The sequence below is a fragment of the Dromiciops gliroides genome, chromosome 1, assembly GCF_019393635.1.
Source record: "Dromiciops gliroides isolate mDroGli1 chromosome 1, mDroGli1.pri, whole genome shotgun sequence".
Lineage (NCBI taxonomy): Eukaryota > Metazoa > Chordata > Mammalia > Microbiotheria > Microbiotheriidae > Dromiciops > Dromiciops gliroides.
In genome coordinates, this window is record NC_057861.1 from 674,691,978 (window position 1) to 674,813,873 (window position 121,896).

General features: G+C 44.0%; 5 protein-coding genes and 1 pseudogene across 11 annotated transcripts in view; 1 reads left to right on the forward strand and 5 right to left on the reverse strand.

Annotated features, from left to right (window-relative positions):
- AMIGO3 (adhesion molecule with Ig like domain 3) overlaps window positions 1–3,742 on the reverse strand; it is a 4,783-nt gene extending 1,041 nt beyond the window's left edge. The window contains exon 1 of the mRNA XM_043962972.1: window positions 1–3,742. This exon is cut by the window's left edge and continues 1,041 nt beyond it. Within this exon, the coding sequence (XP_043818907.1) occupies window positions 1,660–3,177 (1,518 nt within the window). The 5' untranslated portion in view covers window positions 3,178–3,742 and the 3' untranslated portion in view covers window positions 1–1,659.
- RNF123 (ring finger protein 123) overlaps window positions 1–9,239 on the forward strand; it is a 106,616-nt gene extending 97,377 nt beyond the window's left edge. The window contains exons 36-40 of one of the 2 annotated variants that reach the window (XR_006352751.1): window positions 7,497–7,639; window positions 8,050–8,144; window positions 8,347–8,432; window positions 8,693–8,845; window positions 9,117–9,239. Coding sequence is in view for 1 of the 2 variants with exons in the window: in XM_043962947.1 (XP_043818882.1) it covers window positions 7,497–7,639; window positions 8,050–8,144; window positions 8,347–8,432; window positions 8,693–8,795 (427 nt within the window). In the remaining variant the exon portion in view is untranslated. Of the gene's footprint in view, window positions 1–7,496; window positions 7,640–8,049; window positions 8,145–8,346; window positions 8,433–8,692; window positions 9,092–9,116 lie in introns of those variants that run through there. The other variant, XM_043962947.1, reaches the window with a different exon arrangement.
- GMPPB (GDP-mannose pyrophosphorylase B) lies at window positions 9,231–13,335 on the reverse strand. Its single transcript, XM_043962981.1, has 10 exons — window positions 13,178–13,335; window positions 12,905–13,050; window positions 12,273–12,353; window positions 11,872–11,920; window positions 11,582–11,724; window positions 10,962–11,120; window positions 10,750–10,828; window positions 10,524–10,651; window positions 9,623–9,805; window positions 9,231–9,524 (listed from the first exon to the last, which is right to left on the reverse strand). Exons 2-10 carry the CDS (start codon window positions 13,031–13,033, stop codon window positions 9,393–9,395), a joined length of 1,083 nt encoding a protein of 360 aa, XP_043818916.1. The 5' UTR covers window positions 13,034–13,050; window positions 13,178–13,335; the 3' UTR covers window positions 9,231–9,392.
- A 3,738-nt stretch (window positions 13,336–17,073) lies between these two features.
- IP6K1 (inositol hexakisphosphate kinase 1) lies at window positions 17,074–74,536 on the reverse strand. 6 transcript variants are annotated; one of them, XM_043979348.1, is made up of 9 exons: window positions 74,164–74,536; window positions 72,681–72,760; window positions 66,522–66,600; window positions 56,724–56,826; window positions 28,583–28,930; window positions 24,526–24,736; window positions 24,014–24,195; window positions 22,210–22,385; window positions 17,074–21,413 (listed from the first exon to the last, which is right to left on the reverse strand). In XM_043979348.1, exons 5-9 carry the CDS (start codon window positions 28,803–28,805, stop codon window positions 20,889–20,891), a joined length of 1,317 nt encoding a protein of 438 aa, XP_043835283.1. In that variant the 5' UTR covers window positions 28,806–28,930; window positions 56,724–56,826; window positions 66,522–66,600; window positions 72,681–72,760; window positions 74,164–74,536; the 3' UTR covers window positions 17,074–20,888. The 6 variants fall into 6 exon arrangements, with proteins under 6 accessions (XP_043835283.1, XP_043835286.1, XP_043835285.1 ...); XM_043979351.1 differs by lacking the exon at window positions 72,681–72,760; XM_043979350.1 differs by lacking the exon at window positions 66,522–66,600.
- Window positions 44,475–53,721, reverse strand: LOC122753488 (annotated as a pseudogene).
- A 4,833-nt stretch (window positions 74,537–79,369) lies between the features above and the next one.
- CDHR4 (cadherin related family member 4) lies at window positions 79,370–120,773 on the reverse strand (the record flags this gene model as incomplete). Its single annotated transcript, XM_044000890.1, is given in 29 exon segments — window positions 79,370–79,609; window positions 80,854–80,884; window positions 82,273–82,392; window positions 82,619–82,681; window positions 102,399–102,538; window positions 102,670–102,890; window positions 103,915–104,071; window positions 104,783–104,922; window positions 105,607–105,748; window positions 105,750–105,814; window positions 106,595–106,637; window positions 106,639–106,674; window positions 107,999–108,175; window positions 108,177–108,246; window positions 109,731–109,861; window positions 109,863–109,918; window positions 110,048–110,111; window positions 110,113–110,142; window positions 110,144–110,210; window positions 112,093–112,132; window positions 112,135–112,201; window positions 114,167–114,267; window positions 115,610–115,631; window positions 115,633–115,697; window positions 116,122–116,284; window positions 118,976–118,998; window positions 119,001–119,149; window positions 120,537–120,624; window positions 120,746–120,773. Coding segments are annotated over 29 exon segments (2,739 nt in total), but the record flags the coding sequence as incomplete, so codon positions are not given.
- Between the last annotated feature and the right edge of the window lie 1,123 nt (window positions 120,774–121,896).

The window sequence follows — 121,896 nt, forward strand, 5'->3', positions numbered from 1 at the left end:
GAGCAGCAGCTAGGTGGCGCAGTGGATAGAGCACCAGCCCTAGAGTCAGGAGGACCTGAGTTCAAATTTGACCTCAGACACTTAACACTTACTAGCTGTGTGACCCTGGGCAAGTCACTTAACCCCCATTGCCTCACTAAAAAAAAAAAAATACAGCCCTCAACTAGCCCTCTAAGGAGGATGGGAGAAAAGATGTTCAGACTAGAAGTTTAGAAAAATAGGCCTTTTTAATTCAAGTTGACTTTGTGGCGAATGAAGAGGCTGCATGGGTGACTGTCCTTGGGGCCTTTATTAAAGAACTACACAACCACTGAGGACTGTTGCAATGGAGACTTGGAGCAGGGTGATTAATGGGAGTATTAGCTTGGGGATTCTCAACCAGTTGCCAGAATATTCAGCAACTTGGACCAAGTTTTCTCTTCTTGGGGAGGGTTATTCTCAGAGGCCCACACCAAGCCGGAAGGATTGGAGGGGCTTCTCCACCTCCCTGTCCATCTGAGCCCTCCTCCCCTCCAGTTTTGGGAGGTTTCTTGAGGGAGGAGGGGAGTCTAATGCAAAATCAGCCTTGAGGAAGACCTCAAGGCACCCAACTGCGTCCCTACTTGGAGCAGGCCAGGGGCCGATCCTTTCCTGGCGCCTAAATTCCAGGGGAGTCAGAGCCCAGAAATGTTCCCAGCTGTTTCCACTCCTTCTGAAAGGCTTTTCCCTTCCTGTGCCCCATGCTTCTTGTGCTATGAGTTAGCCTCAGCACTAATTAATTAATTAGGGTTGCAAAAGGCAGAAAAAGTGTTCTTAGGAGGAAGACTTTCCTCATCCCGGAGGAGAGGTGAATGATGCTGAAGCTTCCAAGGTGCCTGAATCTATGGGAGATGCTTTTTCCCTCGGGGGCGGGGGCTCTGACCAAGTCTGTACAGACCCACCCCTGGGTGTGCTGTAGGGATTTGCTTGGTTTTGTAGATGCAAAGGGGATGGAATGACCTCGGGAGCCTGGAGGTATCCGGGCAGCTGGGAAGCTTCTTAAATTCAGCTCCAGCCCCCAGAGATCTGGAAAGAAAGAGTTGGGGGTAGGGGCCATTTGTTCTATGTGTTAGATAGGAGACTTTTAGAAACCCACGCGAGGGCTTGGGCTGGGGGCTGGGGATTTGCTGAGTTCTGGCTGGAGAGAAGGTTGGCTCCCTCAAACTGCTCAGATGGCCCCCAGGACCATTACTCCCTGTGCCCATCCAGACTGTCTAGCCAGGCACTCAGGGAAACAGCAGGTAGCTTTATGTTCTGGCTTTTCCCCTGAAGCCTGCCAACAGCCCCTCCCCACTTTGAGGGGTGACCATGCTTTGGCAGAGAGAGAGCCCTGCATCAGGCCATGTTCTTTCCCCTGTCCTCCCTCCCCTTGGGCCCCTCCTGATGAGAAATTAAGGCCATCGTCAGCTGCTACTAATGGCCCTGTTTCTGGCAAGTTTGAGTTGTGTTTAATGGCTAGAAGGGGGTGGGATGCAGGCAAGGCTGGCAGATAGAGCAGCAGAGGTATTGATCTAGAGAGGAAAACCCAGCACTGGACACAGGCGGTACTCTTCTACCCCACAAGGCCAGGCTTGGCCCATCCGTCTGGAGGACCTTGACTGCCACGGGCCTCCCCCAACACCCACGACTGCCCTTTCACCACTAGGACATGATGGGTGTGTCCGAGAACATGGAGCTGATGGATTCAGAGTCCGACTTGACCTGCAGGATTTTAGGATTCCTAAGGTCAAAATCCTCACTGACAGCCAGTTTAACCCGGCCATTCTGGCCCTCCTTGACTGGCTCCAGGAAGACAACGTGTTTGTGGGTGCTGGCTTTGCGACCAGGTCCATCGGCAGCAGGTGGGGTGGAGCTAAGGATGGAGGATTGGGCACTGCACTCCTGGGGTGGGATGAGGGGCACAGGGCGGCAGCACCGGCAACAGCAGGCGCAGGGCGTGAGGAAGAGATAGAGCAAGACCAGGATCAGGCTGACCACACAGCCCAGCAGGGTCGTGAGGCCCGTGTTGAAGGATTCCGACTCATGCGGTGGACGGTGGACGGTGACGTTGTATTCGTGCGTTTGGTTGTGGTGAAGGCGACTGCCGGCTGCCAGGCAGACGAAGACACCGGTATGGCTGAGCTGCGCCTCTTTGATGGACAGGCTGCCGTTACTCATCACCCGGATGGTCTTGTCTTTGCTGCCTGGGAACATGAGGAGCTCGTTGCTTGGGGACACCCATGCGTAGCGGGCGGCTGGGGCACTTGCATCGCAGTGGATGAGCAGCGGCTGGCCCACTTGCACCTCCAGGTGGACGTCTGACTGCTCTAAGCCAGGGGCTGGGGAAGAGCAGTTCTCGAAGACCTTGCTGTGAGTGAAAAAGCGCACTCGAGAGGAGGGCACGTCAAAGGCGATGCAGACGTGCTCCTCGAGATAGTCGCAGACCGAGCTGAAGCCGCGCTGTTGCCAGCGGAGCAGCATGTGGTAGAGGCCACAGCCACAGCGGATGGGATTGTTGTGCAGGTACAGCCCGTTCTTGATGAAGGCGGGAAGGGTGACCACCTCATTCACGGGGATGCTGGCCAGCCGGTTGGTGGAGAGGTCCAGGACCCGCAGCTGCCTGGGGCTAAGGCCGTGCAGGTCATGGAAGGAGAACGTGGTGAGGCGGTTGCAGCTCAGGTAGAGCCGGCTGAGTCTCCCCAGCCCCCGGAAGGCACTGTGGTCCACGAAGCCGATGTGGTTGTTGTAGAGCAGCAGTTCCTCCAGCCCTGTGAGTCCCTCCAAGTCGTGGTGGCCCACAACGTGGAGGCCGTTGGAGGACAGGTCAAGCCGGCGGAGGCCACTGGCGTTGTGGAAAGTGCCCCGGGTCAGACTCCGCAGTTGGTTGTGGGCCAGGCGAAGGCTATGCAGGCGGGGCAAGGCGGCCAGCCAACCGGGGTGGAGGTGGGGGAGAACGTTATAGCTGAGGTCCAGCACTGTGGTCATGCTAGGGAGAGGGCCAGGCACAGTATGGAGGTTTTGGTTGGAACAACTCAGCAGGTCAGATGCACAGATGCACACCTTTGGGCAGTGGTGGAAGACGTGGGACGCGTTGTCCGGGGAGCTGTGGATGCTCGCCTCAAGCAGGGGCAGCTTCCCCAGCCACACCCACAGCATCCACACCAGTATCCAAGAAGCCATGGTGGGGTGGGGATGGGGGGCAGACAACCCCTTGGAGAGCAGATCCCACCCCCACCCCAGTAGTCGCCCAAAGGGGCTCCTGGCAGCCTTCGAAGTGGGAAGGGAAACAAGTCCTCCAGACACAGGCTCCCACGAGCTGAGAACAAAATCCCGTCCCAGTTAGGAAGGAACTGGCAAGCTAGCTGTGCTTTTCAGCCCCAGAAAAGCCAGGAAAAGGGCAATGGCTTGGGACGAAGCCGGGCATCAAAGGGACACCAGCTGCTCCCTCAGCCGAGTGTACCTAGCACTGGACAGTGCCATCCCATGCCCAGCTGGGAGCTGCTGAGCTCAGCCTTCACACAAGGGAACGGCCCCCGCCCCGTCCCCCGGCATCCTGCCAGCCCGACCGACCGTCCGGTCCAGCCAGCCCCTTGGCCTCACCTCCTGGCCAGCTGCCCCCTCTCCAGGTAGGACCAGCCCCAGCTGCTGGGGCCAGGGTGTGATCCCTGCTCCCACGCGCGGACTTAGTTCTCAGCCGTCTTAGTTGCTGCTCCTTGCTTTCTCTGGCTGTCTCTCGCTTGCTCAGTCTGTTGGTATTTACACTGGTGGCCCAGCTGGGAGCTGGGTAGGGTGAGGGGGTGGGGCTACCCGACCTCCGATTGGTCCTTGGGAGGGGAGGGGAGGGGAAGAAAGAGGAGGAGGAGGAGGAGGATGCCCAGGAAATTAATGAATGGCTTGCAATTCCCGGCTGACCGCCAGAGGACAGCATGCACCCATATGGCTCCCTGAGACTGAGCCCGCCGTCCTTTCCTAGGACAGCGTGTTTTGTCTCTGGCTGCTTGTTGTGGAAGAGATGGTAGAAGGGAAAGAAGGTCGAAGGGCATGTGGAGTATCGCGTCCATTTCTGGGCACCACACTGGTGGAGTATATCTGGAGGGCAACCAGGAAGGTGCTCATTAGGAGCATTTCCATAATAGTTAATTAGGGTTTGAAAAGAGCTTTATGTACGGGATTTCATTCGATCTGCCACAAGAGTCCCTGGAGGTGGGAGTATTATGATCTGTATTTTAGGGAAGTGAGGGGAGGAGAGCGAAGCTCAGAGGGGCAGTGACTTGCTCAAGCCAGATGGGCAGTAAGTTGTGAACCCAGGAGCTTTATGCAGATCTTCTAAGTCCAAATTCACGGTTTTCTACTAGACCAGGCTGCCTGTCCTAGAAGGAGCAGTTACAGGGCCTTGTTGTTTTTTGTCCTTTGTTCCCAGAGGACCATGACATCAGGAGTTGATGTCATTACTTGTACTGAATTAGATTTAAGTGCAGGGTCACCAACCTCACTCTCTCCTCCAGAGCCATCTGGATCCAGTGGCAAGATACATCAGGATGACTGGAGATGGCCCCAGATGTTTAAGGCAGTTGGGGTTAAGTGACTTGCCCAGGGTCATACAGTTAGTAAGTGTCTGAGTTGATATTTGAACTCAGGTCCTCCCAACTTCAGGGTCAGTGCTCTATTTACTGCACCATCCAGCTGCCCCGACAGGGCCTAGAGGGATCCTAGAGAAGATGAAAGGGGCTGTCATGTGGAAGAGACTTGTTCTGCAGAGCCACAGAGGATAGAGCTTAGGACCTACAGGGGCTGGGGCTGGTGCTGGGGAGAGGAGGCTACTTTTAGCTCAAGAGAAGAAAGAACTTAGAGCTGCCTGTAAACACTGGCTTGCCTGAGGTGGTCTGCGTGGTTAAATAGTGTCCTTGTCCAGGAGGCCAGAGAGGGCCTTCTTGCCATGGTGGAGAGGTTGGATGGCACCCTCATCCTTGTGAGCTGCGTGACTGACGCCAGCCCCTCACTCTGGCCTCTCCTCTGGCTAAAGGAAGGTTCTTTGTGATGCCCCCATTCCTTTGCCTTTCTCCCTGCTCCTGTGTATTTGAGGTCAGTCCTTCCCCTAAGAAAAGAATCCGGGATAGCAGCAGGCTAGGAGGCCAGGCCTTTTCAGTGGGATTCTGTGGCACAAGCTGCCTCAGCCTGAATTCTCTTTGCCCTGTCAGGGCCTCCACCTCCAGGGGCTCACTTCTTGCTGATAGGAATTGAAACATTCTAGAGGTCACAGCTTATTGCTGGTGACTTTGCTGTATCGATTTGCCTTCTCCTTCCCCCCCTGTCCCCACATGAACTGCTGTCAAGGGCAGCAACCCAGGTGCCTTTGGCCCCTTAGCTTCCAGAGATACTGAATGCTGGGAGCCCTTGTTTGTGGGAAGGCCCCCTTCTTCCAGACTACACGTGCCTAGGGCTGTCAGCCTGCCTTCAGATCTCCCATGGGGCTTTGTTCCATCTGTAACACAGTGGGGGCATGCACTCTATGGACTGAGGTCGGTATATCCCAAGGACACTTATCTGGGGAGGTCAGGAAGGATGTTTGGTGGTTGCCTTGTTTGGAATCAAAGGATGTGTCCTTGATATACTATTGGGCTGCTGAACATGTCCTGCTGAACCACGGATTCCCCCCATTCGGCTCTTTGCCCACTGAGTCCTGGAGAGATCGCTGGCCCAGAGTGGAAGAGGGGAAGGGTCTGTTTGGGTGGAGGGTCATATTTTACTAAAGGGAGAAAATGAAGGCCTTTTGGGGGTCAGGCTGGAAGCGAGTCCTCAGAGTTGGGACCCCAAGGTCCAATTTCTGGTGCTAAGGGACCAGCTGTTAATCTTCATCTATTCTCAGAAATTCAGAAGAGCTCTCAGGGAATAAAGGTGCAAGCTACACCTGAACAGAAAAGCCCTTTACAGTAATACTCTTAACAAGGAACAATCCAGTTTCTGTTTACAGATCTCCACTAATGAGAACTCATTACATCTCAAGCCAGCCTGTTCTGTCTTGGCAAGTTTTTTCTTTATTTCAATACAGCATCTACCTCTCTGTGATTCATTGCTCCTAGGTCTGCCCACTGGGGCCAAGCAGGCCTCTAAACCATTCCCTATGACAGCCTTTCACATACTTGATGGCATTGTCTCTATCACCTTTCTCTCCTGGCCCTCTTCCCCCCTCTGCTCCCAAGTCTTCTTTTCCAGGCTAAACATCTCTAAATTCTTCAAATAGGTGGGTCCCCTCACTATCCTGCTTGTTTTTCCAGGCACATTTCAGCTTGTGAATATCTTTCCTAATGGAACTTCCAGAATTGAAGACAATATTTCATATTTGGTCCACCCAGGGCACTATACCTCTCTGTCCCTCACACTACTTCCTGACTTCTTACTAGTCAGTCAATAAATATTGAAGTGTCAGGCATTGTGCTAGGGATACAAAGAGGCAAAAGGCAGCCCCTGCCTTCCAAGAACTCACAGTCTACCTCCAAGCAAGCCTCAACAAAGGCCTGATTTCCTTCTCTTTCAGCTGTGCTGAACTGCCCTCTGTTTTGCCTTGGAATGAGTTTCTGGGTCCAGGGATGGAAGAGGAAAGCTGTGTTCTTTTCCCTAACTAGTAGATGCTTTCCCAGGGGCAGGAAGGACTTGAGCAAGGAGGAAGATGATATGACATATGGATTGTGTGTCAGGAAAGCACAGCATGACTCGAGTGGGAGGAAGAGAGACTGAGGGATGACAAGAGGCTGGAAGGTGGATCTGAGGGGGATGGCTGAAGCTGGCCTGTGTGGTGGCAGCTGAGCTTGGAGCTGCCTCGGGCACTCTGCCACAAATGGACCTTAGTGATCAGTCTTCATCCGTTGAGGAAGATTCCCAGAAACTTGAAGGCAAGAACAAGCCTCAGGCTTTTTAATCCCTGGAAGCGCAGTGAGTTGGGCAGAGATCAGACTAGCACCGCCTCCTAAAAGCAGCCCGTGTGGTGTAGAAAGAATACTGGATTTGGAATCACAGGGCCTGGTTTCGAGTGCTAATATTTGGTGTGACCCTGGGCAAATCCTTTCCTTTCTCTGGACCTGTCTTTCTAAAATTAAAATGTGGTTGTTGGATCAGATGATCTCTAAAATCTCTTCCAGCTCAGACCAAGGGGGAGGGAAAAGCCACCTCAGCTCCCTGGGTGATTAGTGCTGGGAGCTGTCTGCTGCCTGGTGCTGAAACAAGATTCAAGTGCTCCTGGGGTTGGTTTTTCCTCTGGCTTCACCAGAGGAAGTGACTGACGACAGTGCCTTGCTTCTGAGCAGATCTCCTCATTGTCCCTTGGGGGTGCTCATCCCTCCCTCCCGGCTTCCTCTCCAGGACTGGATGGCTACACTGCTTTAGGGAGTGTCTGCCATTCATTCTTCCCAGGGTGATCTCTTAGCATTTGGAGTAGGCAGGAGACATGGGTTGCTGTGTCTTCATCACCAGTGGCTCTGACCATGGGTCTCTACTACCACCAGGGCCAAGCGAGCCACCGAAGTGCTCTTAGCGGACCCATGCTTCCAGCTCCGCTCCATCCAATACCTCCTGGGCCAGCCTGAGCCCACAGCCTCTGGGGCCACACCACCCCCTCCAGAGAGGAAGCACTTCTCTCTGCAGAGTTGTGAGTATGGGACTTGGGACTGCACCTCAATATGGGATGATAACCCTTTCTTCACCCACCTCAGACAGGGTTATTATAAGGGCTGCAGAAGTAAGGGTCTGCATGTCCCAGGGCGTGAGGCTGTTCAGGTCTCCTGCCCTTCCCAGTGACCACTATTCCCACCCCCAGGCCATTCTTCACTGTGCTGGGACAAAATAGGTAAGGGGTTCACTCCACCACCACCGTCTCCATGTTCCAGGCACTTGCCAGAGCTGAAGAGCTAAGCTCTGACACCCTGCAGAGTGGCCTGCCAGAAGCGGGGTCCCTACAGAGCAGCCCCCCTTCTGAGCCAGTGTGGTAAGGACCCCATGACAAAGGTCAGATGCCACAGGGGCTACAGGCAGGCCAAGATTTACCTTCACTCTTCCCAGACACTGACTACATCAGCCGGGAGGAACTAACGAAAGTGGATCAGATGCTGGGCCATCTGAGTGAAGAGTCCAAGCAGGCCGCTGCCTCCACTCTGGTGAGTGTGTGCACGCACACCATCTTCCTGTGTCCCTGAGCCATGTGCATGCAGGTGTGTGTGCATGCGTGTGTGTATACCTGCAGATATGTGTATGCACTGAGATCTTAGCTTAAGATCATTTCCTCCATGGGGAATCTATGTTGGCAAGAATCATGTATCCACTAGGGTCCTCCTGACTCCCCTCACTCTCCCCACCCAGCCCACCAGTGAGGAGGACCTGTGCCCCATCTGCTATGCCCACCCCATCTCTGCTGTGTTCCGGCCCTGTGGCCACAAGTCCTGCAAGTGAGTACTTGGCCTGCCTTCTTTATGTCTCTCTTTTGAAAAGTTTCTAAGTGTCAAGTGTCTGAGGGTGGATTTGAACTCAGGGCCTCCTTACTGGAGGCCTCTATCTGGGTGCATCACCTAGCTGCCCCCCCTTTATCTCTTTCCTAAGCCCAGGGATTCCTCCCCCAGGGTGTGGGTGAGGGAGGGCTGGCCTGCTGGGGACTAATAGGAAGACTGAAACTTAGCTCTCTGCCCATCTACCCCCTTTCTCACCATAGAGCCTGCATCAACCAGCACTTGATGAACAACAAAGACTGTTTCTTCTGCAAAGCTACAATCACTGGGGTGGATGACTACGAGAAGCCAGCTTCCTCATCTTAGGCCCCTGTCTCAGGGTGGGGGCCCCCCGACCTGCTCCTTGGGCCCCAGGGGTAAGGCTAGGGGGAGGATGGGCATATTCATCCCCATTTATATGCCTCCCTTTCTAGGCAGCTCCTTCACTAGCCTGGGCCTGCCCTGAGGGAGGCAGAGGAAGGGGGCGCTAAGCCATTCTCCCCTGCTCTTCCTAGTGGAGAGAAGAGAGGGCTACCCTGCTCTGCCCTGCCCCGGCTAAAGGGATGGGGTGGGATGGGGAGCGGACAGTTACAGGTGTGAGTATTAAATTATTATTCTATTCAGCCCCGCCCTGCCTTTTTTCTCTAGGTGTGGGACAAGAGCTGGTCCTGTTTCCCCATTTGTAAGTAAGGGAGGTACTAGGGGAGGGGGCTGCAGAGACAGACAGACCCACCCCGCTCCAGAGTGCACACACAGCCATACTTAAACAATATAACTCCAGCTTTGTTTAGACTCTTGCATTATAAACAGAGCTATTTACAGGGGCAGGGGTGGGGAGAGGGCTATGGCTCCCTCCCCTTGGAGGCACGCAAGCACCTGAGCCTTGCCCAGGGCACCAGGGGCCACTGTGCTCTGCACCTCAGTTCACATGATGATTCGAGGCTCAGGCACTGACTCGCCAATGGACTTGTGGGGCAACACACTGGCCCCGTTGAGGTAGAGCTCATCGCCTACGATGACGTCCTCTCCCAGCACTGTCACGTTCTCCATGCGCACCTGCGGGGGGGGGGGGGTGCAGGGAAGAGGTGAGATTCAGGAAGGAGCTCCCCCCACCCCCAGCTCCCTGTGCCCTCCCCAGCACAGCCCTAGCTCACCCACTGGCCCACGCGGGAGCGCCAGCCCACAATGCAGGAATCGAGCCACGAGTGAGAACGGATGTGGGCACCTCGTAGCACCGTGCATCGCTTGATACACACACCATCCTCCAGCACCACCCCGGGGCCCAGGCTGACATTGGGCCCAATGCTACAGTTCTGGCCAATCCTGGCGCTTGGATCCTGGGGAGGGAGAAACATGCACAGGGCTGACTCTGCAAGGGCTCCTCACCTCACCACTGCCTCCCATTAGGGAAGCAAACGTTTATTAAATACAAACTGAGTACTGTGCTCAACTCTTGGGGTACAGTGATGAAAAATGAATGGTCCCTGCCCTCAAGGAGTTACTGCAGTCTCCCGGGAGAGGGGAAGCAGGACACAAAAACAACTAGAAGGGAGCAGAGAGAGCCAGACTAAGTGCTGGGGGGAGGGGGGGCTCTGGAGGGACTAAAGAATGCAAACGAAACAGAAGGAGGGCCTGAGAGCTAGGAGTTCAGTCTGGCTGGAAAAGCCATGTGCAAGAAAGCCAGTAAGGTAGGCTGTGGCTGGACTGTGGGAGCCTTGAATGCCAAGCTAATGAGTTTGTATTTAGCTACTCAACGGTCAGACCTGTGCATAAACCATGTGATCATTTCATGCAACGACTGGAGAACGGAGAGGCAAGTGGCAGGGAAACCAACTGGAGGGGAGAATATGACAGTAGTGGAGGTGATGAGTATAGAAGCAATAAGGAACAGAGATCAAGAAGGCACAATTATCGGAATGCCCTTGAAATCAATAAAATATATTCAGCCTTACTGATCACATATACCTAAGGGGGAATGAATGAGTTTGTCAGTCCTCTGCAAGAGCAGAAAGGAAGGATGGGGGAAGCTGCTTAAGAAATGGAATTTGCACTCACCACCAGCACATTGCCCACAACGCCCGGGCCAGAGTAGAGCCGCTCAGGCTGTGTCTGCCTTAGCGACTGCAGGAAGAGGCACATCCCTGTCAGGAAGTCCTTGGGCTGTCCGATGTCCATCCAGAAGCCTAAAGGTGCAGGCACAGGGAGCCTGACTGGACCACCCACCCCCAAGTCCTGCATACCACCCCCACCTCCCCAACCCAGCCCCAGCCCTCCCATTTACTTGGGAGCTCCATGGCATATAACTGCCCTTCCTTGGCCATCACAGGGAAGACCTCCTTCTCGATAGATGTGGGTTGTAACTGTGGGGGTGGAAAGAAGCTCAACCCTTCTCCACAGGCACTGCCAGCCCAAGGTAGAGTCTGTCACCGATGCCAGTCCGGCACTTCCTGCTCCCAGCATTCTCTCCCCCCCCCCCACCCCCCCAGGCCCCACCTGGATGCGCCGGAGCACACTGGGACTAAAGATGTACATGCCAGCGTTAATCTTATTGGACACGAACACCTGGGGCTTCTCTACAAATCGGTGGATGCGGCCTGTGTCTGCCTCACTCACAACCACACCATACTTGGAGGGCTCCTCCACTTTGGTCACCTAAAGTAGCAGAGAAGGAGAGACGCCACTAACAGCATGTTCCCAGAAGATCCCACACCTGGGTCCTTAACCTTCTCTCTGGGCAAGAGAGCAGGGAACAGGGTTTCTATCCAGGCAAACTCACTAAGGATGCGTGCAGGGTGCGGCTGGCCGAAGGGCAAGTGGGAGGGCGGAAGAGACTCGCCAAGGACCCATGAAGCTCAGAGGCACCCTCGGCACTGGAGCCAGAAGCGATCTCTTAGAGAAGGAAGAGACTTCTCGTTTAGATGCAAAAGCCTCTCAGATGATAAATAATATAAGAATTACGGGTCCTCTGACCACGGCATTGGTCTGGGCGCTAGGCTAGGCTGGGAGGGGCGGAAGCAGACTAGCCAGCAAGGTCAAAGGTAAGGAGAATGGGTTCACATCACTACCCACTCCTTACCATGGAGGGGAGTTGGGGGGGGCAGGGAATGTCTCACCACGATGCTCCCCTCCTGCCCATGATGCCGATGGAACTGCACCATCGCAGCAAAGGGGAAGTCACAGATAATGTCACTGTTGAGAACGAAGAAGGGATCCGAATTCTCTGTGAGCAGCTCCCTGGCCAGTGCCAGGGGCCCCGCTGCAGGGACACAGGGCACCAGATGCTCAAGGCCTGACCGGGGTGTGCCTCAGCCCCTACCTCTAAGCACCCTCACCCCCAGCTCCTTCCCATGGAAGGCACACCCCTGCAAAGCAAGCCTCTATCCCAGGCATTTCTTCCACTGACCTGTTCCCAGAGGCTCCTGTTCATGGGACAAGGAGATTCGAATCCCTAGCTGAAAAGTCAGAGCAGACAAGTCAGGGGCAATCTCTTGTCTTCAAAGCCCCACCAGCCCTTCCTCTAGCTCTTCTGCAAATCAGGTGTGGGACCTTCCCAAACCCCTCCAAATCTAAAAATATGTGTTCCCAGCACACAGTAGGTGCTCTATAAATGCTTATTTTCAATCCCTCCTTGCCCAGAGAGGGATACTGACCCACAAACACTTCCCTGCCCCGGTCCTGGGGTTTGGGGTGTGGGAGTGTGTGGCAGAATGCTTGTCCCAGGTAGCCAGAAAACCCTAAGGGTCTGCCATTCCAGCTCAGGCCTGCCCAGCCCAGAGGATCTGGGGCTTGTCTCACTGGTCTCACCCTTAGCTCCTGTTCCTTCATTTCCTTCTCCAACAGCTCAGACATGTAGCTCACAGCCAGGATCACATGATTCACTCCTGCCTGTAAAAGAAATTGAGCATGTGACCCCTCCCCTCTCCTGGGGGTCAGTCACTAGGCAGGCAGCCCCACTGGCTGGGCCAAAGCCCCAGCTCAAGCCCTTACCTCTTTCTGGGCCCCTTTCGGTATAATGATACCTAGTAAGTAGGCATGAAACTTGTGGCAAACTTCTAGCTTAAGCCCTCACCCCTCAAAGTACTTAATTATACTCAAAGTACTATACAAGATAAGTGCATTTCAAGCCCTCACCTCTATCTGGGGCTCCCCTTGAATACAACACCACCTGGTAAGTACGTTTCAAGCCCTTACCTCTATCTGGAGCTCCCCTTAAATATAACACTACCTGGTAAATGCATTTCAAGCCTTCACCTCTATCTGGGGCTCCCCTTAAATATAACTCTACTTGGTAAGTTCAGCTCAAGCCCTCACCTCTATCTGTGGGCCCCTTTCAGTACAATAACAGCTTTGGTAAGCCTATGAAACGCGGGGGTGGGGTGGGGGGTCCAGGAAGCCCTCGGTGTCCCTCACCTCCCGCCCGCGGCCCTCGGCCTCACCTTCACCAGCGCCTCCACCTGGTGCAGCAGGATGGGCTTGTTGCAGAAGTCCACCAGCGGCTTGGGCGTGCTCAGGGTCAGGGGCCGCAGCCTTGTGCCGTAGCCGCCCACCAGGATTAAAGCCTTCATCGCGCCCGAGCAGGGCCCTGGGGGAGTGGGGAGGCCGGGGCTCAGCGGGCGCCGCCCCACCCCAGACCCTGCTCCCGGAACCGGCTCGGCCGGGGCTCCCCTCCCCTTCACAGGCCCCGGCCCCCCAACTCCCCCCCTCCTCACCCGCCGCGGCTCCGGTTCCGGCTTCAACTCCAGCTCGGACTGCGGCTCCGGCCCCGGCCCCGCCCACCGCCGCCCCCTCCGGAACGAGGCCACCCCCGGCCAGTGACAGGCCGCAGGCGGCCGCGCAGTGGAAGGGGAGGGGCCGGCCGTCTAGGCGCGCCCATGCCCCGGCAGCAAGCTGCCAATCGTCCGACGCCTACGTGGCACGGCCGTGACGCCATGGCGCCAACGTGCCGCCCCCCTTCAAGCGTAGCCAATCACAGACCAAGCGCCCGAGGCGCCATGGAGACGCTGGAAGGGACAGGCGGGGCAGTTGCCTATTGGCAGATCCGAAGATGGCTACGGCGGCAGGGGCGGGGCCGCGGCTTCCTCGGAGCGCCCACGTGGCTCGTAGGCAGGCGCCCCGCCCTATGTGCCGCGGGGCGTGGTCCTCAGGTAGTCTTCTCCGCTCTCCTATGCCCCAGGAAGTAGGGACAAGTCGGCTCTGGTGCACCTTGGGGTTTAAGGTCGTTACGTCGCCGCAGATCAGGCCTTCCGCCTGGCTGGGCCCTGGCTTCTTTTCTGTGAAAACGAGGAAGGTGGTGGTGGTGGTTATTGCTCAGCCGTGCAGATTCTTTGTGACCCTTTTGGGGGGACTTTCTCGGCAAAAATACTGGAGTGGTTTGCCATTTCCTTTTCCAGCTCGTTTTACAGATGGGGAAACTGAGGCTAACAGGGTGAAATGACTTGCCCACGGTCACACAGCTCGGTGTTTGTGGTCGAATTGGAATTCAGATCTTCCTGACCCCTCGCTGGTGCGCTGTGCACTATGGCACCACCTAGCTGCAATTCCAGAGGAGGAACCTCAGAGCTGGCGATGTAAAGCAATTGACCCAGGGTCACAGAGCTGAAACTTGAACCCAGATCTTCTGATTCCCAGGGCAGTACTCTTTCTAATGCAGTATGTCGTTTCCCTCTTAAAAGCACAGTTCGAATACCACCCAATACACAACACTTGGTGTAATGGCGAGATCACCAGTCAGAAGTCCTGAATCTATACCCTAGCACTGTGTGACCTTGGGCAAGCCACTTCAACTCCATGAACCTTTCCCCTATCTGATCCATGGGGTTCTAAGTAGATGATGTATAGCACTCCTTGTTTCAGAAATTCTATGACCCTGCCAGGTATGGATGGGGAATTTCCCAAATCAAGACTCAGAGGTGGCAGGATACAGACTGCACCAAGAATTAGAGGGGTAGGAGTGAAGTGGGGTTTAATTGATCAGATTGATCGTGAGGCATCCCAAAGAATGACAAGATTCGGTGACTCAGTTTCCCAAGTTTCATTACAAGACCGTGATGACCATAGGGAGACCACTAGGGAAGTGTCTCGAAGAGGGAGAGGAAAATGGTTATATTTATAGTGAAAAAAGTAGGTTATTTCCTCATTATCTTAATCTCTTCCTTGTGGGAGGTTCATGGGGGGGGGGGGTCTTATCCTAATTTGGACTTCCTGGGGTCCTAAAACGACCTCCAAGGCAGGTACCTTTCTCACTAAGGGTGTGTTTTGGGTGTGTTTAAATGTCTTAAAGTGAACCTAAGGACATATTTGGTGTTCCCTCCACGTTTCTAAAGACATGCTTAAACTTGTCAGACCCAGAAGGTCTCTGAGTTTATATCTTTACTTAAGATCTGGTTTCTAGGTGCAGTTACTGTTTCCTGTCATTTAGGAATATTAATGGCTATTAATGGTTAATAGTCCCTGGTTGCCTTCCCTAGGCTTCTTTGTTGTTGTTGTTTTAGTGAGGCAATTGGGGTTAAGTGACTTGCCCAGGGTCACACAGCTAGTAAGTGTTAAGTGTCTGAGGCCGGATTTGAACTCAGGTCCTCCTGACTCCAGAGCCGGTGCTCTATCCACTGCGCCATCTAGCTGCCCCTTCCCATAGGCTTCTGTAGATAGTGTTGGTTGATAGTAACCCTCTGGTTACTCAGGTCTTAGTTTCTCCGTTAACCCCTTTTAGCTACAGCTGATAGGAGCTCAATGCTTAATCAGAGCTCAGGTCTTAAGTTATCCGTTAACCCATTTAGCTTCCTCCATTAGGAGGACTTGGCTATATTTGTTCAGAAGGGAGAAAATGCCAGTGAATTAGAAAGCAAATTGGAAACAAATAGCTGTGCTCATCACCCCCTCGGGAGGTCACTTAGGGTTCCCAGTGTGTGGCTTATACCGTAGATATCACCTGGGGCCAGGGGCAGGTGGACCAGTCTTTAAAGGGCAAGATTGGGGGCTCTGGGATTGTCTCACTTGGGGAGTGGCTGGCTAAGGGCTTCTTATGCTGAGGTGGCATTAGAGCTACCTCCTTAAACTGAGGGAACTTGGTGGGTGACCCTGGGCTTAGGGACAGTGTCTTTTTCAAGGTAGTTGAGCTGGGTTCTTAAAACGTCATTAAGGGGCAGCTAGGTGGTGAAGTGGATAGAGCACTGGCCCTGGAGTCAGGAGGACCCGAGTTCAAATCTGACCTCAGACACTTGACATTTACTAGCTGTGTGACCCTGGACAAGTCACTTAACCCTCATTGCCCCACAAAAACAAACCACCAAAAAAAAGTCATTGGTCCCCTCTGGTGTTGCTTGGTTAGGCTCCTCACCCAACTCCTGGCATCCAAGCAATGGAGGGGCTGTTAGGAAGGGCATCTCCTCCCTGTTTTCTGACCTCTCTCCAGACTTCATTTCCCACCCACCCCCTTAAGGACAATAGCAGCTATAATTCTGTGAAGATCAAATGGAATAAAGTATAAAAAAACCACTTTCTACAAGTATAGATAAGGCCATGTCCAAACAAAGGTGACCTGGATTCAGAAAGCCTTGGGGTCTAATCTTGCCTCGGGTCTTAACTAGCAGTAAATCATTTAACCCTTTGAGCCTCAGGCTTCATCTACAAAACACGGACAGTAACAGAACCCACCTCCCAGGGTAGTTGTGCAAACTTCCTATGCAAGTGGTAGCTATTATCACCTAGCTCAAAGCTTCTTAAACTGAATGGGGGGGGGGGGGTCACAAAAAATTTGGTAACAGTAAAAGGTTATGTATACTTATTTTATGGGGGGGGGCAGGGCAATGAAGATTAAGTGACTCGCCCAGGGTCACGAAGCTAGTGTCAAGTGTCTCAAGTTGGATTTGAACTCAGGTTCTCCTGAATCCAAGGCCGGTGCTTTATTCACTGCGCCACCTAGCTGCCCCTGTATACTTATTTTATATACCGACATACCGAGCATTGCAGAAAAGTTTCTCAGTCGAAAAGGAGTTGGGTGTGGTAAAGGCTTGGGAAGCCCCAACCTTTAGCTACTTCAAAGTGGGCTCTCACTTGCCAGTCTCTTAGGAACTTGGGAATGTAAACTTCCTGTGGGCTACTGACCTGCACTGCACATCGACTCTGGAAATGCCTTGATCAATTCTGTCGTTATCACTCATACCCAGCATTTGGGGTATCGGACTGACACCGACCAGGCCAAAACACACAAGAAGAAATTTGGTTTTAAATAAGGACCTGGAGGATCCTCTTCAGCCTTCCAGCCATCCTTCCCAGGGTACGTCTTCTAGCTACCCAGCCTCTCCCCCAAACTTTTCCCTCAGAACCACACAGGGTCCTGTTGGAAGAACTGAACCACCCAAGTGACTGGTCCATCAGTCCATAGCTGGCTTTGGGGCTGAAGCCCAGGCAAGAATCAATGTGGGAAAATAAGGAGAAACAAGCGTCTTCCTTGCCAGTCCCCCATCACCCCCCCCCAACCTTCTCCAGAACAGGGCAGAGGTCTACCAGGAGGTGGTGCTGAATGGCTGCTGCTGAACATTTGGGCAGGTCAACATGGAAATCCCACTTGACCCCTCTGAGGAATGTCCAACAGAGAACACGTGTGTACGTTTCTAGGTGACTTTATTTTTATATACATGACTTTTAGACAGAAGGCAAGGGCACAGTGCAGGGTGAATACACAGACACTGTTACAATCATGCCCCTAAACAAGTTCCAGAGAAAACTAAGGATATGCAGAAAAATGCCAGAAGACAAATGTAATAATGCCACTGTGCGGGAGGAGACTGGACAAGGCGAGAGTTTTCTTCTACGTCAGCAGCGCTGACATGGCTGATTGTCCTTCTCCTTCCAGGAAGAGCAGTGGGAGACGGGGAGGATCTTGCCAACTCCCCTTGTGGAAACACAGACCAATCCAAATCCCCCCCTCCCCCTCCCCGTGGCAGACAAAGCAATGTTCTCTGGTTCTTGGGGAGCCCCAGCCCTCCCTGGTCCGTTCCCATTCCAGAGATCTGTTAGTGGCTTGACATCAAAAGCCCCGTCTTCCATTTTTCACCAGTGGCTGGTGTTTACTCATTGGCCCCGGTAAATACTGTACAGAGATCCTAACAAAGCACCTGTGTGTGCCAGGCCCCCTTGCCATCCCTCTCTCTGGTCCAGTGCTGGCGTCACACAGCTCTTCCCTCCAAGCTGGCCCTGGATGGGAAGGACGGCAAGGGCCTACCAGCTCCCAAGCGCCCGCTGCCCAGCGCCCCACAGATTCTGTATCTTGTGGGGCCTCTTCGCCTTCAGGTTTTGGCCAAGAAGTTGGCTCTGTGACAGACGGTTTTTGGTAGTCATTTCTGGGCAAGCAAAAATCGCCTTCCCACCCACATGGGGCTAGGCGTGGGCCAGTAACCAGGAGTGGGGCATGCAGTCTGAAAATGGTATCCTTGGAGATCTAGAACACCTCTATGGTTGCCACCTCCATGCTATTGCCCGAGCTGAGGCCAACCTTCTAACCTGCTACTGTTACATCCATAGGGCCCCACCCAGGAATGCTGGGGCCCAGAAATACTGAGCTAAGTAGGCACAACCTGTTCCTCCTCAGCAAGGCGCTGCTGGGCTCACAACGGAGGGACACTGTCCCAAGGTCCCAGAAACACTGATTGCTCCAGCCAGGCATCTAACTGGCTGGAAGGCTAATGCAGGCAGGCTGCACAATCTCCCAGACATCTGGCCTCTCCTCTGCATAGCACTGGGAACGAACACTGTCTGCTCTTAAAAGGCACCTGTCTCCCATAGCGGAGGCCACAGTGGATCATCACCAGAAGGTCCTGGGGCTAGAGTTCCAACTCAGAAGAGCTGTTCTGCCCTCGGGGGATGACTGCTATTTGAACATCAAAGTCCTAGGGCTCATGTCTAGAGTCCAGCCTACCTCAGAGGGAAACTCTCGGCTCCAGGGCCAAACTGAAGATGTAGTGAGCGATGGGATGTCTAAAGGAGACCATCTCATCTCATAGTCTCATCGAGAGATGGCTCAGCTCCCTTTTCACGCTGAAGCCAGGATAGACATAAGGTAACAATGATACATGCTGGGCTCCCTACAGGAGAAGGAGGTTAAAGATATCATATCATACACACAACTCTCTCTCGTGCACACGCATGCTGCTTCTTAATCCCTCTGGAGCCTAGTAGCACGGAGCAGCTGGTCCTCACTGCTGTCCGGACTGGCAGCGTCACTGACAGTGCCTGGTGGACTCTGGGTATCCAGGTGGACTTGAAGCTCCTGGGGCTTTCAGATTTTGAGCTAAGTCCCAATATGGCTGGTCACTTCCCAAGACTAGTCTCATGCTTCCAACCTGCAAGCTGGGTGAGACTACACAGGGAAGGCGTGGCAAGAAGCCCCTTCTGTTCTGGCCCTTCCCCCAGGTAGCAGGAGAGAGGCAAGGGCTGGGCCAAGCTCTTCCTGAGCTGAGAACACTACACGCCGCCCCCCTTTTCTTTGCCTTCTGCCTCTCATGAATGATGCTAACCACTGTGCACTGACTAATGAGGAGAATGGCCAACAGGAAGAGCCCACTGCCCTTGTACTTCCTAACAACTTAATCCACTTTCTCCAGAAACTTAGGCATCTACAGAGAGTCCAACTCCAAGGGCAGAACCCCAGTTAGTAGCTGCTTGAGAAGGGAGAACAGAGAAAAACTTTATTAACAAAAGGGGTTTATCTCAGTGGGGAAAACAAAGCAAGCCAGCCTCATCAGGCACAGGGCAGTCCATACCTTGGAGCAAACCTGGGAGCTGGCCCAGGTGGAGATAAGGGACTCCTCCAACACCCCCCTTAACACCCTCCTTTTTCTCAAAATTCAGCAGGCACAACAAAGAAGCCAGAACCCACCACGGGGCTCTGGGCCTGGAGCTGCTCATTTCCAAGGCTTGCAATTCTGAGTCCTGCTGCTCCTGACCAAGCCACGCCTGGAGCAGGAGGTGCAGGCCGCAGGCCACCTTACAGTTTCCTAGGATCTGGGATTCCTGGGAGAAGAGCAGCAAGAAGCAATATGGCAGCCAAGGGTGGAGATCTCAGGTCTTAGAAATCTTGAGATTTAAGTGCCTTCTGTGCCGGCCCTAAGCCAACAAGCCTCTAGCCCCCACATCTAGGCTTGGCCAACCACTAAGAGAAGCTGATGGCTATAAGCAGCCCTGGCCATGATCCAAACTCCCCACCCACCTCCCAGTGCCCAAAAAGAATATCTTGGGGGTGGAGGGGGGAGGGAAGTGGGAGAGAGTGGGAACAAAAGTCTCTAGGTTTGTGGAGGAATCATCGCTCATGCCAATGGAGTTTGGGTACACGCTGCCAGGTGGTAGGAAGTGGAGTGGGGTTCATCTAGGGGTGTCAAGGAGGACCAGAGGAAGCCATGTACTTGCTGAGGCTGGCCTCTGCTAAGTTCCTGTGTCCCACCTTCACCCGGCTTGTCTGAACTACCAGTCCCATTTCACAAACCTGTCTTCCCCATCCCATCTTCAAATGGCTTAGTTCAGTCTCTTGCAGCTCAATTTTAAAAGGCAAGAACCAGCAGAAGCAGCAGCAGCAAGTAGCTGGGGGGGGGGGGGGGCCTGGGGGAGTGTAGTTCCAAGACTATCTCTTCAGGCAACCTGGCTTAGCAGAGAAGTCTTGCTGGCTGTTTTTCCCCATCCCTGCTGGGATGCTGAAAAACAGGCAGACAGACAGACAGACAGACAGACAGACACACACACACACATACATTCTTGTAGTCATTTCTCTGTTGTCCACAGACACAAGAGAAACCTCACACCAGGCTAATTTGCTACCCAGAGTCCCTCTTGCTTTTGCCCACCTGCTACAGGTAGGTCTGGTGATCCCCAGAGCCTGTCAAGAATAAGTGACATGCAAGAGCCTGGGGGCTTGAGGGCCCGACCGAAGAGCCTGCCCCCAGTCAGGCCCCTGCTCTCGATGCTCCCCCAGCTGGAGGCTTCAAGTGAGCCAATAAAAGGATCAATGGAGTCAGGAGAGCCTTGTGGTCCCTGGTCCCCGCCTAAAGCCTCCTGGTGGCCACAAGCCAGGCAGAAGCCTGGGAAGCAAAAGGCCAGAGCAGCTGACAGTCTCACCAAGGCCAGAACATTCGGAGCTCCTCTTCCTAAGCCCACCTGGACAAAGTCATCAAAGCCACATGGTTAATAAAATGGCTGAGCACATCTTCCGCTTTCTCCTCTCTTTCCTTCACTTTTTTTTATATATATATGTATTCCAGGCTACAGCTAAAATCATTTCTTTTAGTTTACACCAAAAAGAAATCTAACCCTTTAAAACCAAAGTCTGTCTTGTCTGCCCTGTGTGGTGAGTTCAGAGTGGGTGGTCCCTGCCTGGGGGTAGAGAGGAAAGGGCTCTGGGAAGTGACTGACCGGGGAGCCCGGCGTAGGACACTACTGGTTTTCCTCCCGCATCTGCTCCATGATGGTGATGAGGCTGTCGAGGCCAAACATGTAGCCCTTGTCGGGCCCATCGTGCACAGTCGGGTCATCCCGAAAACCCTTGAACGTGCTGTGTGCAAAGTCAATCATGCGGACATCCACCTTGGGGGTAGCAGAGGGGGAGGTCTCAGGGCTGGTGCTGGGGCCGGTGCCGTCGGGCAACGCCGTCTCAGGGAGCCCCGAGTCCGCACTCTTGGAGCGCACTTCTGCCCGGCGCTCTAGCAACATCTCTGCCCTGCACTCCTTCCCATCGTAAATGATGAGGAGGGAGCTGGAGTAAAATCGGTAAGAGGCCTGCCTCTCCAGCACAGACTTCAAACCCCGAAGTTTGCTCAAGATGGGCTCAAACAGATCTCGCCGGAGGTCCAGGCCATTGTGGAGATACTGGTAGAGAGCATTGCGGAAGCCTTCGATCGAGAGCCCACGACCATAGTATTTATTCCTGCACAAATAATGCCCTGTGTCCAGCTGAAAAACCTGAAAGATCAGGAGATAATATTATTACACTGGTTATGGCCTGTGACTGTGGTAGCTTCCTGTGCCGTGATCTGTCAACAGAGCTGGATTTTAATGGGCACTGTCATCCATTAAGAGCATGCTAAGTTCAATTTACATGGGAAATGGTGGTGTAGACAGGAAAGAACCTGGGCCTATCCCTTAGGCTAAGGGTCTGTGCCTCCCTCCTCTCTTCCCCACGTGCTATAGCCCTGGACCCACCAAGACCACCCTCCAGAGCTGATTTCTGGGAACCAGCTGGGCCTCCTTAGTCCAGAAGAAACCCCAAGAGAAGGGCAGGAGCCTGAGGAGCCTCTATACTTCCACTTCCTAGATCCTGAGGCTACAGGAAATAGCCCTTAGCTGAGCTTTGGGCTCTAGAGAAGACCAACAGCATAGTCCCTGTGAGCCTCAAAGAATCACTGTCCAGAGGCCTAGGTCTTAGGCTGAAAAGTGAAAACACGAAGGCTGAATAGCTCACCTTCTGCAGGCATAAATAGGGCAGGAAACGGTCAGGGAGCACCCTGTGGTGGAAATTCCCTCGCAGAGATGACTCTGTGACCGTCACACTCCTGAAGGCCTGGCCTGCACAGGACCCAAAGTGGGAAGGGACGGGTTGAAAGGGGCTCACGCACGGGCACACCAGCCCTGAGCCTTCTCCTCTGGCACTTAGGCCCACAAGCAAAAGCATCCACCAGCACAGGGAGCCCTGACACTAGCGGCAGCCCTTCCTGGGGCCCAGGGGCCCGGCGGCAGCCAGCCACGCCAGGGCCCGTACCTGCATTCCACAGACTCGGACGCCCAGAGTGGCAGAGGTGCTCTGCTCACACTTCTTCATCTGCCGGGCAGCCTTCTCCTCAGAGGCATCGTCACCGTGCTGCCTAGTTCCCATCTTCAGATCTAACACACAGGGGAACTTGAAGTGATGCACCACATTCTCCAGCAAGAGGAACTCTAGAGACGTAAGTCAAGGAGACCGTGCCTGCTGGTCAGGGGCAGAGCTGGGTCTGTGTGGGTGCAGAAGGGTTACCTATCTCGTCTGGGCAGGCTCTTGCTGGGCTAGACCGCCTCCAATGTCCCTTCTGGCTCTGACTCTGGTTCATCCCTATGGTCACCTGGTGAATCCCCTCCTTGGGGGGCTGGCACCTGTTTTACATTTTGTCCTTGTGTCCTCAGTACATAGCACAGTGTTCTGGACACAACACATACTCATGGAGCTGCAGTGGATCCCTTTTATCTCTAAGATTCCATTTACTCAAACTTTCCCATAAAGGGGTCATTTCTATTTATTGTTTGACATGTTCATGATAGGGACTCCATGCATTTTAACAGTCATTACAAAACATTTAGATGACTTCTGTAACAACTGAATGACCACATAAATCCCAGAGATGAAAGGGGACTTAAGAATGAGCTCATCCAATCTCCTTACTATATGAGGTGGCAAGTGGTAGTAACTGGTGGGAAGGAGGCACTAGGGCAACAAAGACTTGTCCAAGGTTCCCTCAGAAACAAGATGCTGGTTTCAAACCCCCATCTTCATTTCCCACCCTGCCGCCACACATAGTAAATGCCTGAGCTTGGACACATTCAGGCACATGCCTTTAAATCCTTTCCTGTTCACAGTTTCAGTGGAGTTTCTGACCAGTCTGACCAATGATCTCACCCCTCTGTTCCCAGAGTCACTGATATTCTGGAGTCATGGCAGATCCCTCCCCTACTGTGTCATTCTCACTCTGCATCCAAGTCAAGCCATCCTTAAGACACCTGAAGCATCTGCTCAAGAAGTTGTTCTTCCCTCCCTCCTTCCCTCCTCCCTCCTTTCTTTCTCTTTGCCCAGGTCCCACTTTTATCACCTGCAGCAATTTACTCCACCTTTTTGTCAGTCAGTGCTACCAGGGGTAGACTTGGCTAAATGTGTGTGCACACATGGGTATGTGCGCACCCACACATGCACAGAGTAGGTGCAGATCTCCTTTTATACATCAGGACCTGCCCCCGTCACACAAAAATGCCAACAGAGAGCTAAAATTCAGTCTGTGCTCTGATTCTGAACCCTGGCCAGCTACACACAGGGCAGGAACTTGTGTCTAACCCATCTACAGTCTGTACAGTGACATCTCACAGCCCAGTTCTAAAATGACCCACAGACCTTCAGACCCCATGCCATTAGAAGCAGTGAGTGCTGGCTCCTATCTGAGCTTTCTGATCTTAAACTTTATGCCCGCTATGCCATGAGGGTGCCAGTCTCTGCACTGTACAGCCCTGCTCTGCCAGCCTGGCCTCTCAAAGCACTTGGCTAACCATGTAGCTTTTTAGTTATGTTTTAACAAAAGCACTAAAAACTAGGTTTAAAATTCTGCTCCACTGGCAGAAAGGCTGTGTCAGAGATTACAGGACAGGGGAGGGAGAGTAACACAGTGAGAAACAAATACAAGGGAGAGAGAGCACACTGGTGGGAAGAAAGAAAAAAGGGGTGTTCATGGCACGGCCATGGAAGAGGTGAGGCGCACCACCTCGAACTCTGAGCGCTGCCCAGGAGCCCCAGCAGAAGCCTCCCACCCGCCCACTATGGAGGATACTGTAGAGCTTTCTCTCCTTTGACTCTGAGCGCATCCGGCTCAGCTGCTGCTTGTGGCAGCGCAGGCTCCAGGGATTGTAGCTGATTTTTTCGGAGGTCAGACCACTGTTCCCATCGAGCATCTGGAAGGGGACATCTGAGTGGATGTTCAGCTCCACTTTGGGGCTCTTCAACTCCTGCGAGCTGGGGGAGGAAGCACCACAACAGTCACAGGCAAGGTCCCTGCAGCCTCGCACCCCTGGTCTTGAGATGACCTCAGGGGCTGCTCAGCCAGCCTGTCCTCTCTGACGGCTGCTCTTCTGTTGGCAGCTCCCCCAACTTATTCCACAAGATCAGAAGTGAAGGGAACTCACTACTCCCAGCCCAACTTAGGGACAGCTCTGAGTATAATAAGCAGAGCCTGGCCTTCTGGCCCTTGCTCCACACTCACTGCCCTTCGCTCAGAGGCCGTGCAGGACTGTGTAAGGACCAGCCATTTTCCTGTTGTCCATGCTGGCCACTCCTGTGTGTTACCTGTCTGCACTCTCTGGGGCCAGCCCTGCCCGTTCATCCTTGTGCTCACTGCCGCTGCCAGAGCGGTGAAGGCTTCGGCGAGAGTGCTTGCGTCGGGGCTGCTCGCGCTCTGGCGGGTCATCCTGCTCCAGAGCCTCACTTTCCACATAAGGATAGGCCACCAAGTTAATGTAGCCATCACTGTCCCCCTCAAAACAGACAGACACGACACCTGCCGGGAGGGAAGGGACAAGACAGCTAGTGAGAATTAATGCAGCTCAGTGGAATAGGGACATAGGCAACATCACTTTCCAGAAGATGGAGACACCTTACTCTTCTTGAGGAGCTTGTAAGAGAATGAAGGAAACTAAGAGTGGGTGATTTTGAGCCCCTCAAACCTCGTGCCTTCTGCAGAAACAAACCTCCAGAAAAGACATCAGGAAGGAAGGCCTGAAGGAAGTCCAGGAGATACCCTCCAAACGCAATGACTTCTTGTGTTTGGCTTGGCCACAATGAAAGCTCTTGACCCTTTAAGACTTTCTCCTTTCTCACCTTGTTTTCTCATGATGAAGTCCTTACTCCTGCTCTATCATAAAGCCCTTTGCTTCCTGGACAAGTATGATGACCTTTAAACCTTGAGCAGAAGCATACCATTCCCATAACAGTCTCTTCCTATTCCATGCCTCCCCACCATTCACCCCCACCCCAGCTTCATACAATAAGAGGATTGGGTGAGCTCCGTTCTATGTTCCCTTTTGTTTCTGAGATTTATGTGGTCATTCAGGTATTACAGAATTGGTCTAAATGTTTGGAAATTACTTAAAATGCATAGAGCCCCTATTATGAACATGTCAAACAATAAGGAATAGATGAAGTATCTCTTCCCCTTTTTCCCCTCCTCTCTGCCAGTGCTAGCAAGGAATACTTTAGAGGTCAATGATATTCCCCAAATTAACAGCTTTGAGATTTTAACATCTTAGTGGCAGATTTCTAACTCAGTTCTTTCTCTCAGTTAAAGGTTTCTTCCACCATAGGACCATGAGCATCTTCTATAGGCTAAAATACTTTACAGTTTCAGTTCATTTTCCTAACTCTTTTAGGTTTTTCTACGTTAATGCTCCTTCCACAGCGGCTAGCCTAATACAGTCATTCCATTAACAAGCTATGCACACAGCGTCTCCTGGATCTTTACCAAAGAGGCTAAGACTATAAACACCAGCTCAAAGAGAAGAATGGAAAGTAATGAATCCTGGATATTTAGCTGGCACTTGGAGGTTGTCTAGGGCCCTTCTTAAAGCCTCTTCTGAGTCAGGAATTCTCTTTTATGCTCCAGTCTCTAGATTTAGGGCTAGAAAGGGACCTTTGAGGTCATCTAATCCAACTCCTTCAATTTACAGGACAGTCCTCAGTGTCAAGATTAATTCTTTAAGCCTTCTTTGAGCCAAAAGGTTAAAGAGACTTCAGTTGTTGGTTTCATAGTAAGAACCAAAATAATAAAAAATCCCTAGCCCCTATAACCAATTCTGGCTCAAAAGAAGGACACAGCAGTGATGCATCTGATGTTAAATTCTCTCTTTCTTGATCTGTGGATAGATCAGCTCTAAACGCTCAGAAAACATTTTTCTGAACTCTTCCACAGCTGGGCAGGAAGAGCCAGCTAGAATCTGGAGAATCTATTAGAAACAGCCTATAGGAATAACCTTCAAGAATCCTCATCTGCCAAGTTCTATGGCAAATTTTCCCCAAAGGCCTTGGTATGTGGACTGGACTAGGAACAATAGTCTAGCTCCCAGCCGGCTTTCCACAGGCTCTGGTAGTACTCTTGGGAAGCTCTCCGAGTGCTGCTGCCCAACTTCCCAGAGCTTCAGGAGCTCGTCTGAAACCCTTCAGCTAACTCTGAGGAGCAGCCTTGGGATACCCAAGAGAACTGCAGAAGCACAGGCTCATCAAGTCAGAGATGGGAGGGACCCCGAGAGGCATCTAAACCTGCTCTTTGACAGACAAGGAAACTGAGACCCAGGAGAGGTTTGTGGCAGAGCCAGAATCTCAGAGACCCAGTTCTGGACTCTTTCCACTGTCTGGAACTGCTCCCCCTGCTTGGCCCCCACTTCCAACTCGCAGTTGGAAGAGAAGCCAAAGTAACGTGAGTTGTACAGCCACTGTGTGATCTGAGATCAAAAGTCAGGACAGTGGGATGTAGCAAGGGTGTGGTCAGGATATGGCTGGGCTCACACCTGACCTCTGACACGCCGGGCTCCTCGTGTATAAAGCGGGTGACAGTGTGTGCCTGCCTTACAGGCTGCTAGAAGGATCACACGAGCATGGTCCATAAAATGCTCTGCAAATGTCTGCACATCGTCCAATCCTTCTTTTTTCAGCCCTATCAGTGCATGTACCACATGGAGCTTATGGGTCAGCAAGAACCACATGGAAAGAGGCCTCCACTTACCAAGCTACTGATAATCAGCCCTGGAGGGCTTAACACTGCGCCTCCTACCCACCACAAGCCAGGAAGTCATGGCCCCATTGCTTGTTCTATACATTCCAAAGCAGCAGAGCGGGTCAATGGTACTGTCAGTTTGGAGAAACCTGTCACATTCTGATTGATGCCAGGGGAGACTATCTGCTTTTCAGCATGGATGGACCAGAAAAGCCAGCTCCTTACAGACAAAGGGCAGATCTGAGTCACAGTCATCAAACCTGGGGTCTCATAGGACTTCCCTAAGAAGAAACTTCAGCACCTCAAATTCTGTCCCAATTCCCTCTCGCTTCATTGAGGAGAAAGATCAACCCACAAGGAGTTCTGGTGCCACCAAAGAAAGATACACAACTTCTGATATCTTGGGAAGGAAACCTAAAATTTCACTTCTCCTTCTCTCAAGTCAAATGAGGTCCATTCCATAAAAAGTAAATCAAAATTAAATGCTACCAAAATGGTTATAAAAATCACAGGATCCTGGATGCAGAGCTACAAAGGACCTCAGAAGCCATCCAGTTCGACCCTCTCATTCTATAAACATGGAAACAGTCTCCAGGGGGAAGTGGCCAAGGTGGGCCTCAAACTCAGGCCCTATGACATTTAACTCCAGTCTTATCACTGAATCACACAGTTTTTCTTAAATACACACAATCTGTCAACCTACAACAGTTTCACTAAGCAGAGGAACAGACAGCTTGCCAATGGGGGCATGGGGATACTATTCTCTCTCTTTTCCTGCATATCAATCCTTAACCCTCTTTAAAACCTTTCAATGGATCAGACCTCACCTTTACTTCATTACCACCTACTCTGTTCAACCTTACCAAGTAAGAGAGATCCTCTTACTAGAAGCAAAGAAGGCAATCGCTGCCATGGCTGGGTTTTATTTATTTCCTTGCTACTCTTCTTCTTCTTCCAGGCCCCAATCCTCCTCAAAATCCCTTCTAATTTATCTATGGTTCTTCAAGATAGGCAGGCCCAGGCTTGAAAGTGTTTTCCCTCCATTATCAGCTATCTCCTAGACTTGAATGGAAAAAAAAGTTCAATCTAAAATGTTCTTTTAGAAACCAAGCACCAGGAGAATCACCACCCCTTCTGCATAAATCCACAAATCCAAGGTGCTAGTGTATGCTGCCACACACTACAAGTCTCATCACCCATGTCTCCAAGGCCAAGTGCAGCACAGTACACAGTGCTGGCTGGAACTCCTAGGCCCCAGACAGGGGTCAGAGGGCTCACATCACCTTTCTGGGCTTCAGTGTTCTCAACTGTAAAATGAGGGCATGAGACTGGATGAATTCTAAACCTATCTGTTTACAGGCCAATTGGAACTCATTTTGGGAGGAAAAAACCTGAGAACTTCTGAGCTAAAATCAACACCAAAAATGGACCTTTTGTGACTGAGCTATTCTGGAGTGAAAACCACAACTGTTGCTTCTGGGAACAGGGAAATAAAATTACAACCCATTATTAGCTAACGAAAGTAACTAGAAATACCATCTCAAGATAATTATGGAAATCCACCAAAGCAGAAAGATCTTGTCTGCCAATGGTATAATGGTTTGGTATAATGGAGTACAGTGACCAGCTGGGACTTACCTTTGTATTCAGGGGTGAACTCCTTCATTTCAGGGGGGAGGGACTCATAGAAACGCTGCTCCCGGGATATGAGGGGCTTGCACACGGTGTGGTCATCATAGCGCATCATGCTGCTGTGACCGCCCACCTGGTGGATAAAGGGCTCCAGGAGGACTCCCCGGTTTCCAGCTCGACTTGCATTCTTGCCATACTTCCCCACTTCCATGGTTTGACAAACACACATTGCGTTGGGGGCCAGTTGCACAATGAGGGCAAAGGGAGTAGCGCATGGGCCACAAGAGAAGAGTATGATGGAAGAACCTGGCTAGTTGAAAGCCAGTGTTCTGAGTCTGCTTGCCTTAATCCTTCCTGTTAAAAAAAGGGGGGGGGGATTAAGGGGAAAAGAGACAATTAAAATTTTTTTAAATGAACTCAGAATAAGGAAAAGTAGATATACATCAAATTTCCCTGAAATTTTAGTCTTTATTGTATGCAATAAACAATACATTTATTGGGCTTTCCTGTTCCTCATATCCCTTATAAATTCTCCCAGGCATCCTCTAACCTAAAAGCCCAACTGTTAAGGCCCTTACAAAAAATGATACACCTCCCCCACACCCGTTAACCTTAGATCTCATGTTTAAGATGTAAGAAGAGACAGCTTAACACAGGCCAGCTTTATGTTTATCATGCACGACTCACTCCTCTGTCTACTGGAAGTCATCTCCACTGTAACTCAGAGGAAGAATGTTCAGTTGGACTGAAAAATAGGACTGTCCCTATTTAGAAATCACTCGTTTTCCAAACCTCTTACTGAGAACCAGCAGCATCCTGGAATGGAAAAATGATTCTCTATTTCCAAGAGAAGTTCAGGTTCCTCCTAGATTTACATCACCTACAGTTATAGCCACTAATTTATTACTTTTTCCAATCATACAACAAACCAGCCTGATAGCTATCCCTCACGGTGGAAGAAAAAAGGGAAACGAGGGTTAGGGAATTCCTAGGCAAATAAGAAAGCCCTTTTATAATTTCCTAGTATAATGTCTCAAGGAAATGTTATCTCAAGGAAATTCAAGTGGTTCACAAAGTTATGAGGTAGGAAGGGAGCAGGTAAGCTTATCACTGAAACTAAGAAGAAAATGGAAATGAAAAACTAAAGAGTAAGCATTTAGTTCTCAGGATACCCAAGAAGCTTTGCAGACGGTGTCATAGTAAACAAAAGTAGGATGTTATCATTATTGCTCTTCCAGGTTGCCTAAGCTTATTACAAGAATGGGCAAATTCTCCAAGTTCTCTCTGCTACAACCGCTCCACACATAAAAAGCTAATGATATGTTGACTTCAGGAAGATGAGGAGAAACTAATGAGACAATACAACTGAAAGTGACCTGACTTTTCTGAGGAAAGGAGTTACAAATAAAATCTTGCATGTAATCAATTCATAACAGCTTTAATATCTACACACTTCTTCCCAACTCCCTCATTAATTGCAGTGCCTCCCCAGTTAGAGCAATTTGGTGATAAAGTTTTGAAATAGACCCACTAGCCCTGCCCCTACCGAAAGTAGAGTTCGAGCCCAACAAAGCAGGTTTTATATCGCCTTTAAGGTAGACATATTTGCCCTTTTTCTCTTAAATGACCCACACTACAGAGATCAAAAAGGATATATTGAAGATCCAAAAAGAATCACTGAATAAATGAGATGTTCTCCTTAAGTAGTAACAATTTTCCCTAAGATTGCACACTGAAAGAAACAACCTCATGATATAGTGGAAAATAGCTGGGAATCATAATACCTGGATTTGAGAGTACCAGTTATTTGGGTAAATTAACTGAATTTCTGTAGGTTTCAATTTTCTTATCTGCTATATGAAAATAATTTTACCACTTGCAAAGATCTGTTGTAAGTAAAGTGCTTTGTAAACTTCAAAGTGTTATAGAAATTAGTTTGTCATCAGCAATAGTAATAAAGGCTGGGTTTTAGGTTTTCACTTAATAAAAAGCAAACACGAGTTATTGCAGGTTCTCAAGCATTGAGAAAAAGGAAGAAAAACTTAATAGGACAGGACTCATGAATGGAATATAGCAATGGAAGGGTACAGCTTGTTTGAAAGAAATAGATCTGATAGAAGGGAGTAAGAAGTATAAAAGGAAGGAAAAAAGAGGCGCTATATTGAGCTGTCCTATAGACTAACTAGCTAGGTGAAGGATATGATGACTGTGTGTATGAATGCATGTGATGCTTTCATACTACAGGTTGCAAACTCATAGTGGCAAAACAGTGTAGTGAGTATGATGTACTCAAACAGATCTCTTGGAAATTCCCTTTAGTGATGCAGACTATGACTTGTTCAGGCCTACTCCTCCCTCCTATGAAACTTTTGCCCGTGTCCTGCTACTACATTCCATACAAGGGATCTGCCCAACATGCTAGAGGTCTTACCCCATTTCTCCTGACATCACAAAGGCACTAGTATAGTTCTGCCTGTTGACACATCATCCTTCTCCCTTACCACCTGATCAGTCTATCTTATCTCCTTATCACACAATTCCTTGATGACATCTTTTACTCCTGTTATTCTTTCAAGTTCCTTATGGTGCATCCTGAACACACCCTTCCTCTGTTGTTATCCTTTAAAATTTTTCAGAGGCTGTTGTATTTCATGTTTTGATGCCACACAAAAAGCAAGACCAGTAGGATACTGATATTTTAAAATGGGGCTCTGCTTTCATGGTAAGCCTGGGATCATGAAAGGAGCTTTTTCAATTTCCTAGAGACAAACCAATCTGCTCTCCTTTTCCTGTATAACTCTAGTTCTAACCTGTTAATCTGTGCTAGCTGTCAAAATATACAGAGTAACAGTAAACGCTCCACTGGACTACATGCACAGTGCTCCACAGCTGCCCGTGGAAACATATGTTGTAATGTCAGCAATGGCTGTCCGTACACTTACTCTCTCCTTTGTGAATGGAAAGGCCAAACTCCTTTGAGTGATTACAGGTTTCTTCCAAGAGGTTCTGCAGTGTTCTGGGGTTTGATGAAATTAGTACAATGTCATACACTTACAGGAGAAGGATGACCATTTCCTGGCTTTTCCTTTTCAACCTTGACTCTATTCTAGATCTCTTCCAGCATAACGGCAAGCACTTTTGACAACACATCTTGTTCTATGTTTTATTATTAGAGCTAACATTTCTTAATCAGAAGGTCACTGATATATTATTTCTGTTGCTTCATATTTGAAAAAGAACCTATATGGTAGCATTTTGCTCTAAAAAAAAAAATCAAATGTGTTTTGATCATCAAGAAACAAACACAATGTGACCATACATTCTTTACATATTTCAGTCTATTGTGAAATGGAAAAGATGTGGTCCATTGTTGAACACTGCTTGTTGAAAGCTTACCTGCTCCTACAAATCCCTTTTTGAGTATTCTCTTGATTCACATGTAGATAGATGCCTCTTGTAAAGATTCTATACTAATGAGACTATATAGGCATACAAACTCAGTTACTGATGCTCTCTCAATTGCTTTGTATGTTGGTCTCATGAAGCCCTTATAATTGTCAGCTCCAGCACGATCTTCTACATAAACACTTGGTCCAACATCTGGCTCCCTTCCTTTCTTTGCTCTCTTTAGTTCCATTTCGATCTTTCCAATAAGCACTTATATTTTGGTCAAAAACTCACAGATAAGGAAACTCTCATGCTGCAGGTCAGGCATCTATCTCTAGTCACCATACCTTTTTATCGGACAATACTGCTCATAATTGTCCATCATCTTTTATATGAGTCTAAAAAAGGTTGATATTCTAACCTGGTGTTGCCTTTGGCAGTCATTTTTTCCTCATTTGGTGAGTAAGCCAGCTGTTTTTAAAACAGTCCTGCACATGGTAGGAGCACAATAAATATCTGTTGCTTGATTATGGCATATTCTGGTCTTTTTGTAGTGGAAACTAAATTACACTGGTTAGACTGACTTCTTTAAACACTATCATTATTAGTATTAATGTAGTTTCTGTAAACCATTTTCTATTTGGCTGTCAATTCTTTGTTTAAATTCAAATCCAGCCTCAGACACTTCTAGCTGTGTAGACAAGTCATTTAACCTCTCTCAGCCACAATCTTCTCAACTGTAAAATAGGAATAATAACCTTGTGAGCACCTACTGACTTTGCAAAATTGCTCTAAGGATCAAATCAGACACTTGCAAAGTACTTCACATAGTACCTGACACATACCAGATACCATATTAATGTTGGCTATCATTATGATTATTAATTATTGGTATTAGTAGTCCCTTGACTAAGCCACAAGGAAGGTTTGATTCATTAATTGTGTTATTTTCAAAATTTCATTGATATTTCATTTTCCCATCACTTCTGAATACAACTCCCTCCCTCACAATGAGCTATCCCCATAAAAGAAAAAGGGGGAAAAAATAGTTTGGCCACACACACACACACACAGTGCTCCATATCAGGCCCCCCCCCCCCCCAATGTAAGGAAAACAGGGAAACTTGTTTTCTTACCAAGGAAGGTGCTGTTACTTCACTGGCTTTTAAGAACTTCAGTTTTCAGACTCAGAGTTTGAATTCCTTTCATTTACAATGTTTTAGCCACTCTGTATGATTTTTTTGGTCCTGTTTAATTCTAAATCAGTTCATACAAATCTTCCCATGTTTCTGTGAATTCTTTTTCTTTCTACACAACTATATTCCCCTCTATTCACATATCATTGGAGTTTTTTTCTTCTTTGGTCACTGTCCATCAATGTTTTTTGTTTCCAGTTCTTTGCTATTACAAATTATGCTGCTGTGGCTATTTTGGTATATATTGACTGGACTTTTGACTTCCTTGGCATTACTGAGTGAAATGGTATGGACCATTTAGCTACTTTTCTTGAACAATTCTAAACTGAAATGAGTTAATTTCATATCTCAGAAAGATGAAGAACCAAAAAGGAGAACTGACACTTTGGCCTTAATTTTAACCAAAAAAGGAGGCTACAATAGAAGCAATGGGAACCTTGGGAGAAATACATCATATTAAATAGAACTTAAAGCATTCATAAAGGTGTTTATAATCTAGAAAACAGAAGATCAGGAAGAGGGAATAGACTTATTGGTTCTAGAGGGTAAAACAAGGACTAGAAGATGGAACTTACAAAAAGGAAGCCCAATAAAAAACCAAAATCAAGTAAAACCAGAGTTTTCCAAAAATGAGATTCACTGACTTTTTAGATAGTGAATTTCTCATCACTAAAGGCTATATAATAATTACCGGTCAGAAGTTATTACAGCTTCCAACAAAGTGTATGGGATTGAATTAAATGACCTGTTAGATCATACTAAATAAATACTAAGATGCTATGAAAGGTTAGAACATTGAGATAGCTCAGTTTAAATTTTTTAAGTTAACATTTATGTAGCACTTTAATATTTAAAAAGCTCTTTACATATATTATCTCATTTGATCCTTACAACAATCTAGCTATAAGGTAGATGCTATTATGATTATTTCCATTTTACAGGTGAGGAAATCAAGTCTGAGAGATGTTAAGTGACTTGCCCAGGGTTCTACAGCTCGTTAGTGTCTGAAAAGAATCCCTGGTGGCTCTTCCTGCAAATCTAATCCCTAATCCATTTCACTACCTATTTGCCTTCTATTCTAATTCAATCTGTTTACACCACTCTGGGTGAGTCGTTGTTCTCTGGTAAATAGGAGCTAAAATCTCACGATTAATTCATCAAAGTTTACAACCCAGGACCAGTATTTTTATTTGTTACAAGGTAGTTCCAATTACTCTGTTAGGGTAAAAAGATCAAGGGAGAAAAGGGTAGATTCATTTGAAGCCACTCAATAAAAATTTAATTAGGCAATTTACTGCAGTATTTTTTACTCAATCAACATAGCTGTATTTTTCCTTAAAGGAGAATTCATAACCTTTTACAACTGGCCACAAGGAGTCATGAGTGCTCTTAGTACCTGTTGTGTGTTCTTTTCTTTGAAATGGAGGGGGGGAGGAAAGGAGCAAAGAGCACTGGTGAATAGTAGGTCCACACAAAGCTGATGAGACAAGCAACAGAATGACTTCTTGTGCATATCCTACTATAGGAAGAGATCCCTTTTCACTTGAGTCAGACTCTTTTAATGAGTTGGACACAGAAGCCCAAGGGTGACTTGCCCAGGGTCGCACAGCTAGTAGGTGTCAAGTGTCTAAGGCCAAATTTGAACTCAGGTCCTCCTGAGTGCTTTATTCACTGCGCCACCTAGCTGCCCCCCGGATTTTTTTTTTAATTTTATTCATAGCTGTTTTTATATCACCTACCTTTACCCCTTTCTCTCCCTAGTCCTTCTCAGAGAATAAAGAAAAAAAAATTCAGCAAAACTAAACAATATGTCATATTACTATAAATATATAATAAATTCACCATGTAACTTTCCAAGCTATCCTCCTTGTCTGTGATTCCCTTCTGGCTTTCCTTCTGTTCTCTTCTGTACATTTCAAAAACATGTTTCAATGACCCTCGTTTTTCTTTCCATTCCCTTTTTGGGGACACTATCTCTAGCCTTCCTTTCTCCTACCCAAATTGAGAAAAAAGGAAAAAGCACTTAGAAGAAATATAGAGTCATATTTTGGGTGGGAAGGGGATATATTCAGAAATAAATTACACACACACATGCTCCTCAACCCAAAGAGCAGAACCCAACTTGAACATAAAGTTAAAAATCAACAAATAGGATGGAAAAATGAGCAAACAACAACAAAAAAGAACCTGACCACAAAAAGTTACTATGACAACAGGGGAGATCAAAACACAAACTCAATTGATGACAATCTCAAAACAGCTACATCCAAAGCCTCAAAGAAAAAATGTGAATTGGTTGCAGGCCCAAAAAGGATTTAAAAAATTAAATAAGAAGTAGAGGAAAAATTTGGAAAAGAAAAAGCTAATAATTTGGTAAAAGAGACAAAAAAAAATACTGAAGAAAATAACACCTTAAGAAACAACAGGCCAGATGGTAAAAGACATACAAAAATTCACTGAAGAGAAGAGCTCCTTAAAAAATAGAATTGGCCACGTGGAAAAATAAATATAAAAATTAATTGAAGAGAACAACTTGAAAAGAAGATCTTGGTCACATGGAAAAAGATGTACAAAAATTCACTGAATAAAAGAATTCCTTTAAAAGTATAATGGGCGGGGCAGCTAGGTGGTACAGTAGATAGAGCACCAGCCCTGGAGTCAGGAGGTCCTGAGTTCAAATCTGGCCTCAGACACTTAACACTTACTAGCTGTGTGACCCTGGGCAAGTCACGTAACCCCAATTGCCTCACCAAAAAAAAAAAAAAAAAAAAGGGACAATATTAGAAAACCAATCATTAAATAATGCTGGAACTCCCAAAAGGTTGGTAATTACCGTCCTATGGAATACTTTCAAAAAAAAAAAAGAAAGAAAGAAAAATACTTTCCTTTCCTCTGCCTTCCTCATATGCAGTCAAAGCAGTCTTGAAGTTAAAAGGGTTCAGAAAGATAATTTTAGAATTCACATTTGTCTGGCCTTGTTGGAGTTTGTCACCTACAAGTCCTTACATGAATTATTAAAATGTTACTCATTTATAAGCTGCTTCAACTTCCCTCCTCCTTTATCTTGTTTTACAGGTTTGCTCTTGCAAGCCCCCTGGAGAGAAATTCCTCAACTCCTGGTACCCAGACCAAAAGCCAGAACAGAAAGAGTATTTGGCTCCTGGCAATGCTAGGACATGCCCTTCTCTGAATATCCTGATTAAAAGACAGCCACAAAGGGATCCTTGGATCATGGGACCTGAGACCTGATTCAATAGAGCTGGAAGCCAGCAGGAAGAGCCTTCTCCTTTATTCTAAGTTGATCTAAAGCATGGGAATCCACATTAGTGAGTCATTTCCCAAGGTAAATTACCCACCAACTCCCAAAAGCAGGTGCTGGAGGGGCCTCACTAGAGGCCTAGAGGGAAGAAGTAGGGTGTTACTAAGGGTGCTTGGTTTTCAAAAACCTTTGAATTACCTTTACAACTTTACTTTGACTTCTGGGTCTGTTTTGTCACTTATAAAATGAGATGATGATGGGACTAAAACGGCAACTACTGAAAGGCAGCTACATGATATAGTACATAAGAGTGCTGGGTTCAAATCCTACCTCAAACAATTACTGGATATGTGATTGTGGGCAAGTCACCTAACCTTTCTCAGTTCGATTTCCCCACTTGTAAAATGCGGATAATAATAACACCTACCTCATAGGATTGTTGTGAGAACAAATAAGATAATGTATGTACAGCACTTTGCCAACCTTAAAGAGCTATATAAATGCTATTTTTAAAATCCCTTAAAAACTTCCCTAGACACTATCATCCTCTCAAGCTATCATCCGTTATCTCCCTATCTTTTCTCAGCCAAATTCTTTGAAAAAAGTATCTCCACTCCTTCCCTGCACTTCTTGCTCACTCCTCTGACAATGGGGCTTCTAATTTCATCACTCAAATGCAAATGCTCTCTGCAAACGAATCAAAGACCTTGTAATTGCTAGAAGATGCACTGATGACCATCCTCTTTTCCTGGCCCTTCTCTCTCACTCTCTCTCTTCTTCTCTCCTATCTTTTCAGTCTTCCTGCTGGCTCATCACCCAAGTCTTAGGTCCTTTTCTTTCCTCCTCCTGCATTCTGTCTTGGTAACCTACTTAGTTCCTATGGTTTCTAACCACCATTTTTATGCAAATGACTCAATTATCTGTCCAGCAGGAGACCCTCATCCATCTGTCAAATCCACCTTCCTGAAGTACAGGTCTGACCATGTCATTCTCCTATTTAATCAACTCTAGTGGCTCTGTTACCTCTCTGACCAAATAAAACCCTCTTATCTTTCCAGTCTTCTTACATCTCCTACTCCACTCCCCATCCCCTCTGCCATCCAATGACATGGGCTGCCTCTTTGCTCTTCCTCTTCTGAGTCTCTGTCCTCTGTGTCTAGAGCCCTTTCCCCGCTTAGCTCAGCTACTCAGATTCACATCTCAGCTAAAGTCTTACCCTTAGCAGCAAGCCTTCCCTCTCCAATTACCTATGTGTTCTGTGTAGATCTTGTTTGTGCAGAGCTATTTGCATGTTGTCCTCCCCATTAGATTGTGAGTTCCTTGAGAGCAGTAACTGTTTTCATTTTTGTCGTATCCTCAGTTCCTGGGCCATAATAGGCACTTAATAAATACTTGCAGACGACTAAGGAGAGACCAATATTCAGAGCACCAGAGATATCTATCTGTTCATCACTTCTGGTTCAAGAGCCATTTTTTGGTGTGTGTTTAAAAAATTTTTTTCAATCAATAAAAGTCTGCCTTTCTCCACCCCCACTAACCTCTGGGAAAGTAAGGCAAGAAAAACAAACCCCATTATGAACATGTAGAGTCAAACAAAACAAATCCCTGCATTGGCCATGTTGAAAAAGAGAGGGGGGGGGGAGGGAGGGAGGGAGGAAGAATGGAAGAAAGAAAGAAGTAAAGTAAGCAAGCAAAAATCTCAATCTTCATTCTGAGTCCTGTTCCCTCTGTCAGGAGGTAGAGAGGGTTTTTTATCTTGAGTCCTCTATAATCACAGTTGCTCATTGCATTGATCAGTTCCCAAGTCTTTCAAAGTTGTTTTTTTTACAATATTGCTGGGGGCAGCTAGGTGACACAGTGACTAGTGCCAGGTCTGGAGTTTGGAAGACCTGAGTTCAAATCCAGCCTTAAAAACTTACTAGCAGAGTGATCCTGGGCAAGTCACTTGATCTCCCATTGCTTTAGTTTCCTCATTTGTAAAATGGAGGTGATAATAAAAGTACCTTCCTCCTAAGGTGGTTGTGAAGTTCAAATGAGATAATAGCTGTAAAGCACATAGCACAATGCCTGACATGTATTAGGTGCCATATAAATGTTAGCTATTATTATTTAAATTACTGTACTCTTTATTCTGCTCACATTTCTCTTCATCACTTCAAACAAAGTCTTCCCAGTTTTCTCTGAAACCATCTCTTTTGTCATTTCTTATAGCACCACAGTATTCCGTCATGTTCATATGCCACAACTTGTTTAGTTAGTCATTCCTTTGGAAAGGCACCTCCTCCATTTCTAATTCTTTGCCACCACAAAAACAGCTGCTTTACTATTTAAAAAAATTTTCGGGGGGGGTGGTATATGTGGATTCTTTTCCTCTTTCTTTGATCTCTTTGGGGCACCTTGGGGCACAGTCTTGCTGGGTCAGAAGATTTATATAGTTTAATAACTTTCTGGCCACAATTACAAATTGCTCTTCAGAATGGCTGAACTCATCAAGAAGTGCTCTGAAAATAGGGATGACGTTTGTTTCTTAGCTGAGCTTCTTGCATAAGGTAAGTTGGTTAAGTTTTCCCAAAAGAGAGTAAACTCAAATTCTTAGCTTGTGGTAACAGTCCCATCTTCACTACAAGAATTTGGCAACAGTTCATCTCTCAAGAATCTCACTCCTAATGAAGCAAATTTAGAGTAAAATTTGGCAATCTATCACAGTCAGATTGGACATTCACTCTGTCATGGATGCAAACAATTCCCTTTCCTAGAAATGGTCCTACTGTAGCAAAACCTGAAGACCTTAAAACAAACTCACACCAAAATACCATGTGTTCTCATGGCCTCAGTATGCTGTACAATTATTATAAATCAGCACTTGCTTTTGGTAAACCCCTCTGAAATAAACTCACTGTCATAACTTAATCTCATTTCCCACAGTGTGACTAATCTCTACAGATTTTGTAAAATATGATGCACAAACAACTTCTGACCTCGTTTTAAGTAGCTCACGGAGCAAAACTGGAAATCTGCTAGCCTTGAAAGTTCAGACTCTTTTCTTAAACCATTCTAGCTGCAACCACCACAAAAACAGGCAGGGTGCTGGAATAGTACTGCTGGCTACACTTCCCCTTCCAAAACTCAATCATTACTTCACCAACTGGCTTTGTACAACCATAGCACCTGACACATAGTAAGTGCTTAATAAGTACTCTTTCACAGAATTTGAGAATTGGAAGGAATCTTAGCAGTCACTTAAATCTAACCCATACACTTAAAGATCCCCTAGTAGAAAATAACAACAACAACAACAAAAATGACTGTCCAACTTTTGTTTGAAGACCTTAAAAAGGAGGGCAAGCTAGGTGGCGAAGTGGATAGAACACCTGCTCTGGAGTCAGGAGGACGTGAGTTTAAATCCCGCCTCAGACACTTACTAGCTATGTGACCCAGGGCAAGTCACTTAACCCCAATTGCCTCCAAATTAAAAACAAAAAACAAAAAAAAACAACCCTAAAAGGAAGGAGAATCCACCAATTCTCCAGGCAGCTTATTCCACTTTTGGATACTCTAATTGTTAGGAAGTTTTCCTCATGTTTTAATCCCAAATCAGCCTCTTGGAAACATTTACCCAATGTTCCTCCTTCTACCCTCTGCGACAAAACAGAAGGAATCAATGTTATCTGCAATTCTGACAAGAATGCTATCTAAGTCACTAACAACTGCCATGTTGACAGTGCACCATTAATAGCCACTCTTGGTTCAGTCATGCAATCAGTTCTGAGTCCATCTTACCGTATTAGAGTCTAGTCCATACCTCTGCATCTTCACCACAAAAACAACATGAGATACTATAACAAAAGTTTTACTAAAATCCAGACAAACTATTCCTACAACTTCCCCTTATCTAGCAGTTTAGTAATCCTATCACAAACAGAAATGTAGTAAGGCTGGCACAACCTATTCTTGATAAATCTGTGCTGATTTCTGTACTCACCGCTCCCCTTTTCAGGTGTTCACTAGCTCTTTAGTGACCCATCATACATTTTCACAGAATCCAAGTTCAGCTCACTACTTTCATAATATGCAGAATCTGTTCTTTTCCCTTTTATGAAAATCACATTTGCCCTTCATCTTCTCCGTCTGGCTCTCCCATTTCCCATGCACGTGCAAATATCCCTGATGACGGGCTCAGCAATCCTACCAACTACAGGTTCTTTCATTGCACCTAGGGATGTACCTGCTCTGGGTCATGGGATCTGAGCCCACTAAGGACAGCCAGGGGCTCTCTTACCATCTCCTTTTTTATCTTGACTCATCAGCTGTCAGCCATCTGTGTTCTGTTATTTCCGGTACCAAAGTTACTCTCCTTGGCGCAGAAAGAGAAGCAAAGTAAGAATTGTGCGATTTTGACTGCTCTCTGTTGGCAGTTATTACCATCCCATCTTCGACAAAGGCCACAGCCTCCTTTGATCCTCCTCTTTTCTCCAAATATAACAGAAGCCCCTCCCTATTTTTTCTTGTCTTTTGCTTCTTCCCTTAACAAGCTCATCTCACTCTGAGCTTTCCTCAATCCATTTTTTCATCTCTCCTCATTTCTACCTTCTGGACTTTGAAAACATCTAAGCCTATTGCTGAGCTCCTTGGCCTGCACACTGGCTTCTTCACACACTTTTTTTCCTCTTCACCAAAACTATTTCCCTCTGTGTCCTTAGAATTTCCTTTTGAGTATTTCCTGATGATTTAATTCTGTAGCATTTTAATCCATGAAATCCCATTTTTCCTCTGAACCCTTTGAGCCTCTGTTTCCAAAATCCATGTCCAGATTTCCTTTCCTCTATCAGAAACACCACGGAGTGATCCCTTAACCTCCAAGTTCCCATCATTTCCACCTCAGCAACCACTTCTTCTCTGTTAATGAAAATCCTATACAGAAGAAAACTTCCCCCTTCCAAAAGCTTAAATTGTCACTAAGGTAATTCTAAAGGCATTAGCTTTGTTGCTTTTGGAAGAACTAGAAAGCTCCAGCAGCCATCTATAGACCTGAAGGCTTTCATTACTCCTGTCCTGTGCCTCAGTGCCAGGCTGATGATTTGTCCCTCAAACTCTTCGCCTAGCTTTTTTTTTTGGTAAGTGCTAACAATGTGCCAAATACTGTGCTATACTTCAGTGACTATGTTGTATAAAGTTGAATGGTCACTGGACAAGTTCCAGATTTTCCCATGAGAGATATTCAAGTATAAGGAAAATGTCATTCCTGTAAGATTTCTCTTTCACGGATCACAGAAAAGAACACTTGATAATCTCCAAATCAAAATAACCAAGAGTAAAAGGATCGAGCAGATGACCTGCTGATACTTTCTTGAGGTACTGTTACTTCTGTACCTGAGAATGTCCAAATGACTGCATGCTCCCACAAAAAGGGCTATAGTCTGTTAATTCCGCTTCCAAGTGAAGAAAAGACATGTCAGGAGACAACTGCATTTTACCAACACTCTCCTAAAAGGATTCCAAGTTTGTTCATATAAATCTATTGGGACTTGCTAACTCTTCTGTAAAACCTCTTGGCTTTGTTGCTAAATATAGCCCAGGAAAAAGAATGCTTTCTTGTCTTAACCAATTTTTTTAAGCTCATGAAGCCCACTACAATTTCTTGTTTTCTGACCTCAAAAGTAACATCTTTTTTTTTTTTTTTAGTGAGGCAATTGGGGTTAAGTGACTTGCCCAGGGTCACACAGCTAGTAAGTGTTAAGTGTCTGAGGCCGGATTTGAACTCAGGTCTTCCTGAATCCAGGGCTGGTGCTTTATCCACTGCGCCACCTAGCTGCCCCAAAATGTTCCTTATTTTAAAAAAATATACACGGGGGTAGCTAGGTGGCACAGTGGCCTTGGCTTCAGGGTTAGGGTAGAGCAGAGGAAGGTGGTGACTGAAAGCTCACTGAATAGCTGTGCTGTGTTCCTTGGTTCTAAGATTTTCATGGTGTACCCCAATGAATCATCTGGAGGCCACAGCCCTACAAAAGTTTCTTTTCATGAATGTAAACAGGCCTTTATGAGGCTGAGTGGCAGAGCAGATGCCAACCCCATAGAAGAAGAGGGAATTTCCTATAACAATGAAACCATCAACTCCAGCAAAAGAATCCAAAACAAACCAAAAACACCTCTACGTGCAAGAGTTTAAAACAAAGAAAGATCAGTGCTGACTGGAATGTAAGAGAGTTTCATGGAGGAGGTGGAACTTAAGTTGGACAACAAGCCTGGAATAGGAGAAGAGGATTTTCCAGGTATGACATGAGGGAGACACCAAAGAGATAATTTAATTTGACAAACTAAGTGCTCATTATGAAAAAGGCATCATGCTGAATCTTAAGAGCTACAAAGTTAGATCTGACACAATGTCTTCACTCAAGGACTTTACAATTTAGAAGAGATAAACATGACATGTACCCATTGTGAAGCATGATTAAAGCAAAGGAGAAGTACTGCCAGCCTGCTACAAGAAACTTGCAGAGGTACATCATTTTCAGCGGATGGCAGGCATAGAAGTGGGCAGCAGGGGGCAGCTAGGTGGCACAGTGGATAGAGCACCAGCCCTGGATTCAGGAGGACCTGAGTTCAAATCTGGCCTCAGACACTTAACACTTACTAGCTGTGTGACCCTGGGCAAGTCACTTAACCCTAATTGCCTCACCAAAAAAAAAAAAAAGAAGAAGAAGAAGAAGAAGTGGGCAGCAGACAGAAATCAGGGAAGGCCCCTGAGTTGGACTGTAAGAGAAGAAAGAGAGCAGCTGGGAGATGTGGGTAGAGAATATCATAGACATGGAAGACTGTGATGTGGAGATACATGCAGACCAGGCACCATTTGATAGCTTCCCTTGGAATGCACATGCCCAGTACCAAACCCAGGGTGGAAAAAAAACTCTTCTGGGTAAAATATACCACCTAGACTGAACTCATCTTCTGCATATGATTCTGGGTCTAGGCCAGTGGTACCAAACAAATAGAAACAGATTCCTACCAGTCACATACTGACTTTAGAAAATCACAAATTAACATTATTTATGTTATGTTGTATTTTTATTTGTTTAAATGTTTCTCAATCACATTTTAATCTGGTTTGGTCTTCCATGAGTTTGTTACCTCTGGTCTAAAGTCCTTATTTGAGCAACAAAACACCTCCTACCCCCCACAAAGAGTCGGATTCAGCTCTGGAAGGAATACCAACCTGTATGGAGGAAACTCTTGGCACCAGGCATTAAAATCAAAGAATTCTAGACACTGGGCCAAGGAAAACATGCAAAGCAGCTGTGACTGTTTAGAGGCATCTTGAGACAACAACCTATTCTGAAAGTCTAGCAAACCAACAATGAGAATATTCTATTTGTCAGACCATGGGAATCCTTTGAACCCAAAACACGTACAGCTATACATACTCTCAAACCATGAGGCCCAAGGGGATTCCTTGACCCCAAGTTCACAAACATCAGTCTAACGGATAGAAGTAGGATTTCCTGGTCAGCCTACAGAAAAGGATTCCCAGACTTCTACCTGGAGAAAGGAATGAAGTGAGAGGGTCTTGGGCAGCAACACCTTCTTGGGATATGGAGCCTCAGCTGAGGGGCAATGAGGAACACTAAGCCATGTAATGGGTAGCTATTAAAAAAAAAAAAGTGAACTTGGCCCATGAGTTATTTTTGAAGTGCAGGTGCGATTGATAGGGTGGCCTACCTATCCATGCCCAAGTTTGTTTCCCTTTTCATAAAAGGTGGTGCTCAGAATCTGAAGGCAATTACTCACCAGAAAGAAAGAAGTTTGTTCTTGGATTATTGTGAGTGCTATCTATATTGACTTCATTTTCTGTGGAGTGAAAAAAGGGCTTTCCTATGTCCCATATTCATTATTCCCTTGAGTACTAGGAACACAAACTACTGATTCTTTTACCTACATGTGTATAAATATCGACAGGGACCTTCTTTGATTTTCCAAAGTCAACTTGAGGGGAAGGCAAAATGAGCCAATGGGAAATGATTTGGTGGACCACTTCCAAGAATGAAATGCAGTCTGAGGAAGCTCAAATCTAAGGGAGACAGACCACAGGTTAGGGGTTCCCAATGGAGAATGCTATGCATATGCCTTGTATGTCTAGCACACATGTGTGTGCACACACAGACAATATCATCTTTTTAATTTTGGGGTAAGGCAATTGGGATTAAATAGTAAATCAATCTTTTCATTATCCAATTATACATCACAGTCTGGCCAATAGTCTCCATTAGAATGTAAGGTGCATGAAGGCAGGAACTGCTTTTTCTTTGAATCCTCAGTGTTTAGAACAATGACTGGTACAAGTAATGCTTTTAATTCATTCATTCATTGATCTAATTTAGAGGGCTATACAATGTTTCAGGGATTGCTACAATGAACATACTGCCATCAGCAAACAGGAGTACATAAACAACTTCCACAATAAACAGAAATACCGATTCCATTTGGATTCTCCAATGGAATGGCAAACACCTCTGATGACCATAAATTCCCATTTTATACCTTTCTTGATATTTATAAGCAGGGATGAAACAAAATTATTTCTGTTGTATCTTTCAAAGAATTTTATGATTTTCAAATATACACAAGACACTTGTTGGAAGATGGGTTTTAGGGCCACTTTTTTTTTTTTTTTGGTGAGGCAATTGGTGTTAAGTGACTTGCCCAAGGTCACACAACTAGTAAGTGTTAAGTGTCTGAGGCCGGATTTGAACTAAGGTCCTCCTGACTCCAGGGCCGGTGCTCTATCCACTGCGCCACCTAGCTGCCCCTTTAGGGCCACTTTTTAAACTCAGTTAAGTCTTTTTAAAAACTCAACTAACTTAATAAGCATGGGGGGGAGGAGTGGTGGATCTATTTTTTTTTGCACCTTTCAGTAAATCATGTGGTCTGATATAGATAGGTTTTGTGAAAGTTTACATCTTTCCTCCTCATATCTTCCCTCAGGGATGCTTTGTTTTTTCAGGGATGCTTTTGATGAGAAGTGTCAAACTCATAGCCTGAAAAACTCCCCTGTTGCCTGGAACCAGATGAAAATGTAACTGGAAAATGTTTAACAAAATAAATAAAAATAAAACAGATAATGTTAATTTGTGGTTTCTATTTTAACACCCCTGCCCTAGATAGTCCATGCTCAAATATTTTGTAGAGATGGGAAAGATGAATACTGGTTAGTAGTTAGTCACTGATATTCTCATGCATGCCCTTTTTAGCCCAAGCATTTATATTCTCTCCTATATCCAGTTATCTTGGGAAGTGAGACCTCTCAACACTTCACAATTACGTTGCCTTCAGTGCACCCCTCCCCCACTGTGTACCTACCCTAATTCAGCCGCTCTTCCCATATTTGTTTCCTGTAAATACCACTTCTAGCTCCTCACATCTAAGACCACCATGTCATCCAAATGTCATAGGCCCCACTGTCAATGACAGAGAAAAACGGCTTTTTTTGTTTTATGAGGCAATACTGCTCATTATCTTCTTGTTGTTGGTTTTTTTTTTGCGGGGCAATGGGGGTTAAGTGACTTGCCTAGGGTCACACAGCTAGTAAGTGTCAAGTGTCTGAGGCCGGATTTGAACTCAGGTACTCCTGAATCCAGGGTCGGTGCTTTATCCACTGCGCAACCTAGCCGCCCCCTGCTCATTATCTTCTATCAATCTCCTTTTTAAGACTGTACAAACAAGTTTATATTCTAAATCTTAGGTCATCAAACATTTGCTGGATAAAACTAAGTTAAGTGGTGGGGCAGCTAGGTGGCTCAGTGGATAAAGCAATGGCCCTGGATTCAGGAGGACCTGAGTTCAAATCCGGCCTCAGACACATGACACTTGCTAGCTGCGTGACCCCGGGCAAGTCACTTAACCCTCATTGCCCACCCCCACCCCTCCCCAAAAAATATGGTACCAAAAAGTATACAATCTTTTTAGGATAAAAGAAAACAAGTTTAAGATGGAAAAAAATAAACCTGTTGTCCCCCCCTTTCCTTTCCAAAAAACAACAAAAATTTAAAGTTGGTAGGGGCTAATAAACTAGAAGGATAAAGTTAATGCCAATAAAGTAAAAGCACATTTGGACAAACTGTTGATAAAACTATTTCTGACTGAAAAGGATATAGTTGTAGCCTTGTTTGTAACAGCATTTTAAAAAAAGTCCTACAAGACAGTGAGAAGCATGCATGAGTAGTAAGCAACTATAAGTATGAAAATTAAAAATGAAATTATCATTTAAAGTTGGAAAATCCAATTTTCTCAAAATTTTAGTACTAAGACCCCTAACCCTCATTTCTCCAACTTTCCAAAAAGAAACTGCTATCATGCTAAAAGTAATTAGAGATGAATTTGAGCTACTATAGTACTAAAAGTCTGACATCAATAATTAGCAAATAATCAGGGCAACAACATTGATATGACAGTGAAATCTGAAGGAACCAGGAACATAAAAGGTCAGTCATTTGATAAAACTTTAAATTAATGAAGGGAATGTGAAATATTCTATGTTTGGTCTTGGAGAAGATTTGATAAATCACAAAAAGATAAACAAGTCTAATATGACTTGGATAAGAACATCATCACATGACTAAAAGAAAATATACAAGTCTAGGAAGGAGAACGCCAGAAGAAACAGTATTAGGTCTGGTACTTGAGTATTTTTATTTAAAATTAGACATGCAGGGGGCAGCTAGATGGCACAGTGGATAAAGCACCGGCCCTGGATTCAGGAGAACCCGAGTTCAAATCCAGCCTCAGACGCTTGACACTTACTAGCTGTGTGACCCTGGGCAAGTCACTTAACCCCCACTGCCCTGCAAAAACAAAAACAAAAAAAACCCCAAAACAAAAACAAAAAATTAGACATGCATATCATATAAAGCAGAAAATTAGTATGGTAATAACCTAAATCAAAGGGCAAAAGGAACTTAGTTAAAAGAATTATGACAAGAACAAAAGATTTCAGGGACCAGAAATAAAATGATAAATTTTTATTTAAATACAAGGACAGTACAAACTTGAAAAATAGCAACAAATAAAAGCTCTAGACTATAAATAAAGAGAATGATAAATCCTTCATACTAACAGAGTGCTCTCAATTCACTTTTCTGTTCAAAATCTTTTACTGGCTAATGCCTACCAAGCAAAATTCCACCCTTTTACCTTAGGCACTAAAATTCTTCCACATTATGAAGTATCTATTGTCCTATCTTTCCAGTTCTATCTCCTACTACTCTCCCCTCTCAAGGCATACACTCAGGCCAAACTGGCCTTCTTTGTACCTATGCACATGTCTCTACATAGGCTGCCTTTTCTAGTGTCCATACCTTTGCTAACATTGCTCCTTAGGCTTGACATAGCTGCCACCACCCATATGAATTCCAACCCACCCTTTAAAGACCAACTCAAGTGCATGTTTTTCCAGGCAGTCTTTCCTGATTCTTCTGTTAATAATGGCCATTACCCCTCCAGACATCAGAGTTCACAGAGCTGGGATTTACAGTGAAGTCCTCCAGAGGCTCCTGTTTAACATCATGCCCCAAGGGACAATGAAGAACCTCCTAGAAAAGGTCTGTAATTATTCAAAAGAGTTTGGCCTGGCCACACACATACAAAAGACCAAATGGATAAGGGATATCTATTGCCCAGATTTCCACATGAATTTGGATAGAAAGTTTGTCTAAGAGCAAATGTACCTGCTTGGACAATACCGACAGACAATAAACTGGATAGGATATAGACTGCTTTCAGAAAATTGCAAGACTTATTTTTAATGACCTCAAGTTTCTCATGCAGTAAAAGTCCACCTTTTCAATACTAATATTTTATTGGTGTTGCTATATGGCAGCAAAATGTGTAACACCATTGTCTCCAACAAACTGTCATGCAGTTGAAAGAGTATACAGTCTCTGGATTCAAAGGCCTTAAGATTCAAATCCTGTCTCTTAGCAATTTAGCAAACTGTGTATACTCTTTGATCCAGCAATACCACTACTAGGTCTGTATCTCAAAGAGATATTAAAAAAAAAAAAAGGAAAAGAACAGACATACAAAAATATTTTATAGTAGACCTTTTTGTGGTGGCAAAAAAACTGGCAATTGAGGGGTTGTCCATCAATTGCGGAATGATTGAACAAGCTGTGGTATATGAATGTAACGGAATGCTATTGTGCGCAGGTAGATTTCAGAAAAACCAGGAAAGACTTGTATAAACTGATGCAAAATGAAATGAGCAGAACCAAGAAAACAGTGTAGACAGTAACTGTATCGTGTGATGATCAACTATAAATTACTTAGCTCTTCTCAGCAATACAAGACATTTCTGGACTAGTTATTTCCCATTGCTGATTCCACTAGCATCTATCTGGCATATCATATGTGCCCATGTGATTTCCTATTGTTGATTAAGGCGACCTGGGTAGAATAAACTAAACCTTTAATTTTTCTCCCTTCCTGGGATAGCTAGGTGGCGCAGTGGATGAAGCACTGGACCTGGATTCAGGAGGACCTGAGTTCAAATCCTACCTCAGACACTTGACACTTACTAGTTGTGTGACCCTGGGCAAGTCACTTAACCCTCATTGCCCCACAAAAATTAAAAAATAAAATAAAAAATTTTTTCCCTTCCTTCTTAACTAGTGACAACTCTTAGAAATACAATGTGCACAATTAATTCTCAATTATTTGTGTATACTAGTAGTGAACAAATAATCCAGACATTTTATTTTGGAATCCACTGGCAGATGGTTTCCAGTCAGGAAACTATTTTTAATGCTAAACATTCATTATCCACAAGAAAAAGTATCATAATTTTAAACTACTTTAGGTGTCTGAGTCTCACAGTTTCTCAAAGAAGTACTACACATATAAGGGAAACCCTCATCAGGAGAGAATAAGCCCATTCAGTTGTCCCAACTCTTTCTGATAGAAGGATCATACATTTAGAGTTGGAAGGGTCCTTTGAGGCTAAGCCCCTCAGGACATGAACCCCTCAAGGTCTTCCTAATTCTAAACCCAGTACTTGCACTACACAATGCTGCTTCCAGCTGCACGGGCTCTTGCCAGGATTCTGAGGCCTTTGGAAACACTCTCATCCTCCACTCCCCCCCCCCCAAAGCTTTACTTCAACAAAGACAGAGCATAGGCAAAGCAAATGAACTGGTTGACCTCTCTGTCCCAAAATCTACACCAAGTCAATCCCACCTGTGGTAAGACTTTAGTGAAGTTAGGAATAAGAAGTTACTTCTAAACTCATCCATTCTAACATTTTTTTTAAAGTGAAAGTTCCTTTGAAAAAATTCCAATCTTGTTTCACAGCGATCCAAGAGGAAATCTAGCCACATATATGCCAAGATAGTTGAGAGATCAGGTGCAATGATGGTACCCTTAGCAGATTAGAATCTCAGGAAGATCCAGTAGAAAGATGAAAATGCAGGTGGGGAAGAAATGGGAGGGGAGTATGCTTTTAGGGTTTTCCCTTAGAACAGAATCAATATGATGATATAATATAAAGTAACTTACAAACCTCAGAGCAATATGAAATGTCAATCATTATTATTTACCACAATGTCATTTGCTCACTGCTTTTTAGATCACAAGCCATCTGAAAACTGTTGCTTTGGACTCCTGACAAACTGACCTTTACTCAAATGTCTCATGTGACACCTTTATCATGAAGAAACAGAGACTGGAAATAAGACTCAGAATTTGGAAAGAATCTAAGATCAGATGTCATCTAAGATGTGACCTCTAAAATCTATTAGAAGAAACCTGGCCCTTCCTGATACATACCATCCTACAAAGGAGACTGATAATAGCTCATTCATTATACTGGAAATCTCTCCCCCATCACAGATGAAGGGATTACACAATTATGATCAAGTCCTGTCTTTCCTGTTTGAATGACACAAAAATACTCCTGGAACTTTTGAAAGATCAGCAGCTTTTTAACCCAGTGTTAAACTTTTTAAAAAAACAAGGCAAGGCTAGAAACACTGCTACCTTCAGCCAGGAGAAACAGCCTCAGTTCCAGTGAACAAAATCTGAGCACTTCCTTCAATCTCTGAGAATTTAATAACCCTAAAAGTTTCCACTTTCTTTACCACATCATCCTTACCTATCCATGTAGCTAGCACAAATTTTAAAGGCACATTTTCAAGTGTCCTTGTCTTCTCAAAAATCATTTGTACATCTCTAACTCGAATATACTCTTAATTTCTCTAGTGTGAGCCAAACCAGGAGCTGGAAGGAAGAAAGAGTTCTGTCACAGCAAACTGACTAAATCAGTGAGCAAAGACAAATTCCTCAACCAAGAATCAAAACCAGCTCAGTGTTTCCCAGACTTGAGTAAAGAACATGCCTATGAATTGATCAAGGAGGACATTTCACCCCATGTCTTCTGACAAATCACATATACAGTATTTTTTATACCAAGACACCAACAAGCCTGTTCTCTATCATGGTTTTATCATTTATACACCTCATTTAAAAATGTAAAGAACTGGGGGGCAGCTAGGTGGTGCAGTGGATAAAGCACTGGCCCTGGAGTCAGGAGGACCTGAGTTCAAATGTGGCCTCAGACACTTGACACTTACTAGTTGTGTGACCCTGGGCAAGTCACTTAACTCTCATTGCCCCACCCAAACAAGGATTCGATTCTATTCTATTCTATTCTTTGCTATATTATATAGCAAAGACAAAGTATTATACTACAATGCAACAGTTAGGAAACAGTATCTTAAAGGCTAGTCATCCTCATCAGTATCTCTCAAAAAGTTATCTCCTATTGAAAATTTATCACTTTTCTTGCCTGAGTCCAAATTAAAATCCAGAATTTTTGGGCTTTCATAACTTCACTAAACAATATAACAGCAATGGCAGTCTTCCCTTGGCTCTTTCAATGCAGACTATTCCTATCATTTTCATTTTTGCCTATTTCCATGATGTCCTAAAATTTCACTTATTTTCATTTGCAGTTCTCTTGCTATAGTAAGCAAATTTTCACATGGTGATTTATAATTTGCAATTAATTCTTCTCTTTAAACCTGTTTAAGTCCACCACTTACTTTTCTCTTGGTGAATAGCTCTCGGTCCTATGTAGTTGCATCAAGCCCTTGGATATTTTGAATAACTAACATTTATGATATGTGATAAAAATAGTTTTCCTTAGCATGGAACAAAAACAAAAGCATGACAAAGCATTAGTCCCTTCATTTCCTTAGTTGCATGTACCTATCAAACCTCAAAGTCTACCAAGTTAAATTGCATCTCACTGTCATTACTAGCTTACACTAGTATACCAACTCAAAAGAACTTATGATTGGTTGTTGTTCAGTCATGTCCAACTTAGATTTTTACCAATTCAAAGGAATTCTGCTAAGTACTCACTCTTAATTGTTCGCTTCTTGAAAGTACTTGAACTAAAGTATGCAGGCTCACTGATTTCACTAGTGTCATGGGTCAGTCAACGTTTGCTAAGATACTACTTGCAGAGAAAATTATTATACATAGTAAACACAATAAATTGTTATTTCCTTCCTTCCTTGGCAAGGAGAAAGGCCACTCTGTTATATGAGACAGGAGTAAAAGAGGAGACAGCTCACTGAACTTGTATCAAAAGAGATATTGGTGTAATCAAATGTCTTCCTGTCTTCTCCAGCAGACTTACCCCTCATCAACCCCATTCTCACCAAGCTTCAATTGCTTTTTATCTATAGGCAGCTTCCCTGCTGCCTACAAACACACCCATGTCTCCTCCATCATCAAAAAATAAATCATTTGACCCCCCCCACACACACACACACAGATAGCTATCATATATCTTTCCTCCATTTCATGGTTACCTCCTTCAAGGGACAGCTAGGTGGTGCAGTGGATAGAGCACTGGCCCTCCAGTTGGGAGGACCTGGGTTCAAATCTTGCCTCAGACACTAGTTAGCTATGTGACCCTTTGCAAGTCACTTAACCCCAACTGCCTTAAACATCCAGGGCCATCTCCAGTCATCCTGATATATATCTTTCCACTGGGCGTAGGAGAGAGTGAAGTTGAACTTGCACAGCCCCTCCTCACTTTAATCCAATTCACTGCAAGTCATGACATCACCCTATATCATGGTCCTCTTCAAGAATGAATGACAAACAACCACCACCTCCTTCAGAAGACCATCTACAACTGAAGCCTCCACTTCCTTTTCTCTAGCTCTCTTCTAAATCCTCTGCAATCTGACTTCCAGGCTCATCATTCAACTGAAACTACTCTTTCCAGAGTTACCAATGATTTCTTATAACTGCCAAATCTAATGGCCCTTTTTTTCTCTTTTTCTCAGTTGCTATATAACGCTTTTAATTGATTTAGAATATTGTTTGATATTAAATGTTTACAAAGCATCCAGTGAGGTAGACATAAGAAAAGAACTACCATTACTCCCATCTGTTCAGCCATATAAAAAGCAACTTTTAAAAATTACTAGAAATTCACAATTTAAAAAGTAAAGGGAGAGACCACTAATCAAAACTAGTATTTCCTAGTCAAGCACCACGATTCAAATATCAAAATCCACGAAAGTATAAGGGTCGTGGTGCAGTGCATACAGCACCAGCCCTGGATTCAGGAGGACCTGAGTTCAAGTCAGATCTCAGACACTTGACACTTACTAGCTGTGTGACCCTGGGCAAGTCACTTAACCCTCAATGCCCCACCAAAAAAAAAAACAACACAAAAAAACTATAAGGGTCAGAAGAGTCGGGGGGGGGGGGGGGGAGAGAGTAATAAAGGACAGTTTTGTTGTTCTGAATGTATTTTAGCTCAAAGGCAGCTCAGGGTGAAGAAAGTCATCCAGTCCTTGAGGAGAGAATAGGAGCTTTTGTTTTGAAAAGGAAAGCATCCAGACAAAATTACTACATGTTGGCATTTAGAGCTAGGAGATATCTTTTTCGCATCTACATTTTTTTAATCTCTTCAAGCTTTCTGACCAAGTTCAGAGGCAGACACAGACCCACCACATTCCTGAGTGTAAAACCTAGCAAAAAGTGGATCATGGTGATGATGGTAATGGCAATGGCAGCAGCTGAAGCAAGAGCCTAATGGCCCTTTCTTAATGCTCATTCTCCTTGATACCAGCAATCACCCTCTTCTCCTTGACAGTCTGTTCTCCCAAGGTTTTTCTTGACACTCTTCTCTCTTAGTTCTCCTCCTCCTCATTGACCTCCCTTCTTTGCTGGACTTCCATCCAGGCTGCTCCTGGTAACCATGGATGCCTCCGAGGCTCTGTCCTGGGCTTCCTCTTCTCCCCCTATACTAATACACTTGGTGATCTCATTAGCTCCTGAGGTTTCAGTTATCATCTTTAGATGCAGCTAATTCACAGATCTATCCAAACTTAACCTCTCTCTTGACTTCCAGTGTGGCTTCTCCAACTACCTACTGGACATCTCCAATCGGATGTCTTGTAGACATCTTAAACTCAACATGTTCAAGACTGAACTTATTTCCCCCACAAGTACCCCTCACCCCACATTATAAGTTTTCTATTTATGTTGAGGGAAGCAGCATCTTCCCAGTCTCCCAAACTAGTAGTCATCCTAACCCCTCATTCTCACCTCCCATATCTGATCTGTTGCCAAGTCCTACTGATTGTACCTTTGTAACATCTCTCACATATCTCCTTCTTCCCTCTGATACTGCAATCACTGTGATGCAGGTCCACATCACCTAAATGCCGAGAACACTACAAGAGCCTGCCGGTTCATCTTTCTGCCTCTTCTGAGCTCAGTTCATCCTCTAGTCAGCTGTAAAACTGATCTTCCTTAAGTAAAAATATGACCTTTTCACCCTTCTACAAATTCCAACGGCTTCTTATTACCTTCAGAATCAAATATAAATCTTTTTGTTTGCCTCTCACAGTCCTTTTTAAAAAAAAATCATAAAAGCATTTTATTTTCTAGTTACATGTAGAGAGTTTTCAACATTTGTTTTTATAAAATTTCTAGTTCCAAATTTTTCTCCCTCCCCAAGACAGCAAGCAATCTGATATAGGTTATATATGTACGATCACATTAAACATATTTCTGCATTAGTCATGCTGTGAAAGAAGAATCAGAACAAAAGGGAAAAACCTCAAAAGAGAAAAACAAAAAAAGTATAAATAGTACGGTTCAATCTGCATCTAGATTCCACAATTCTTTTTTTCTGGATTTGAAGAGCATTTTCCACCATTAGTCCTTTGGAACTATCTTAGACCACTGTATTGCTGAGAAGAGTCAAGTCTATCATAGTTGATCAGCACACAATGTTGTTGATACTGTGTACAATGTTCTCCTGGTTCTGCTCATCTCACTCTGCATCAGTTCATGTAAGTCCTTCCAGGTTTCTCTGAACTCCTGCTCATTGTTTCTTACAGCACAATAGTATTCCATTACATTCATATACCACAACTTGTTCAGCCATTCCCCAATTGATGGGCAACCCCTCAACTTCCAATTCCTTGCCACCACAAAAAGAGCAGCTATAAATATTTTTGTACATGTGGGTCCTTTTCCCTTTTTTATGATCTCTTTGGGAAAAAACCCCAATAGTGGTATTGCTGGGTCAGAGGGCATGCACAAGTTTTATAGCCCTTTGGGCATCATTCCAAACTGCTCTTAGAGCCCTTCTTAAGCTGGTCCTTTCCTACCTTTCCAGTCCTCTCATATTTTAACTCCCACTCCCTCCACATTCTGAAATCCAGCGTTCCTGGACTAATTGTTCCATCTTCCAACTCTGGGCAATTTGACTGGCTGTGCCCATGCCTAGCACTCTCTTTACTCATCTCTGCTTCCTAGCTTTCCTGGATCTCTAAGTCTCAACTCAAATCCCCCCTCCTGAAAGAAGCCTTTCCCAGTCCCCCTTGATGCTGAGGCTTTCACTCTGGGATTAGCTCCAATTTATCCTTTTTATATCTTGCTTATTCAGAGCTGTTTGCACATTGTCTCTCCCATTAGATTTTGAGTTTCTTGAGAGCTGGGACTGTTTTTGTCATCTGATGTATCCCTAGCACTCTGCACGGTGCATGGCATACAGTAGGAACTTAATAAAATGCTTTTTTTTGTTGACTTGGTGTCCAAGAGATTATTTCCCACCTGGCTAGGAGACTATGTTTGTTTTGTCTTGAGAAAGCTGGATTTTTTCTGTACTTTCAAATTATAGCCTCCCTACTGTAAACTTACAGAAATGAATCCCCATAAGCTACAGATTGACTTAGATAACCAAAAATTAACATTATCCATGTTTTATTGTTTTTATTTTTTTTGTTGTTGTTAAATATTTGTGGCCACAAGTTTGATGCTTCTAATATAAGCCAAATTGGGAAGCTATAGCACTGGATATAGGAATAAAATTAAATAGGCTTATCAGGATTGATATTTAGGGGAATCACAAGATAATTAAAGGGTAGATTATATATCCTATGAAAAGCAGTAGGCACTTTTACACCTATTTAAGCTGTGCTATAATGGTAGAAAATAACAAAATAGTATACACACACACATCTATATCAAAGAAGTGAGGAAAAGGAACTCACAATCAAAAGGAATCCATTTTCTGACTAATGTTATTACAGGATGAGTGTAGACTACATATTCTTAAGCCACCCTCCCTCACCAAGAGCCATATATGATTCTTTTTTTTTGGGGGGGGGGCGCCATGAGGGTTAAGTGACTCGCCCAGGGTCACACAGCTACTAAGTGTCAAGTGTCTGAGGCCAGATTTGAACTCAGGTCCTCCTGAATTCAGGGCCAGTGCTTTATCTACTGCGCCACCTAAATGCCCTCAAGCCACATATGATTCTATAACTATTAAAGGGGTTCCTATGAAAGGACATAAAAGACAGCTCCAAAAATTGGTTCCCCGAACATAGAAGTATCACCAAGTCCTATTTCTAGCCCACGAACACATTGTCATCGAGGAAATGTAGTCAGATTAAAAAGAAACAGGAGAGGAAAGCAAATATAGACAAAAACAGATATCTATATTTTAAAGGGGTTTTTTATAAAGCTTTTACTGATATTTTAAAAAGTGATTTTAAAAAACCTGAACAAAGTGACTTCAAGAAAAATATAAATGTTTGACTTTAAAGGTATTTTTCATAAAATACTGATTTCTTATTTAGTCAAATTTCCATTGCTTGTACAGAAGCAGAGAAAGAACCTACAGAGTTAAGTGCCAAGCTCAAGATGGGCATTATTAATAGGCTTTGTGATCTGTGGATAGGTACACACCCATACAAATATCCATGCCAATGTTTCTTCTTACCTATAAGGCCAACATACTGGGGTTTTCCAAACTCCATTTGGCTTCTGTCCTGGAAGTAGGATGTTTTCACATCAAGCAAGCCTCACTGACAAAAAGTTCCTCCCTTAAAATTGACCAAGAAAAGGCAGAGGGTTAAAGGTAAATTCTGGTTTCCTCAAAAACTGCTGTGGCAGTAGTGGCTGAGAAGGCAATAGTACCAGCTTTCTCACCAAGCAGGCTTGTTAGGGCCTTGGCCCAGATAGGAAAAGGGTCCCACTATCTAGATTTTCAGAGTCTGTTCCTGTGGGAGTATTACTGGGTAACAGCTACTACTTGGTTCACCAGGAGCACAGATTTAAAATCCCTATCTCCTCCCTATCTGGATAATTTCTATATCTAACAAGGAAGTTTCTGACAATGTAGTATACTGCTAGAGTCATTATCTTCCTAAGATGATGCATTACGGTGCAGTTTTACAGTAGACAATATGCACGAACTGACCTGTGGATAGAACAAGTTTCACTTTCAAAATAATGAACAATACAATTTCTGTGACACTATTCTGTTCTCTATTCCTATTTCTACAAAAGGGAATACAGTACTAAGACCAAAGTATGCAACTTACCCATGGAAACACAGTTCTAAGTCTCTAATTCCCAATGCAAGTTCTGTCCATTAAACCACAAAACTGCCTTGAAATATTAGGGTTTCTACCAACTAATAAATATGAGGTCTGATAACTCGACATATAAGAATAATGCTGCTGGTGCTAAAGTACAAAACAAATTCCAGGTAGCTAGCACATTTAAGGCATAAAGTAAATTTCAGGTAGTTAACATACTTAAGAAATAACTACAGTTGGCACAAAAATTAATTTGAAAAATATTACACTAAATCTTGAATAGCCACTTTAGCTTTACAAGTTACAAGGACTCAGACAACACTGAGCCACCTAGCTGCCCCTTATAATCTCTTTCTAATAACTGAAAAGTCAAATGACAGTAGGCATTACTCTCTTTTACATTATTCTACTTTACAAATGCAAAACTTGGGTCCCAAATAAAACTCACCAACAATGTGTATTATAGGAATACAAGGGTATTACTATTGCTTTAGTACAGCTTTCTTCATAGAAAAGCATCTCTTCACTTAAATGTTCACGTGGCACAATATCATACCATTTTATTCATATACCCTAACTTATTCAAACATTTCCCAATCACTGTGCCCATGATTTGTTACCAATTTGTTTTGCCACTGAATTAATTTTTTTATACAAATAGCTTTTTCTCCTGTTCATAATGCCCTTAATGGCATAAACTAGCAAAGATCAGCTAGTGCACGTTGTGCCTATCAGAAAATGCAGATTATGACATACTGTTTTGGACATGGCTCATGTGGGAATCTTCCTCTTCTCCCTTATTACTCACATCAAAACCATGCTACATAATCCTCTGTTCACTCCAGTTCTGCTTCTGTATCCAGGAAGTGACCCTCCTCTTTAGCAAATTCAATCCTTCAATTTGTGTTTCTATGCCATCCTCTCCCTATGTCCTCTGAAAGCTCACTCACCTCATTGATCATCCCATACCCCCTTCTCATCTGCAATTTCTTCTTAGTCAATGGACTCCTCTGCTGAAAACAAACATGCCCTTCTCCTGTTCACAGCCAACAAAAAGGGTCACCTACACTCACATGATTTCCATTTTCTCACTTCCCATTCATTTTTCAATCTGGCTTCTAACCTTTCCAAAGTTATGAACTATCTCAAGTGCTAAATCCACTGATCTTTAAAAATACATCTTAACTGATGTCAGTTATTTTAACTATCCTCCCATGATAAGCATGACTTTTCTGCTTGGTTCTCAGCTCTGAATCACTATGAGTTGTTGGCAAGTTACTTCCCTGGGGATTAAACTGATTCCACCTTCACATTCTACAGAGGAGGAAACCATAAGAGAGGGGAAGGGTCTATTAAATAGGTGACAGTAGTTACTAATGAAAATCTGGACAAAGAAAAACAATTCAGCAAAACGATTTGACACAGTGACAATACTGGACAAAATCCTGTCCCTGCATTCTCCAAAGTGTCTTTCCTCAGTTCTCATCCTATATTTCCCTGCAGTTCCTGACATTATGACCACACCTCCCCCCAGATACTCTCCCCTCCTCTGACTGCAATGACACAGCTCTCTTTTAGTTCTCCCACCTTCCCATACCGACTTGGTTTCCTTCTATTATAAGGATGCAGTCTGCTTATATCCAACAAGATCAAATATAATAACATGGCATCCCAAGGTTGTTAGCAATTGCTACTGCCACTGATTTCTTGTGTCGAATAAATAACGTAAGGAACAACAAAGAGCATGTGTATAACTGAAGAGCGTACATTTCATGTAGCAAGAACGAAATACAAAGACGGATGGCCCAACTCTACTGGTCCTCTTTATGTTAAAATAGGAAGGTCTCAGTAGCTGAATGGATTTTTATGTAAGATTTATTAGAAAATTCCCAAGTACCTTATGGTTTACAAAATATTTTATTTTATTATTATTAGTTTTTTTGGTGAGGCAGTTGGGGTTAAGTGACTTGCCCAGGGTTATAAAGTATTTTAAAAACATTCTCGTTTAGTCAATAACTCTGTGAGTTAGGTATTTGAAAATAGCATTATTCCCATTTTACAGATAAGGAAGTGACTTGTGTTCATGCATTGTGATATCTGATCTCCTAAAGCCTGACTGTTTGGCCCTTTAACCATAGAAACTTCTTTACTTTGGCCAGAAATCCTTATTAATAATTGTTTGCCTGATGTTTTCCACTAATTTGCTACTGTTCCTGCCCAAACAGTAGCTACATATTTTCCAAATCAATCATAACTATCATCACATGCCCTCAAGGACAAAATTTAAAATTTATAAGACAAAGTCAAGCTCACAGGGAAAAAAATTATCAATTACTCCATGTACAATCTGAAACAGAACAAATAAGTCTATTCAGATAAGCCTTTCCAACATGAGCAGAGAAAGAAAAAAATTTGGTCAGTGAAAGTTTATGAAATGGAAACCTGCTACAACAAAAGTTTCAGTCAATGAGAAACATTCAGAGCACAAAGATTGTTAAATGATAGCAAAAACTGCTTCTAAAAAAGAAGCAAGTCAGAAAATGTCAAATTCTGAAAACAAGCAAGGCCATGAGGAGCAAACAATAAATAGCAAGCTGGTCAGGGAAGACCTGAGCTGCCACCTACAAGTTGTACAAGTTACCCTGAAGTCCTGTCACTATTCAGTTCCTGAGGTAACTCTATAAAGACTGCAAGACTGCATGATGCTCTCATCTGAGCTGGTACAGGGAGTTCGAGCTGGTACAGGGAGTTCCTCACTGGGAACTTCCCAGTACTCGTGAAATTCTGTCTCAAAAATAAATAAATAAATAAACAAACAAATAAATAAATAGATAAAATAAAAAACTACTGGGGCAGCTAGGTGGCTCAGAGGATAAAGCACTGGTCCTGGATTCAAGAGGACCTGAGTTCAAATGCGGCCTCAGACACTTGGCACTTACTAACTGTGTGACCCTGGGCAAGTCATTTAATGCCAATTGCCTCACCAAAAAATTTTTTAAAAGAAAAGAAATTACATGTCTGATCCAAGTAATTTTTTCAAATTGTTGAGTTATTTTTAAAATAGTGGCTACATTGATTGACCCAACGCCACCAATGTAGCTTCAGGCTAAAGCACAAACTTGGCACTATACTTAAAACATTAACTGGAAATTATATTCTGTCCCCACAGAGTTCCAAATTTCCATTGGTAGAACTGTTCTAACTTAATAAAGGGTAAGATTCTTCCCCTCTCTGGCAGTTTCCTTCTCTGCAGGATGTGAGGGTGGGTTAATTTACTCCCTATGGAAGTGACTAATTCAGAGCTGAGCCTAGAACTCTCGCTTCTGATAAGGGACTAAGCAGAAAAGTCATGCTTATCATTTATCTGATAATAACATGTAATTTCATGGGGATAGGGAAGTTCCCAGCGAGGAACAGATCAGTATATTTTTTGAAACTTCCAGGCTTAGAGCGTTACCTCGGGCACTTACTGGAGCAGGGCGGCCTGAATTCAAGTGTAACCCACAAAATTATAAATGGTTCTATTTCCTTCTTTTCCTCCCTTGTGGTAAAACTTATTTTGTAGCTTTTCAACACACTTTTGATTCAAAAAGCCAATTAAAACTGCCAGAGGTGTAGAGTTTATTAAAACTGATGAGTCTTCAAAATTTCCCAAGGCCAGGAGGTATATTCTTTACACCCAATGATTAAGTAAAAAGTACACTGAAGGGCAAGATGAGGCTGGCCCAGGAGGAAAGCAGCACAGTATGGCTAAAAACAAGCACTAAAGGAGAAGACCAGAATTCTAATCCTAACTCTGCCACCAACTTACTGCTTGACACTGGACAAATAGCCCCTTCTCTAAGCCTCAGGTTCCTCATGGGTAAAAGGAAAGGTTTGGGTTAGATAATTTCAAAAGTGTCTTTTTTGCTGTTAAAAAAGAAAAAGAAGGGGCAGCTAGGTGGCACAGTGGATAAAGCACCGGCCCTGGATTCAGGAGGACCTGAGTTCAAATCCGGCCTCAGATACTTGACACTTACTAGCTGTGTGACCCTGGGCAAGTCACTTAACCCTCACTGCCTCCCCCACCCCAAAGATTCTGACTGCAGAAAAAATTATGCCGTATAACCTAACATTACACCCTACACATTTATGGGATAGGATGGTATTTAAAAAGTTACTCATCACAAAATGAAAGTAATCTTTAAAAACAGTTAACTTGATACACTGAAAAGTTATGATATTCAGCATCATCATTCATGGTCAAGAGAAACCAATGAGAAAGATTTCTCAAGGTGTAATCAAAGAAAATGTTCTTTAGGCAAAATATAGAGGAGAAACCACAAAAACCTAAATACACTGGTTACGTGAATTATGGAATGTAATTAAAACTATATCAAAAATTGTCACTAAGAGAATATGTGGTGGAGCTTACAACTTGTTCTATCAAATAACTAAGTCCAGAAAGAAATAGAGTTTCAAAAACTAAGGCTAAGCTATGCTAACAATGGAACACCATCACAAACATAAGCTAAGTTGTCTCTCCAACTCTTAGAGATGTAGGAACAGAGAGTTCAACTAGAAAACACAAGGAAATCAAGATAAGCTTCTAGCTGGCTTTAAATCTAACTCAGATCAGTAGTTATTTTCTCTAGCCCGGGGCTTCTTAAATCTTTTTGTGTCATGGAATCTCTTTGGCTGTTTAGCCTAAAATGCACAAAAGAAAACAAAGATAACGACTATCCTTTACCTAGGTAAAGCTTAAACTAATTTGTATTTAAAGTCCACTCTTTGGTCAGTTTTGGATAAAATCAGGAATTCTGCCATGAAATAAAATGCATATGAAAATGAAATGGTCAGTATTACTCAGCATAACTGTAAAATCAATTCTAATCTTATGTCCATTTGATGCCATCTATAAAATCAAGAAGTTAATAGCCTGTCCAACAAACGTCTCCTCCTCTCTATAGTAATGTACTAGGCCACTTATGCAAAATCTTCGAGTATATGTCAGCATTGTCACAGTTTGTCAGACAGATACATCTTACAATTCTTTAAGTTTATAGATGACAATACCTTCTTTGTTTCAAAGCTAAATTGGTCTTAGAAATTTTGTCCATTTTCTAGAAAGGTTCACCACAAAACCACAGGCCTCAGAGCCAGAAGAAACATAAACTATAATTCCCCGAAATTGAGGAGACACGTGACCATAACCAGACCTTATGTATAGTTTAGGACTTCTTAGTGGTCAATGGGCTTTCACAGTGTCGTATTCCAAGGTTTTTATCATGGCATGGAAGTGACCCTTGGTGTTCAAAGAATATACCACTAAAATTTAGTCTCCTGCAAATTCTGCCATGTTAGAACAACTTCAAATTTGGCAAAGAGGAAATAGAACTTATCCCTATTTGCTGATGAAATTACTTACTTAGAAAACTCCAAGGAATCAGTAAAGATATCAAGATGATTAATGGCTTCAATAGAGCAGTAGAATCCAAGTCCACAAAAAAAATGATCACTTCTAGACACCACTAACAACCAGGAAGAAATGATATAAAGAATAAAGTATCTACCTTATACATTAAAAAAAGAAAAAAAAAAGAATAAAGTATCTATGAGTCAAACTACCAAGACATACTCAAGACTTATATAAAGCCAAATAATTAGGGATATGTATTCATCATTCATGGGTGAATGATACTCATTTGAATATTCACTGAGCATGAATGACCTGTATCAATATTAATTAAAATGATACTACCTCAATTATTTTATAGATTTATCTTATTACTAAATAGCTGTCATTCCACACCAACTAACAGTTCAGGAGCAAAGGTGACAGTTGTTTAAAGGGTATCTGTTCCTGGGCTGATGCAACGCTGAAGTGAGGCTGGGCCAGAAATGACCATCATAAACATGCTTCACCACTCTATAACCTGTCTCAACTGATCTCTATAGAATCCTCTTATCATAGATCTAGAGTTGGAAGGGTCCTCAGAGGTTATCTAGACCAAAGCTTCTTAAACTGTGGGTCACAAGCTCATATGGGGTCGCATAACTGAAGGTGGGGGGGGGGTCACAAAAAATTTGGCAACAGTCAAAGGTTATGTATACCTATTTTATATACCTATATACCAGGGGTCACGTAAGAATGTCTTAGGAGAAAAGGGCTTAGAAGTGGAAAAAGTTTAAGAAGTCCTGCTCTTGACTAAGTGCTTCATTTTGCAAATGAGGAAACAAAAAAGTGATATCATAAGTAAATTAGAGGAGCATGAAAAAATGTACTTGTCAGATCTATGGATAAGAGAGGAGTTCATGACCAAAAGAGATAGAGAGGATCATGGGAAGTAAAATGGATCATTCTGATTCTGCTGTTGAGTCATTTCAGTTCTGTCTAACTCTTTGTGACCCCAACTGGGGTTTTCTTGACAAAGATACTGGCTGGAGTGGTTTTCCATTTTGTCAGGCAATCAGAGGTTAAGTGATTTGCTCTGGGACACACAGCTAGGAGTATCTGAGGCAGGATTTAAATTCAGGTGTTCCTGACTGCTCTCAAGGAGGTTGTAATCTGTCGAGGGAAACAACCTGTACACATACAAATGAATACTGAATATATACAGAGTAATTTCCAGGGGTGGGACATAAGCCCAATATTTTGTGCCAGAGAGTACAATGGAAAGGTAGGGAAGAATGAATGAATAATTGAATGGAAATGAATGGAAGAACACCCAAGTGATGGGGCTGACGTGTAAAAAGGAGCAGTAATCAGGAAAGGGAGCTTTGGCTTACGGAACCCACTATTCATTTTCCAAATAGAGCTATAGGGCAGTAATTATCAGTATCAGCTCCTTGGAAAGGTTTGAAAAATGAGGGGTACATCTGTGTGAGCAGGGCATTTGATGAGACTCGGGTTGTTGCCTGATGGTAAAAATAGGCAGTGCATGGTGGGTAGAGGGCTAGACTTGAATTCGGGAAAATCTGGGTTTGAGTCATGTCTCAGACCCCAAATTGCTGCGTGACCCTGTGCAGTTTCCTGACTCCAGGCCCTATGCTCTATCCACTGTGCATCATACTTGCCCCTAATTTTGATTACATGAAATTAAAAAGCTTTTCTAAAAACAAAACTAATGCAGTCAAAATTAGGAAAAAATGGGGGATGGGGGGAGGAGGGGGAGAGAATTTTTACAGCAAATTTCTCTCTAATAAAGACCTCATTTTTCAACTATATAGAGAACTGAGTCAAATTTAGAAAAATAAGACCCATTCCCTAACAGTGGTATATGTCTCTTCATGACCCCATTTTGGGTTTTCCTTGGCAGAGATACCAGACTGGTTGACCATTTCCTTCTTCAGCTCACTTTACAGATGAGGAACTGAGGTAAACAGGTTAAGTGACTTGTCCAGGGTCACACAGTCTGTGTCTGAGCCCGTATTTGAAACTCAAGAAGATGAGTCTTACTGACTCCAAGCCTAGTGTTTAGTGACAGTTCATTTTGACATTCCTTTAATCCAACTATTCGAAATTGTTTTCTAGAATGATTGAGCCATTCTAGTTCATAGCTTCACCAACAATGTAGATTTTGATGACTTAGTTTCCTTGGAGGTCTTCATGTAGAAGTTAGACAATCACTTCAGGGGTAAGCAGGAATTCATTTCATGTATGTTTTGAACTAGACAGATGGCTGCTGAAATTTTCCTTTCAACTCTCAAAATCATTTGATATAACATATACATCCAGTTCATTTTAGTTGAACCTCTTGTTCACTCCTTTTATCTTCCTTACTGGTTCACTGATATTCTCCTAACTTCCATGTAATAAGGCTTCCCCAGAAGGGTATCTTTGGGAGCCTTCTCCTTTGTCAATCTCATACATTCCTATGGTTTAATTACGACCTCTGTGGAGACGACTACCAAATCTATCTTCAGCCTCAATGATTCTCCTGAACTATATCGTGTGGCATCTCCAATTACCTGCTGAATGTCTCCATCTGGATGAAGAGCCTACACTTTAAATTCATCATGTCCACAATCATCCTATCCATATCAACTGCTCTATTTCTGTTGGCAGTACCACTATATTCTCAGTTACTCAGGATCAAGAAAAGTCAGGAGTCATCCTTAATTCTTCCTTCGCCCTCACTGCCCAAATCTAATCAGTAATTAAGTCCTGTCAAGTATACCTCTCCTTAATATTCACTGAAACTGTCTGCTCCTCTTCAAGTATGGTGTCACCACCCTAGTGCTGTCTTCACCATCCTGGGGACAAATACCATGTCTGACTGCAGCTGAGAATTTGTGCTGAAGAAGAGCAGGCTCTACGGATCATGAGGTAGGGAGGTAAAGGCACTTGAAGGTCAAGCTAAGCCCCTTGTCTTCTATCAGACATCGACAGAACCCTAGAAGGTCCAGGTTAGAGAGGTCCTTATGGATTATCTAGTGTAGTCCAACCCCTTAATTTAAAGATTCAGCCTCCTGAGACTCAGAGAAGCTGACTTGGTTCTAAAACTGTCTAATATCATAGAATTCACTAAGAATCCTAAAAAATTTATTTTAAAAGTATGTTTCCAAAGTAGCTCAAAACTTTTTATTTTGAGCAGCTGATCATCTCCAGATGATGAGCAATAAATAATTCTTATTCAAAATATGAAAGAAACAGTGTAAGACCAAAAGACACACAAGAGTTGGCCAACTGGGCTCAGTGGGTAAGTCTTATGTTAACCTTTACTATTTTTTCAAAAAGGAGATTGATTCTCTGAACAAAAGGCTGACCACCCCTAACACCACATGCTACTAAATTTGTAATACTGTTTAGAATCAAAGGACTATGAAAAATACTTCAAATAATAAAGCCATTACCCCCAAAAATAATTGCAAAAAAACAGAATGCTATTTCTCAAAAAGAACTTTAAAGGCTTTGCTCCTATCCAGTTGTAATTTGTTCTGTAATTAATGTATGCTTATGCAATGAATAAGGTGACTCTATTCTTCTCTAATTAATGGTTTTAGGTATAAAATGCTCTCAAACATACTTACTGTGACCACTTTTTTCTAAGCACATTTTCCCATCAAGACTGATAGAAAAACAATGCCTGTTATATAGTGGAATTTAAGAACCAAATTAATTTACTAATACACTCATTTAATGAGCACCTACTGTATGCAGCACCCTGTTTACATGTGGAGTAAGAAGAGATGTCACAAGAATAAGTAAAACTGACCTCAACTTTACAGAGCTCAGTAGAGTAATTAAATCACTGGAATTATCTTCTTCTGCACTAGAAAATTGGTCTCCAAAACCTGGAAAGACATGTATGAAATGATGTATTATGAAGTGAGCAGAACCAAGAGAACATTGTACACAGAGACAGTAATATTGTTTGATGTAGAACTGTGAATGATTTGACTATTCTCAACAATACAATCATCCAAGACAATCCCAAAGGACCACTGATGAAACATACCATCCACCTCCAAAGAAAGAACTGATATTGATGGGACAGACTGAAGCATGCTATTTTTCACTCTTTCATTTTTTTCTCTTTTAATCAAGTTTCCTTGTACAAAATGACAAATATGGTAATGTTTTGCATAATCATACATGTATAACACATATCTAATTGTTTGCCACCTCAGGGAGGGAGGGAAAGGAAAAAATTGGAACACGAAACCATAAATAAAAATGTTTATTATTTTAAAATAATAATAATAGCTAAAAAACAAAATAGTATTGATCCTACAAAATAAAGAAAAGAAAATTGATCTCCAGCCCTGCAACCACCATAGGTTTTGACAGGCCTGCTTTGGCCTTATCTAGCTTAGTAAAGCACTCCACAAAACTTCTTGGATATATCTAATCCTTTCTCCTTCTTCCAACTAACCCATGATGTGTTGCCTTCTCCCATTAGAATGTAAGCTCCTTGAGACAACAAGTGTCTTAGTTACTTTCATTTGTGCCCCCAACTGAACACAGTGCCTGGGACAGAAAAAACCTTTAATAAATCTTTATGCACACACAAAGCCATAATACAAGTGAAAGAGGAACAAAATCAGAGGAAGGAAAAACTACTTCAAACTTAGGATGTGAGGGATGAAAGAATGAGACAGCATATGACCAAGACAGCACAGTTCTACAGCCTGGTAACATATGTACTAAAAAATATAAAATAAGGGAAGTTCACTTTTATAGGCATCTACGGGAGCTTAGAAGAATGGACAGAATGCTGGCTAGGTCTGAGTAAGGCCTGGGTTCAAATGTCACCTCCCACTCTTACTAGTAGTGAGACTACCTCTCTCTGCCTTGGCTTCCTGTAAAACAGAGCTAATAATACCTGTAAGTACCTACCTCTCAGAGTTGCTGTGAGCACCAAATGAGATGAGGTAGGTGAAACACTGAAATTTAAAGCACTATATTTCAAGTCAAGAAGCAATTATTAAGTGCCTATTATTTGCAAAGTACTGTGCTATGTGCATAGTAGTGTCAGTTGTTATCATTACTGGAAAGAGCATGGAAGGGGGAATAAGGAGCTTTGCATTCTAGTTTCAGCTTTACCACTAACAATGTGACCTTACATAAGTCACTTAACTTCCATCTTAGGCCTTGATTTGCTTTTCATCAAAATGATATAAAAATACCTGCTTTATTACAGGGAAACAGGCACTCTAATACATTGCTGCTAAAACTGTAGTGTGGTACAAGTATCTTAGAGAAAAAATGGCAATGGTAAACAGTTACAAACTAATCATTCCTTTTACCTCAGTGATTCTACAAGTAGAATTTTATTCTAAAATAATGTTTTATTTGTAAACAACCTATATATCTAATGACTAGAAAACAGCTGAATAAAATACTCATTACATTGTATTAATGTAATAGGATATTATGGTACTATTAAAAATAAACAAATATGAAACAAACAAGGAAATAAGTAAATGCCTAAGTAATATAAAATGAAACCAACTGAAAAATAATAAAAATATTAACACATATGTATAGCTATGAAAATATTGCCAAAATAGTCAATTTTTATACTAAATTGACAAGGACATAAATATTTTTCATTTAATTCATTTGATTCTTTCTATTTTGTTAAATACTAAGGATTTATGTGTGATTTTACTCTACAGTTCACACGTTAATTTGTTACTGTTAATGGTTCAGTATATAATTTTTAAAATAATTGCCCTGCTTTTACTTCACAGGTTTTTGGAAACTAAAATAAGGGTGTATGCAAAAGTACTTTGAAAAGCTCAAGTGCTATGCTAATATAAGAAGAGCAGATAATAAACTTCAGGTAAGGAAACCAGCTCTACACCAACACAGGTTAGAATTGCCTATGAGCTCAGATTTACACAACAGGGCCAGTAAATTCTGAGATGACACTTGAACCCAGAACTTCTTGCCTTCAAGACTGGCTCTTTATCCATTATGGTACATCACCTCTCTTAAGATAATAAATATACCACTGGATGGCATAATTGGGCAAATGGAATATTCGGGTTATTTTTAATAAATTTGGGGACCAAAAATACATTTAACAGTAAAATCAAACAGATCTGTTTTTTGAGAATTCTAAAGGCATTCTGGGGCAGTTAGGTGGTGCAGGTAGAATGCAGGCCCTAGAGTCAGAAAGACTGAATTCAACTCTGGTCCCAGACACACACCAGCTGTGTGACTCTGGACAAATCAGTTCCTCATCTACAAAAATGAGCTGAAGAACAAAATGGCACACCACTCCAGTATGGAGTCACATAAAGTCAGACAGGACAGAAACGAATGAACAAAAGGCATTTTAGGATCTTGAAACCCCTAAGGTCATACAGTTTAGTAGAGATTATTATCTAGTACAAATGAGGAAAATGAGGCCCAGAGAGAATAAATTACTTGCCCTAAATCACAAAGGTAATGAGTAAATAGAGCCAGGATTTAAACCCAGATCCAAATTCTGTGTTCTTTCCACTACCACGCTGCTTTTCTATAGGTCGTCACCATGAGCAGACATCATTATTATACTGGCAAAGCTTGGAAGTATTGGCTAAGGGAGATTTCTAATTGTTGGAAAATCCAACTTTTACTGCACCTATAAATACATAAATGGTATTAAGAGGTGGGCTATAGAATCTCTTTCCAATTTAGTTAATATCTTTCCTTACATTAATACAGTCTTTACAGTCTAGCTGGCTAACAAGTTTTTGAGCCAAAACAGTTCTCTATCAAATCAATTACCCAAGTGTCCCTGATGTATATAGTAAAAGCTACATATTGGGGCAGCTAGGTGGCACAGTGGATAAAGCACCGGCCCTGGATTCAGGACTCCCTGAGTTCAAATCCGGCCTTAGACACTTGACACTTAACTAGTTGTGTGACCCTGGGCAAGTCACTTAACCCTCATTGCCCTGCAAAAAAAACCAAACTACATATTACACTTTTCAATATAGCCAGTTCCTATGCTTGTGCTGAACGAGGAACAGGGAGCAGCCTAAGAGGAAATACACAGGAAAACCAGAACAAGAATTTTTTTAATCTAGTTACCAAATTTGCTTAAATATGACTACTTTTAAAAACTGCCAAAGTGCCTCCAGTTTTGGTGGTGTTCTCCTTTAGGAGAAATTACAAAGAAACAGTAATGGGCTAAATAACTAATGGCTGACTTTCATATTCTTAACAAGCCTTTGACACTCACTCACTTCTCCTTGATACTCTCTAGGTTTCCCTGTTACTACCTTATATTGGTTCTCTTCCTACCTGTCTGACTACTCCTTTTCAGGTTCCTTTGCTGGATCTTTGTATAGGTCAAGCCTGCTAATGGCAGGGGTCCCACAGGGCTCTTTCCTGAGCCCTCTGCTCCTCTCCTATATTATTATTATTTTTTTTTATTTTTGGTGAGGCAATTGGGGTTAAGTGACCTGCCCAGGGTCATACAGCTAGTAAGTGTCAAGCGTCTGAGGCCGGATTTGAAGTCAGGTACTCCTGACTCCAGGGCCAGTGCTCTATCCACTATGCCACCTAGCTGCCACTCTCCTATATTATTTTACAGAGAGATCAGCTCCCATACATTAAATTTTCAACTGTACGCAGATGATTCTCAAAGCTACTTACACGATTCTAACTTCTCTCCTAATCTCCAGACTGGCACCTCCAACTACCTCTTAAACATCCCTAACTGGAAGGTTAAGAGACATCTTAAATCCAACATGTCCAAAAGTGAGTTCATTATTCCCCCTCCGACCCAACATTCTCCCACTCCAACTTCCTAACTCCCTTATTACTGTGAGGGAACCACCAACCACCCAGACTCACAACCTACTTGTCATCCTTAACTCCTCGCTCTCGCGTCCTGTGTCCACCTGTGTCCTAAAGCCCACTGATAACATTTCTTCGACATCTCTCCAATATGCCCCCTCCCCTCCTCTGGCCCTGCCACCACTCTGGTGCAAGCCCTCATCACCTCACACCTACACCATTACACTAGTTTGCTGGTGGATCTGCCTGCCTCAAGTCTTTCCCCAGAGCTTCCAGTCCTTCCTCCCTTCAGCTGTTAAACTGATCTTCCCAGTTCAGATTATACCCCAACCCTACCCCACCTCCAGTGGCTCCCTAGCACCTCCAAAATGAAATATACAATCCTGTTTGGCATTACAAGTCATTCATAACCTGGATCCTCCTACTTTTCCAGTCTTCTTATACCTCTCTCTTCCTTCCTCAACAACCCCCCCCCCCAGCCCCCATACTCTGTAATACAGTGACACTGGCCTCAATATTCATCAAACATCTCTTTACTCTGTGCACTTTCATTTTACTCTAGGCCTGGAATCCCTCCCCTTCTCACCTCACCTTCCACAAGAAACCTTTCCTAATTTCCCTTAACATGAGTGCCTTCCCTCTGTTAATGAACTCTCCTTTATCCTTCGTCTTTTTTGTGCCTAGCTGTTTTCACATTGTCTCCTTCATTAGAAGAGAGCTCCTTGAAAGCAAGGGCTTTCCTGTTTCCCATTGGTATCTTCAGCACTTAGAACAATGCTTTTCACATAATAAGTACTTCATAAATGTTGCATACATTCATTCATTCATTAAAAGAGAAAAGATAGCTGAAATACCAGCTCCCTTTTATTTTGGCACTCTCCCTCCTCTCATTCCTAGCCCCACCAAAAAAATTAAAAGTCCAAGAATTTCAGAAAAGCATCTCCTAGAGATCAAATGGCTTGCTGTTTTCTATCCTGAGGTGCAAAGACTTTGCCACAGATGTAATCAATGGCATAGATTTGGGGCAGCTAGGTGCGGCGTGCAGTGGATAAAGCACCAACCCTAGATTCAGGAGTTCAAATCCAGCTTCACACACTTGACCCTTTATTTTTTTTTGCGTGGCAATGGGGGTTAAGTGACTTGCCCAGGGTCACACACTAGTAAGTGTCAAGTGTCTGAGGCTGGATCTGAACTCAGGTACGCCTGAATCCAGGGCCAGTGCTCTATCCACTGCGCCACCTAGCTGCCCCCCACACACTTGACCCTTAATAGCTGTGTGACTCTGGACCATTGCCCCGCAAAAAAAAAAAAAAAAGGCATAGATTCACTATCCTTGGTTTCCTACAACTAAGTCTGACCAGAAATCAAAAGGGATTATGTAAATACTTCAGATTTCATGAACTTGGAACGTAAAAATTCTAAGTAACATTTAGGGGAAAAGGGAAAATTTGGGGTGAGCTAGTCCTCTTAATCTTAGAAATAAACTTCACTTGCAGAGTAACTATAAAGGAAATCCATTCCAATATTTTTCTTCCCTTATGACAAAGACCTACAGATACTAAGGAAGCATTTTAACTTGTATCATTAACAAGTGCTCATTTAACTCAAAGGCTGATTTAAGGGACCCAAGGGAAAAAAAGATAGCTTTCTCTGCAATAAAATTTGGGGATTAAGGTACAGGAGAAACTCATTCTTACAGTAAGATAGCTGTAGTTGGATCTGTTCCATGGATCCTATATCTAAACCCTCAAGTTCACAAATCAAGATGAAGGCTACTAAATTACTTTCACAAATAAATAGATATTCCTTTTCCTGGCTTCTGTGCAAACTCCACTTAATCACTGTTTGAACATGGATTCATAGTTAAATGGCACTCAGGCTAACATAAGTTTTGTTTTTCTTGACCTACACATTCAGCTCTATTTCCTGAACTTGATGTATCATCAGATACCAGTAAGACAGTTGGCAGAATACTCTTATTTCTCCAAAGGAAGATCAATGGAATTCTAATTGTTCACATCAATGTTCTCCAAAGCAAACAATAACAGGAAGGCCCTACTATGTTCCTGAGTGCTCCAGTTAAGAGCAATATGAATATTTAAGATAGGCTATCTATTCATAGAAACAAAATAAGTACCTCTGAAGTATTTGAACTGTGTGTGTCTTTGGGTGAGTATATGCAAGGAGGCAGCAGAAGGGTAAATAGTACAAGGCACCCTGAAAAAAACAAAGAAATGGTTAACACAAAGTCAAAAGTCTGAAGAGACATTTTTCATTTCAAGAAGTAGGAACTACCTTTCCAGGAGGGACATGAGGAAAAGAAGTTCTTTTCCATTCTACTTGGGAATAAAATTATGATCTTGACAGCATCAGGCCCGGTCTGACTGCTGCAAGACACGGAAGCCAGCTTCCCACTGAGCAAGCACATCCTAATGCATTGCACACCCTGCCCTGGATTACTGAGCATTCAGATGGCTACTTCTGCCCAAGAGAAATAAGGGAAAAGCTCTCTGACCCAAACTGAGGCAAGTCCCAGAGGAAAACAACCTGCTACCCAGAGCTCTGGGACCAATCTGTCTGCAATCCACTTTCCTAACAGTGAAGATAAAGACACACAACCCTCTGCTCTGAGAGGTCAGTCAAGAAACCTATTGGCACAGGAGCCTGTCTTTATTACCTATAGGGAGGGGCCTTCTATATCCTTCCAAAGATTTATATATATATATATATATATATACACACACATATATATACACACACACACACATATACACACATATATATATACACACACACTATATGTGTGTGTGTATATGCATGTGCACATGTGCATGCACAAGTGTGTATATGTACACACATGTGTGAATCCACACGTGTGTTTATACACATGCGTGTATGGATAGTTCCCCTCCCTCATCTGTAAAATGAGGGTAAGAATTGCACCTACTTCCCAGGATTGCTGTTAGAATCAAATGAAATCACTGTAAAGCTGGTACACAGTGAGAACTATCTAAATGTTAGCTAGCATCATCATCACCATGATCAGTATTAGTATTACGGTTATATAATCTCCGTTCCCTACCTCTGGCCTACTGCTGCTCCTCTGAACAACATCTCCACCTCGCAGTCCCCTCCATCCCTCTTTTTCCTACCAAGGGCTCTTTCTCCCTAATCAACCACTCTCCCATCATGATCCCTAGGGGTTCTCTCTGGGCCTCAGTTTCCTCATCTGTAAATGAGCGAGCACAGGTCTCTGTGGCCTCTCTCTTAAAGCCTCAGCGGCCTTCCTTTCGTTCTCCCCTCTTCCCATCCCTTCCTCTTCCCCTCCTCCCTTCCGCATCCTATTCTTTCCCCCCACCAGACTCATCCCCCTCCCTCAGGGATGCTCCAAACCAGGATGCCCCTGCCCTCGCCCCTCCGTAGGGTGCAAAGCAGGACAGCCCACTCGCCTCTCTCCCTCAGGACCCCCACAGCTCCTCCGTGACCCCATGGGTCCTCAAAGCCCCCTCCCCCACGCCCTTGGGTCTCTAGGGCCACATCTCTTCCTCGCCCCCTCCGCTCGGCCGGAGCCCCCAGCTCTCTCCCCGTCACTACGGGCTGGCTTGCTTCCCATGACTCACCCGCGGGGCCCTGGCAGCTGACGGCCGCGGCTCCCCCCCCGGGGGCTGGGCCCCCTGGGCCTCCAGGGTCTGGCCCGCCCAGCCGGCAGGCAGACAACACTGGCGGCTGAGCGCCGTCAGCGGCGGCCCTTAAGCGGCCGCTCCGTACCCGCTCCCGGCTCGGCCCCGACTGGGTACGAATCAACAACAAGATGGCGGCCAGCCGAGGGGGCGGGGGCCTGGCGTCATAGCAACCATACCGGCAAGGAATACGCCCCTCACCGGGGCTGGTTCCCCAATCACAAGCCGCTTCGCCCACCGGTTGGGGTCAGCGCCCCCTGCTGACAGGTCGCGCGGCCCGTCAGTCCAAATCCTCCAGCATCCCCAACGCCTACTCAGGTCCGCAACGCCAAGGGCACGTGACTATGACGGGCCTCTGCGCCTGGGCCGCGCGCTCCTAATTCGTGGGCTGCGCGAGCTCCCGGGCCGGGCGCGCGACGGCTGCTAGGTCACGGGCCTGACTGCGGAGCCGCAGGCCCTGCTGGGCCCTGCCCTGCCCTCAGAGAGGTGCCCGAAGCCCTACGGCCCTGCTGTAGTCCCTGTGGGCGCCCTAGCAGGCATACAGTCCCTGGTGGTTTTCTGTTGTCTTTTCATCCTTGACGTGGTGGATAGGACTGTTCTGTAGCCCCATCAATGCCTGTTGTCACCACCCATCCCCCCCATACCCTAGTGGGGAAAGAGGGCCCCAAGGTGGCCGGGGTGGGCGTGGGGGTGCCCCTTCTCTGGAGGGCCGTTATACCCCTCTATCCCCTGGTCTAAATAGGTTTTGGACTGTGTAGATGGGGAAATAAGGCCAGTGGCCCAAGCAGGTGTAAACCTGGACGTAGACCACCCTCCCAAGTGGCTGACCACACACCCTGACCACAGTGACTAGCTTCTGCACGCCGGAAGTCACCTGTTGGTACTCACCTGTGTATACCTGCAGTCAGCTGGATCGTGGGGTTTAGGAGGAAAAAATACGTTGGGGTTTTTGAAAAGGTGCTGGCTTGAATCTTGGCTGTGCCACTTATAACGTCTATGACCTTGGTCCAGTTAGTCACACCCCCATCCCGCCCAGTCTTTTAGGGTCTCAGTTTCATCAGTAGCAAAACGTAGGAAAAGGGCAGCCCAAACGCTGCAGATAGACCCCACTGTAAGCTGGGCTAAAACAGCTGGAGGAAGAGATACAGCTAGATTGCATTTGGGCACTTGCTCAGTGCTTCCCTGCCTAAAAAGGAATTTTTTTTAAAAATGCTTTAAAAAATCCCAACTCTTTTTAAGGCTACCATTCTTCCACTGGTGCTCTATGGCTTTGAATCAAAGTCCCTCAGCTGTTATTTGTTAGATTTGAACCCAGGTCTCCCTGGCTTCAAGGGCAGCATGCTTTCTACTATTGCCTCCCCTGCCTCTGACCACAATCTCTAAAGAATCAAAATTTTGTGTAACCCAGAGGGCAGTAGAGGCAAATCTGGTTGATGTAAAGAAGCTGAAGATTATATTAAGGATAACTTGCCCATGAGGAGGAATGGAAGATACCCAAGATGTATACTCAGATGGGTCAAGTCATATAGGAAGAGCCAGTGATAACAGATGGATAGCCCAGTCCCACCACTAGTATTCTCCTGGTGTTAGAAAGCATTCTAAATGTTAGAAGTCATCCAGTACATGGAGTGCAGGATTTATAGAAAGACACAAACAAGGGACTTCATAGAAAGGATATGTGGCTTATGAGCTACACCTTTGCCTGGGCCTACATAAATGACATTTCAGATCCATGGAGCATTGATGTTGTTTTCCTCCTGTGTAAGCCTATGTAAAGCAACCTACTTAACATTCTTATCAGCTGCCATGGAGACCAGTTCTGACACATTTTGTTTGGCTCATCTTCATAGAGATCAGTCAGGAGTAGCGAATACAGGTCCTAAAAGAATGAATGTTCCCCCTCATAGAAGCCAGTTGCATTTTTTACTTGACAACATCTTCCACGGCCTGAGGGACTATAAAATGGGGCCATCTCAGGTCAGAGGAATAAGGAAATTCCATGGCTCTGGGCCCTCTAGTTCCCTGAAGTTCAGACCCAAGAGTCATTATTATTAGGGCTGTAGCAAAGCCCAAATGGCCTCAGTGAACAGACGGCAAAGACGGAAAAATGTCATCAGAAAGAGAGTAGAGAATGGGGATTCCATGGGGAATTTGAACATCATATTAGGCTCAATTATTACTGTGATAACTATAGTAGTGTTGACTAACGAGGCTTGTTAGGGCTTTAAAAAAAGAATTTGGCCCAGGGATTGGGCTTCTACATTAAACCATGACCTTGGGCATTTCCCATGCTATTGCCAAGGGATTTCAGGAATCCTGAGAAGTTGAAGCAGCTGTGACTACCCAACACACCAAAGGTCACAGCCTTTATGACATGCTTAGCTTCACCCAATCAGTACATCCAAAGAGTTTCAAACCTTTTTTGATATCACCAGAATCCTTTCTGGATCCCCAGGCACCAAATAAATGATGACCTAAACCCAGGAAGTACTTTTTGTTTGTTTGTTTTTTGTTGGGCAATGAGGGTTAAGTGACTTGCCCAAGGCACACAGCTAGTAAGTGTTAAGTGTCTGAGGCCAGATTTGAAATCAGGTCCTTCTGATTCCAGGGCTGGTGCTCTATCCACTGCTCCACCTAGCTGCCCCCCAGGTAGTACTTTTAAGCTACCTACAAACAACTAGGCTGGTAATCAATCAGGGACAACCTCCCTACAGGTCCATGCAGGATGACAGAGAGTTATAAGGAGTTGCATTGAGGAAAAATAGAGTTTTAAGCATTCATTCACACCTAAATGCCCAAGGGGAGAAATGCTGGATATAACTAATCAGCTAGAATGAAATGGACTCCACCTCAATTTTATTTTCTTTTCTATTTTTGGTGATGCAAACAGGATAGGAAGTTCCTCAGGACACCAGGCTACCAGGCAAAACTTCCAAGGCCACTAACCCCATTTTTTTTTCCTTTCCCCTGCAAAGGTCCAGTTTAGTACCTATGACATGAAGCAAATTCTCAATTACCCTATAGGGGGGTTTCCCCAATTTTGATTAGAACTCAGACTCTCTTGCCCATAGGATAAATAACATCTAATCTAGCGTTTAAGGCCCATTACAATCTGGACACAATCTTTTGGTCAATAAGCATTTGTTAGACTGTGGGGTCCTCCATTAGATTTTCTAGCTTCTTGAGGACAAAGATTCTTTTTCCTCTTTTTTCTTTTTGTATCCCCAGCATTTAACACAAAGCCTGGAACAGAAGTACTTAAATGCCTACATTAAGTAAGTGCTTAATAAATGCTTATTGACTGACTGACCCTTTCAATCAGTTATTCAATAAACATTTATCAAGCCTCCTATGTGCCTGAAAGGTATTGAACTAAATACTGGGGCTATAAATAAAGTCAAAAGAATAATCTAGTGGGGGAAGGAGACAACATGCAAATAAATATATACAAAGCAAGCTATATTCGGGATAAATAGGGAATAGTTAACAGTGAGAAGGCAATGGAATTAAGAAAGGTTGGGACAGGCTTCCTACTTTCCAGCTTTATTTCACATACCCTATGCTCAAACCAAAATGAACTACTTACTATTCCTTGATCTTGTCCTGCCTTCTTTCACATCTAGATAGTCTTCCTTGCATGAAATGTGTTGCTTGTTATTGTCTCCACCTGTAGAGATCTTTCTCCCTCAAGGCCCAACTTAGGTGGCAACTCCTCCACCAAGTCTTCCCTGATTGTTTCAGCAGAAAGCAATTCTCTATCCTCAAATTTTCCTAGAGAGCTTTATCTGGATTTCTCCTTTCTCTCCTCTCCCCTCCCTCCCTCCCTTCCCCCCTCCCCCCTCCTCCCTCCCTCCCTCTCTCTCTCTCTCTCTCTCTCCTCTCTCTCTCTCTCTCTCTCTCTCTCTCTCTCTCTCTCTCAGCCTTGCTTTAGACACATCTGTGAATATCCTGTCCCCTCTTCCATTCAACTGTAAGGACCTTGAAGGAAGTGACTTTTGTATTTCATCTTCATGTGTCCAATGCCTAGCACACAATAGGTACATAATTAATATTTGTTCAGTTGAATTTGACACACGAGCTAGTTGATGATTGGGGTACAATAAAAGAAAGGGGCAAAACTAGGGGTGGAAATTGATCACTTTTGGACTTCCCAAGAATGGGAAGCAGACTGCAAAGGGAAGATTTAGACATATTCAGCTCATTAATAATGATAATAACAGCTTATATTCATTTATCATCAATCAGTGTGGAGCTCAAAGCACTTTATAGTGTGTGTGTTTTTTAAAGAAAAAGCCCTTATTAATCCTTCCAGAACATTCCTAGAAGGTAAAGTGAAAGCAAGTTATTATAGCATTGTGCATGTTATAGCATAGCTGCTATTATGGTAGCTACGTGGCACAGCTGATAGAGGGCTGGACCTGGAGTTGAGAAAAACTGAGTTCGGTCCAGGCTGAGACACTGTCTAGCTGTGTGAGGCCCTAGGCAAGTCACTTAACTTCCTTTTGGGTCAGCTTCCCCTTCTATAAAGTGGGGATAATAACTCTCAGGGTTATTGTGAGGTAAAATGAGATAATATTGATAAAACACTTTGAAAACTTTAAATCACTATATAAATACTAGATATTTGTATTATTATTGAGAAGGAGAGGGTAATAACTGAAGCCTACTGGAAAAAAGACCCAGATTTCCTGCTTCCTCTACTACTAATGTCTTCACTAAATGGTAATGACTTTTGGGACCACTTCTCCCAAGGTGGGACAGCATCCTCCAAGGGAACTGTGATATTCCCTCAAGTTCAGGATGTCAAGCAGTGTAATTGATGGCATGTCATAACAAAGGGACAAAATCGTGAACTATTGTACCCAATAACCCTTACATGCCCTTTAACAATTTTTAAAAGTGTGGAGGAAAACTGAAGAATAGTAAGAAAGGGACTGAGGCCTCTTTGGGGCCCTCAACAAAATCCTTAGAGAATCACTGGCTGCCAGGCCACTGGGATGTCTTCTATTGTTCATTCCAGGGTGATCTGACCCTGCTGCTAATCTCTTCCTTTAAGAGTTATCTTATTGACATTCAATCTCACATTAGATTAAAATAACACCTTTATTTTGTAAGATCATTCTGATAATGAAACACAAACTGGAAGTTAGGGTCTCAGGTGGTAGGAGAAGAGGAAGGGAGGGGCTGGGCGGAAGTAAGGAGTCAGCAGGGTGCGAGACCTTCAGGGAAATGAGTCAGACTAGATCCCTTTTATGTATCTCACCCATTTCCAAAAAAGTACAGCCACTAATTTCTTAAAACAGCTTTTGCCCATGCTGTTGAGATTGACCTCAGAGCCAGCGCCGTGCTCCTGTGTTGCTGCTGAAGAGATAATCTCTGCCTGTAACTAGATATGAAAAGCAATGAGCTCTACATGATTTAACCCGAAAGGTCCAAGCAGGATCTTAGAGTATAAGGGAAGTAGCATATGACCAGCCATTCTCATCTACCTACAAATTGACCTCCTAAAAGGTGACTTTTAACAAGAAAGGCTAGACAATTTGGAACTATTCCCCAAAAAGCTACTAAACCGTATATACTTTTTGATTCAGTAATTCCACTACCAGCTCCATATACCAAAGAGACCATAGAAAGAGGAAAAGGACCCACATGTACAAAAATATTTATAGCAACTATTTTTGTTATGGCAAGGAATTAGAAACTGAGGGGATGGCCATCAATTGGGGAATGACTGAACAAGTTATGGTATATAATGTAATAGGATACTACTGTGCTGTAAGAAATGAGAAGGAGGTGATTTCAGAATAACCTGGGAAGACATATGAACTGATGCAAAGTGAAGTGAACAGGGACAGGAGAACATTCTACATAGTAACAGAGATAGTGTAAAGATAATCAACTGTGAAAGACTTTAATCTGAGTAAACTCTGATCAATGCAATAACTGCTCCCCTATAATTCCAAATGACTCCTGATAAAATATGAAAACATGCCACCCACCACCAGATAGAGAACTGATGGATGAAAGCGCAGATTGAAACATTCTCTCTCTCCCTCTCCCTCTCCCTCCCCCCCCTCTTTCTCTCTCTCTCCCCTAATGCAGAAATTTCCATGACTATACATATTTGTAATGGTGTTTGTTTTCCTTGCCTTCTCAATAGGTGGCCAAAAGGGGAAAGGGAGGGAAAGGATTTGGAACTAATACAAGGAAATTTTAAATGTGGTGTGGTTTTTTTTGGGGGTGGGGATAGACAGGGATAGAGACAGAGAAAGAAAGGTGAGGGGGAAGTAGAGGGGGGGTGAGAGAAATAGACAGAAACAGAGAGACAGAGACAGAAAGAGAGATGGGTCAGGGAAAAAAGGGGAGAAGGGTAGGAGGTAGGCTAGAGAGCCAGAGTGGTTAAGAGGGCCCTGTAATTCCTGAATTGCTTTCAGCCCAGACCACAAGGAATAGTATGAATAAGCTTAAAGCAAAAAAGGCATCAATGTCAGGGTGTCATAGCACAGGGAATCTTCTTTTTCCTAAAGGGCCAAGGTGGGGACTGATGGCACTTGTTCCAAAATGGATTTCATGACAGTATGTCCCTTTATTTGGAGAAGGGGCTAAGGTAAAAGTAAGTGGAGCACTTACCAGGGTCCTGGGCTCTGCCATCAAACTGCTGCTGCTCAGTGGAAAAGAAAAAGGAAATGAGAGAGAAGCACTTAGCAGTCACCCCGCCTGTGTACACACCTGAAACAATATCTAGTTCTAATATCCAGAATTGCTATGCCCTTTGCCTGTTCTAGCTGAAGGTTCTAGATGTGGGTAGCTCCCTGATTTAGACCTCTTATCCATCAATCGAGAAACAAGCATTTATTAAGTACCTACTGCCTACCAGGTTGGGGAGAACTTAATGGCTAAGTGGTTAGAGCTCTGGACCTGGAGTCAGGAATACCTGAAATCTAATGCAGCCTCAGACATTTACTAACTGTGTGACCCTGAACAAGTCACTTAACCTCTGTTTACCTTAGTCCACTAGATAAAGAAATGGCAAACCACTCCAATATCTTTGCCAAGAAAACCCCATGATCAGTATTGTCATGCTATGGTCCACAGGGTCCCGAAGAGTCATTCACGAATGACTGAACAACTGCAACCTCCCAGGTTAACATTCTAGGTATTGCAGATACTAAGACAAAAAAATAAACAGTCTCTGTTCTCAAGGGAATTACATTCTATGAGGAAGTTAGTATGTGTGTACATGCATATATATATATAATATATATATATATATATATTTGTTGGGTTTGGTGGGGCAATGAAGGTTAAGTGACTTGCCCAGGGTCACACAGCTAGTAAGTGTCAAGTATCTGAGGCCGGATTTGAACTCAGGTCCTCCTAAATCCAGGGCCAGTGCTTTATCCCACTGCACCATCTAGCTGCCCCCACGCATATATATATATATATATATATATATATATATATATATATATATATATATATTTGTTCAGTCATCTTTCAGTCGTGTCTGCCTCAGTCATTTTGACCGTATTTAGGGTTTTCTTGGCAAAGATACAGGAGTAGTTTGCCATTTCCTTCTCCAGTTCATTTTACATATGGGGAACTGAGGTAAACAGGTTAAGTAACTTGCCAGAGGTCATACAGCTAGTAAATGTCTCCAGTCAGATTTGAACTCATGAAGATGAGTCTTCCTGACTGCAGGCCTGGAACTCTATCCACTATACCACATATATATGTGTGTGTGTGTGTGTGTGTGTGTGTGTGTGTGTGTGTGTATACACATACATACATATGTAAGTACACACAAAATTATACCAAAAAAATACAAGGTAACTGGATGAAAGAGGTAGGCTACATGAGTAGAAGGTGACATAGACTGAATTTTGAAGTAAACAAGAGATGGGGAAGATGTGGAAGAGAAGTGGTATCTTAAGAGATAGTTCTGGTACCAGTGGTCATTAGTGGAATTGCCCTTTGAGATAATATTTATAAAGTGCTTAACCCAGCACCTAGCACACAGTAGGCACTTAATATATATTTGTCTCATACCTTTTTCCCTCCCCCTCAAATCCATTTGACTGAAATAGAATTAGTAGTACCAGACTTAGGATGCTGCTGGCTTCATCATTCTTCTTTTTTCTTAGCTCACCAGTAGAATTTTCATTTCTCCTGGTACTAGACAAAAGAAAAAATTAAGGGAAGGGCTGAAAGATGTCTTCAGGTAATTTTGCATTAGTGATCTTAAAACTCTGGGTAAAACTGTTTTTAATAGGACAGGAGCCTCAGCAGAACAAGCTTTCCCTATCATAGAATGGCTCTCAGACCCAGCTATTGAAAGGTAAGGGCAGTTGCATGCTGTGAAACCTGGGGAGAAAAGGGAAAAGGAGGTCAATACTTTACCTGTCCCACTAATAGAGTCTGGGAGGATTGTCCACATGTTTGCTGGCTTAGAGCCATTCTAGAATAAAAGGAAGGAGTATTGAGGATAGTCAGTGGGGTTACAGTGCTACTATGCCTAGAGAAATTTCTACTCTATTACCTATATTCTCTTCATGATGACATCTTAGGGCTTCACACTTGATAAAGGGATAAGTAATTTGGGTACAAAAATGATCCACTGAATTGACATTTATCTATTAAAGCTGAATTTTGTTGCATTCCCCAGTATAATAATGGCTTCTAAATGGAATAGGGAACCACAATACTTAAGAACTAAGTAGTCTTCAGTCCTCATTAGGTGATGCTAAATCAGGGCTTGAACTTTTTCCACTCACATCCTTTTTTGCCTGAGAAAGTTTTACATGACTCTGGGTATATATACATATATATATACATATATGAATTAATTTTTTTTGGTCATTGCATGTTCAGCAAACCTTTTACTGTTGCCAAATTTTTGTGACCCCCCCCCCACATTCAGTTACGCAACCCTATATGGGGTCACAACCCACAGCTTAAGCAGCTTTGTGTTAGATGATGCGGGCAGAGAAAAAAATCTTATAACAAGCTTGATGCATCCATCCATCCATCCATTCAATAGACATTTCCTGAGTATCTACTCTGTGCCCAGCCCCTGGCTTCAATGCTGAGGGAAAGGAAGATAAGGAAATTCTACAGCTGAAGTAAGAGAAGGAGTAAAGGGAGATAATAAAGAATAAAATTCTGAATACAGAAAGGAAAACAATTCAAATGAGTTGCAAAAACAGGACATGTCTGAAGACAAAAATGTGGATGCACAGAAAACCAACCAACGTAAAAGGAAAAAAGAAATATACAGAAGATGGTAATAAGCCTAGGTAATAGAAAATGACTATAAAAGCTGGCAAAGCTCTATAAAAATAGTGTCAAGTGCTAAATAAAGCTCACAGTGATCTGAGGCTGCCAAGGAAATTTAAAGACAACAAAAATATGTAGGTTTTTAAAGTTACACTGGAAGAAAAGATCCAAGAAGGGAGAGGACCGTTGCTAGGGAAGGTAATAGCTAACAACAGAGAGAAACCAATGTTCCTCAATTCTCATTTGCTTTGTTTCCTCTGTCAAGGAGAACAGCCCTTGCACTAGAAATGATAAAACAAAAAAATGGCGAACAGGAGATGATACCTGAGGTCAATAAAGTCATAGTAGGAGAGCATCTATTTGCCCTTGAGTAATTCAAGTCACCTCTCCCAGATGCACCGTATCTCCAGGTGCCAAAAGAATTGTTGTATATAATTGCTGTCAGTGATATTTGAAAGATATGGAAAATGGGAAAGGTAGCACAAAGTTGGAGAACAGCAAATGTCCTGGAAAAAAAGCAGAATCTGAAAACTACAGGCTAGTCAACTTGATTTTTAATTCCTAAAAAATTCTATACTGGATCATTATAGAAGTTCTTGGTAAACTTTTAGAAAGGGCTGAGGTGACAGTATGTGAGCATGACTTCTCAAGAACAGATGATCCCAGGCTTCCTGCCCAAACCCAATCCAGAAGAACCAGAGGCCAGCACACCCTTTTCCTATCTCTCTCCCTATCCAGCCCAGAACAGCCAGTGAGAGTATGATCAAAGCCCAGTGTGCTCTCTTCCTCTTCTGATGCCCCCCAAATCGACTACCTATACTCCCATTCATCCCAGAGGAGCAGTCAGGAGACAAAAGGACCAGTGCCCTTAGCCTTTGACTTGAACCACCACCTGATGGACACAGTGAAGGTTGTAGAGGAACCCAACTCATTTGTACCCACCCCAAGAAATATTGACAAGGATCCCACATAGAGGAACAATTTGGAAAAACAAAGGGAATTGCTCCAAAAGACTGCCGGAAGCCACTGGAGGCTAAGAAAGGGACTCACTTAGGGACTTGAAGTTTGTGAACACTGGGCCTCCACAGGGCAAATATGAGTTAACAAAAGTAAAAAAAAGTAAACCCAAATGAAGAAAGTTTGACACCTCTGATTTAAGAACATGAAAAATTCAACTAAAAAGTTATTGGAGGGGCAGCTAGATGGCGCAGTGGATAAAGCACCGGCCCTGGATTCAGGAGGACCTGAGTTCAAATCCAGCCTCAAAGACTTGACACTTACTAGCTGTGTGACCCTGGGCAAGTCACTTAACCCTCATTGCCCCACAAAAAAAAAACAAAACAAAACAAAAAAAAAAAGAAAAAAAAAGTTATTGGAACAGTAACTTTGGTTAAGTAGCAAGATAGAAAACAAAAAATCTTTCTTTATGTTACTAACAAAACCCAAGAAGTAAAGATAGAAAAAAAATTTCTTTAAATATAATTACAGAATCTAATATCTAGGAGTCCACCTACAAAGAGACACATAGGAATTATATGAACATAGCTATAAAACACTCTTTATAGAAATATAAACCTAAATGAATAGAGAGATATTAATTACTCTTGGTTGGACTGTGACAACATAATAAAAATGCTAATACAACCTAAATTAATTTATAGATTCAGCGTTATACTAATCAAACTACTTTATAGAACTAAAAAAATGTAATAACAAAATTCATCTGGAGAACGGTTAAGTGAGAGTATCAGGGCAGACCATTTTTAAAGTGGGAAAGAAGTGTACCTAGGTATACCAAATTGCAAACTAGACTATGAGGCAATAATTATCAAAACTTATCTAATACTTATTTAAAAATATCAAAGTTGGGCAGCTAGGTGGCGCAGTGGATAACGCACCGGCCCTGGATTCAGGAGTACCTGAGTTCAAATCCGACCTCAGACACTTGACACTTACTAGCTGTGTGACCCTGGGCAAGTCACTTAACCCTCATTGCCCAGCCAAAAAAAAAATAATAATAAATTTAAAAATTATATCAAAGTTAATCAGTGAATTAGATAAGGTATACAAAATCCAGATGCAAATGATCATAGCAGCATAGTATTAGATACACCCAAGAATTTCTACTACTAGGGTAAGCCTTTATTTGACAAAACTCATAGGTAGGGGGGCAGCTAGGTGGCACAGTGGATAAAGCACCGGCCCTGGATTCAGGAGTACCTGAGTTCAAATCCAGCCTCAGACACTTGACACTTACTAGCTGGGCCAAATCACTTAACCCCTCATGCCCTCCCCCTACTCCACCTCCCCCCAAAAAAACCCAAACCAACTACTAGGTAAATAGAAAAGTAGTTTGGGAAGAAATTGGTTATGAGGCCACATCTCACACCATACCATGAACTTCAAAGGGATACATTTTCTAGATATAAGAGGTCATATCATAAGCAAATAAGAGTAGGGAAGCAGTTACCTTTCACGACTATAATAGGAAAAGATTTCCTTGACCCAAATAGGGGCTGAAGTATATCGCAGGTGATAAAAATAGATGCTATTGATTGCATACAAATAAAACTTTCTGTATTATAAAATCAATAGTTAGAATTATAAGGAAAAGAATTACTTAAGGGAAAAATCTTTTGCAGCATAGTTCCCTCATAATGGTCTGATATCCAAGATATATAGAAATTGATATAATCAACTGATAAGACCAAGAGCCATTCCCCAAGAAAGAAATGGTCAAAGGATATGAGGAAGCAGTTTTCAAAAGGACAAACCATCAACACTCAAGTTTTAAGTGCTCCAGATCAATAGAAAGAGAAAGAAAATTGAAAACAATTGTGAGATTCTTATTAATATCCATCAGATTGGAAAAAGATGGTAGCCCAAAAAGAAAATGGAAATTGGTTGGAGGGCTGTATGAAGGACAGGTATACAAATGCTCTTATTGGTGGAGCCATGAATTGATATGATCATTTTGGAAAGTAATTTTAAATTCCACCCAAAAAATCATTGAACTCTTGACTGCCTTGGATATCTACCTACATAGATCAAAGAAAGAGGGAAGGACCTATATGCAACACTTTTGTTATAGCAAAGAACTGACAACAGTGGTGGTGTCCATAACCTGAGAAATGGCTGAACAAATTATTATACATGACTGTAATTGCTTTTTTTTTTTGGTGAGGCAATTGGGGTTAAGTGACTTGCCCAGGGTCACACAGCTAGTAAGTGCCAAATGTTTGAGGCCGGATTTGAACTCAGGTACTCCTGACTCCAGGGCCGGTGCTCTATCCACTGTGCCACCTAGGTGCCCCTGTAATTGCATTATTATTACACCCATAAGATAGGATGAAAGGGACAGATTCAGAGAAACCTGTGAGGCTGGTTATGAACTGATACAAAGGGAAGTGAGCAAAATCAGAATAATTTACAGTGTATCAGAGTGGCCTGGCTAATAAGCCCAGTATTTATGAGGATGCACGGTAGGTTCTGCAGATGCATTCTCCAGGTGCACTGAGTATGTGCAGTTATTATTTTTAGTTTGATCACATCATGAAGAGGAGTCTTTTTGATTGCTGAGACCTAATTTGGTGTGTGTTCAAAAAGTAAAAGAGTGGGGCAGCTAGGTGGTGCAGTGGATAGAGCACCGGCCCTGGATTCAGGAGGACCTGAGTTCAAATCCAGCCTCAGACACTTGACACTTACTAGCTGTGTGACCCTGGGGCAAGTCACTTAACCCCAATTGCCCTCACCAAAAAAAAAGTAAAAGAGGCATCTTTCTTCCCTTGTGTTCCTCTGGATGACTTTGAATAAGGCTGTAAAAGAGATTAGAGATGGCTACAGCTTTGTGGGCTTCAAAAAGTCAGGAGTGGTCCACCAGAAATCCAGGATCTGGGTCCATACTGGGATTTGTTGAAAGTCTGACATTAGGGGCAGCTAGGTGGCGCAGTGGATAGAGCACCAGCCCTGGAGTCAGGAGTATCTGAGTTCAAATCCGGCCTCAGACCCTTAACACTTACTGTGTGACCCTGGGCAGTCACTTAACCCCAAGTGCCTCACTAAAAAAAAAAAAAAGTCTGACATAAAGGTTGAAGTCCCAAGTGACTTGTCTAACCCAGTCCAGCAGTTAGCAGAAATGCATTTCATCCATTCTACCAGCCATGTGACATTTGAAAGTGAACTTGATGGGACAAATGCTCTGTAGAAACTGTGGCCGGTCTCCCTACAGACCAAGGTAGCATAAAAGGAGAAATGTTTCCTCAGGAACTGGGAAAAATGTATTTCCCTTTTTGCTATATATCTATACTAAATATCCATTTTCCAACAAAAGCAAGACCGCCAGTCTCTTCACGTGAGGGATTGCACATTGTAACTGCTCACCAGTCCACCATTACAATGCATGAACAGGAAAACAATGTTGAGAGAGTTAACTAGGATCAATGCAATGACCTATCACTACTCAAGAATAATGATGCATTTACACTCCCCACTTCTTTGACAACAAAAGTGATGGACTTAGAGGCACAGAATGGGATATACATCTTCAGGTACTATTCATGTATTAATTCTTGATTATATTTATTTTTACAAGGAAGGGGTTTTTTTTTTGGAGGAGGGAATGTGGGGAAGTGGAGGAGGTAGTGACAGTGATAGCAAAAGAAAAGAAAACAGAAAGGGAAAGAAAAGAAAAAGGAAAGGAAAAAGGGCATTATAAAATCTTTTTTAAATGCATGGAAGTGAGCAGATGGAAGTTTAGAAGGTGAGTCAGACAAGCAGAGAAGGCTCGATTAGAATTACTGTATTGTTTCATATGTACCCCAAAAAACCCTCAGCCCAAGCTGTATCTAATAGATTAAAAGAAAAAATTAAAGAAAGTGAAAATAGCATGCTTCAGTCTGTTCATCAATATCAGTTCTTCTTTGGAGGTGGATAGTATGTTTCATCAGTAGACCTTGGGGGTTGTGTTGAATCATTGTATTGTTGAGAATAGTCAAATCATTCACAGCTCTTCATCAAACAATATTGCTGTCTCTGTGCACAGTGTTCTCTTGGTTCTGCTCACTTCACTATACATCATTTCATACATGTCTTTCCAGGCCTTTCTGAAGTCATCCTGCTTGTCATTTCTTATAGCACAATAATATTCCATCACCATCATATGCCACAATCCCCAGTTGATGGGTATTCCTTTGATTTCCAATTCTTAGCTAGCACAAAAAAAAGCTGCTATAAATATTTTTTTGTACAAATAGTACTTTTTCTCTTTTTGGGGATGTCTTTGGGATATAAACCTAGCAGTGGTATTGCTGGATCAAGGGTATGCACAAATTCTATAGCCCTCTGGCATAGAGTTTGAACACTTCTAATGATGGAGAACTCATTACCTCCTGAAACAGCCCATTATATTTTTGGACACTTCAGATTTTTAAGAAGTTCTTCCCTATATTGAATTGAAATCTGACTTTGGGAGCCATGCTAAAATAAATCTAATCCTTCCATATTATAAAAAAGAAAGTACTCATGTTTATTGATTTTCATCAGGCTCATAATAAAAATGATTAATTTTTTAAAAAAGATTATGCCATAGTAATCTTATTTTCTTTTAACAAGGTTACTAAACTGATAGAAGGAGATTGCAGTAAAATAGTTTAATCCAGCATTTAGCAACACTTTTGAGCTAGTATATCATGTTCTTCTTATGAAGAAGACGGAGAAGTGTGGATTACATGATAAAACAATTAGATTGATTCAAAACATCGTTGGATGGTTGGACTACAAGAATAGTCACTAATGGTTTGATGTCAATTTCTTAGAAAGTCTCCTGTGAAATAGCTCAGGGACCTGTACTTGGTCCTGTTATGTTGAATATTTTAGTGATTTGGATAATGGTCTAGATCACATGCTCACCAAATTTGCCATGGGACACAAAGCTGGAAGGATAGGGAGGCACCGAATGACAGAATCAGGATCCAAGAAGATCTTAACAGGTTAGATAATTAAACCAAATCCATATAAAATAACATCCAGCCAGGATAAATGTATTGTCTTACACTTAGGTTTTAAAAAAATCAGCTTCATGAATACTTTCAAGATAAGGGAAGCAATGGGTAGATAGCTGCATGTCTGAAAAAGACCTGAGGTTTCCATGAATCAGCAGTGGTGATCCTGCAGCCAAAAATACCTAATGCAATCTTGGACAGCACTAAAAGAGCCCTTGCTGCCAGAAATAAGAAAGCCATGCTCCCTTTCGACTCTGCCCTTATCAGATCTCACATGGAGTTTGGTGTTTTGCTCTGGGTTCTCTGTTTTAAGAAAGTCATAGATAACCTGGAGAACATCCATGAGAAGGTAACTAGATGGTAAAAGAGTCTTGAGTCCAACTGGGGCTGGTGAGGCTGGAGAAGACCCAAAGGGGACATGATAAATGTGTTCAAGTATTAGAAAGATTTTCATATGAAAGTGGGATTTCACCCGTTCTATTTGACACAAGAGGGCAGAATCAGGAAAAATGAGTAAGAGATAGAAAAACAGGCAGTTTCAGGCTTAACATGGCTGCAGGTGGGGTGGGGAAAGATATTCCTAACAATTAGGGATAGGGATAGGAAATAGGGTTAAGGATAATTGTATTGGTATAGGGAACTTCCTCTTACCGATGCAAGTCAAAGCCTTCTCTGCAAATCAAAATCTTAGAGAATTGCCTAGAGCCTTGAGAAGCCCTGATGGAAATTGAAAAGCAATGCCAAACACTGTTCTCCTGAGGTCCAGAGAATGACTGACCATTGTACACGTGCTGCATTATGCAAGTCATCAGACAGAATCCAATCCAGTGACCTTCAGTCTTTGCTTTGTGCTATTCCTCAAAATGTTCTCTGGAGAGTACAGCACCAGGACACTTTGTGGATTTCTGACGTTGTCATGGCATCCTTAGCAAAGCAAGTATTTGTCAATGTAGTCCTACAAGTCTTTTTTGTTCTAAGTGTTTCTTTTGTGATATGTGAAATAGCTTTCCTATATCTGATATCTACTACTTTTGTACATTGAGTATCTTTTCTAGATGGGACCCCGTCAATTCCTTTTGGAGAAACTCTAGCTGTGTTTAAGAGACTTTTCATTGAAGCTTTTTCCAGGGTTATAAATAACTAGATCAAGAGTTTTTTTTCTTTTTTTTTAAATAAACATTTATTAAGTACTGACTATGTGCCTGGCACTGTGCTAAGTGCTAGACTCAAACCCAAGTCTTCTTCTTCTTTTTTTTTTTTTTTTGGTGAGGCAACTGGGATTAAGTGACTTGCCCAGGGTCACACAGCTAGTAAGTGTCAAGTGTCTGAGGTCAGATTTGAACTCAGGTCCTCCTGAATCCAGGGCTGGTGCTCTATCCACTTCGCCACCTAGCTGCACCCTAGATCAAGAGTTCTTAATCTTTGTGTATGTGTCATAGATCCCTTTTACAGTCTAGTGAAGTTTATGGACCCCTTCTCAAAATGATGTTTTCAAATAATCGAAAGAAGTGCTAAATTTCATTTAGAGGCCAGTGAAAATAAAGATGAATTTTTTTCTCTCAAGTTCACATAACCTCCAATATCTATCTATGAGGTCTAAGGATCCCAGGTTCAGAATCCCTAAACTAGAAGATATGAGAGAATAGATTGATCCCTCTCTCTTTGGGGTCAAGCTCTGTCAACACTGAACTGGTCTGCATGAGTCAAAAGCTGGGGCCCCTTTCTTGAAAGTGGTACCCTTTAAGTTGAAGTTAACAAAGACATGACCCCTCAAAGAACTTACAGAATAATAAAAGGATAAGATACATATTAATACTATAAATACAAAGGAAAGCATGAAATTGCAATTGGAGAAACAATAGACATATTGCTCTTTCTGATGAGGGTCATGGGAGGAAGAATACTTTTGGCCCATAACACTGGACCAAGGGGAAATGCTTCAATATTTTTTTTTAAGTGAGGCAATTGGGGTTAAGTGACTTGCCCAGGGGCACACAGCTAGTAAGTGTCAAATGTCTGAGACCGGATTTGAACTCAGGTAACTCCTGACTCAGGGCGGTGCTCTATCCACTGTGCCACCTAGCTGCCCCCTGAAAATGCTTCAATATTAAAACATTCTTAGAGGGAAGAAACAAACAAACAGCCACAGCAACAACACAACAACAACAATAACAACAACAAAAACCCTATTCCAGGATAGACACAGCCTATCTCAAATTGAGCAGCTAGGTAGCACAGTGGATAGAATGTCTTCCTGAGTCAGGAAGATCTGAATTCAAGTCTGGCCTCAGACACTTACTAGCTGTGTGACCCTGAACAAGTCACTTAACCCTGTTGACCTCAGTTTCCCTTATCTGTAAAATGAACTGGAGTAGGAAATGGCAAACCACTCCAGTATCTTTGCTAAGAAAACCCCAAATAGGATCATGAAGAGCTGTCCATGGCCTAAACATCAACAACAATCTCAAAATCAGGCCAAATTCAGTACATTCCATCACTCTACCAACACAAGCGTTCAATGGAAATTACAAGATTTAGAGCAGAAAGGGGCCTTAAAGACAATCTAGTATAATCTCTTCATTTTACAGATAAGAAAGTGAGAATCAGAGAGCTATGTGACTTTCCTGTATTATACAAGTACTAAACAACTAGACCAGGTTTGGAAGCCAAGACCTCAGATTCCTAATCACATGTTCTTCCACTCTACCTTGTGCTGCCTCCTAGAACTCATTACTCATGGTATTTAAAGGTGAACCTACTAGCAGGTTCCGTGTCACCCCATACCTGGAAGGCACATCCTTCTCACCTCTGCTTGATAGGATCCCCTCACTTCTTTCAAGATTCAGCTTAAGCACCCCCCTTTTCCTGATTCCTCAAAATGCTAGTGCTTGGGCAGCTAGGTGACTAAAGCACTGGCCCTGGATTCAGGAGGACCTGAGTTCAAATCTGACCTCAGACACTTGACACTTGCTAGCTGTGTGACCCTGGGTAAGTCACTTAACCTCACTGCCCCACAAAAAATAAAATAAAATGGGGGTGCAGCTAGGTGGCACAGTGGATAGAGCACCAGCCCTGGAGTCAGGAGTACCTGAGTTCAAATCGGCCTCAGACACTTGACACTTACTAGCTGTGTGACCCTGGGCAAGTCACTTAACCCTCATTGCCCCATTAAAAAAAAATCCTAGTGCTCTCCCTCTCTAACAATCTTATGTTTATTTTGAGTGGATTCTGCATGTGGAATCTCATCGGGAGCTACCTCCCCAATGTGGCACTCATAGGCTATGGATTTTCCAGAGGGGTGACTACAGCTCAAGATTCAAGGTTACTCTTTGGGTCTGCACTCCTCAACCAAACATTTATGTCAGTGTGTAGACCAGCATAGTTGAAAGGTGGTAAGGAATAAAAACTAAACATTCTATAACTTAGAAGGGATTCTGATTTGGGGGTAATTTAATTGCATATTTAAAAACCAGTGCAATAAACTTGCCCCAGGGCTCAGACTACCTTAATGTTTTTGTCTCCAGACACTCATTAGTTTTTGTTTTTTTTTTTTATTTTTTTTTTAAGTGAGGCAATTGGGTTAAGTGACTTGCCCAGGGTCACACCAGCTAGTAAGTGTTGAGTGTCTGAGGCCAGATTTGAACTCAGGTACTCCTGACTCCAGGGCCAGTGCTCTATCCACTGCGCCACCTAGCTGCCCCCCAGACACTCATTTTGTATAGATCCAATATAGGAATCTGGGAAATGGATTGGGTAGATTGTCATAAGTTAAGGTAAGGTCCCTCCCTCACTGAAGGAAGTCAGCCCTGAAGCAGAAAGGATTGTCAAATGAAGCTATGCCTCTCTCACTCCTGCCTAGGAGGTAATAAACTTCACAACTAAGGGCCCCAAAGAACAGAATTAGAGATGTTTCTGGCATCTTGGTTAAGGGCATCTGATCTTCTGAAAGAGCACAGTATTATACTCCAGATGAAAAGAGCACTGTAACATCCTAGCTGAAAGAGCACAGTCACGATCAGCTGATCATTGGCTCACCGTGGAAAGAAAAGATATCTAGGCCCTTGAAGTTTTGTAGTTGTATGTTGCCTTGGTCACATGTGTTCCCTACACATTTGCTTCACAAACATAGTCCTCAACCTTTCTGCCCACCTCTTTTTCTAACATGGACTCTGTGTGACTTTATGGGAGGATACACCAAGGATTTCATGGTGAATGCTTTATGACTACTATTCTAGCTCTGCCATTTAAGGTAAATGTCTTTTTCTTTTTTTAAAAAACTAAACTAAATTGTATTTCTTTTTTTTGGTTGTTGTTTGTTTGTTTGTTTTTTAGTGAGGCAATTGGGGTTAAGTGACTTGCCCAAGGTCACACAGCTAGTAAGTGTAAAGTGTCTGAGGATGGATTTGAACTCAGGTACTCCTGACTCCAGGGCCAGTGCTCTATCCACTGCGCCACCTAGCTGTCCCAAAATTGTATTTCTAATGACCAGAAATCGATTTTCTCTCCCTCCCACCCCCAGCTTCCACCACTAAAAAAAGAAAAGAAAAGAAGAAAACCCTTGTGTAAATTTTTTTAAGCACTAATCACACTCACTGGATGGTTACTAATGGGAATTCAGTGGTTGGGGCTCCTGGTTATAGTGTTAGGAGGTTATCCTCAGCATTATTCCTAGAACTTGAAGAAGCAGTCACCTGCTCCTCTGGGTATATAACTTGTCAGTATGAGTGCAAGTAGGGGAATGAGCCTAAAGGACATGTATACACACACCACACACACACACACACACACCACACACCACACACCCGCCCATATGGGTTATCTTTGATAAGCAGCTCTCCCCAATTAGCTGAAAGTAAAGGTATTTACCAGGGTGCATAGTGACAATGGTAACTACACACACTTTGCTCCCACAAACCTGGACCGTACCTTCCACAATTGTGCACAGTGTCAATAAGGAAGGGTAGTGTAATGATTGGAAGACGCCACTTGCTGGAGACACTGTAGAAAAGCTCCATCATGAAAGGAAGGTCTTTGAGGGCAAGACCATGAGTCTTTTCTTTGGCATCAGGAAGTGACATAGGCTTGGTGGGAGGAGGAAGGAAGAGACTGGCGCTCAGTCTCATCTCTTTCCTTTGGACTCTGGTGGAGAGCAGAGCTAGAAATGTGCTCTCCCTTTAATAGATAGATGAATATAGGCCTTTCTCTCTCTCTTTACCAAATTCTTATTCTCCTTAATAAATGCTGTAAAAGCCTAACTCTTGCTAAAGCTTATAATTATTGGCAACTACTCATTAAGATATTTTAGACAGACTAGCTAGAATTTTACCCTTTAAACAGTAGGCACATACATAGGCTCAAACTGGCTATATATGTATATACACACATATGCTTATATACATGTGTATACATATGCTGTGCATACATGCATGTGGACATACACACACCCCCAGTGGACATACATATGGCCACATACACTTTATGTGTTTGCACACATGCATACACACATGTGTATTGTGTGTACATGCATACATACAATGCAATCCATTTCTATGCCTATACCTACACTGTGTACATAGAACATGTGTATACCACATGTATGTATGCAGTATGTATATGTGTTGTTTTTTATGAATATGGAACTCCTTTCTGTCACTGCTGGGTCCAGATGCCCTGTATGTTATCATGGTGTCTCATACTGCTCCCTGCTAGGCAGTTTCTGCCAGGCAGGTGGCTCAGCCAGGTTCCCTAGGCCGGCTCTTCTCCCCAGCTGACTCTCATTTCCCAAGACTAGTTCTCTCTTGAATTCATAATAGCTCTCTTTTTCTGCTACCAGGGGCGTGTGGTGGGATGGCTTTACTGATTGTTCCCTAAAATCCCCTGGGCTTATCCCTTATTGGGTGTAATGTCTCCTACGGGGAGAGTGGGCTCCACTATAAAACAGTGGGTGGTGGAAAGCAGAAAAAACTCTTCTCCCTGACCCCTTGCTACCATCTGGTAGAGGAACAAGGGAAAAGGCCCAAACCCATTCCATCTCAAGAGCTGGGTTTCATAGCCTGCTCTCCTCTAAACTGCCGGGGGGGGGGGGGGGCATATTCTACAAAGCTCTGCGCCTTGACTGGGTCATAAGCTAGCTTTTTAAAGGCCACCCCAAGGGGTATAGCTAATGTTCAGTTAGCCAAATGGCAAGCTGAATTCCATTAGGGAAAATTTCACACTTCCTAAAGGGGTAACAGGCCACAGAACATATCTTTGCACTTCATTTGGTACATTAACACTGTGGCTCTGTTACTTGCCCCTTCTGTGATTTCAACAATTGGACTGGAGGGGGAACAATAAATTAATCAGGGGTGTCATGACCAACTCTCCCCCTACTACATGTAAATATTTACTCTGTATATATGTACTACAGAGGCTTCTGGTTTTGCCTCTGAGACTCTCCAGGGAGTCCTTGCTTTACCCTGATTCATCTGGCTAGCCACATGTGACCCCTGTTTTTGCTTCTGAGACCTCATAAGCAATACTGCTTCATCCTGACCCAGCCCCAGCCTGCATTTGTCCTCTGCATTTGTTCCTGGACCTCCTGGGAGCCCTAGATTCAGTCTTCCTTTTGTGCCCCTTTTGCTTTTGCCCCTCTATCAGCCCCCAACCCCCAGCCTTCCTGCTTGTGGCTTCCTCACCTCAGAGCCTTCCCAGAGAGTTCTGCATCAGACTGTAATCTTTAGCTCCTTCCTGTTGTGAGATAGATCTCCTGCCACAGTTTGGACATCACGGAGGGGGGCCCTGAAACACTTTAATAGCCTCCCTCTCTCAAAGGACTTTCTTTCTAGTTGCTGATAATCTGCTTGAATTCATTATTCAATGGTTAGCGTGCTCCCATCCTGTCCTACTCCCTATCCCAGGGATTCTTAACCTCTGCCTGTCATTGTATGCAATTTGTTCCCTGCCACCCCTCCTTCTGTACTGACCCTCCCCTCAATAACCCATCCCAGATCTACCCACCTCTTCCACTGTGCTCTCTGGCATGCCTGTTCCATAGTAAAGAACTTTGCTTTCATCTTAAATCCTTTTCTTTCTCACCCCTTCCATCTTTTTACATTCACAGTAATGTGGCTCCTTCCTGATGACACAGAGTGCCTGGCTATCCTTTCCACCACTGGTTGTACTTTTACTCATACCACAGCTCACTGGCTATGGTGGGGAAGTCAGAATACTCCTTGATCTCTATTACCCCTCAGAGTCTCTACCTCTTCTACCATCACTCAGTAACCTTTCCTCCTGTGAGGCTGATTCAATCTGTATTTACCACCCAATCCCAGATTCTGGTAGCTGTATCCACCTGACCTCTAGGACCCTTTCCTTTCCTGAGTGAGCTCAGCAGCTGGCTCAGTCTTTCCCTCCTCTCCAATTCCTTCCCCTCACACTAGAAGACTTCAACAAATCCCTCCATCCATCCATCCATCCATCCATCCATCCATCCATCCATCCATCCATCCATCCATCCATCCATCTATCCATCTATTACCTATCTTGTCTATCTGTCTGTCTGTCTGTGTATCTATCTATCTATCTATCAATCTACCTATCTAATCTCAATCCCTCAAACACCCTAACTTCCCAGTTTCTCAATACCTGTTTCCCATGATCTACTCCTCATTCTACCTGAGTTACATAAAGAGATGGTCATACCCTTGATCTTGCTAAAATCCATAAGCATTTCTACTACCCTGTTTGCAAAACCTGAAATTCCTGAATTAGATCATAATCATTTTATCATTCCATCTGCCATACAAACTCTAAACCTGTTCTTTGTCCTCACATGACTTCCCTTCCCTTTACCCATTAGTTCTTTTCTAGGTTATCATCCCTGTACTTTCTTCCCATCCTCACCTGGACCCCCTTGGTGAACCAGTTCAACTTATCTTCTACTCTCAAATTCCTTATCCCACTTTTGCTATCATCAATCATGCCTTGCCAAGCCTTTGCATTAATCCCAGCATCCACTGCCTTGGCTACTATTTATGTGCTGCTTGAATGGAACTGGAGAAAAGCACAAACCTGTGCTGACTGGGACCATGCAAATTTCTATTGCATAGTCTCTTTTGTGGTAGTAATGCAATTCTTTTTACACCTCTCTAATCGATTCACTAACCCACTCACTTCAGTGGCTTTTCCAAACCTTTTCATTACTCCTCTTTTTGTTTTGTTTTTGTTTGTTTTATGGTGAGGCAATTGGGGTTAATGGCTTGCCCAGGGTCACACAGCTAGTATGTGTCAAGTGTCTGAGGCCGGATTTGAACTCAGGTCTCCTGACTCCAGGGCCAATGCTCTATCCATTGCGCCACCTAGCTGCCCCTTTTTCATTACTCCTCAAATCATCCATGTCTTTCCCATCCTCAAAAAAAAAAAAAAAAAAGCTCTTCACTATTCCTGCCTGTTGTCATCTTATATTTCTCCCCTTTTGCAGCTTAACTCCTTAAGAAAACCATCTACAATCAGTGCTTCCACTTCCTTTCTTCCTACTCTCATCTTAATTTCTCTGTAGTGTTGCTTTTGGTCTCATCATGCAAGCGAAACTGCTCTATTCATTACCAATGAACTCTTGATCTGCAAATCTACTGGTCTTTTCTCAATCTTTATCTTCTTGACCTCTCTGCAATCTCTGATACTGTTGATTTTCCCTTTTCTCTTTGATTCTTCTCTCTAGGTCTTTCTAATTCTCCTAATTCTCCTTCTACCTCTCTAACCACTGCTTCTCAGTCTTCTTTGATAGATTTTCTTTTAGGCCATGGCCTATAACTAGGGTGTCTCACAGGATTCTGTCCCAGTCCCTCTGACTCTTCTCCATCTAAACTATTTCATTAGGTGATCTCATCAGCTTCCATGGATTTTAGCTTGTTTATATTCTCATCTGACTATAGAGTCCATCAAGAGTGAGCAGTGTAGGGGCAGCTAGGTGGCACAGTGGATAAAAGCACTGGCCCTGGATTCAGGAGGACCTCAAATCCAGCCTCAGACACTTGACACTTACTAGCTGTGTGACTCTGGGGCAAGTCACTTAACCCTCATTGCCCCCCTCCCCAAAAAGTGAGCAGTGTAAGTGATGAAAGTCAAGGAATTTGATAAAAGTGGATAAAGAGAAGAGAGAAAAGAGAAGGAAGAAGATGGAGAACAGAAAGGGCAGAAAGAAACCATCAGGGGATAGATAAGGGAGACATCACCATTCACAAGATAGATGAGGTTCATTGGAGTTAAAACTAGAAGGAACCTTAGAAGCTGTCTCATCCAACCTAATACTTTTCAGATGAGTAAACAAGAGGTCAAGGAAAAGTGAACTGATTTAACTAAGTAGTAAAGAGAAGAGCTAGCTTCTTTTGAACCTAGCTTCTCAGAACCTGATTGCAAGAGTCTCTGAATTTATACTATACTGCCTCTAGAAAGATATCAGACAGAAATTTTGACTTCAGCTGTTCCCTAAACTGCTTGTTTGTTCTTTGTGGTAGAGACGGGAATTTTCAGCTGCTTTTTTTCGCAGCTTCTGACCTTGCTTCTACAAGCTGACAGCTGTACAGCCAAGCTGACAGGGCCTGCTCCTTGTCTCCTGGACTCAGGGTTGAAAGGAGTACTACTTCAAGGCCAACTTAGCAACGAAGCTGCCATTTTGAGAGCTGCAATCTGACATTCATTGTTCTTTGCAAATGAACTATCATTAATGTCACAGACCTAGTACTGATCTTATCCCTAAGCTAGCTGCTCAAAATGCTCAAGAATCCCTCTGGAAGTTCATCTCAGCCTCATGACTAAGAAAGAAGACAGGGCCTGGGCCACCTTACTCTCTTTACACTTTCCTATCTGGTCCTGGGATTCACCTCAACCAACTCTGAACTTTAGTCCTAAGGTCCAGTTCATCTCATCCTCTACTGGACCTTGCTTTTGAGAATTTGCAGGGCATTGGCCATGTTCCCAAGGGACCTAAGGAACTTGGTATACTCAGTTAATTTAGAAAGGGAGGAGAAGAGACCATGAAAGTAGGGAGAAACAAAGGAACAAACTGTCTTGAAATTCTTGAAATTTTTTAAATGATGTTCTGAGCCATCCCGAAGGGAGATCCAGATGGATGAGCTTCCTTTCCCATCCTCCTTTTCTCTCCAAGAATACCAAGTCATCAGGCCCCTGTGGATAGCTTGCATTATGACTCTGGGGGCACAAAGCTTGCAAAGAGGACACAGCCCCAAAAGGCTCAGGTATGTACTGAGGGATGAGTTCTTCAACACGATTCAACCCTGGTTCTCAGGGTTTGCATCATGCTCATTTGTACTTGTTGACATTTTATTTATTTATTTTTTGCTAGACTTCCTTGAGTATCAATGGCACTACCCCTGACTTAAGAAATATGATCACAAAGGATCTCAGCCAGCATGAACAAACAGTTACAGACAGAGCACCTAAATAGTGAGGAGATCAGACTATAAAGTTCACTCTTAAAGGCCAAAACTCTCCCAGAAATGCTGTAATGCTATGAATCATTGGTTTCTGAGAACCATAATCTCAAAAATAATTAAAATGTCAGGAGCCCTAAAGGGCAATGGAAGGATGCATGACTGTTGTTAAGTAGACTACAGCATGTTACCAACGATGACTCATTCGTGAGGATTGTATGAAAGGCAGTCAGTTTCTATTCAAGAACATTCATTAAGCAATGAGCAAGGACTGTACTAAGTGCCAGGAAGACATCTTAGAAGATACATGTGACTAGAAAAGGAGGTAGAACACTCATCTATTGACAATAAGAGAAATAGATGGTTCAAACCATTCTGGAAAACAATCTGGAATAATGCCCCCAAAAAGCAACTAACCCCAAATCCCACTATAGATATATACCCCCAAGGAATCAAAAAAAGATTGAAAGGTCCTGTATAAACCAAATATTAATAACATCAGTTTTTGTTAGTTTCGCAGTAACAAACAGTTGGAAAAAAGTAGATGATCATCAATTGGACAATGGATGGTTGTGGTACATGCATGTAATAGAATATTTACTGTACTAGAAGAAATTATGAATATGAAATTCAGAAAAGTACAGAAAACTTATATGAACTGATGTCAAGTGAACCAAGAAGAACCAGGAAAACAGAATTCACAATGACTACATGATATAAATGGAAAGAATCAATATAACAGCAGCAAGTGTTATTATAATGACTAAGCTTAGACCAAAAGAAACAATGAGAAGATTCACCTCCCCCCTCTCTTCTTTGTAGAGATTGGGAACTATGGGTATATAACATTGAATGTACTCTCAGACTTGGCTGATAAAACCAAGAGAATATTGTATGATGATCAACTGTGACAGACGTAACTCTTCTCAGCAATACAATGATCCAAGACAATGCCCAAAAGACTTATGGTGGAAAATACTCTCCACATTCAGAAAAAAGAATTGTGGAGTCTGAAAGCAAACTGAAGCATCCTATTTTCACTTTTGTTGTTGCTTTTTTTGTTATTGTTCTTGTTTATTCTTTCTTGTATTTTTTTCCTTTTTCCGATTAATGTGAAAATATGTTTAACATGATAGCAATGTATAACCTATATCAAATTGCTTGATGGCCTTGGGAGGGTGGAGGAAAGGAGAGTGGGAGAAAAATTTGAAACTCAAAAAATATCTTTACATGTAATTGAGAAAAACAATTTTAAATACAGAAAAAAAAAGACTTGGCTGACGTCTTGGTTTATTTTAACAAACTGTTTCCCCCCCCCCCCCGCCACTGCTTTTTTCATTCTTTGTTATAAGAGACAGCTCTTTCAGTAGGGAAGGTAGGAGGAAAATATTCAGAAATGAAGGTGATATAAAAACAAAAGATATCAATACAAAACTAAAAGTTTTTTTAAAGCATTACTTTTCTTAAAAAAGAGAGAGATTATAGATAAATAACCTGAGTACAGGTGTCCAGAAGATACCAAAAGAACCAAGGAAGACCTTCCTTTTGGATACATCCTTCTCTTTTTTGGGGAGGGGGCGGGGCACATGGACGTTAGTGACTTGCCCAGGGTCGCACAGCTAGTAAGTGTCAAGATTTGAACTCAGGTACTCCTGAATCCAGGGCCGATGCTTTATCCACTGTGCCACCTAGCTGCCCCCCCTGGATACATCCTTTCTCAAAGACATGGACAACAATTTCACAGAATGAGAACATGAGGACAGGTTATGATGTATTCTATTAGAAGATTATGCATACTGGTGAAAGCATGGATTCTTCAAAACATGCTCTTAATCAATATTCTTAAGTCTTTATCATGTATGCCTGTCCTGACCTCTTTGATGATAAATTTCTGCAGTTCAGAGACTGTGCTTTGGTTTCTTTTGAATATACCCCATAATAATAACTACACTCAAAAAAAGTCTCACTCATAGGGGCTTGACTGGTTATTCAGCTTCTGGTATCAAAGAAGACTTTCTCAGATGGCTCCTTTCCAGTTCCTGGTGCTTGAAACCATTACGTCCTAAGCAATATTTTTTACTTCTGATATATCCATTAGCTCATCAAGATGAGCGCCCCCCCCAAAAAAGATGAGCACCCCATCCATTGAGGCAGCTCACCACCCCTTTTCAGTTTCTATTCGATGGGATTCTTGCCCAATGCTCCCCTTTAGTCTTCCAAAAGTTAGCTATCCGCCCCACATGCAGGAAGAAGACTTCCACAGGTGCTTTGGCTATCCCATGGAGAACAGCAAAGTACTTGGCATGTCTACTTGCCATTCCTCCCTCTCCCTCTATGACCCACCCAACTCTTTTTACAATTACTCATGTCTATGATGGCATCTTTTATACTCCTTTTTTTAACCCTTTCATAAGCATATTAACATGTAGAGACCTGGTAGAATGGGGGAAATTAAGGTATTTACCTTCTAGGTCTTCTGCAAAGGAGCCAGCCAAGACAGTGATCAGGAGAACTCCCAGTCACTGTTAACACAACCACAAACCAAGGTTCCGGAGCCCAGTAGTCCTCAATGCTAGTCACTACCAAAGGTGTGGGTGAGGAAATCTGAAAACAGAGATGGAAATGCCTGGGGGGAATCAGGCAAGGCTTTGGGAAACTGGCAAGGCAAGAGAGGGAAGACCAGGAGAGAGAATTTCAGAGGGGGCTGTACCTAGTTGGGGGAGGGCATACCTCACCATTAGGGGTTTTGTGCTAGTAGTGGGCACAGTGGTCATCCAGGGAATCACGTGAACAATGACAATGGCAGTGGTACTGAAGAAGGGGAGGGTAGGCCCACTGTCAGTCACACGGACCAGGAGCTCATAAGTATGGGGATCCAAGAGTCCATCATGCTGGAAGGAAAAGACGTTGTGGAGTAGAATATTGTCTTTCATGTAGAACCTTCCATTGCTGTTTCCTACCAAGGAAAGTCATAAAATGGGTCAACTTGATCATCTCCTGTCTCCTTTTTTCTTTTCTATTTTTTCTTTTTCTCCTTCCTTCCTTCCTTCCTTCCTTCCTTCCTTCCTTCCTTCCCTTCCTTCCTTTCCTTCTTTCCTTCCTTCCTTTTCTTCTTTCTTTCTTTCTTTCTTTCTTTCTTTCTTTCTTTCTTTCTTTCTTTCTTTCTTTCTTTCTTTCTTTCTTTCTTTCTTTCTTTTTCTTTTCCCTGCTTCCTTCCCCATTAGAATGGAAGTTTCCATTCTCAACAGATGAATCTATATTAGACCTCTCTCTTAGGACCTAGTGACCTACCCACTATCTGCCAAAGCTGAGCATTGGCAATTTCTTGCTGCATGGGGTGGGGTGGGGTGGGGTGAGGGGCAAAAGAGATAACTACAGCTCTACTTTTCCCCACTCCTGCACCCTTTGCACCCTCTGTCACCTTCCCTGGCCCCAACCTGTCTTCCTGGTGCAGAGGTGCAGGTTAAAGTCTCTGAGGGATGGGCCTCCCCTCCCCCAGCACAACACCCAACTGACCCCAGGGACCATGACTTTGTGTGTGTGTGTGGGCACCCCAGTCAGGGGTAGTGTTGGCTATTCACTAGCACTCAGACTTTGAACATGGAATCTGGACATGCAAGAATCAAGGGTTCACACAAAAACAAGCAATAAAGTAAGCGCCCACAGGAACCACCTGTGGTGAGATACCAATTCTTTCCCACACCCTAGTTGAATCCCAGTCCTGACCTGCCCTTAGAAGTAACCTCCCCATCAGCAGCATGGAGGTCTGTGTCCTAGGTTCTCTCATTGCTAGGGACCTTGTATCTCAAAGTACAAGATCTCTCCCTGGGGTCTCCTCTTTCAACTAATTATGTCTTTAAAAGTTGATTTAAGGATGCCTTTCCTGCTTGCCCCAGGCACCAGAACAGCTCTGTTCCATTATACTCCATGCTCTCTAAAACCATCCCTCTCCACCCAGGTCCCAGTCCACCATCCCAGACCTCCAATGATGGTGAAAGAGAATGTTCCTGGGGCTCTCTCTGGCACATCCCTGTCCGAGCACATCAGCCTTGTCACCTCTGCATTGGTGCTTGGGGCAGAAGAGATGGTGAGCTCTTGAAACGGGGGTTCACATTCTGGGGCATGCTCATTCACATTCTACAATAAGAGAGCAGGGGGTTCAGGTTCCTCCTTTCTGACTCAGAGGGAAAAGCATCAGAGCATGAAAGCCCACAAGCTAGCTAGCCCCTTTCTGTGACAGCCCCCTTTCTCCAAGTTAGCCAAGAAGGGGCAAGGGGAGTGTGTCAGGGGAACTGTGAGAGGGTCTCCTGAGGCCAGAGCTCAGGGGAACACTCCTCTTTCTCTGTTGGCACAAGGAGGGAAGAGATTATTTCTACCAGAGCACCTTAAGGGTTATGAAATGTTTTTCTCCACGATCCTGTGGGACAGTGGGACTTTCAGCAGGAGGAAAGGGCAGCAGGTGAAAGGAGAAGGATTGGAATAAGGCCAGAGATCTAGAGGTAAAAATGACCTTAGAAGGGGCAGCTAGGTGGCGCAGTGGATAGAGCACCGCCCTGGAGTCAGGAGGACCTGAGTTCAAATCCGGCCTCAGACATTTAACACTTACCTGGCTGTGTGACCCTGGGCAAGTCAACTTAACCCCCAATTGCCTCACAAAACAAAACAAAACAAAACAAAAGAAAAAATGACCTTAGAAGTCATCTGGCCCAACTCCCTTATTTTACAGGTGAGGAAACTGAGGCCCAGGAAAGATGAGTGACTTGCCAAAGGTAGCCCAGGTAGAAAGGATAGGGGCCAGAATTCTAACACAGGGTATGGCCAGTGCACCAGGACTGGGACAGGATTTACCTGAACCTCAATGGTGATGGTACAGGAGCCTGACCGGCGGTGTGTGGAATCCTGGTCCTGGTCTCGATCAGTCAGAAAGATGACCAGTTTATACGTCTTCTGTTTTTCATAGTCTAGTGATGCCAGAAGATGGAGTTTGCCTGATAGAGAAGAGTTTGGCCTCCTCAAATTCCCAAACCCTGATTCTAAGCCCAATTCCAACTTGTCTCAGAGGCATCGTGTTAGGCTGAGGAAAACACTATATCTAGAATGCAAAGTCTCGGGTTCAAGTTCTGTCTCTAACACTTATTAGCTGTATGATCAGAGGTAAATCACTTAACCTTTTTGAGCCTCGGTGCCTTCATTTGCAAAATAGAGATAATGAATGAAAGCATTTATTAAGGACATTCACAAAGCCCTGGGATAATTATTTTGAAATTTCCTGCCTCTTGGCATACTTATGAGGAATATGCTTTGTAACCCTTCAAGTGCTAGAGAATTGGGAATTATTCTTTCCCAAGAGGGAGGTAAGGGAAATAAAAGTCACCTGGAGGACCAGTGGTAATGAGAGAAACTAGGAGATGCCCCAAAGGGGCCCTTAATCTTATTTGTGTTTAGACACCTTTGGCAGAGTAAAGCCCACAGCCCCCTTCTCAGCCTAATGTTTTTAAATGCATAACATAAAATAGAGAGGATTACAAAGGAAACTGATTCTATGGAAATGCAGCTTGCAAAATTAAAAAGATAATAATAAAACCAAACCAAGGTGATGGAGTCCAGGTTAAGAACCCACAATTTAAGGGAAAGGGGCAAGTTTTCTTAAGCTTGTGGTGGAAGGTAGGTACCACTGTGAGGGTCGATGTAGAAGTTGGATGGTGAGTCTGAGATGTGGTACTCGATGCTGTTGGGTGGATAGTCACTGTCTGAGCCAAGGACTGTGCCAACCAGCTTGCCACGCGGAGCATCTTCTCTGACCTTTGGAACGTGGTGAGCAGGGACAGACTGGAGAATACTCATTCACTGGTGTCACTGTCACCAGCACATGGCACTTGCCTGGGTTGGGGTGGAGATCGGTGGGGGTGGGAAGAGACATGGAGCTTAATCTACACCATTTCACCCAATTTCCCACTGCATGCAGCAGCGCCCACATATCAAACTGAAGACAGGAATGACGGCCTCATCTCAGGAAATACATAATCTGAGGAGACCCAGGCACCTACTCTTGGAGAACTTCCTTGTGATGGAGGGAAACCTTGTTCCTTGGGGGACAGCTGGGTATGACAGGGACATAGGGTCCCTGCCCTCCAGGAACTAAGGGCTGAGGAAGGGGGAAAGCTCTTGCCCTTTGGGGAGTCACAAGTCTGAGAGACATTATCCCCATCCTCAGGAAGTTCCTGGACAAAGGGGCTAAGATGAGATCCTCCTAAAAAGGATGAAATGCTTACCGAGGGGGATGCTACCTAATTACCGGTTTTGACTAGGTAAATGAGGCCACTGGTGCATGAGAAACAAGAAATCTAGGACTCTGAGGTGAAATATGGGTAAGGAGCTGAAGGAGACCTGGGTCCTAATAGTTCTTGAGGTCAACAACACCAGGAAGCTGGGCAGCTAGGTGGCACAGTGGATAAAGCACCGGCCCTGGATTCAGGAGGACCTGAGTTCAAATCCCAGCCTCAAAGACTTGACACTTACTAGCTGTGTGACACTGGGCAAGTCACTTAACCCTCATTGCCCTGCCTCCCCCCCAAAAACCAAACCAAACAAACACCAGTGGTGGTACTCTAACTCAGGAAAGTGGGAAGTTGGATGAAGCCCAGGCCCAAGAGTACTCACTAGTTTGGGGGGGCTGGCCACTATCAGTCACCAGGATGGTGGTCCCTATACTGAACGTTGGGTGCAGATGAGTCATAGTCCTAACGATATTGTTCACCCGTGCCCTAGAGACAAGAGAGAGGAGAGGAGAGGAATCTCAGGTGTTGAACAGGTGTGTCAGTCTGTTAATGCCACCACCAAATTCAAAAAGAAGCTGATGAGTTCCAAGGGGAATTCTCCTGGGTAAAAAAGGCTAAAAGGAAGTTTCTCACATCTACCCTCTAAGCCCCTCACTGTAGGGCCTTTGCCCTTTGGCACTGCATGAAAAATCACCCCAATATTGGGGGTATCAAAGAATAAAACCTCCCATTTATATGGCATATTAAGATTTAACAGAGGCAGCAACTAGGTGGTGCAGTGGATAGAGCACTGGCCCTGGATTCAGGAGGACATGAGTTCAAATCCAGCCTCAAAACACTTAACAGGTGCTAGCTGTGTGACCCTGGGCAAGTCACTTAACCCCAATTGCCTCACCAAAAACACACAACACACACACACACACACACACACAACACACAAATCACTCTTGTAAATCAACAAGCTTTGTTTAAAAAAAAAAGATTTACAGAGCACTTTATGTGTGTTCTCTCATTTGATTCTCACAAGAACCCAATGAAGTAGGTGATATTGTTATTACCCTCATTTTACAGATGAAGAAATTGAGGTTGAAAGAGTTGAAATGACTTGTCCTGGGATATGTATTTGTTCTGTCTGAGGGAGGATGTGAACTCAGGTGAACTCGCCTTCAAGTCCATCTCACTTTCCACTGTGCCTCTTAACTGTTAGGCTAGTGCCTAGGACTCAGGCCAATCAAGGTTTCTCTCTACTCCTGATATACTGGTATCACCCATAACACAGAGAACAAAGCCTTGAACAGAGATTTGCAATGAACATTTGTCCAACTCAATTGCGTGTGACCTTGGTGAGATGACTCAGTCTATCTGGTCTTCATTTTCCTCATTCATTCAACAAATCATTTTACAATTGTATTTATTATTTTAATAATTATTAATAACGAATAGCATGTTATTATTATTATGAAGCACTTCCTTGTGAAGAACATTGTGCTAGGAGCCGGGAGAGAACAGAGTTAGAGAACACCCCAGTTCCAGCCTCTATGGAGCATACAGTGGAATATGAAACACAAATTGATAACTCTAGCACCTCAAAATACATCATGAGGACAGAGGTTCATGTGAAAATGACCCCTCTCTTTCTTGTCTCTTCTACAGGAACTAGTGAAGATCAAATGAGATGATGAGCATGAAAGTATTTCTAGAAAAAGTCACCCACTCTCTACCCTCCCCCACAGCAAGTAAGTCACAGAGCCCAGCCCCTTGGCCACTATAACAGGTGACGGGATGCCCATTCCAGAAATGGATTCCCAGGACTGGCATGCCCTCCTGGTGGTGTCCAGAGAGCCCCCTGGGTCAGGAGCGAGGTCGGATTGGCACCTGAAGGACTGGACCCCTGCAGGCGGAAGCTGTAGTTTGATTTGGTCTCATTGTGGTGCCAGAGCTGATAATGAAAGGTGGTGCTGCCGGGAGTCCGGGTCAGAGCAGGTCAGAGTCATCAGGACACTGCCCACGGGGATGGTCTCGGGGACTTGGGTGCTGTTGGAAAGATGTGGGGGTGGTGTTTAGAACCAAAGTGAGGGATGTTCAGGAAGGAGATAGTGCTGGCGCATTGAAGACAGCCTTGCCTTGCAGTGGGGAGGCTTGGCTCTGACATGGTGTGACCACAGACAAATCACAACCTCTCTGGTTCTCAGTATTCTCATCTGTAAAAGGGGTGGGGGGAAGAGTGAGTTGAATGGGATGATCTCCAAGGTCCATCCCAACTCTAGAGTTCTGTTTGTTTGGTAAGGATTTCAAAGGCCAAGGAAAAGGCCCAGCAGGGAACAAAATTCCCCAACTCCATTCTACTCCAAAAACCTCTAAACTCCAGTCATGGGTGCGAAATGAACACCTTGAAGGATGAGAGTGACCTCTGCCCTGGACATAAGGCCTACCTGACCCTCTGCCTATTTTTGATGATACCAGCTCCTCCCCTCAGAGCCCATCTCGGGGCATTTTTCTTCAGTCCTTTTCCCCTTCATTTCACAATTTAAAACATTTCCCTGATCCCTGAACCCACACATCGGTTTCCCCAAAGGCCTTTCTGTCCCTTCAACAACTTGACTCCTGTTTCAGAGATTTTTCTCTTCCCTCAGTCCTATCTCTTATTCCTGTACCCCTTCCTCTTGCTGCTACCTCTCCCAAATTCCTTTCCCTATCAATCAGTTAATCAACAAGCCTTACTAGGTTGAGAGGTTCTATGCTAGCACCTACTTTCTTCCTTCCCTTCTCTTCCCTGGCCACAGCCACTGCTGCCGCCACCACACACCACCACTACTACTGCTACCACCACCACCACTACTACTACTACTACCACACCACCACCACACCACCAGCAACAACAACAATGGTTTTCTAGCATTTATTCACAAAAGAAAGGTGCAAATTCCGAAATTCATACAAGGAAAAGTCATTGGAAATGCAAATACAGATCAGTTCTAGACTAGGAGGCCCCTAACTATTCTACTCCAAAATTCTTCAGGCCTAGCCGTCCTGGCCATCATATTCTCCTGGACTAGGAATGAGGGCTCTGAATTTCATGGACCTGAGCTCATTGGGCTATTCTATAATCATAGGTTCAACATTCATCCAATCAGGAAGTCTCTTGCAGGTAGCTTGGATCTTAATTAGCAGAGGTAAGATTTGAACACAGGCCTCCTGACTCCAGATCCAGTATGTTTTCTACTAAACCACAGTGTTTCTTTGCCTTGGCCTTCTGTCCATCGAAAGATGAATAAGGAATTGCCAGTAGAAGTATCAGAATCATTTCCCTATCACCCACCACACAAGCAGAAGGCTACCTCTGAAACCAACAAAAGACACCCAACCCCTTCTTTGCATGCTATTTCCTCAGGAGAGGGAAACCCCCGATTCTTAGCCTTCTGCTATCTTAGGGCCCACATTTGTGTGGCTCTGGGTGGTAGGGGCTCATGAAAGAGGAGACATCCAGAAGGGCAGAGTCTGGCTGCTGGACAACTCACACTAGCACAGCGGCGGGAGTGCAGCGAGGGGGCCAGGTGTTGATGGGCTGCACGTTGACGGTGACACTGAGCTGGGCACTCATCGAAGGCTGAAATGGATCATATGCTTTCACTTGTAACTTGGTGACCGCCAGCCCCAGGTTTTCGCCCCAGGTCCAGAGGAGTTGTGGTTCGTATTAGTCCATCCTCTGTGCAGGCAGGTGGGGAGGAGTGAACCTATGGTCTGCTCACATAGCACACATCCCCACCCCACCCGACATGGTCACCTTCTTTCCCAGGCCCGCCCCCCAAACCTTCCCACACCCCTAAAGTCTCACCAGAACTGATGGAGTACAAGGGCAGGGGAACAGGCTCAGTGATCTCATATCGAACGTGGCTGCCCATTGGCTCGGACCTGGCCAACCACACCACCAGGCACTATGGTCTTCAGAGATGTTGAAGGTCTGAAACTGAATTCATATATGCCCAAAAGTCTAAGCACTTTTCCATTCCACACCCTTTTCTCTAGCTCCATCTGAGCAGAGTAACCAGATGAGAAAGAGAGAGGTGGCTATAGATGGGCAGTCGCTCGAGAAGCAGCCCAGAGCTGAACACACTGTACATTCAGAATCATAGATCACAGAATCTCAGAGTCAGAAGAGCCCTCAGAGGTCATCTAGTCTAACCCCTACCTGAACAGACATTCCCTCTACAAACATTTAATTTAATAAGGCATGGAGAGACGTAGTGTAGTGGATAAAGCAAACGCTTAATAAATACTTCTTTATTCATTCATCCATTCATTCATTCATCATCCATCCATCCATCCATCCATCCTCCATCCATCCATTCATTCATACATAAATATCTATGCTTACAAGGGAGAGTAGGCTAAGTGTAAAGGGGAAGTCCAGTAGAATGCTACCAGAAACTGGAGAAGGGAGAAGAAACCACTTTTACTTGGAACATCAGGGAAGGTTTTCTGAGATAGCACTTCATGTAAGTTTTAAAGGAAGAGGATTTTAACACTGAGATGGAGGGGATTCATTCAAGGCATCCTGGGACAACACAAGCAAAGGCACTTATCTATAACTTATAATATTCACTATATGCCTTATCTCATTTTATATTTACAATAACCCTGTGGATGAAAGTATGACAATATTATAAGTTGCATTGAACAGAGGAGGAGACAGAGGTCCAGAGAAATAAAGGGACTTACCTTCCTGGGTTTTGGTTTCCTCTGTAAAATGGGGGAGTTGGAAGAGATAGACCTAAGGTTCCTTTCATCTCTAAATCTGGGAACCTGTGTGATCCTGTGACCAATCCCCAAGGTCACACAGACCCAGCCCCACTTACCTCCCTGCACTACTTCAGAGGAGAGAGTGAGAATGGAGGGACCCAGAGTGGTCCAGTTGGGCAGTAAGGAGGAGAGTAGGATGAGATAGGGCTGGTTCAGTAAGTTGGAGTTAGATTGGGATGGTTGTAAGTACCAGGATGAGTCAGCAGGCAAGAGATTTCCCAGAGGTAGAATGAAAGATAAGACCAGAGAGGGTGTAGACTGGGTGCCAAGAGACAACTTCCCTGACCAGCGACCATCTAGATTTCCCTGGAGACCTCCGGAGATAAGGGACTCACTAACACCAAGGTCGTCCATCAGCTTTTAGATAGTTATAATTGTTAAGAAGTTTGGAGTTATACTGAACTCAGCAAATATTGTTGGAATGGAATGGAATGTCAGTTGCTTTTCCTTAACAAGACCATTAAAAATACAAAATGCATTGTTTTTAGCCTCCTAAGTGCAAGGCATCTTCTTGCCTCCTCTTTAGAAGCTCTGGTAGAAGAAATTATAAGCCTAAAGCTAGACTGGACCCCAAGGCCATCTAGTCTTACCTCTCCCCCTTCTTCCTCCCTTTTTTTTTTTTTTTTGGTGAGGCAAATTGGGTTAAGTGACTAGCCCAGGGTCACACAGCTCATAAGTGTCAAAGGTCTGAGGCTGGATTTGAACTCAGGTCTCCTGAATCCAGGGCTGGTGCTCTATCCACTTCACCACCTAGCAGCCCCCTCCCTTTTATGGATGGGCCTAGGGAGCCTTAAGAGGCTCAAGGCAACATGGGTAACAAGCTTCAAGAGGAGGATTTGAACCAAGGGCCTCTGACTCCAGAACCCAGACCCTTTACATTGTACTACATTATCTCCCTCTCCTACACCCATGCCTCCAACACCCCAGACCTAGGGGCTCCCTAAGAGAGGGTACGAGTGAGGACAGGCTCAAGGTGGGATGCCGAAGAGGGGCTGCTCTACATCTGGCTTGGGCCACATTCCTGTCTTACCCAGGATGTAGGACCTCAGCCCTAGACCCAGAGAGAGGAGGGTTCCCTACCCGAAGGAGACCTTGTTGTGGGGATTGGGCCGAACTTCACAGTCAGTGTCCCCTGGCAGCTCCTGCCTTGTTCATCCCACGTTCACCAAGATCTTCAGCCTGGCAAGTGCTAGGGTTGAAACCCAGAAGAAAACCAAAGTGGAGGGTGAAGGGGGGACTTTTGCCACACTACCTGAAACCTTACCCTAATTATATCATTTGTTCATTCATTCATTCATTCACTTATTCACTCATGCAATAAATACTAGGCAGGCCTGGGGGACATACAGAGATAAGACTCAGACTCTAGACTCTTGGAGCTGGGCCTTTAATGAGGTTCATTGAGTTAACAAACCCCTCTCTTAAAATATAACTACCCTATTCACTCTGAGGAAGTCTGGGGGGTAAAGAGTTAGGAAACTCAGGTTTGAAGGCTGGCTCATCCATTTACTACCTGTGGGCACCTTCTCTGAATCTCTTTTCCCCTCTGTCAAATGGGGGTAAAACACTAATAACAGTGGCCCTACCCACCTCAAATTGGATAATGGACACAAAGACTTTGTAAGCTGCAAAGTGCCACATAAATGATGGTTTTATTTTTACCATCATCCTCACGCCTTAATGTGCATTGGTTCAATCATAGCATTATAGATTTAGAATAGGAGGCAACTTAGACGCCATTGAATCCAACCCTCTCAGAATTAGAGATGGGGAAAGTGAGGCACAGAGGCACTAGGTGGCTCACCCAGGGTCCCACAACTAGTAAGTGTCCTACATAGGATTTAAACTTAGCTCACTAATTCCTAGTCTTTCTCTTTCTCTAAGCACTGGGTGACACTTGCCGGCCTCTTAATCAGCTGTTTTTCCATATGGTGGTTAACCATCCAGACCTTGAGGAAATTTGAATTTTAATGAGGGGGAAAGGGAGAAGAAAATCCTTTGAAACCTTGAGGTTGGTTTTGATTCCTCCCTTTCCCTCACTTCCCCCATCCAAGTACTCCCATAATATCACACCCTTCCCCTCTCCTCTATTCCAATAGCCGCCACCCTAATAGAGGTCCTGATGACCACCAGCCTGAATCATCACTTGTATCCTCACAAGTCGTTTCGATCCACCCTACTCTGCGCCCCCCCATATCAACAAGCCATCCTTATATATCAATCCCAAGATTCATCTTCCTAATGAATAAAACTAATCACTCCAGGCTTCTGCTCAACAATCTTCACTGGCTCCCTACTGACTCCAAAACTCCTCTGCGTGGCATTCAGGGCCTTTCCTAGTCTGATCCCACCTTACCTTTCCAGTTTTATTTCTTTGTTTCACATACTCTGCACTCCAGTGCAAGCGAACAAGACCCTAAATGGCTCAGGATGTCTTCCATGCCTCCATATCTTCACTTGTTCAATTGCTATCCATCTATTAAAGTCCAACTCAGATCCCAGCTCCTGCAGGACGCTTTCCCTACTCCTTGTGGTTGAGGATCACTTTCACCCTGGGACCTCACAAAGCACATGGTTTGTGCCTTTCCAGTGCTCTCCTCAAATAATATTGTCAGTTCTTCTCTGTGTTTCTGTCACTGCTCTATTAGATAGTAAACTCATGAGGGCAAGGGGTGTGTCTGAGTGGCCTTTCTTCCCCAGGGCCGGCATAGTATTCTCCTAGTACTCCTTACTTCTGCTCTCTAAACAAATGCTAAAAGTACTCTTTTTCTCCTCAATTAGAGTGCAACCTCCTTAAGAGGAGGGATTGTTTTTTGTGGTTTTGCCTTTCTTTGTATCCCCAGCTCTCAGCAGAATGCTAAGTATATAGTAAGTGCTCAATAAATGCTTATAGGTTGTATATAGTAGGCGCTTAATATATATTGGTTGAATGAATTAATGAATAGATCATTTGGGCAGCAGGTGGGTGCAGAAAGAAGCCTGAGTCTGGGACTGCCTTTCCTGCATCCAACTTCCCCACTGGCTCCTCTCTTTTTCATCCTAGAAGTTTTCCTAGAGCTTCCTAACCATTTCTCCCACCTTCTAGGGCTCCCATAAACCTTCTTCAGAATCTCATCCATTTTCCCCTCCCCCACAGCAGACAAGTGACACTCACCTTGTAGGCACTACCAATGAGGCCCTGGCTGGGGGTCAGCACCTGCCCTAGCTCATTGATAGAGAAATCCAAGATGTTCTGAGGGTTTGTGATTTCCATCTGCAGGGGAGGGGAAAGAGGCTACAGTGGGCAATCAGGGACCCCAACTTGTGCCTCTTCTTCACTAAGCCCTCCACAAACCAACTCCACTGTGTTAAGGGAAAGAGGACTGGGCTCCGAATCAGAGGATCTGAATCCTCTCTCTGATACTTATGAGCCAAGTGACCCGGAACAACTCACTTAACCTCAATTTCCATATCTGCAAATTGGGGAAATCCCCTATCTACCTCTCTGCCCATCTCTTCAGCTGTTCCCCTTTATATTTACTCCCACTATCCCAGGGCATATCCCATGTCTTATTATTATTCAAAATATGCAATTATATAATATAATGATTATAGAATAAGCATTATAGAATATGATTATATATAAAATTGATTATTTTTATTATTAGATAGTATATGTGATTATTGGATAGTAAACATTGTATAATATGATTGTATAATGTTACATATAATTTATAGATGATATTATATAATAGCATAATATTTTTATTATTCGGTCATTTCAGTCATGTCCAACTCTTTGGGTTTTTGTTTTTTGTTTTGTTTTTTTTGTGGGGCAATGAGGGATAAGTGACTTGTCCAGGGTCACACAGCTAGTAAGTATCAAGTGTCTGGGGCTGGATTTGAACTCAAGTCCTCCTGAATCCAGGGCTGGTGCTTTATCCACTGCACCACCTAGCTTGCCCCCATGTCCAATTCTTTGTGACCCCATTGGGGTTTTCTTGGTGGACGATACTGGAAGTGGTTTGCCATTTTCCTTCTCTAGCTGACTTTAGAGATGAGGAAACTGAGGCAAACAGAGTGAAGTGACTTGCCCAGGGTCACATAGCTCAGTAAGTGTCTGAGGCCAGATTTGAGGTCAGGTCTTCCTGACTCCAAGGTCTGGTTCTCTATCCATTGTACACCTAGCTGCCATAATATTATTATATATTAATTGATGATAATAGCTAACATTTAGGGTGGATTTAAGGTTTGCTTTGCTTTTATTATCTCATTTGATCTTCACAACAACCCAGTAAAGTAGGTGCTACTATTATTCTCATTTTACAGATAAGGAAACTGAAGCTCAGAGAGGGGAGATGACTTGTTCAGGGTCACACAGCTAGTAAGTTTCCAGACGCTAACACTGTCTTTCTGCTTCCAAGCTCAGCCACTCTCACCACCAGGCTGGCCATCTCAACGACCTTTCATCACAGTGTCTCTTCTGCCTAAGATCTCTATTATTCCATAATTCTATACCCAGCTACCTGGCTCTTAGAGATGGCTAGTTTTCAGCCCACACCTCTCCCCCTTGATCCCCAGACCCTAGGCTCCCTGCTCTGGCCCCCTGGCTCACCCTTGACACCAGTCAGACCTCTGCGGAAGCAGCACCACATAGATTAGAGATTGGGGTTCCACAGTCTCCAGAACCTGTACATTGTCCCCAGCTGTGTCCGGGCAAGAAGATCACAGGATTTAAAGGGTCGAAAGGACTTTAGAAATGATCTAGTCTAATTTCTGAGGACATTGAAACTCAGAGAAGTTGTAAGAGCGGTAGGTTAGAACCCAGAGTCCCTGCCTCCTGATTCAGTGCTCCTTCCATTCTAACCCACTGCCTCTTTGCATTAGATCACTGTTAGAGGAGACCCTCCTCACTCTTTCCCTTGCTCCCAGGTGCCAGAAAAGGGCTTTTGTAAAAGGTCTGGGGGAGGCAGCACCTGTACCACACCCCGTGTGCCCTGGGTCATGGGCATGGAGCCAGAAGTGCTACGGGGAATGTCCACTTAGACCCAAATGACTGTGCCTTGGGCACTGGAGCCCACTGAGGCAAAGCTCAGGAGAGCCCCTATATCCACCCCGTCTCCACCTTACCTAGGCTGGCAAAGCGGCCCAGACAAATGGGGTGACCACGGGCCTTAAACACGTCAACCGACAGGGGGACATTCAAAGTTTCTTTCATACATGTGAGCTTCAGATTGAGTTGATAGTGGTTCACCTGCCGGGCATCCAGCCTGGCCGCACTGCTTAAGGTCACCTAGGGGTAAGCATGTTAGTGTCCAGTGAGTACATCACAGGTGGTACAGTGGATAGAGCTCTAGACCCAGAGTCAGGAAGTTCAAAGCTCTCCTTAGATACTTTGTAGCTTTGTGACCCCGGGCTGCCTCCGTATTCTCATCTGTAAAACAGGGTTAATAATAGCACCTATCTCCCAGGGGCAGTTAGGTGGCACCATAGTGCACAGAGCACCAGGCTTGGAGTCAGGGAAACTCATCTTTCTCAGTTCAAGTCTGGCTTCCGATACTTACTAGTTGTGTGACCCCGAACAAGTAATTTAATCCTGTTTGCCTCAGTTTCCTCATCTGTAAATGAGCTGGAGAAGGAAACGGCAAAGCCTTCCACTATCTCTGCCAAGAAAACCCCAAATGGGGTCACAAAAAGTCAGACACGACTGAAAAAACAAGTGAACATCTCCCATGGTTGTTGTGAGTATAAAATGAGATAATATTTGTAAAGCATTTGACAAAATCTTAAAGCTCTATATGAATGCTCTTACTGGAAGTGGTCGGGAGCCCCCAAAGAGCCAGAGGGCATGACAATTGGACTCAGTCTCCACAATTTATTTACTAGCTCTGTGACTTTAGGTGAGTCACAAGGAATGCAAAAATTAACAACTTAAACCTAGCACCTAATTAACAAGAAAAGTTTGTTTGAGAAAGAATGACTTTAGGGCACTTCAAGATGCATCTTGTTATTTATTTATTTTTTTTAGTGAGGCAATTGGGGTTAAGTGACTTGTTCAGGGTCACACAGCTAGTAAGTGTTAAGTGTCTGAGGCCGGATTTGAACTCAAGTACTCCTGACTCTAGAGCCGGTGCTCTATCCACCGCACCACCTAGCCACCCCAATGCACCTTGTTATTAACAACCACGTTAATTACTAGAGCTAAGAATTCTTTCCCTCCCCTTACTTGTGACCAAGAAGCAGTAGCATAGTGACCTGTGCTATTTCAACATCATAAATTGATGATTTCAAGGCATATTTTACTACTGAATAGGTGGTGTGTATATGTGTGTGGATGTGAGGAGTGTATGCTTGTGTGGTATGTGTATGTGTGTGTGTTGTGTGTATGTGTGCATGGTGTGGTATGTGTATATGCCTGCTGCTGTGTGTGGTGTGGTGTAGTGTATGTATGTATGGGTATTGTGTGTGCTATATGTCTGTGTGCCATGTAGAGGGTGGCATATGTGTGTGTGGTGTGTGTATGTGTGGGGGCGTTCTTCTCAAACTGCACTGTTTTAAAATTTAACCTTTAAAACATTTAAGCCAAAGATTGGGAGGTTTTGAAAACCAGGCCATGAGGTGATTTTTTCACAATAATTTTGTAGCCTTTCCCCTCCCATTGCTGGAACATCCATGCCTCCTCTCTCTCTCTGTCTCTGTCTCTCTGTCTCCTGTCCTCTGTCTCTGTCTCTCTCTGTCTCTCTCGGTCTCTGTCTCTCTCTTTCTCTCTCTGTCTCTCTCTCTACCTCCCCTCTCCTGACCCTCCCTCACAGTTCTGAAGGCTTGTCCGCCTTTCTTCAATCCTTCTCATATAAGGATCCTGGATGAGAGGTGCAGTGGGAGGGATAGATTCTGAATCAAATGTGCTGCAAAAACATCAGGCAACTCTCTTTTTTTTCATTAGAAAGAAATATCCTGCCCAGCTCAGTCCTTCCTTCCTTTTCTTCTCAAACCTCAATCCCTTCTCAGGAACTCACACCCCAGCAGGGACAGGTAGCAGCAAGCTACTCAGGATGTTGGAGGTGGACTGAGAAATTGGAAGTGGCTACGCCCCTCGGATGCTAGCCTTCCTGAAGGCTCCTCCTAAGAGTCAGTGGCTAGGGGAACAAGTAGGAGCTGGCATGTGTGATCTCTTTTAGGACTTCTTTATCTATATATAACATAAGAAGGTGGGACTAGACCAATATCTTCTTGTTTCTCAGTCATATCTGACTCTTAATAACCCCATTTGGGGTTTTGTTGGCAAAGATAATGGAGTAGTTTGCCATTTCCCTCTCCAACTCATAGATGAAGAAACTGAGGCAAACATGGTTGAAATGACTTGTCCAGGGTCACACAACCAGTAAGTGTCTGAGGCCAGATTTGAACTCAGGAAGATGAGTCCTCCTGACTCTGTTCAGGCCCAGCACTCTATCCGCCTGTACCACCTAGCTGCCCCTGACCAATCTAGATGACCTTTAAGGTCCCTTTCAGCCCTTGATCCTAGGAATGCTGGGAATGCTCAGAGCTCTCAGAACTCTCCATCAATTGTATGTTTCTGTGAATTCTTGCCCAGCCTCTCTATCCTTTATTTCCCCAGAGGAGCAGAACCTCTTTAAGGGGGAGGGATCATGTCTAGTTCATAGAATCACAGAAATTTAGAGCTTGAAGGGACAGACCTTAGCACCTTGCCTAGAGTAGGCCCTCATAAATATTTGTTTGAATTGAACTCACTTAGAGCTCATCTAGTCCAATCCATTCCCCTCCTTTTACAAATGAGGAAACTGAGGTACAGAGGGGAAATGAAATGAAATCCCCAAAGTTCTATTCCAGGGTCTAAGATAGTCATCTCCCCCCATCAAAAAAGAGCTATATATCCTTAAGTAAGAGTTGACAAAATGCTTGTTGGAGGCCAGTCCTGGTTCTCTTAGACCCCCTTCAACCCCACAACCCCAGTCCCTCTTACCTTTGCCAGATACTGCATGTATATCCAGATAAGCTGGGCTGGTTAAAAAAAGGGCTGGGGGGAATCACGCTCTCAAGCTCCAGGGTAGGTAGGCAGGAGCAGTTGAAAAAGAAAACATGTATAACTGAGCCCGGTTCCTGTGTTCCTCAGAAGATATTCACCATCCAGGGCAGCCTCAGCAACCTGCGCCCCAAACCACATGTGGCTCAGTGATCTGGATCCTCGTGCCCTTTGCACCCTCCTGAGGGTAGTCTAGACGCATTACAGGAACCCAGGCAGCTGAATTGGAGTCAGAGGACCTGGGTGTAAACCCTTGAGAAAAATCACTTCTTCACTTGGGCTTCAGTTTTTCCTATCTGTAAAATGGGAATGTTAGATTTGATCATCTTACCTGTTCCCATTTGACAATCCTCTGATTCCCTCACCTCCATCTCAGATCACCCAATGCAAAAGGTTTATTCCTGGCCCTAATACAAAGGAACTAGTTGATATTGAACAGGCCATGTAACTTCTCAAGGTCTTGGTTTTGTTTGCAATATGGGGGAATTGTCCCTGCCCCTGTTGACCCCACAGGTTACTAGAATATAGAGATGGAAAGGACTTTGGTGATCAGCTAACCTCAACTCTTCATTCTACAGGTGGGGGAAAACTCAGTCCAGAAGAAAAAAAATATAAAATAATAGCAAGCACGTATATAGCAGTTTAAGGTTTGTAAATAATAAAAGCGAACATTTATATAGTAATTGCTATGTATGTGCCTGGCACTGTGCTAAGCGCTCTACAATATTATTATTATTTAATTCTTATAGATACCCTGGGAAGTAAGTGCTGTTATTATTCCCATTTTAAAGATGAGGAAACAGGCAGAAATTAAATGACTTGCCAAGGGTCACACAGCTAGTGAGTGTCCCGAGGCTGGTCTTCCTGATCCCAAACTGTTAGTTACTCTATCTACCTCCCCACCTAGCTGCCCTAAGTACTATACATATATTATCTCATTTGATCTTCCCACCAACCCTGTGAGATACAGTACCCTGTGAGTGCAAATACTAAGCACTTAATACATGCTTCTTGACTGAGTTATGTCCTGCTCTCCCCCATTTTTACAGATGAGAAGGCTGAGTCAAAGAGAGATGAAGTGACTGAGCCAGGGTCACACAAGGTAGGGTCTGAGGCAGGATTCCAACTTGGATCTTCCTGATTATAGATCCACCACCCTATCCGCTGTGTCACCGAACTGCCAGATTTACATTTTTTAACAGAAAAGTATCTGCCCCTGGTTATACCCCCTGGAAGCTATAAATATAGCTCTCCTAACTCCAAACAAAGACCTCTTTTCAGGATACCATCCCAGAGTGGGGAGAGTGAAAGGTGGAAATCTCTTGTCAAGTGATAGGGGACCTTGGGGGAAGTTTAGAAGGCAGGACTCAAAGGCAGTTCCATTGGGAAGGTCAGGGGATCGCCTCAAGAGGACCCCAGAGTTGGATGCTGAGGTTCACCCTGGACTTCCTTCTCTTTTCCTTTTGCCCCCCACCCGAGGGGCCCTCCCCAGTAGGATAACTTACTTCTCAGATTGTAGGTTCTCAAGGGAGAAATCAGATCACCAATTAAACCATCGCAATTTCCCAAGTTGATTAAAGCTGAGGCACCTTCAAAGACAAGAATTGGTTCTGACTGGGGTTGGGTGTGAGAAGGAAAATGGTCACATACCTCAAAAGGAGACCCCCGTACCCTTCCACTCGCCCTCCCCTACCGCCAACTGCTCCATACCCAAAATTTCTAGGGCCAAGATGAGCCCCCCAAGGTATAGGCAGTTTCATGTTGGGGGCCAATAATTGAGAGAGGATGCCGAGTGTTCCCTCATCTGAAGCCTCTTGTCTGTTAGCTGGTGTTTGCCACACCCACAAGGTTGCCAGATGCATTGCTAGGAGCTGGGGGTGCTAGGACTCCTAGCGTTGTCCTGATCCAAGGGCACCCACCCTCCATTGCCCCACCCCAGCCCTTGCTTTGGTTTCAGAAAAATCCCCCTGGTCCCTGGTCCCCAGTTTAAATTACCTGTCACTTCATTGGGCTCCCCAGTCCCTATCCTTGTGAACTTCATTCTCATCCCACCTTCTGGGGCTCAGAAGGGCAGGTATGGGTGCCTCTATGTCATAGAGGGGCAGACTGAGGCCCTGGTAAATCAAGAAAACCCACTCAAAGCGACCCAGGTCCTTAGGAAGAGCTAGGATAAGAACAATCACTTGGAGATCCCACTGACCCCTCAAACTCTTCCTTCTGACTTCATCTTCTATCTACTGAACCATCCCTCCACTTCCTCCCTTCTTGTAACCTTGGAGCCATTTTTGGCTCTTCTCATTCTTTCACCTCTCCTATAAAATCAATGACTAAGTCTTGTTTATTCTCCCATCATACCTATAGAGATCATGACCAGGAGGAACTTGGTCAATACTAACAAGGCTAAAGGATGTAACTTACATCCTAGCATTGAAGATACCGTCTCCACAGTACAGGGGTTCTTAACCTAGACCACATGGGCCAAGAAGTCCATGGATAAATTTTAAGGGTTCATGAACTTGAATGGGAAAAAAATTATACTCTTATTTTCAGTAACTTCTAAAGGAAATTTATATTTCCCTCAATCATTTTATTTTTTAAAGCACAGGACATTTTGTTATTTTTTTAAGTTCCAAATTCTTTCTTCACTACTCCCTCTCCTACCAAATAAGCAGGCAAAAAATCGAAACTTGTTTACAAAATTTTATAGTCACATGAAAAAATTTTTGCATTGGACCATGTTACCCCATTAAAAAAGAAGGGAAGAAAGAAAGAAGAAGGAAGGGAGGGAGGGGAAGAAGGAAGGAAGGAAGGAAGGAAGGAAGAAGGAAGGAGGAAGGAAGGAAGGAAGGAAGGAAGGAAAG

What these genes read in the sequence shown, in the direction of transcription:
- GMPPB (XM_043962981.1), bottom strand. Translation starts at nt 13,033, where the DNA reads ATGAAGGCTTTAATCCTGGTGGGCGGCTACGGCACAAGGCTGCGGCCC. An exon ending in AGGTGGAGGCGCTGGTGAAG is followed by an intron (nt 12,354 to 12,904) that starts GTGAGGCCGAGG and finishes TTTCTTTTACAG; the next exon opens with GCAGGAGTGAATCATGTGAT. An exon ending in TGAAGGAACAGGAGCTAAGG is followed by an intron (nt 11,921 to 12,272) that starts GTGAGACCAGTG and finishes CTGACTTTTCAG; the next exon opens with CTAGGGATTCGAATCTCCTT.
- IP6K1 (XM_043979353.1), bottom strand. Translation starts at nt 28,805, where the DNA reads ATGTGTGTTTGTCAAACCATGGAAGTGGGGAAGTATGGCAAGAATGCA. An exon ending in GCCCCAGAGAGTGCAGACAG is followed by an intron (nt 24,196 to 24,525) that starts GTAACACACAGG and finishes TTCCTCCCCCAG; the next exon opens with CTCGCAGGAGTTGAAGAGCC. An exon ending in TCCGAGTCTGTGGAATGCAG is followed by an intron (nt 21,414 to 22,209) that starts GTACGGGCCCTG and finishes CTGATCTTTCAG; the next exon opens with GTTTTTCAGCTGGACACAGG.